Source organism: Hyla sarda, chromosome 4 (assembly GCF_029499605.1).
Source record: "Hyla sarda isolate aHylSar1 chromosome 4, aHylSar1.hap1, whole genome shotgun sequence".
Lineage (NCBI taxonomy): Eukaryota > Metazoa > Chordata > Amphibia > Anura > Hylidae > Hyla > Hyla sarda.
Window position 1 is genome coordinate 164347798 of NC_079192.1, and position 144179 is coordinate 164491976.

At 43.7% G+C, this 144179-nt stretch overlaps 1 protein-coding gene and 1 pseudogene across 5 annotated transcripts; one reads left to right on the top strand and one right to left on the bottom strand.

Moving 5' to 3' along the window:
* Nucleotides 1-27393: 27393 nt before the first annotated feature.
* LOC130368634 (proto-oncogene Mas-like) lies at nt 27394-99319 on the top strand. 5 transcript variants are annotated; one of them, XM_056572575.1, is made up of 4 exons: nt 27394-27506; nt 40867-40922; nt 41539-41643; nt 97407-99319. In XM_056572575.1, exon 4 carries the CDS (start codon nt 97693-97695, stop codon nt 98752-98754), a length of 1062 nt encoding a protein of 353 aa, XP_056428550.1. In that variant the 5' UTR covers nt 27394-27506; nt 40867-40922; nt 41539-41643; nt 97407-97692; the 3' UTR covers nt 98755-99319. The 5 variants fall into 5 exon arrangements, with proteins under 5 accessions (XP_056428550.1, XP_056428553.1, XP_056428551.1 ...); XM_056572578.1 differs by lacking the exons at nt 27394-27506; nt 40867-40922; nt 41539-41643 and adding an exon at nt 32898-32914; XM_056572576.1 differs by lacking the exons at nt 27394-27506; nt 40867-40922; nt 41539-41643 and adding an exon at nt 79976-80111.
* LOC130267819 (U2 spliceosomal RNA) lies at nt 81512-81670 on the bottom strand (annotated as a pseudogene).
* Nucleotides 99320-144179: the final 44860 nt, after the last annotated feature.

Consider the following 144179-nt stretch of genomic DNA (forward strand, 5'->3'; position numbering starts at 1 on the left):
CTAACCCGTTTTCTAATTGTAACCCAGCTAGCTGCCTGACTGTCCTCTGCACATGTTTTGATAAATCTCCTCCTGCATGTCCTGTAGAGATGTGGTACCTTTTACCTTCATAGAGCGCTGAATGACACATCAAACACCCACTGATGTCCTCCAAACATGGCATATTGTATTTTTTCTAAAAAGTTCCACTTATATCTCACCTTTTTTCCAAAAGCATTGTAAAACTTCAAGTGTCAGGCTTAAAGCACGTTGAAACACTATGGGGGCGATTTATCAAAACCTGTCCAGAGGAAAAGTTGCTCATTTTAAGAGGCGTGGCATAGCAGTTAATAGAGTGTAGTGTGAGAAGAGACACAATAACCAAAATATGGGTGCAAATTATACCAACCAATAGATGGTCTAATTTTACAATGTCTGGGTGAAGCAACAAGACAAAACACACAAGTAAATTAACTAATGAATGGCTAAAAAGAACATTTGAGTTTTGGAATGGCTAAGTCAGTGTAAATTTTATAGGGGATCACCAAAGAATATTTATGTGGTCAGACTGGGGAAAAATGGTCTAAAAGTATATTCAGTGCTCACCCTGACGCATCTATCCTGGCAGTGCCCTGTCCCAACTGAGCAGTGCTTCCTGCTTTTCTTTCAACATGCAGGAAGTGTCTGCTAAGCCAGTCACTGACTGGGTCTGGTCACCACTATGGCCTGTGGTGGTAAGTAGAGTTGGGGCTTCCTACGTTTCAAAACGAAAGCAGGACGTGCTGCTCAGCTGGGATCAGACTTCACTGGGACAGACACACCAGAGATCTGGGCAGGTTTAATTTTTTTTTTTTTTTTTTTTTTTTTTTAATTAGTTTTAATGAACAGTAAAATGAGAACATTACAAACTGTGTGCACAGATGAAATTAAAAATGTGACTGCATCCCTCGCAAGGGAGCACAATAATGTCCAGGTACGATCAATGGATTACAATAACATCATGCAAATCAAAGATATGCACATGAGGCAGGTATACATCATATAATGAATGAAAATACCAATAAAGTATGTTCCAATGGGGGGGGGGGGCATGAGGTTGTACATCAAATCCAAGGACATGCAATTGGATGAAAATAAAATTTGGCGAGCGTAGGAGACAGACACTGGAGGGTACCTGTGTACCATTACCCATAAATCACCAAGGTCACCTATATCATGGTTGACAAAGCTTAGGGAAGAAAACATGCTAATAGAGCATCCCTAGCATCTCCAAAAGTAGATACTGTGTAGTCTGTGTAGAAGAGCACCCCCCTCACACACTCCTTATCAAATTTCTCTGGCCAGCCCCTGTGTTTAAATACTATCTGTTCAAATGGAATAATCGAGTTCATCAATCATTTCCACCTGGCTAATGTAGGAGGCCTAGGATCCATCCAGTGCAAGGCTACAGCCTTCCGTGCCAAAAATTGTTTTCCTGAGGACTATCCTGGTGTGGTGGGGCCACATTTCTTTTGATAAAATACCACATGGGAGGGGATCTTGAGAGACAGGTATAGACAGAACAGAGGACAGCAACCCGATCACCTTCCCCCAAAAGAATGAAACCTAAGTGCAGGACCACATAAGGTGCCAGAAGTCCGCTTTGAGGGTATAGTGCCTATGACTGTTGGCAGTCTGTCCATCCAGGACAATTGGACAGGTTTCAGATAGCTACTGTGGATGATGTGTAATTGGGTCATTTTATTGTTAGCAGAAGGAGACACCAATTTATGAGATGACATGGCTTCCTGCCAATTATCTGACGACAACGAGGGCATGTGAGATCTCCAGCATGCCTCCGCAGACACGGGAGTGCGAGATATCAGGTGAGTATAAATCATGGAGATGAGGCTTCTAGGTCCCTGGAACTGAAGTATACCTATAAGAGGGTAATCGGAGGTTGAGACCCTGCACTGAGGAAACTGAGCATGCAAATCGTGGCAAAGCTGAAGATATTTATAAAAGGAGGCTCTAGGCAAACTAAAGGACTCCTGCAGCTGAGAGTAAGACTGAAGTAGGTTATCAGAATAAACATCTTTCAGTGAGGTGACATTGTTGTCATTCCAGAATTGGGAGTCCAATTCTGGCAAAAGGTGGGAAAATTACTGTTATCTCATAGGGGAAAATCGGACATAATGGGCCTCATTTACTAAGAGTGTTGGATTTTTACTAGTGTGAAATGTTGTTTCAGACTTGCAGGATTCCTCTCTATTTACTATTGGGATTCACAGATTTACAAGTCGGGAACATTTTCTGACCAGCTATTTGTAGGTGAAAATTACCAGCCATTTATTTACAGGATTCACTGTAAATTCAATAATAAATAGGTTGGGTTTTGAAACCATGCCCCTTTTTTTTCCACGGCCCCTTTTCAACGGACCACACCCCTTTATGGCTTTTCACAATGCAATGTCGAGTTAGTTGGATTTTCCTGGTGCACACCGTCTGAGAAATGTCTCAGACACTGTGCACCAAAATAACTTTGAAAATCCTGACAAAAACTAGTGGGTTTTAGCTTAGTAAAAGAGGGCCTATGTCTAACCGATGAATCGGTAGATGACGCCCACTTCTTTTTTTTTTTTTCTCCAGCCTGGGCAGAATGAATCAAAATGCTAGGTATCTCAGAACTATTGATAAAATGAAACACATCTGCATAGAGGAATAGTCCAACAATCCTCCTTAACATTGTGCTATGGGAGATCTACACATGTGTTATTCATTTAGTTAGATTGTGTCAATAATTGTGACTTAGATGCCAGTAAAACCACATTTTATTATTAACCAATGCTGAAATCCATCTACAGTCAATGGGTTCTTATACTTGTTCTTGCAACTGCATGCACACTTTCCATCTTAGGCTTCTTTCACACTGTCGTTAGGACACGGCAGTATGACGGCTGTTGGGGGAGCCCGGGGGAATAGCAGGAGGAAAAAATAATGCTTGCGCTGTCTTTTTCTCCCGCTACAAAATAACGGCACCCGATGGAGCCCGTTATTATAAATGTGATCCTTTGGGACCCATTATTGCTCATTGTGCCCTGTCCCAATAACGGCCGTTAAAGGCTTGAAGAAAAAAAAAAAAAAAAAAGCGTCTAACGGCCGTATAACCCCTTAAGGACCAAGGGCGTACAGGTATGCCTTTGCTCCCTGGTACTTAAGGACCAAGGGCGTACCTGTACGCCTGTGGAAATTTCGGTCCCCACCGCGTGCCGGTCGGGGACCGGACCGGGGTGACTGCTGATATCTATCAGCAGGCACCCTGCGCAAATGCCCAGGGGGGTCATCAGACCCCCCCATGTCGGCGATCGCCGCAAATCGCAAGTGAATTCACACTTGCGATTTGCGGCTATTCCGGGTCATACGGGTCTATAGTGACCCGGTGACACGGAAAATAAAGGGGATCCCAGATGTCCTAGACACCCACGATCCCCTTGAAGCAATAGGAGTGAGGTGGCAGAGGTGCCACCCCTCTTATCTCTGCTATTGGTGGTCTAGACGCGACCACCAATAGCAGATTGGGGGTGGAGGGGTTTACTTTCGGTTTCCCCGTTCTGCCCACCCACAATAGGCGGGGCAGGACGGGGAAACCGACAGGGACCGGCGCCGAAGATCCACTTACCCATCGGCGACTGCAGCGGGCGACGATCGGCGGAAGAAGAGGACGGCGACGCAGCTCCCTGGATCCGACGGAAGCCGGTGAGTTACTTAGCAACATCTGGAGGGCTACAGTCTGAGACCACTATAGTGGTCTCTAAACTGTAACCCTCCAGATGTTACAAAACTACAACTCCCAGCATGCCCAGATAGCTGTTTAGGCATGCTGGGAGTTGCAGTTTTGCAACAGCTGGAGGTCTACAGTTTGAGACCACTGCACAGTGATCTCTATACTGTGCACCTCCAGATCTTGCAAAACTACAACTGATAGCATGCTCACTCAGCAGTTTGCTGTCTGGGCATGCTGGGAGTTGTAGTTTTGCAACATCTTGAGGTCCACAGTTTGGAGACCACTGTGCAGTGGTCTCTAAACTATAGCTCTCCAGATGTTGCAAACCTGCTACTCCCAGCATGCTTAAACAGCAAACAGCTGTCTCTGCATGCTGGGAGTTGTAGTTGTGTACCTCCAGCTTTTGCATAACTACATCTCCCAGCATGCCTTTCGGCAATCAGTACATGCTGGGAGTTGAAGTTTTGCAACAGCTGGAGGCACACTGGTTGGAAAATACTGAGTTAGGTAACAGAACCTAACTGAAGGTTTTCCAACCAGTGTGCCTCCAGCTGTTGCAAAAGTACAACTCACAGCATGCACGGTCTGTCAGTACATGCTGGGAGTTGTAGTTTTGAAACAGCTGGAGGTTTGCCCCCCCATGTGAACGTACAGGGTACATTCACACTGGCGGGTTTACAGTAAGTTTACTACTTCAAGTATGAGCTGCGGCAAATTTTTCGCCACAGCGCAAACTCCTAGCGGTAAATTCACTGTAAACCTCTGCCAGTGTGAACGTACCCTAAAAACACTACACTACACTAACACATAATAAAGGGTAAAACACTACATGTACACCCCCTTACACTGTCCCCCCAATAAAAATAAAAAACGTATTGTACGGCAGTGTTTCCAAAACAGAGCCTCCAGCTGTTGCAAAACAACAACTCACAGCATTTCCGGACAGCCACTGACTGTCCAGGTATGCTGGGAGTTTAGCAACAGGTGGAGGCACCCTGTTTGGGAATCACTAGCGTAGAATACCCCTATGTCCACACCTGTGCAATCCCTAATTCAGTCCTCAAATGCGCATGGCGCTCTCTCACTTCAGAGCCCTGCCGCATTTCAAGGAAACAGTTTAGGGCCACATATGGGGTATCTCCGTACTCGGGAGAAATTGCACTACAAATTTTGGGGGCTTTTTTTCCTTTTACCCCTTATGAAAAAGAAAAGTTGGGGCCTACACCAGCCTGTTAGTGTAAAAAAAAAAAAATGTTTACACTAACATGCTGGTGTTGTCCTTTACTTTTTATTTTCACGAGAGGTAAAAGGAAAAAAAGACCCCCAAAATTTGTAACGCAAATTCTCCTGAGTACAGAAATACCCCATATGTGGGGGTAAAATGTTCTGCGGACGCACAACAAAGCTCAGGTGTGAGAGCGCACCATGTAAATTTGAGGCCTAAATTGGTGATTTGCACAGGGGTGGCTGATTGTACAGCGGTTCTGACATAAACACAAAAAAATAAATACCCACATGTGACCCCATTTTGGAAACGACACCCCTCACGGAACGTAACAAGGGGTATAGTGAGCCTGAACACCCCACAGGTGTTGGACAAATTTTCATTAAAGTTGGATGGGAAAATGGAAAAAAAAAATTGTTCGCTAAAATGCTGGTGTCACCCTAAATTTTTCATTTTCACAAGGGAAAATAAAAAAAAGCCCCCCAAAATTTGTAACCCCATTTCTTCTGAGTAAGAACATACCTCATATGTGGATGTAAAGTGCTCTATGGGTGCACTACAATGCTCAGAAGAGAAGAAGCGCCATTGGGATTTTGAAGAGAAAATGTGTCCGGAATTGAAGGCCACTTGTGTTTGCAAAGCCCCCATGGTACCAGAACAATGGACCCCCCCCCCCACATGTGACCCCATTTTGGAAACTACACCCCTCATGTAATGTAATAAGGGGTACAGTGAGCATTTACGCCCCACAGGTGTCTGACAGATTTTTGGAACAGTGATCCGTGAAAATGAAAAATTTAATTTTCCATTTGCACAGCCCACTGTTCCAAAGACCTGTCAAATGCCAGTGGGGTGTAAATGCTCACTTCACCACTTATTAAATTCTGTGAGGGGTGTAGTTTCCAAAATAAGGTCACATGTGGGGGGGAAAGCCCCCCGTGGTGCCACTGTTCTGGCACCACGGGGGGCTTTGTAAATGCACATGGTCCCTGACTACCATTCCAAACGAATTCTCTTTCCAAAAGCTCAATGGTGCTCCTCTTCTGAGCATTGTAGTTCCCCCGTAGTGCACTTCAGGTCAACTTATGGGGTACCTCCATACTCAGAAGAGATGGGGTTACAAATTTTGGGGGGTATTTTCTGCTATTAACCCTTGTAAAAATGTGAAATTTGGGGGGAAACACACATTTTAGTGAAAAAATATATATATTTTTTTTACATATGCAAAAGTCGTGAAACCCCTGTGGGGTATTAAGGCTCACTTTATTTCTTGTTACGTGTCTCAAGGGGTCTAGTTTCCAAAAATGGTATGCCATGTGTTTTTTTTTGCTGTTCTGGCACCATAGGGGCTTCCTAAATGCGACATGCCCCCCGAGCAAAATTTGCTCTCAAAAAGCCAAATATCACTCCTTCTCTTCTGAGCATTGTAGTTCGCCCCTAGTGCACTTCAGGCCAACTCATGTGGTACCTCCATACTCAGAAGAGATGGGGTTACAAATTTTGGGGGGATTTTCTGCTATTAGCCCTTGCAAAAATGTGAAATTTGGGGGGAAACACATTTTAGTGAAAAAAATTTTTTTTTTTACATATGCAAAAGTCGTGAAACACCTGTGGGGTATTTAGGCTCACTTTATTCCTTGTTACGTTCCCCAAGGGGTCTAGTTTCCAAAATGGTATGCCATGTGTTTTTTTTTTTTTGCTGTTCTGGCACCATAGGGGCTTCCTAAATGCAACATGCCCCCCAAAAACCATTTCTGAAAAACGTACTCTCCAAAATCCCCTTGTCGCTCCTTAGCTTCTGAGCCCTCTACTGCACCCGCCGAACAATTTACATAGACATATGAGGTATGTCCTTACTCGAGAGAAATTTGGCTACAAATATAAGTATACATTTTCTCCTTTTACCCCTTATAAAAATTCAAAAATTGGGTTTACAAGAACATGCGAGTGTAAAAAATGAAGATTGTGAATTTTCTCCTTCACTTTGCTGCTATTTCTGTGAAACACCTAAAGGGTTAAAACACTTACTAAATGTAATTTTGAATACTTTGGGGGGTGCAGTTTTTATAATGGGGTCATTTGTGGGGTATTTCTAATATGAAGACCCTTCAAATCCACTTCAAACCTGAACTGGTCCCTGAAAAATAGTGAGTTTGAAAATTTTGTGAAAAATTGGAAAATTGCTGCTGAACTTTGAAGCCCTCTGATGTCTTCCAAAAGTAAAAACACATCAATTTTATGATTCAAGCATAAAGTAGACATATTGGAAATGTGAATCAAAAAACATTTTTTTTTGAATATCCATTTTCCTTACAAGCAGAGAGCTTCAAAGTTAGAAAAATGCAAATTTTCATCAAATTTTGGGATTTTTAACCAAGAAAGGATGCAAAAAGTAGAATATGTCATGAAAAAAACTATCTCGGAATCAGAATGATAACTAAAAGCATTCCAGAGTTATTAATGTTTAAAGTGACAGTGGTCAGATGTGCAAAAAACGCTCTGGTCCTAAGGTGTAAAATGGCCTGGTCCTTAAGGGGTTAAGGTAGGGGCACAACATCAGTGTGAAAGTAGCCTTATTTCAATTTATTTCTAACAGTTTATTCAATGTTGTATTCTTCGACTGAGTCATAGAAGTCTGACTTTCTTAATGATAACTATTTACTATTTGGTGCGCTTTGGTGAGACCGCTTTGTACAAGTGTAAATGTTATGATAATGTAGACAATGTTATGACAATGAGGTAAAAGGAATTGCTAAATGGTTCAGGTCTGCAGTATTTTGGTCCTTCAGAAATGCATATTAGTTTAGCAGCTGTAAATTTCATATTTTTTGGACTACCCACATGAGTATTTTTATTCTGTGCAAAAATACAGCTTCATTTTTAATTATTTGAGTTTTTTTTTCAAATATTAGGCTTATAGGGTGTTAAAACCTTAAAGAAAATATAATAATACAACACATCTATGTCCAGGGATTGTCTGCCTTTGCATGTACAGCGTTAGTAGAACCTTGGTTTTCTGGGGAGTAACCTCTGCTGCCCTCTTTCCTCACGGTGCTTATTCGATCGGAGTTGGATACGTTCTGAGGTGGGTTACAGTAGGTGGACACAGGAATGATCGAAGCTACGGGGTTTCAACAAAGAGCCTTGTGCCGGCAGGGAGCTATGCTGGGTGCTACACTACCACATGGTATGTACGGAGGAAAACTAAGAGGATATAAAAGAGAGGAGGATTGCACCTATTGTAAATATGATGGTTTGGAGCAGTTAAAGGGGTACGCCGCTGGAAAAATTTAGTTTTAAAATAAACTGATGCCAGAAAGTTAAACAGATTTGTAAATTAATTCTATTTATAAATCTTAATCCTTCCAGTACTTATCAGCTACTGTATGCTCCAGAGCAGAGTTTCTCAAGTTCCCTCAACAGGTCATGTTTTCTGGATTTCCTTAGTCTTTCACAGGTGATATTATGGTCAGTGAATCAGGCATCACCATAGTTCACCACAGTTATATCACCTGTGAAAGACTAAGAAAATCCAGAGCTAACTTCTTCTTTCAAACATAGCACCACACCTGTCATCAGGTTGTGTGTAGTTATAAAAATTTGATTCCATTAACTTCAATGAAACTGAGCTGTTCTACCGCGCACAACCTGAGGACAGTTGTGTTTTTTTTTTTTTTTTAGAAATCAGCCCTGTCTTTCTAATCCTGGATAACCCTGTTAAGAACACAGCGCGCTTTTCTCGCCCCTATATAGCAATCGTTAGGGGGGGGGGGGGGTCTGACCATCCAGGCCCTGACCAGTCAAAATGTTTAAAATGTCTCTTTGACACATCAAAAGTTTAAGTGACAATAACCATTTATGATAATCTGAGCTTTCAATTACATTTTTCTGCAACTGTTCCCAATAAAGGGAAACCACTTGAGAGAATTACTCCATGATACCAGCTATAATCGCCACCTATCTGCACTGTGGTCTCCAAATACAATATTACTATTCTGTACTTGCTACATGTTACCTTGTGGTGCGTGTGCATGCAGATAAACCGCCCTATTCTTCAATAGACCAGACTGTATGGTGAAGTCAGTAGATTGATTGAATTATAGGAAATATGCACGCGCTGTGAAACTAGAAAATAATCGAGCAGAAAACATGATGTAAGAACCCGAAGGGTTAATCTGCACTGAGAGCTTTTGTTTATTCTTGTTACTATGGTTATGCCTGTCTGCTGAGACTGGTCAGCTAACCTTGATCAGAGCACCTGTTCTGGCTTCTTACACCTTGCCTGCGAAGAGCTCATACTCTTTGCTAGCGTTTGTACTGTGTCTTGTATTTCTGGCATATATGACCCATTGGCTCCGCTCTCTGACTTCTCTCCTGTTTTAGCAATTTGGCTTTTCTGTTATCTCTTGATACTGACTCGGCTTGTGGACTGAGACATATTTGCCCTCATTTACTATAGCAAACTCGACATGTTTTGTCGGGTTGTGCTTCAGATTCTGGTGCATTGCACCAGAAATTCTGTCTGTGCCAGAATTTGCACCAGAATTGAAAAAAACACAACTAATTCTCCATTTTACTAAGAAAACCTGAACAAGGGGCTTGGCCGTCAGGAAAAGGGGGTGTTGTCACCAAAAAGGGGCGGGTTCCAAACATTTTCACAAAAACCCAACATATTTACTAAGGTTTCCACAAAAAATTTGGTGGATTTCAGCTGAGGAAAACCCTACAGATCAGAGCATGTGTAAAAAAAAAAAAGCAAAATGTAGGGAAAGGGAAAATGTAGGGAAACCTTAGTAAATAATTGTAGGGAATTAAAACCCACAAAGAAACCTACACTCCACTCTTAGTAAATCAGGGCCATTGTGTGTGTATGTTTAGTTATTATTTCTGTTAGTGTGTGTGAATTCAGTGTCCGGACCTCCGTCTGTATTGTAAGTTTATTTTGTTGACATTTTACTCCCTGCACTTATTCAGGCAGGGACTGTCACCGTGGTTGTGGACCCATCTCCTAGGGCGAGGCCCAGAGAGTAGGAATTATTATGTCTCTTCTGCAAGGGGGTCCCCAGGAATGGGTATTTTCCCTTGGTTCCGATGCCCCTGAGTTGACCTCCGTGGATTCACTGTTTGCAGGATTGGGGCATTTGTACGCAGAACCAGACCGTGCTGCATATGCTGAATCTCAGCTGCGTACGTTGAAGCAGGGTCGCAGACCTGTTGAGGAATATTGTGCAGGCTTTAGGAAGTGGTACATGGCTTCTCAGTGGAACACCCCAGCTTTAGTTTGTTAGTTTAGATTGGGATTATCCGACACCTTAAAAGACATGTTGTTGATTTACCCCTCTCCGGACACCCTTGACCAAGCCATGGCGTTACCTGTCCATTTACATAGACGTCTATGTGAGCGCAAACGGGAGTGTTCATCTTCCTCCAAATCTCCTCTTTTGCTTGACTCTTTACCTGTCTATAATAACCAACCTATGTCTGAGGTGGAGCCCATGCAAATAGGGTCAATTTGTACTCCGCAGGAGTGCAGAAGATTTTATCAACTAAACGGCCTGTGTTTTTACTGTTGGGAAAATACACATTTCATTGGCTCCGGTGTCAAGCGTCCGTGTCCAAGTGGCAATCGTGGAGGCCACTTGGGCGCACAGTTATGTCATGCCTCTCAGAGAGCTACACCTTCATCTGGGAGGCATTGTTCCATCTAGTGTACAATCTGACTTAACATCTAAGAGTATTGTAAAGCCTGTTTTGCATCAGTCTCTCGCTGAATCGTCATTATGTGACACCATGGGCAATAAGAGTGTGGAGAGTACTCATGTTGACTTGCAGTCAGAGGGTAGTAATGAGGATTTGGAGGATGACTGTGAGGACATCAATGAGTGGTGTGATTTGGAGGATGAGGATACATAGGAGGACTTTGATGGTCCATCTGTATCCAAGTCAAGACCTTTGTACTCTAAGGTGTTTAAGGGTCCAGTGGCCCCTCTTAAGGGGGGGGGGGGGTTACTGTTAGAACCGAAGGGTTAATCTGCACTGAGAGCATTTGTTTATTCTTGTTACTATGGTTATGCCTGTCTGCTGAGACTGGTCGGCTGACCTTGATCAGAGCACCTGTTCTGGCTCTTATTTAAGCTGGCAGTCTGCTCTTACACCTTGCCTGAGAAAGAGCTCATACTCCTAGCTAGCGCTTGTACTGTATCTTGTATTTCTCACATATTTGACCTTTGGCTCCGCTCTCTGACTTCTCTCCTGTTTCTGCAATTTGGCTTTTCTGTTATCTCTTGGTACTGACTCAGCTTGTGGACTGTGACATATTGTGTGTGCCTGTTTAGTTATTATTTCTGTTGTAAGTTTATTTTGTTGACGTTTTACTCCCTGCACTTATTCAGGCAGGGACTGTCACCGTGGTTGTGGACCCGTCTCCTAGGGCGGGTACGCAAGTAGGCAGGGCAAGTGAAAGCAGGTGAGTTCAGGGCTTCACTCTTCCCTGCCCTTACGTGACACAAGAATAAACACATTCATATACAACGAACATGTCAGCATAATACAAGATGGCTGAAACATACCATGTAATAACATGGATGACATGTGGAGAGCTAGCCACAATTGAAGACAATGCAGCTGCTGCTCCTGAACATAAGAGTCTGTGTAGCTGGTAGCAGCTGTGGCTGAGAATAAATGTCACTGCCACATGGGACAATGGAGGATGCAGTCTTTCCTTTTGTAGCACAGTCTGTGAAATGGGGTTTTCTTTCTCAGGATCACTTCACTGAGGAGGGATGGAAGGAGCAGAGGGACAAAACACTGACAGGTAAAGTCAGCCACCAACTACATATTGAAATGATCAATGTGAGATTGCCTGGTTCATTTGCTGCGCAGAGAGTGTATAATAGCAATGTGTAATATATAAAAAGCTTATATAAGACTACATATTTGGCAAAAAATCTTTTAACTTATTCATTTATTATCTTTTAAGATATTTATAAAAAGGAACGTTTTATTTCGAAAAATTCCAGAGGATTTTAGAATATAATTTCTGTTTCTTGCTACTATAACCCGCTAACCTATACAAATCAAAATGGAATGTAAGAGAACTGCAAGTTCTTTTAATGATAAAAGGACTTTAAAGCAGTGATAAGTTAAAGGTTCAATGAACTAACAAGTAGTATGAGAATGATGTGATAAATAGGATGGGAAGCAGCCAATCTTTGAAATTACATTGATGTTAAAATGGCACCAACATGTCTGTGTCCTCAATTAAGCATCATTGTTTGTGTCCGCTCTAAAAATATATAACAAGTTAACCCTTTTCAGCCTTGTGATGTACATTTATGTCACAGGCAGAAAGTTTGTGAAAATTGCCACATATTGGCAGCGCGGTGATGGCACCTGATCAGAAGATGAGCCCACAACACCAGCAAAGAGCACACTGCTTCAGTTGCCAGGATAGGAGATAACTCTGATTCTGGCCATTTAACGTCTTAGAAGCCATGGTCAATACAAATCATAGGCCTAACACTGACCACCAGGTCTGCCATGTATGGAAACCTATTATGCCCTGGCAGAAACAGGATTTAAATACAATAATTTGAAATACAGTAATTTGAATACTTACAGGCAGGCATAATACATTGAACTACTTAAGTTAAGTAATGCAACTATTGTGTACTAATAAATATTTTAAAATGTAGTAAAAACACACAATAAAATATCTTTATTTTAGGATAAAAAGTAAAAAAGAAAAAACTGACTGCACTCAAAAGACTCATACTAGATATCACATTAATCCACCTGGTGACTAAAGTGAAAACATAAAAAGAATTGCTGTGCTTCTTCTTCCTGCTTTTAAAGAAACAAACAAAGTGAAAAAATGTGCCCCTGAGTAGCAGCAATGCAAAATACTATTAATTCTGTGAAAAAACAAGCCCCTACATTAAAAAGATCCAAAAAGTCCAATGAAAGCTATAATTTGCTTCAAAAAACATAATTCCATCAACAAAAAAAAGGCTTCCAAAGGCTTACATAAAAATTAGTCTTTTTATTTTTGTTTTTAATTGTGCTAATGTTGTAAAATCTAAAAAAATATATATAAATTTGGCATCACTTATACTGACCCACTGAACAAAGCTAACTCTGTATTGTGAAAATTAAAACATTTTTGTCAAGACAAAAAAAACTTTTGACATGTAACACAGACATGTCAAAAGTTTTGCTCGGTCTGAGTTTTAGTATTGAGACCACCCTAAATCTCTAGATAGAGCAGGCTTGGTTGTTACACTATGCGCTCCAGCCTCACATGCTGGCCGTCAGCGAATGATCCCCTTACCTTCTGCTGCCGACGGGGCAGGGGCTCGCATCATGGGACGCGCCCGCATGCGAGCCCCAGTCTGTCACTCTCCGGGTGTTTCTCCTGCCTCTGCCTCCGCCTCTCTGCTCCGGCGCTCGTGTCCCCGTCCCTTAGGGTGTGCGTGCGCCGGAGCTTTAAGATTTAAACGGCAAGTACGCTCATTAGTGTAACCACCTGTGGCTTATTTATAAATTCCCCCACCCACCTCAGTTCTCTGCCGGATCTTTGTTGCCTTGTGCCCTAGAGAAAACGTTCCATTGTATTACCTTTCCATGTACCAGATCTCCTGCTCTTGTGATTTGACCTTGCTCCTTTGCCCCCTGCCTACTGAACTCCTGCTACGTCCTGACTACGCTACTGTGCCGCCTGCCCTGACCTACGTCTATCCTGACTATGAGTTGCCTCATCCCTCCTGTGCCTTGCAACTCCTCAGCCGCCTGTGTGGTCGAGCCGTGCCAGGGGTAGCGACCTGGGTGTCGCCTGCAGCTGCAAGCCCATCCTGCTTTGCGCGGGCTCTGGTGAAAACCAGCGGCACCTTAGACTCCGCTCCCTGGTACGGTCCGAGTCATCTGCCACACAGGTCCAGTGGATCCACAGACACCGGAGTTCTTCAGAGAGTATTCAGAGACAGTGTTACATTGGTGCCCATTGTAGAAGATGGGCTTCATTATAGTTTCTGGATCCCTTCATCTGCAAAGTGACAGAGTGATTGGTGAACCAGGGAGTAAAACTTGGTGCCACCTGCTTTACCTGGCTATATTTAGCGTTTAATGAAGGTCTCACTACTGAGACCCGGACTGATCAAAACATTTAGTCTACATGACTTATCAAAAGATTTTCTTCATAACAGTTACGCTGAACAAGTTTAACAAATATGTACCTTGAAATGGTTACGTTTACAAATGACAACTTATCCTGGAAAAAACAAAACTAGCCTATTAATTGCTACCTGAACAATTGAAAAATTACAAGTTTTGGCTTTCAAAAATTGCTGTATCCTTCAAGGGGTAATCCAGATGTATACATTTTTTTTATATGTTGCTGACCTACCTGAGCAACGAGTGGATGTCCAGATGAAGTCACAGCGGGAACTGCAGGGGACCCATGTAGATGAATGTGCTTTTTTTTTTTTTTTAAGTGGCCACAGCAATTTTTAAATTCTGGTCCCAACAGAGGTTTGTCCCCTGATGATCCTGTTTAAATATGGGTGAAACACGTTGGGATCAGGGTACCTGCAAGTAGGGCCCATGATTTATCTAGGGTCCATTGTTTTTGTCTTTACTGGGGTATGTTGTTTGGAGGGAAATTGCACCTTACAATGTATTATCATGGATGGAGGTTTATCTATTCCCCGATTTTTTTTTGATCTGTTGTCACCTACCTTACATTATGTTTGGAATGTGTAGCAGCTATATGGAGTGATCAGACTTTTATAGTATTTATAATAAATGCCGCAGTGAGATTATTCTCTATTTTGCACATATAATAGGTCTTTGTCTTTGGTATCTCTTGTGTTCAGTGAAAATTTTATTTGAAAAAAGGGCTACTTTTAGTTAAGAAACCCCAGTCTTCTTTATGGCTATGGTTGGTATTGCAACTTGCCCTTCTTGCAAAAGCTTACAATCTATGAGAAAAAGGGTTAAGACAAAAGATAGATATGTGCTTTATTTGCATAATGGTATGTCATCTATAAATAGGGTAGTGTGCATATAAGTAGAGGAGCCAGTCACCAGCCAGTCTGATACAAGAGTGTGATTGTTCAGGTTATCACATTGCAGAGAACTGGTGCGGCATGCATGAAGTCTTGGAGATGGGAGTGAGAGGTTCAGGTTATAGAACATGTTTGTTTTAGATCATTAGCAGAATGTAGAGTATAGGTAAGGGTAGTTGACTGAGACGAGGGAGAAAATGAAGGGAGGTGCAGCACTGAGGAGAGCTTTTATTTTGTATTCTGATCTGTATGGGCAAGCAGTTCAGGGACCGGTAAAGGGAGCTGGCAGATAAGTCTGGTTTCTGCATTTAGGATAAACGGGAGAGGGTAGAGTTTATTATGTAAGAGAAGACTAATCAGTAAAGATTTATATTCAAAACACCCATCTACTACAAAATACTAAAAGTAATAGAACATAAAAAACTATATAAATTTGGTGAAATGCAAAATACAGGTAACCCCTTCCCTCCCCAGGATGTATGGGTACGACCTGGGGAGGGGGGGGGGGGGGCAGCTACAGAACAGGATTGTGACATCGTCCCACTCCATACCATGCGGCCCCTAGCTGGAATCACTAGCCAGGGGCTGCAGCTAATAGCCTGTTATTTACCATTTAGATCCTGTGATCAAAGCAGATCGCAGAACCTAAAGCCGGCAGTTCAATGTTGCCGGTTTGTTGCTATGGGTCATTATGACTACCATGGGGTTATTGCGGGGTCCCGATCACCTTACATGATGGCCGGAGGGTCCCTATCTGTCTCCATGCCGTCCGATCTTCTCTTTTTGGCTCCAGCCTGCTTTGGTAGGCTAGAAGACAGAGCACAGATAACACTGATCAATGCTGTGCAATGGCACAGCACTGAACAGAGTTAGGACTTGAAAGATTCCATATAATAGTCTATACGGCCCAAAAAAAAAAAAAAAAAAATTGTAAAAAATTATTAAAGAAATAAGCAATAAATGTGTCCCCCTAATAAATGTTTGAATCACTCCCCTATGTTATAAATAAAATAAAGTAAAAAAAATAAACGTGGTATTTCTGCAGGCATAGATGTCAACTATTAAAATATATTATTAATTAAACTGCATGGTCAATGGCGTAAACGTAAAAAAAATAAAGTTGTCTGGCCGCATGGATTCCCTAATCCATCCGGATCAGGTTGGCTTCATCCGGGGTAGGGAAGCGAGAGAAAACACGCTTCGTACCTTCTCTACGATTCATCATGCTCAAAATCAACGCCTGCCGTTGTTACTGCTGTCCTTAGACGCTGAAAAGGCATTTGACCCGAGGGACTGGGACTTCATGTCTGCCACCCTTACTCAAATTGGTCTGGGTCCTGTAGCGAGACAGCGTATCATGGCTCTATATAGACACCCCTTTGCACAGATACGTGTCAATGGTCAACTATCAGCGCCGTTTGAGATTTGCAATGGTACTAGACAGGGGTGCCCCCTCTCACCCCTTTTGTATGTTCTATGTATGGAACACTTGCTTAACGCGATCCGCAACAATCCTGACATCAGGGGGTTACCGCTGTCTCATGACCATTGCAAATGCTCGGCGTTTGCGGATGACGTACTCTTGTACATTTCTTCCCCCCTCACATCCTTGCCCTCCCTAATGGCCTCTATAGACTTATTCTCAAATTATAGCAATTATAAGTTACACTTGGCCAAAAGCGAGGCTCTGAATATTACCCTCGCTCCACACGAGGTGTCCCTACTCAAATCTCTGTACCCGTTTAAATGGCAATCAATAGCTTTAAAATACCTGGGCATACATGTCCCTTCTAACCTTGCAGACACCTTCAAGGTCAATTTCCCCCCTCTGCTGCAGACGCTGCGTAATGACCTAACCAGGTGGGAGCACAGGGACTTTTTCTGGCTGGGGCGGATAAATATCTTTAAGATGAACGTGCTACCTCGACTCCTCTACTTGTTTGCTGGGGTTCCGACGCACTTGCCTCGCTCTTTTTTTTCAGGGAACTCTCTGCGCTCCAGTCGGGTTTTGTGTGGGCATGCAAGAGGCCTCGTATTGCTAGGAAACTACTATACAGATGCAAAACTGATGGGGGACTGGCGTTGCCAGACTGCCTATAGTACTTTCTGGCAGCCGTTCTAGTCCGTGTACTGGACAGCTTCCAGGACACTTCTAATAAGCTGTGGGTCAGAATTGAGGGGCGCTCTAGTGGAACACCCCCTAGAAATTTATTATGGACAGTAAAGCCCCACTCTATCCTCCGCTCCACTTCCACCCTACCTCCAGTGATGGACTCCATAGCTAAAACGTACTCAGCGTATTTGGGTTGCCACTCACTAATAACACCAGACGGACCACTAACGCCCATCTTTGGGAATCCCGCCTTCCCCCCGGCCCTTTCCTCCACATCATTTCTATCTTTTCATAGATTGGAGGGTACCACTTTCTCCTCTGTCCTATCTCGGGATAGTCTGAAATCCCTCCCGGACATCTTAGGCGATGCTCCCCACTCTATTCTACACTCCTTCCAGTACAACCAGTTACCACACTTCTACAGTTCCAACAAAACCTCCCTCAATCTGCATAGACAGCTCACTACCTTTGAAAGCTTATGCGCCACCTCCAACACTCTTCCCCATGCTGTGAGCGTAGTATATTCACTGCTCTTACGCACGGGCTCCTCCGCTCCTTTGCCATTCCGTACAGCATGGGAAAGGGAAATTGGCGCTGTGCTCTCGGATGCTGATTGGTGCAATGCATTGACCCTCTGTCATAGATCTTCCATCTCCTGCAGGATACACAAGACTAATTATAAAATAATTTCACGCTGGTATAGAGTCCCTGCTCTTCTCTCCCGTATTTACCCATCTGTCTCGGATTCTTGCTGGAGATATGGACATCGAGGAGGTACTATGACGCATATATGGCTGTCCTGCCCTATGCTTGATGATTTTTGGGCCTCCGTCCTGGACACAATCCGCACACTCGCCTCCCTAACCCTCCCAAGGGACCCGGCTGTCATACTACTCTCGATCCTGCCGCGAGACACACCCAAACTTACTTCCAAACTAACACATTTCCTACTACTATCCGCCAGATCAGTAATTCCCAGACTCTGGAAGTCCTCTGTGGCCCCCACTCACTCATCTTGGCTTAGGGAAGTATCGCACATCTGTAGAATGGAGGAGCTGCTGGTGGACTCCAGACGCCAATGCACCAAATTTCATGAGGTTTGGGCCCCCTGGCTGGCCTTTGTGTCCTCGCCCGATTTCAGAACCCGGCACTTGGATGACTCGAGGGGATGATTGATCGACGGTTGGGGACTGATCCGGACAGGTATGTGCACCACGAGAGAACCTCACTTTACGCCGCCTTCAGCCTGTGGTCCTAGCCACTCTCTTCTCTTGTCTTCCTTTTCTATTCTTCCCTCCCTCCTTTCTGTTTCCACACACTTGATTCACTCTTTGACCTACCTGCCCTTTCTTATTCTTCCTCCTCTCCTTCCCCATGTCCCTTGTACTCCCCTTCTTTCTTCCCTCCCTTCCCACCCCTCTTCCCTCCCTTCCTCCTTCTCCCTCCGTTCCCCTCTCCTCCTCAAAACCCCTACCACCTTCTTAGTCTCAGGTTGCCTCACACTAGCCCCTGTTCTACTTATATGTTAGTCCCATGACTACGAGTAGGTGTCCCTCCAGCTAGCTCCGTTGGACTTCAGAGGTCATTTCTCACTTAGTGACTGTTTCTCATGCCTGTCTATTACCTCTGAACTGTGTAGTTTCAGTTTGATTGCACTTATTGTGGGAGCTCATTCCAGATGACGTGGGACGATGTTGACACCTGTGACTATGTTTTGTGATTTACAATGTTGTAAGTACTTGTTCATACTGACGAGATGTTTCTTCTATTGCCCTGTTGTCATTGTTGTATATGATACTTAATGATAATAAAACAATATTTTGAAAAAAAAAAAAATTTGAGAATTGCGCATTTTTGGTACTTCATATAGCAGAACAAGTTATAAAAAGTGATCAATAAGTCTCATCTAAATAAAAATGGGACCATTAAAAACAACAAAATTACTGCGCAAAAAATTAGGCCGTCCCCCATAGACTTGCATTGAAGGAGGCTGGGCGTGACGTCAAATGGGGGCGGAGTCATGACGTTACGATATTCTGGCGGCAGAGAGCTCACAAAGGTGGGTGCGGAAAGACAGTTTGCGGGTGTCCCCAGTGGTGGGACCCCCACGATCAGACATCTTATCCTCTATCCTTTGGATAGGGGATAAGATGTATAAGGGTCGGAGTACCCCTTTAAATCATTATTACTGACTTAACAGAAGAAGTTGTGTCTAAGCCAAACAAAATCAATATGACACCAGCCAAGAAGGCATCTTTGTGTGCACTAAAGACATTAAGCTGATAAGCCTTTGTATCTTATCCTAGGATGTATTTGCACTTTATTTACACTGTATGTTTGGCATATGCTCTGAGAAGACTCCTGGTATATATGTCAAACTAAGCAGTGGCTGAGCGACAGAGGATTGTAGTTAAAGGAGTATATTCAGAGCAAGGTCTTGTTACCAGTGGGGTACCTCAGGGATCTGTACTTTGACACATTTTGTATAATCTTAGTAATGATGCAGAAGGTCTTGATGGTAAGGTGTGTCTTTTTGCTGATGACACAAGATTTGTAACAGGGTTGACGTTCCTGGAGAAATACGCCAAATGGAAAAGGATTTAGGTAAACTAGAGGAATGGTCAGAACTCTGGCAACTAAAGTTTAATGCATCTAGAACACAGGGTTTACAGGTATGCCCTGGCTCCCTTGGACAATGCCTGGGGAGGGGGGTCCTGAGACCCCCCCCCCATGCAAAATCTGCGGCGATTCCAGGTCATACGGGTCTGGTGACTCAGAAAATAAGGAAGATCGGGCCTGTCCAAGATGCCACCCCTTCTATCCCTGCTATTGGTCGGTCAGAAGCAACCGACCAATAGCAGATCGGGGTTGGGGGGGTTAAAGTTCGGTTCCCCCGCTCTGCCCACTCATGGTAGTCTGAGCAGAGCGGGGGAACTGTGTTGGGACTTGTGCCGGAGGTCACTTACCGGCAGTGGGCGGTGATCCTCTCCCTGGGGTGGCGGTCCTGCTGACTATGGAAGCTGGTCAGTTGTGGCCTAGCAACATCTGGAGGGCTACAGTTTGGAGACCACTATACAGTGGTCTCTAAACTGTGGCTCTCTAGATCTTGCAAAACTACAACTCCCAGCTTGCCCACACAGCAGTTTGCTATCTCGGAATTCTGGGATTTGTAATTTTGCAACATCTGGAGGGCCACAGTTTGGAGATCACTGTGCGGTGGTTTCTAAACCGTGGCCCTCTAAGTCTTGCAAAACTACAACTCCCAGCATGCACAAACAGCAAACAGCTGTCTCGGCATGCTGGGAGTTGAAGTTGCATGCCTCCAGCTGTTGCATAACTACATCTCCCAGCATGCCCTTCGGTGATCAGTACATGCTGGGAGTTGTAGTTTTGCAACAGCTGGAATCACGCTGGTTGGAAAATACTGAGTTAGGTAACAGAACCTAACTCAAGGTTTTCCAACCAGTTTGCCTCCAGCTGTTGCAAAAGTACAACTCCCAGCATGCACAGTCTGTCAGTACAGGGTACATTCACACGGGCGGGGGTTTACAGTGAGTTTCCTGCTTCAAGTTTGAGCTACTGCTAATTTTTCCCTGCAGTTAAAACTCCTAGCGGGAAACTCACCGTAAATCCCTGCCGGTGTGAATCTACCCTGAAAACACTACACTACACTAAATAAAGGGTAAAACACTACGTAAAAACGTACGGCAGTGTTTCCAAAACGGAGCCTCCAGCTGTTGCAAAACAACAACTCCCAGCATTTCCGGACAGCCACTGACTGTCCAGGCATGCTGGAAGTTTAGCAACAGCTGAAGGCACCCTGTCTGGGAATCACTGAAGTAGAATATTTTTGGTGTTGGAGGCAATTGTAATGCTTGCATCCGAGTCCGTCCCTATGCAAATCCCTAATTTAGGCCTCAAATGCGCATGGCGCTCTCTCACTTCGGAGCCCTGTCATATTTCAAGGAAACAGTTTAGGGCCACAAATGGGGTATTTTTGTACTCTAGAGCAATTGCGTTACAAATTTTGCAGGGCTTTTTCTCCTTTTACCACTTATGAAAAGGTAAAGTTGGGGTTTACACCAGCATGTTAGTGTAAAAAAAAAAAAAAAATTTTACACTAACATGCTGGTGTTGCCCCATACTATTTATTTTCACAAGAGGTAAAAGGAAACAAAAGTAATTCACAATTTCGGAAATACCCCAGATGTGGATGTAAAATGCTCTGCGGGCGCACAACAAGGCTCAGGAGTGAGAGCCACTATGTACATTTGAGGCCTAAATTAGGGATTTGCACAGATTGGCTGATTTTACAGTGATTTTGACATAAATGCTAAAAACTTAATACTCACATGTGACCTCATTTTGGAAACTACACCCCTCATGGAACGTAACAAGGGATATAGTGAGCTTCAACACCCCACAGGTGTTTGAGGAATGTTCGTTGCGACAAGCCTCCCCAAAACCATTTCAGCAAAATTTGCTTTCCAAAAGCCAAGTGTGACTCCTTCTCTTCTGAGCATTGTAGTGCGCCCGCAGAGCATTTTGCATCCACCCATGGGGTATTTCCATACTCGGAAGAAATGGGGTTACAAATTTCGGGTGGCATTTTCTCCCATTACACTTTGTAAAAATTGTCTGAATGGCACAGCCTAGAGTTGGCTGAAGCATGAGAAGAAACGATATAGTGGCTGAATGGCACAGCCTGGTGGTGGCTGACGCATGAGGAGACCACATAGTGTCTGAATGGCACAGAGTGGAGTTGGCAGAAGCATGAGGAGACCATTGAAATTAAAGAATTTTAAATAGAAATTTAAGATTTTTAAATTGAAATTGAGGGTTTTGAAATTGAACTCTTACCGGGCCCCGGTGTGTGGGTACAAAGGATTGAATCTAACAAGGAGTCACATGTCACATGGCAGCACAATGACAGAGCCTGGAGGTGGCATCAGTAGGAGACCATATAATGTCTGAATGGCACAGCCTGGAGTTGGTGGCAGATGAGGAGACAATAGGGCTTCACAATCTCTAAGAATAAAAGATGAATTTTGAAATTTCCATTGAAGATGTATGGTACCTAGTGCTACCATAAACATATATAGGTAATGTCCTAGGCCCAGCAGCATCACTAAACCATGTAGTTCCTGAATGACACAGACTGGAGCTGGCTGAATCATCAGTTAACCATATATTGAATGAATGGCACAGCCTGGAGGTGGCTGAAGCAGCATCAGGAGTCCTGAAAGGGACCCAGTGACAGAGTGGTGCGGTTGGTGGCAATACCAGTACCCGGTGATGAAGGTGGGTAAAAAAAGGTCTGATGTGGAGGAATGTTTGTACCTGGGGAGCAGCGCCTTAAATCTGTTTGGCACTATCCATATTTCTGAAGTGGTGTGGCACCATGGTCAATCTACTCTCATGCATCAGGCATTGGTGGTTGGAAATCCTGGCTGATCCATGCCTGATTCACTACTTGGCCGGGCAGGACAGCTTTTCCAGGGAAAACTCTGCTAGTTGCAGCCACAATAGTGTTGAGCGGCATAGGCCATATTTGAATTTGCGATATTTCGCGAATATATGGACGAATATTCGTTATATATTAGCTAAATTTGCATATTCATAATATTTGCGTTTTATTTTCGCATATGCGAAAATTAGCATATACAAAAATTAGCATAAGCAAAAATTTGTATATTCAAATTTTCACATATGCAAAAATTCGCACGCCAGTCTCACACAGTAGTATTAGAGCCTTCTTTACACCACACAAGCTGGAAGCAGAGAGGGATGATCACTGTGATGTGTACTGTGAAGGAAAAAAAACAAAAATAAAAAACGAATATTCGTAATTACGAATATATAGTGCTATATTCGCGAATATGCGATATTCGCGAATAAAATTCGCATTGCGAATATTCGCGAGCAACATTAAGCCACAAATCAAGTTTGGTTGCCCAGAAGATCAGCGGACCTTTAAGGTGTGTTGGCATGGGCATGTCAAGATATGCACCACCTGCTGGTTCAGGTCCTGCTCCAGGTCTACCTGCTGCAGATGAGTTGCTTCACTATGCGGGTGAAGAAAACTTCTCATCAGCGACTGTAGACTCAGGCTGCTGTTGATGGAGCCGGTACTGCTCCTGCCACTCCACCTCTCCCAAGCAGCCATGCCAGTGGAAGGTGAGCGCAAGGGGCCCCCGATTGAGACCTGCAAGAGGATGGACGATGGCGCTGATAGGCATCGGCCAACTGGCTACATAGGATGCCTCTGTAGTAGGTCATTTTGTCCTCCCTCTCAGTGGGTGTAAAAAAGGCCCCTATTTTGTGGCAGTAGCGAGGGTCCAATAAGGTGGAGATCCAGAAGTCATCCCACTGCCGAATGGTGACAATTCGGCTGTCACTACGCAAGCAGATGAGCATGCATCGTGCCATTTGTGCAAGTGACTCGGAGGGACTCCCTGCCTCCATCTCTACTGCATTCTTCCACGGTGTTTCTGGGTCCTCTGTCTCGCCTTCCTCATAACCCTCTAGCTCCTCTGGCTCTTCCTGCTCCTCCTCTCCTGTCAGATTACTAGAAAAAACGCCCATTTTGCAAAACCTAAGCTGTGCTCCATTCTGCCCCTCCCCCTCCTACTCCTCCAGTTCAGCCCCCACAGGGCTCATGAGGCCGTGAGATGTAAGCACCACGTCTCCAGAGCACTGACCAACCATCGTTTCCAACACGTGTTGTAAGAAATGAAGCAGTGGAATGACATTGTTCATCATGTAATCCTGGCGACTTACTAATAATGTGGCTTTCTCAAAGGGCCTGAGCAAACAACAGGTGTCACATATAAGCTGCCATTGGTTCACATTAAAGTTACACAAGGGAGTACTCCTATCCGCTTGGATCATCAAGAAATCGGTGATGGCTTTTCTCTGTACAGTTGGCCCAACATATGGAGGGTGCAATTCCAACATTTGGCAACGTCACAAATCAGACGATGTTGGGGGATACCATTCTGATGCTACAGCTCAAGGAGGGTATGCTTTGCGGTGTAAGAGTGGCTGAAGTGCTTCTCATTGTTAGGATGTCTTACAAATGGGGGGAACACTTCAAGAACTGCTTCACAACCAGATTGAACAGGTGTGCCATGCAGGGCGCATGGCTCAGCCTTCCCAGTCACAGCGCATGCAAGTTGTTATTCCCCTTGTCATCACCATGGTTCCCATTTCCGGTTTTTGTGGTGTAAGCCATGCTCCCATTTCTTTACAAATTACTTTTAGAAGTTCCTCCCCTGTGGGACTCTTTTCGCCAAGGCAAACCATGTGAAGAACGGTGTGACACCTCCATGCCCTGCACATGGTATGCTGAAGGGCCACTGAGACTTGTCTGGGCAGTGGAGGCTGAGGACACAGTGGAGGATGAGGAGGCAGAGTCGCACACTGTCACAGGACCAACGGGCTGAGAGTGTAGAGGAGGAAGCGGCGTGACCTGTCCAAGTTGGGGTTGTGGCTGTGCAGGAACCACATTCACCCAGTGAGCCGTAAAGGACATGTATTGTCCCTGACTGTAGTTACAGCTCCAGACGTTGGCACTGCCGTGCACTTTGGTACACACCGACTGGCTCAAGGACTGGCCCACCTTCTGTTCCACAAAATTGTGTAGGGCTGGTACTGCCTTCTTCGCAAAGAAATGATGGCTTGGCACTCTCCACCTCGGCTCGGCACAAGCAATCAGTTCTCTGAAAGGTGCAGAATCCACCACTTGAAAAGGGAGGGACTGCAGCACCAGCAACTTAGACAGGAGCACATTCAGCTTCTGCACCATTGGATGAGTGGGCGCATACTGTTGTCTCTTAGACATGGCTTCACGGATGGATTGTTGGCGGAAAGGCTGACTAAAAGTAGGAGGAGCAGGAGCATCTGGAGCAACAGAAGGAGGGTATAACACACAGCTTCCTTCGGCTAAGGTGGTGGAGCCTTGGCTGACTGAAAGAGGGAGCGGCTGGCCACTGCGTGATGCAGCAGGCTGGACCACTACATCAGAGCCACGGTTCTCCAAGCCCCTTTATGGTGGCGAAGCATATGTTGATGCAGAGGCTACGGTGCCAACATTGGAACCCTGGCCACGCTTCACCTTCTGCCGACATATCTTGCATTTGGCTATGTGAACCTCCTCCGGATGCTTAATGAAAACCTGCCACACCACCAAGTAGCTGATTTTTTCCAATAACAGTCCACACTAATTGACTGTTACTGCCACCGTCTCCAGGAACCCCTGTTCCACTACTTCCTGGGAAGGTAAGCTGCTGCAAAGCAGGTGGTCTCCCCCGGGCACGTTTGGCTCCAGAATTTCCACTTCTGCCACCAAGCTGACTGCCAACCATGCTACCGCCTTGCTGGCTCAACTGCTGCCTCCCGGGCAACCTGCAACTCTGTTCTCTCATCATCATCATCATCAACAAGTGTCTGCACGTCACTGATGTCCTCCTCCGGTTCCTCAACAGTGTCTGCTTCAGGACACTGAACCCTGGCAACACCACCTCCCACGTTCATGCCAACTGAGGGTTGTGTCTGAGGAACCCACCGACTGTTGACTGGGGGTGTCAGATGTCACTTGTGATGAAGTGATGAAGTGGATGACCGTGTTAACCAATCGACGATGGCAGAATTTCCACTTCTGCCACCATGCTGTCTTCCAACCATGCTACCGTCTTGCTGGCTCAGCTGCTGCCTCCCGGGCAACCTGCAACTCTGTTCTCATCATCATCATCATCAACAAGTGTCTGCTAGTCACTGATGTCCTCCTCCGGTTCCTCTACAGTGGCTGCTTCAGGACCCTGAACCCTGGCAACACAGCCTCCCACGTCCATGCCAACTGAGGGTTGTGTCTGAGGAACCCACCGACTGTTTACTGGGGGTGTCAGATGTCACTTGTGATGAAGTGGATGGTGTTAACCAATCGACGACGGCAGATGCGTTGCTGGTCGAGACACGACCGCTAGCTGATAACGGGAGCTCAGGCCTCTCGCTGCGACTCCTGCTGCCACTCGCCCCTAGTCTGCTGTGACCTCTGCCTGAAGGATTTAGGCCTCTGCCACTACTCTGTGCACGTCCTGGCACTTCTCTGCCTGACATACTTAGTGCGTATATGAGGGGAGTGCAATACGCTTCACTACGCTTAAAACAGTATTGGTCTAGAACAGCAGCAGGTGTACCCTTTTGGCTGGTCTTTCACAGTATCTAGGCCCTTGACAGATTAACATGAACAAAATAGTACACTACTTAGATGTAGGTATGTGGTATTCAATGATGAGGGCCGAAAAATGCTCTACAGTACACTTAAAAAAGTATCTGAGTAGAACACCAGCTGATGAGTACTTTTGCCTGGACTTTCACAGTATGAAGGCCCTTGACAGATTAACAGGTACAAAAAAGTACACTTTTTAGATGTATGTATGCGGTATGCACTGATGAGGGCAGAAAAATGCACTACAATACACCTAAAACCTCAGTATTTTTGTAAAACACCATCCGGTGATTACTTTTGGCTGTCCTTTCACAGTATGTAGGCCCTTGACAGATTAATAGGTATAAAATAGTACACTACTTAGATGTACGTATGCGGTATGCACTGATGAGGGCAGAAAAATGCGCTACAGTACGCCTAAAAAAAATTTATTTTTGTAAAAAAAGAAAACAGAAGTACACAACAGGGTTGCAGTAAAAAAAAGCTGTGTACTAAACACAAAATTGCACTCTGTCACAGTCTATTAGGAATGGACTGCTGGATATTATACTGTCTACAGACTAGTATAACCAGCAGATGATTTTTGGTGGAACAATGACTTTGAATTGCGCTGAAAAATTATTCCTGCCTCCCCTGCTAAGATTTATGAAGTTGAGGCAGCTTGTTGAAATGTATGAAGCAACACACAGCTATGTGCCCCTCTCTGTAATACTATGCCGAAGAAAGTGACTGGGAGGTTAATGCCTGCAGCTGCCGTAAAAATCCTTTTCAGTGGAAAAAAAACTATGCTCTCCATTCACAAGAACACTCATGTGTCTAGGAGGATGTTAAACGCTGCTGGAATGCACTTTTCTCAGCTTTAACACACACAAAAGCTGTCCATCCTATCTCTCTGCATTGTAATGAATGAAGTGGCTGGCTGCAATATGGCTGCCGATTATATAGGGCTGTGACATCACAGGGGTGACTGGCTGCTAATAAGCTGCATCCTGCATGTGATTCAGGGTCATCATGCCTACTTCCCTTCCCTCCTTGCCTTCCCGTCTTCCCAGCGTTCATTGCCCCATGTGCTGACAGGTGGATCCACCATTTTAGATGCCCTGGAGCCTGTGCCGCAGTAAATGGAGTTTAATGAGGTGATTTGTGCAATTTAATCGGGACAATATTCGCATTCGTTGCAAATCAAATATTTCCTGAAATTCGTAACGAATTCGGGTTTGTCAGCTTTGTGACGTGCCGGGCTAACAGGAAGTAAGAAGAATACAGCCCGGGGACCGAACACCTGTGCCGGAGTGTACCGGAGCTCCGTGGGCTCGTTGGCAGGTAAGAGAAAGTGTTTTTTCTTTTATTTTGCAGCCCGGACGGGATAAAAGGAAAAAAGTGCACGCCGGAGTACTCTTTTAATAGATTGTATTATTCATGCAATAGAGGTAGCATTGTGAACTTTGTTTTAACTATGTTATGTATTTTAATATATTTTTATATGTTTCAACACCATTGTAACATGCACTGTTCATATTGAGATCTTCCCTTGGAGTTAATCTTCGAATAGCAAAGCTGCAAGGTCACACCCTCCAGGCAGAGTATAAAAGATCTCACCTGTGCAATGCATGATATCACCGATGAAAAGCGAGCATGCGCTTGAAACGTGTCTGACATTGCCTTGAACCGTTTTACCTGTTTGTACCCTCGTGTTTTCCAATAAAGCTGCAAGTTTTCTCAAGTGCTGGATCGTGTGCTATATCCTTGAATCTGCTAGAACCAGATTGGGTGCGGATCCGTGCACTGACATATCGAAGGTGAGCTGAACAACATATTGTATATTTACTGTGATACCTGACTCTTCTTCAGGGGTAATTATCGCAGTTGGTGTTGCTGACATGTCTTCACAGCAACAAATCATTATTAGGCCACGGTTGCTGTTATCCTGACACATTTTCAGGTGTGACCTCGGCCTGTGGTTGTTAGTGACACATCTTCAGAGCAGTTGCCCGTCTCATACGTCATTTACATTCTCATGCCATTTGGCTGAGTTGCAGCTAATCGACCTGCTCAGCTTGGAGTAGTATATTTTGCTTAAAGCACGTATGCTAGATTTAATTTGATCACTTCTGGGGTTGTATAGGTCGCTCAGCGTTGTATTCACACGCTAAGTGGTATACTTACGTTACGGTAGTGGCACGTCATCTCCATTACGATTGGCTTTGCACATCACGTTCCTACGGCATTGTTCGCAGTTGCTAGTTCAAGTCAGTTGTAGGCCGTTAATTTTGTGGTTCGGTAGTTTCTTGCAGGTGGAACTGTTCATTTACGCTTGTGGTTAAGTTCTTGGCAGTTCATTTTGGTTAGGGGGATTGTTGTACTGAGTCTGTACTCATGACTTGTTAATATTTTCCCAGCACCCATTTCTGGACCGGACAGGTTGGGTCTTTCTCAAGATGTCCCATGCATCGGACATTGAAAATTCACTGTCAGTTCCAGAAACTCCGGCCAGGAGTTCTGAATGGGGAGCTACATCTTCTGCTTATCACTTGTGGACCATCCCTAAGTTGATGAATGAGTTGCGCAGAAGAGGAGTTCCTTTTCGAGCTTCTTCCCGCAAGGCCGAACTGTTTACATTGTTGATTGCTGAGCCTACAGCTGGAGGTAGTCAGGAAGAAGCCTCGGGTCAAGCCTCATTAGCGCATCTCCATTCCATGATGACCACCATGAATGCCTCGTTATCTGGAGTGCAGTCTAGACTGCAGGCTCTCAAGCAGAGAGGAGTTCAAGTCACAGCACCACCTGAAACTCCAGTAGTGATATCTCCTTCTTTACCTAGTATGTCAGGTAGGCCGGCAATCCCGCCAAAGATATCTCCCATCCACTTTATCCCGGCAGCAAATACTGGACGCCAAGGACATTAATCTAGCTTCCTTGCTCATCTCCTACCAGGACATAGCGGACATCAAGACTGTAGCATGCGGAGAACTGTCTGTTGTCCTCAAGAGCAAGGACACTAGACTCAGTCGTAAGCTCAATATTCATGAGTTTGTGATAGCTTTCAGTAAGTTCAGAGAGGTCATCTGCTCAGTTAAGCCCAAGCGCAGGGAAGAGTTGGATTTGTATCTCTTGCAAATCATGGAATTATCCTACAAGAACGGTGGCACTCATTTCTATGATTACCACAAGAGCTTCTCGGCCAAAGCGGCAGCAGCATTTAGTCAGAATGCTTTTGTAAGATTGCAGCATAGTTTACATTGAGCTCTTCTGCACTCACTTTGCGGGTTTAAAATCTCCTGCGTGTACTATCTGTCAATCAATATCCCACTTGGTGTACAGGGATTAATCAGCCAGTAGAGCCAGTACCACCAAAGCTCTAGCCCGATGCCAGCGCTTGGTCAGAAATCGGCTCCTTCGGTGGATAAGTTGGGGCGCCCAGTCAGGTACTTCGAAAGGAGTCAGATTTGTAACAACTATAATCTGTCGGCATGCACTTATAGTAACCGTAGGCTCCTACATGTTTGCTTTCTGTGCTATGGAGCACACCCTTGCACGGTCTGCTCACAGAAAGGCCAAGCGTGACTAAGCGGGATACAGGTTCCCGCCCTGGTCAGAATCCTGTCAGGACACCCTGAAACTGGCTGGGTGCAGTGGCTGGTAGACGGGTTTGTTGAGGGATTCCATACAGGTTTGATTGCGTTACCACAGTGCACCTAATAACCTGTTGTCAGCAAGTAATGACCCCAACACTGTCTCCCAGATATTACAGAATGCATTAGAGAAGGGGTATATGATTGTCCCCTTCACAATTTCCCCCATTCGATACTTGGAGAGTCATCCCCGTGGGGGTAGTATGTGGCAAATTTAACAATAAAAAGCATTTGATTTACGATTTGTCAGCACCATACTCGTCTGTAATACCCAGCATCAATTCACTCATTCCATCAGAGGAATTCTCGATGCACTATACTTCTATTGATGAGGCCATTCAAATTATAATCCGATTAGGTTCCGGTATTTGGTTGTCAAAGGCCGACATCATGGACGCTTTCAAATTATTACTTATATAAGACAGGATCTTTGGAGGTGGTATGGGGTTAAATGGAACGGTTTGTACTACTTCGGAACTAAACTAACATTCGGTTCCAAAAGCAGTCCTTGGCTCTTCGACCAGCTTGCTCGGGCTCTGCATTTGGCTCTTGTCAATGTCGTCGGTTGCTCACATGTTATCCACTACCTGGATGACTTCCTGGTGTTGGAACCGCCTGATGTGGAGTCCGAGGGGCTGGGAGATTTGTTAGGGCTGTTTACTGAGATGAGGGTACCAATAAAGGTGGGGCTGTCTGGGGGTCACACTGGTTAACAGGGCATTGGTCAATGGAGGTTCAGAATCTGGTAGCTTTTGATATTACCTCAGCATTGTTCGAGGTCTACCCCATTGTAGTAGCTGCTTGTGTGTGGGGGCATAATTGGTGTAATTAGTCAGTTTTATTTTATTGTGACAATGAAACTACGGTGGGGATTGTTAACAAAGGTAGATCTAAGAATGCTCGTATAATGTCTTTCATTAGGAGATTGGTGTTCTTGTCACTTCAACATAAATTCAATTTTGTCTGCCAGCATATACCAGGTGTTACGAATGTGGCAGCAGATGCCTTGTCGAGGGCTTATTTTCACCTCTTCTCTCAGGTCATGCACCATGCGGATCCCATTATGTAATGAACTTCTATTCACAAGTGGCCAGCAGCCTTTTCAGAGACTCTCTAGCACCAAGCACTAGGAAAGCCTATTACACTGCCTTTCACGCTTATACCACTTATCTTAGCCACATTGGTAATTCTTTTTCTTTTGACACTACTCATATACTGTCATTTTATTGGGTTTTGCCACTTATCATTACCCTTGCCACATAACACTATCAAAACTTATTTAGCTGGTTTGCAACACTTTATTTCATTATCTTTCCCGAATAGACCATCAATCCTTTCAGTGCATGCTGTCAAAGTGGCCCTCAGAGGTATTGAAGTGCATAGTATCCACGAGGGGCCATCCTGCAAACTGATTACAGGGGTCATGTTCAGGTCCTTTTATGGATTCCTCAGGCCGGGGGAATTTTCATGTACTAACGCCAAGTCCAAGCTTTTGCTCAAGTCTCAGTTAAGGTGGAGGGATAGTTTTTTCGAGCTTAATGTCTCAGTCACGAAAACTTGCAGGTGGGGGTTTCGGTAAACTACTTTCCCTCACAGGATGCCTGGTGTCCGGTGGTGGTACTTTCTGAATTCGTTTTGAGCGGCAAAGCTGATGATCACCCAGTATTACCCTTTGGTGCATTTGCTCTCACATACGGTCATTGATCAACACTTTGGGAGGTAATCCTCGGGAATTCTCAGGTCACTCTTTTCGCATTGGGGCAGCATCTGCAGCATCACGACATGAGGTTCCTCCGCACATTGTCCAGAAGTTAGGCAGGTGGAAGTCAGGCCGTTATGCTACTTATGTTCCAAATCCACACAACGAAATGGCTGATGTTTTCAGATATTTGGTTTTGTAAATTCCAATAAATTATTATTTTCCTGCATGGCTTTGTGTTTTTGCCCTCTAAAGGCTATCCCTCGGTCGCGGTTTTTGGGCACAGTTCAACCGCTTGTTACTCTACATTGTTATGCATATGTGTTAATTAGTTTCCTTGCAGAAACCACTGAAGAGTTATTATCTACTGGTATAGGTAAGTCTTGCCGGTCACATGTGAAGCCCTGACCACAAGTGATAAGCCTATCAGGCTTCATTTGTCCGAGGGGTGTTGGATATTTAACGCACGCCCCCCTACACACAGGTGTGTGCATTGCGTTTGGCGAAACCCACCTTCCCCCCCCCCTTTTTTCTTTATCATTTAATAGGGTATGCCCTCTAAAGGCTAACCCGCGGTCACGGTTTTTGGGCACAGTTCAACCGCTTGTTACTATACAGTGTTATGCATTTTAAAGGTAGGCAGGTCATGTCATAGAGCAACAGGGAGTGCTAGCAGACTGCATGGATGTATAAGGAGAGGTATTCGCAGTAGAAAAAGGGAAGTGCCCCTGCCACTGTAAAGAGCACAGGTGAGAATTCACTTGGAGTATTGTGCGCAGTACTGAAGACCACTTACCAAATAGGATATAGATTAGGGCTGCAACTAACGATTATTTCCATGCTCAATTAATTAGCTGATTATTTGTTTGATTAATCAGATAAAAATAAAAAATAAACTGGATTACTCATTTCCAGCACTCCTGTGGTGCCTCCGGTTTCCTGCTATGGTCCCCATCTGACATCCTCTTTCTGAGCTGCAGTGTGACGCTTTGGACGGAGCAATTCCGGGGCCCAGTGTGTCATATTGTTGCTCAACCAATCACTAGCTGAGCCAGACATCACTGTGGGCAGTGATTGGCTGACCAGCAGTATGGCACTCTGGGTCCCGACATTACTCCAGGACCAAGAATCATGCTACAGCTCAGGAAGAGGATCTGAGGATTGCAGCCAGGGACCGGAGCAGGACACTGGAGGCACAGTGGCAGGGCTGGGGGTAAGAAGAGGTTTATTTTGATTTTTTTTTAGGTTATGAGTGTTTCATTTTTCCAAAGATGTGATTTTCATGTGACTTTGCTTACGCCCCAAGTCTCAGTGATGTAAAAGATATATATGCCAAATTTCAAGAAAATTGGATAATATTTAGGGGTTGCACACATTGATCACTTTTATCTCAAACTACTGAAATTTCTAATATTGAAGTGCTTTGTACTAATGGGCTTCTCATATATTTCTTTCAACCAAACCAATGGGAACCAAAAGAGGAATTTGGCTGCTAGAAAAAGTGCCTAGTGGTGAGTTTTTAGGAGCTCGGCTCCCTTCAAAGGAACAAGTACTTTTAGTTTTTATTTACCATCACAAGGAAATGAAAGAAACACTTTCCAATGCTGCTAAATCTACCTGTACTAAACTACAGGAGGTGTGGGGTAAAACAAATATCCCTGTAAAAAACTCCACCACTCTTGCTATACACAGGCTTTGATAAATCCCCCCCTAAGTGTACCAAAGAAGACAAAAATGATTCATACAAGAACAAACATTACATAGGTATCGTTGGAATCAATAAGACAGTTATACTGAAAGACTCATCTCCATCATCATCAGCACCTAGTGACGGAGAGGCCTAGTTTTCGCCTCCAGCAACGAAAAAATTATGTTCAAATCCTAGATTAAAACCTCTAGGTGCCCACGTCTACTTGGGATGGAGAACAGCCATGTGAATGCTCTTAAGGTGGTCAATGATACCGCAGAAAGAGGAATTGCTCTGATAAAAAAGTTTAACAAATCGGTCGGGGACGAACAACAAAAACTGTGAGAGAGTAGGGACAGCACCTAAGCTAAGCCACGGGCTATGTATACCTCCAATGTACACTGCAATTGCAATTGCAGTGTGCTTGCACCCTTAAACTCCCATTTTAACATATTAACTGGAATAGTTTCACAGCATTGGCATTTGGATGATGTTGTACTCTTTGGGATGGTGTTATACACCTCTAATGTCTGCTATTTATAAACTGTTTTGCATTAAACTGCATGTAAATTGGCCATATATTAGCAAATAATCTCTAAAAGGAGACCAAACATGAACTCAAGAAAGAATTAGCAGGTATGTTTGACATTTTTACCCAAATGCCTGAGAAAGAAACTGCATACAATTGTTCCAAAGCCCATAGTAAGTGCCAAAGTTCTTTAAAAGGGCAATTACATGGAGTATGATAGACACTGGCTATAAAATGAACAGCACCATGTCATCAGCATGTCCCATCCTGTCTTCTCGATCTCCTACAGTTAGTAATAAAGTAAAAACAAAAGGAAAAATAGCCAGCACAACAACCACCTCCAGTGTGAGAGGGGTGGGGTGCACGGCTAAACCCCCCAACTTACAAAGTAAAAATAAAAGGAAAAAGTCAGAGGCTATATGCACAGCAGAGGTGAGTTATCATGTTAGGGTCCCATCCGATATGAGGCCACCTCCGCGTGGTGGATGGGGGAACACATTTTGATCAAAAGGTGCTCTAAGAGCCTCCATTTTTTGACCAAGAGTGCTATTGCAACTTTCTTTTTTGTACATACAGTTAGTTATACCTTGTTATTGAGAGTCTTGTCTAATAACTAAGGCAAGAGGCTTCACCACCATCACAAAAAGAAGCAGCAACAGGGAGCACCCCTGCCTTGTGCCTCTTCCCAGACAGAACGGAGAGGAACACACACCATTGACCTTCACTTTCACCCTAGGATTACGGTAGACTATAGAGGCCAATTTAATGAAATTTAAAAAACAAATCTTCTAAGGACTTCAAACAGGTACTGTATACCCACTCCACAGAATGGAATGCCTTCACTGTCTCCAGCGCGGCCAAGGGCCAATCTCTGCTCACAGCACTGCCCATTAATTGCAGCCTGCATTCTGTGAATATTGTCAGAAGTGGACTGCCCAGGCATAAAACGGGACTAATCCAGGTGTATAATAGAGATGATGGCTTGGTTAAGCCAATTGGCCAAGACTTTCATGACAATTTTATATTCTAAATTAAACAGTGGGATAGAACTATAGGACCCACAGTCTACAGAATTCTTATCCAGTTTTAAAACAGTGACTATAGTTACATCATATAATGTGTCCAGGAGAGTCACATCCAAGAAAGCCACCTCCAAGTATCTAAGGTAAATCTACAGTGCAGACCATCTGGTCCAGGAGGCTTGCCTTTCACCATGTCAGAGATAGCGGATTCCAGAAGTGCTCTAAAGTCATTTGGCAGGGTATGAAACCTAATGTCATCTAGGGAGGTATGTAATATGGAAGGATCATATTGTATCTGAGAGGTGTAGAGTTTGGTGTAAAAGAAAGAGAATCACTGGGGCAGTCAAGTTCTGTTTGACCAAATGCGCAAGCAATTAGTAGACAGATTCCTATGTTCCAAATAATATTGTTTTGTATAGAATAGCTGTTTATTTATTTTTTCGTTCAGATGGATCATGTATTGCCTACCCATACCATTCATCCCTGGGAGCTTTAGTGGAGTTAGCTACATAAAGTGCCTCTAAATCTGCACACTTTTCTGCCAGCTTCAGTTCCTTCCTTGAAGTGTCCCTCTTAATATAGAAAACAGTGGAACACACCCCCTCAAGTATGTTACTAGTGAAAAGTTAATAGGTGTGTATAAATGGTCACTGTCATTTCAAAGAAGTGCTCTCTATTTGAACCAGCCTGCCTGCTGAAGATGATCCAATCCGTGCTTGAAAGGTAAATCAAGGCTTCCCTCTCATCTCTGTCCATAAAGCTCAGGGCAGCTATTCCTTGTATAAATGTATATCAGTATATGCCGTATATATACCTGTTATTCATATTTTCCGCTGAGAGTTGTGAGTGGCTGGAACCATCAGGCCAATCACAGCTCTCTGCGAGAAATATGAATAAGTGATGTGAATTCTAATCACATCACTGGCCAGCGGAGTATAGTGCAGTGATGCGAGCGCAGAAGAAAGCCGCCCCATCTCTGCAATAGAAAAGACAATTGCATCGGGTATCAAGAGTTACACCTGCTGTGATCTGTCTATTAACCCCTTAAGGACGCAGGACGTACTCAAACGGCCCCTTTTCCGAGTCCTTAAGGACTCAGGACGTTTGAGTACGTCCTGTCCATTCCCGGCCCCCCGCCGCTAGCTGGAGGGGAGCCGGTGCCCGATGCCTGCTGAAATCGTTCAGCAGGCATCGCGGCATATCGCCCAGGGGGGTCATGATGACCCCCCATGTCGGCGATGGCCGCAGATCGCTGGACAATTCAGTCCAGCGATCTGCGGCAGATTCCGGGTCAATCGGATATCCAGTGACCCGGTGACCCGGAATTACAGGCTGTCTCTGACGGCCCCGAACAGCCATAGCCAGCAGGGGTGAGGTGGCACTGGTGCCACCTCACGATCGCCCTGATTCGTCGGCCGGTTTCCCGCCTGACCAATCAGGGCGCCTGCTGCGGGTGTCACTCCCGCAACCCACTCCGCCCCTCTTCCGGAGGACGTGAGCGGGTGCGGGACGTGCACCCCGGGAGCTGGGGACCCCGATCCCCGGCGTCAATGTTGGGATCGGGGCCCCAGGAGCAGCGGCGGCGGCGACGACGAGGGACTGACCTGATGCGGCGTGGATCGTTGGAGGTGAGTGACAGCCTCCTGCTGTTGCTTAGCAACAGCTCCCAGCATACAAAAAGGGCATGCTGGGAGCTGTAGTTATGCAACAGCAGGAGGCAGACCACCACAACTCCCAGCATGCCCTTATGGGCATGCTGGGACTTATAGTTTTGCAACAGCTGGAGGCACATTTTTTCTATGGAAAAGTGTACCTTCAGCTGTTGTGTAACTACAACTCCCAGCTTGCACAAACAGCTAAAGTGCATGCTGGTAGTTGTAGTGGTGCATCTGCTGGTTGCATAACTACAACTCTCAGCATGCCCGTTGGCTGTCAGTGACTGCTGAGAGTTGTAGTTTTGCAACAGCTGAAGGCACACTGAGTTAAGTAGCAAACCAGTGTGTCTCCAGCTGTTGCATAACTACAATCCCCAGCATCCCCAGCCAAAGTAGTATGCCTCCAGCTGTTGCATAACTACAAGACCCAGTATGCCCTTCCACTGTCCGTACATGCAGGGGGTTGTAGCTTTTGCAACAGCTGAAGGCACACTGGTTGCAAAACACTGAGTTTGTTACCAAACTCTGTGTTTCACAACCAGTGTGCCTCCAGCTGTTGCAAAACTACAACTCCCAGCATGCACTGATAGACCGTACATGCTGGGAGTTGTAGTTTTGCAACAGCTGGATGTTCCCCCCCCCCCCCCAATGTGAACGTACAGGGTACACTCACATGGGCGGAGGTTTACAGTAAGTATCCGGCTGCAAGTTTGAGCTGCGGCTCAAACTGCCAGCGAGAAACTACTGTGAACCCCCGCCCGTGCGACTGTACCCTAAAAACACTACACTACACTAACAAAGAATAAAATAAAAGGTAAAAAACACTACATATACACATACCCCTACACAGCCACCCTCCCCAATAAAAATGAAAAATGTCTGGTACGCCACGGTTTTCAAAACGGAGCCCCCAGCTGTTGCAAAACAACAACTCCCAGTATTGCCGGACAGCCACTGACTGTCCAGGCATGCTGGGAGTTTTACAACAGCTGGAGGCCCCCTGTTTGGGAATCACTGGCGTAGAATACCCCTATGTCCACCCCTATGCAATCCCTAATTTAGGCCTGAAATGCGCATGGCGCTCTCACTTTGGAGCCCTGTCGTATTTCAAGGCAACAGTTTAGGGTCACATATGGGGTATCGCCGTACTCGGGAGAAATTGTGTTACAAATTTTGGGGGGTATTTTCTGCTTTTACCCTTTTTAAAAATTGAAAATTTTTGGGAAAAGAAGCATTTTAGGTAAAAAAAAAATTATTTTTACATATGCAAAAGTCGTGAAACACCTGTGGGGTATTAAGGTTCCCTTTACCCCTTGTTACGTTCCCCAAGGGGTCTAGTTTCCAAAATGGTTTGCCATGTGTTTTTTTTTTTTGCTGTCCTGGCACCATAGGGGCTTCCTAAATGCGGCATGCCCCCAGAGCAAAATTTCCTTCAAAAAAGTCAAACGTGACTCCTTCTCTTCTGAGACCTGTAGTGCGCCAGCAGAGCACTTTTCACCCCCATATGGGGTGTTTTCTGAATCGGGAGAAATTGGGCTTCAAATTTTGGGGGGGTATTTTCTGCTTTAACCCTTTGTAAAAATGTAAATTTTTTGGGAAACCAAGCATTTTAGGTAAAATTATTATTATTTTTTTTTTACATATGCAAAAGTCGTGAAACCCCTGTGGGGTATTAAGGTTCACTTTACCCCTTGTTACATTCCCCAAGGGGTCTAGTTTCCAAAATGGTATGCCATGTGTTTTTTTTTTTTTTGCTGTCCTTGCACCATAGGGGCTTTCTAAATGCGGCATGCCCCCAGAGCAAAATTTCCTTCAAAAAAGCCAAATGTGACTCCTTCTCTTCTGAGACCTGTAGTGTGCCAACAGAGCACTTTTCACCCCCATATGGGGTGTTTTCTGAATCGGGAGAAATTGGGCTTCAAATTTTGGGGGGTATTTTCTGCTATTACCCTTTTTAAAAATGTAAAACTTTTGGGAAACCAAGCATTTTAGGGAATTTTTTTTTTTTTTTACATATGCAAAAGTCGTGAATCACCTGTGGGGTATTAAGGTTTACTTTACCCCTTGTTACGTTCCCCGAGGGGTTTAGTTTCCAAAATGGTATGCCATGTGGGGTTTTTTACTGTTCTGGTACCATAGGGGCTTCCTAAAGGTGACATGCCCCCCAAAAACCATTTGTCGCTCCTTCCCTACTGCGCCCGCCGAACAATTAACATAGACATATGAGGTATGTGCTTACTCAAGAAAAATTGGATTTCAAATACAAGTAAAAATTTTCTCCTTTTTACCCCTTGCAAAAATTCAAAAATTGGGTCTACAAGAACATGCGAGTGTAAAAAATGAAGATTGTGAATTTTCTCCTTCACTTTGCTGCTATCCCTGTGAAACACCTAAAGGGTTAAAACGCTGACTGAATGTCATTTTGAATACTTTGGGGGGTGCAGTTTTTATAATGGGGTAATTTATGGGGTTTTTCTAATATGAAGACCCTTCAAATCCACTTCAAACCTGAACTGGTCCCTGAAAAAAAGCGAGTTTCAAAATTTTGTGGTAAATTGGAAAATTGCTGCTGAACTTTGAAGCCCTCTGGTGTCTTCCAAAAGTAAAAACACGTCAATTTTATGATGCAAACTTAAAGTAGTCATATTGTATATGTGAATAAAAAATTTTTTTTTGGAATATCCATTTTCCTTACAAGCAGAGAGCTTCAAAGTTAGAAAAATGCAAAATTTTCAAATTTTTCATCAAATTTTGTGATTTTTCACCAAGAAAGGATGCAAGTTACCACAAAATTTTACCACTATGTTAAAGTAGAATATGTCACGAAAAAACTATCTCGGAATCAGAATGATAACTAAAAGCATTCCAGAGTTATTAATGTTTAAAGTGACAGTGGTCTGAATTGCAAAAAATGGCCGAGTCCTTAAGGTGAAAAAGGGCTCAGTCCTTAAGTGGTTAATACAGATACTACAGTTCCCATCATGGAACAGTCTGTTCCATGCTGGGAGTAGTAGTACTACCTAAAAAATGTAAAAAATAGAGAAAAAAAGTGAAACACACACACTTTATTAAACACAATATTAAAATACATTACTTATAAAAAAAAGTTTATTATTTTAAAAAAATATTATTTTTACATTTAAATGGCCCCTTTCTACATTTCTTCCTTCTTTTATTATTGTCGACTACATTTCTAGGTCCCTGCCCTCCCACATAAATTGATCCCTGTTTAAAAATGAACATTAATATATATATATATATATATATATATATATATATTTTTTTTTTTGTCTTTAAATTTTCAGGAGTAGGCAGGGTCCAGAAAATTTAGCACTCAATATAAAAAATGGGGCTGAAAAAGTAAAATGAAAATAAAAAAATTATGATTTAGAACGAAAACTAGAAAAAAAAGCAGGAGGTCTGGACAGGCAGCAATGAAGCTAGGTCAGGTCACGGAGCAAGAGGTCAGGAGGCAGATGGCATAGGAGCAAGGTCAGTATACGTAGCAAGGGATCAGATACACGGTGGCAAGGCAAGACCCAAATATATGCTTTCTCTTGGCAACTAGGGCACAAAGATCCGACAGGGAACAGAAAGATGTGGCGGTCCTAAATAGGGTTGGTTTAAGACAAGCACCAATTATTGGTGCACTGGCCCTTTAAATTTAGAAGGACAGATCACAGGCACAGCAGGTGTCACTCTTGACACCTGCTGCTATCATCCTATCTATTGCAGAGATGCGAGCGCAGGAGAAAGCCGCTTGCATCTATACATTATACAGGATGATCGCAGTGGGTGTCACTAAATGAAGAAATTTGTTATTTCGAATCGAGTCGTGGTCCGGATTCGGTCCGAATCAAATTTTTCATGAAATTCGGAAAAAAATTGACTTCGTCCGATTTGATTCGCTCATCTCTACTCTGCACAAAAGCAGAAAGAGCGTGGCATGTGCCACCAATGGTAGTGATGGTGATAAGCTACCGTTCCCTGTCAGAGCTGAAGGAATGAAAGCTGTTAAGTCATACAGACTTTCACCGTAGCTCTGCATTGCTCAGGAGCATCCCGGGTACTAAGTGAGTGCACTAGGCAAAAGATTCTGATCCTTTTAAACTGGGCACATGCCCCCAAATCTAATTGCCTAGCAAGGCCACTGTCCAGAGAACTGCATCAGAATATAAACCATGGAAGCAATACAAGTGCTTCTGTGCTAATCCTTGGACTCATCGCAGTCTCCAGAGATTTTGTTTAACACTTTCTAATTATTTGTTCTAGTTTTGAAGACATTAATGAGGAATAGAGCGGCCATCAGTGATAATGAAGGGACTAAGGTAAAGAACGTGGATTACACTTGTCACAATGTTATTTATATGCACATCACGGTACGATGCTGTACAATTGTAACGCATTGTGATTGTGATTGTGATACCAGTAATGCATCTTAACGAACAAACTTTCATCTACTCCATGTCTCATTCTTTGTAGTATAGCTGAGCAGCACCACATTTCCTTAAAGCTAACAAATAGTTAACCTTTGGATTCCGCGTTCAGTTTTAGCTCAGTGTACGTTTTCTTTTTTTTTTTCATCACCGCCTCACAATAGCTGCTGAATTTAATAGAATTTCGGTCTACTTTGAAAATGATAATATTTATCTGTTGCTTTCTCTGTGTTTACGAGCAGCCTTCAAACATCAGAAACTAATGGGGGGGGGGGGGGGGGGGGGAGAAGCCAGACATTTTTTTCCCATTTCTAATAAGACCAGCAGACAAAGCTTCAGTCTTACTTTCTGCATCACACCCTTCCACATCTAATAGCTCCAGGAGAATACCAAACACATTTTGTTTTCTTTCCAATCCAAAGACGTTTTCTTTCCAATCCAAAAACTTCTGAGCCATTTCTGAAGCAGTGACGTCTATTGTCTTGTAATATATTGTATTTCTCAGAAGAAGGTGACGCTTCTCTGCTGGCATTGATTCACTTAAGTACAGGAACAGAAGATAAATTTACTAGAAAGAGCAGTGGAGAAGGTCCGTGACCACAGGCACGTCAAGGTAAGTGCTTGTTTAATGATACATCGTTTCTATAAATATGATTAAGTATGGGGGACGGAACATAATAGCAGGCTCTTGGCACTCTCTGCTCTTGTTCCCATCAGATGATATGTTTAATACAAGGTAATAAGTCTGAAGGACCGTTCAGAGAACCTTTTATTAGCTTAATCGTGTTTATTTACTTTAAAAACAGCATAAAAAAAAAGTTATGTAATGTACACATATACATCGAATACTATATATTTATATATATATATATATATATATATATATATATATATTACAACTGAAAATGCTGAACAAACTACTAGTACAAGTTATTAGCATATTTTATTTATTTATGCAATACAGTTAGAATGTGATACAAAATAAAAAAAGCTATGTAACATTAGCCTATACAGTTTTGTTTTTCAAATTGTATAATTCTTTTAGGTTTTAAAGGGGTATTTCGGCTTTATGCAACTTATCCCCTATCAAAAGGATAGGGGATAAGGTGTATGATCGCAGGGGTCCCGCCGCCAGCGGCGGGACCCCTGCGATCATACATCTTATCCCCTATCCAAAGGAATAAGATGTATAAAAGCCGGAAAGGATAAGGGATAAAATAAAATGGGATGGCTCTCTTATACTAAAACAACAGTGTGTAGACCGGGCAACTAGTAAAACACCAACCGCAGGTGTCTATAAAATAACAAATGTAACTAGTGCTCAACATCTGAATACATGGTAAATATTTTATTAAGATAATTAAAAGGATATATTTGTCAACATTACACAATGCTTCCCCCAGCAGGGCACTCGATATGAGGCAATCAATATATACAAATAGATAAGATCAGATAAATAGTATAAAATGCTGAATAATAAAAAAGCTGAATGATACAAATAGTGAACCAGTTGAAATGTCCATCTCAATATTGCCTGCAACGTTCCCTGATTGAGGTAGTAGTATAACAATAGCAAGTCTGTATAATAAGTCTATGAAGAACGTAGGTGGTACAGCGTACTGCTCACCCAATTGTCGTTCTCCTAGTTCTTACAGCCGGGTAGGCGATGTGCAGATTATCGGTGCAGACCTAGCTGTATCAGCGTGGATCCCCTGGTTCTTGCAGCCGGACAAGCGATGTTCCAGTCACCGCTGCACCGTAAGGCTTAGTTCACACACAGTATTCTTGTCAGTGTTTTTAGCCAAAATCAGGAAACTATAATAGGAGCATGTGCAGATTTTTTTGTGTTGTGAGCCAATGTCTGTTTTTGCCTTAATATACAGACCAAGATACTGACTAAAATACTTTGGTTGAACCGGGACTCATTCTTAAAATTGTATTGTATGGCATGTCACCTGCCAGGTCATTATCTCATGTTTTTTATGTAGTTTATTTGCTGCCAGGAGTTTTAGCTTTTGCCAAAGGAATAGAGTTATGTTGGATTTTGGATGAATTTAGCTATTGGTGTTACACCTGCCAATGCCAGTGGTTCTGTTAAAGGGGTACTCCAGAAAAAACAAAATAGTTTTCAAATTGACTGGCAACAGAAAGTTACACAAATATGTAAATAGCATTTATTTAAAAATAGCAATCCTTCAGTAGATATCAGCTGCTGTATGCCATGAAGGAAGTCATGTAGTCTTTCCAGTCAGACACGGCACTCTCTACTGCATGTCAGGAACTGTCCAGAGCCTGAAAGGTTGGTTACAGTGATTTGCTACTGCGTTGGACTGTTCCTGAACACAGACAGAGGTGGCAGCAGAGACTACCATGTAGGGCTGCAACGATTAATCAATGTAATCGATTAAAATCGATAACGGGATTCATTGTCAATGAATCCCGTTATCGAATAATTGCCCGATTCTTTGTCTGCCATCAGTGGTGGCAGTGAATGAATGAATGAATGAAGCCGACATGTCTCCGCCGCTGCCCTGCTTCTAGTGCAATCAGCTCACCGCCTGTGTGAGGTGAGATTTCCGAACGCTCTAGGAGCAAGGCAGCAGTGGGGACATGTTGGGCGGTGGCAGCAGGGCCCCCCTTTAGACCACACCCCGCACCCTTGTAGACAGCTCACCTACAGCTGGTGCTGCGGCTCCGCTGCCCTGTTCTCTCGTCCGCATCACGTTGTCCTATGGAGGACCATGTGACATACACATCACTCCACCTCCTCCCCCGCACCCGGCGTAAAGTTACGGAGGAAGCAGAGTGACGTGTGTGTCACATGGTCCTCCATAGCACAATGTGATGCGGACGGGAGAACTGTGCAGCGGAGCGGCAGCCCCCGACAGAGGACAACTGCAGGTGAGCTGTCTACAAGGGTGGGGGCTGCGGTCTAAAGGAGGGCTCTGCTGTCTACAAGGGTGGGGGCTGCGGTCTAAAGGAGGGCCCTGCTCTGAACAAGGGTGGGGGCTGCGGTCTAAAGGGGGGCCCTGCAGTCTAAATGAGGCCCTGCTGTCTAAAAAGGAGGGCCCTGCTGTCTAAAAAGGAGGGCCCTGCTGTCTAAAGGAGGGCCCTGCTGTCTAAATGAGGGCCTTGCTGTCTAAATGAGGGCCCTGCTGTCTAAATGAGGGCCCTGCTGTCTAAAGGAGGGCCCTGTGGTCTAAAGGAGGACCCTGTGGTCTAAAGGGGGGTCCTGCGGTCTAAAGTGGGGCCCTGCTGTCTAAAGGGGGGCCCTGCTGTCTAAAGGGGGGAGGGGGCCTGCTGTCTAAAGGGGGGGCCCTGCTGTCTAAAGGGGGTCTGTAAAAGCAATGGTCTGCAGTCTGCACATACACATGTGTATAGGAGTGCTATATAAAAAAAAGTAAAGAAAAAAAATGTAAATTTACTGCTCCCCCAATAAAAATTAGCTCCCCCTTTTCCTGTTGCTATACAAAAAAAGTAAAATAATTTTTCTTTTACATATTTGATACTACCATATGGCTAACTGTCTTAACTATTAAAATATTAGTGAATCATTAACATTTTATTTTAATAGTTCAGTTACCCATGCGGCAGTATCAAATTTACACTGGTTTCTGTACAGGATCATTAATAATGACAGCAACCGGCGTAAACGTAAAAAAAAAAAAATTATAAAATTGCTGCTCCTTGGTCACATCATATGCTAGAAACTGTTAATATGGCCATTGTACATATTTTTTTTTTTTGCATTTTGAAATTTTTTCCGATTAATCGATAAAATAATCGACAACTAATCGATTATTAAAATAATCGTTAGCTGCAGCCCTACTACCATGTCTAACTGGAAAAACTGCATGACTTCCTCAAGGGTATACAGCAGCTAATATGTACTGGAAGGCTTGAAATTCTTAAATAGAAGTAATTTACATATCTGTCTACCAGTCACCAGTCAATTAAAAAATGATTTTAATCCGTAGAGAAGAGAAAAAGAAACCAGGGCAACTCACCAATTACGTAAACTTCAAGCTTCTTTATTGATCCATGAAGGGTATAAACTGTGCAAGACACGGGTGGACAAACAACAAGGGGACGTTCGTTCGGGGCTACGGTGCCGTTTCGCAAGATATGCTTCAACTGGCCCACATCGTCTTCCAGCCGGAAACACATTTAAATAACCCTCCCCTCCGTTGCCATAGAAATGAGCCAAACAAAAGGTAAGTGCAATTAAAAATGTTAAAAACAACTGTGTGATACTCCTAAGATATTCATTTAAATTAGTAGTGCACTGAGCTCAGTACGTTCATTAAGACCTAAAGGCCCCATTGCTTCTAACCGAAGAATCCATTTAGTTTCATTTTTTAACAGTATTTCTTCTTTATTTTTCCCAGCAATACCATGTTCGATCCTCTCAAGTCCGACAAACCGGAATCCATATTTTTCTTTCGAATGAACTTCATTAATATGTTGAATAAATCTAGTGGCTCCGATGCCGGTTCTGAGGGATCGAACATGTTCGCGGATTCTGTGAAATAGGGGCCTCTTTGTCTTCCCAATATAAAATAATTTACATTTACATACCAATGCGTACACTACATGAGAGGATCTACATGTAATACATTGTTTCACATTAATAGTATTACCTGCTAATTCTACAACTCTACATTTCATGTTTAGAGAGCAAAATGAACATGAACCGCAACTAAAATTTCCTTTCGGGCGTAATTCAGACAACCAATTCTGTCCCGTTGCGTTTTTTCCTCTTTTCAATAAATCTCCAATTGTTTTCGTTTTTCTATATGTAACGATAGGTTTTTCACTAGTAGTTATTGCTATGTCAGCATCCTCTTGTAGAATATACCAATTATTCGTAATAGCTTTTTTAACTATATTATTAATAGGAGTATTTGAAAAAGAAAAAACGCAACGTTTATTGTTAATTCTATCTTTCGTTTTCAGCAACACTTCTCTTGGTACTCGATCTATTTTCTTTCTTTCTATCCACATAGCAATATAGTGACATCTGGTTTTAGAAAATCGATTGCCAAAAACTCATTGTTACATTATCACTCATCTCATCCCCCCCAGGTCAAAAATAGTATCCCATACAGTCAGTTAGTCAGACTAAAACGAATTAACAGCAATCCCATACTGTTTCAAAAACAGGCAGATGATTTACAATATCGTTTGGAACAGAGAGGATATCCCCTTAATTTAATTCTAGATGCAAGAAAGAAAATAGATCGAGTACCAAGAGAAGTGTTGCTGAAAACGAAAGATAGAATTAACAATAAACGTTGCGTTTTTTCTTTTTCAAATACTCCTATTAATAATATAGTTAAAAAAGCTATTACGAATAATTGGTATATTCTACAAGAGGATGCTGACATAGCAATAACTACTAGTGAAAAACCTATCGTTACATATAGAAAAACGAAAACAATTGGAGATTTATTGAAAAGAGGAAAAAACGCAACGGGACAGAATTGGTTGTCTGAATTACGCCCGAAAGGAAATTTTAGTTGCGGTTCATGTTCATTTTGCTCTCTAAACATGAAATGTAGAGTTGTAGAATTAGCAGGTAATACTATTAATGTGAAACAATGTATTACATGTAGATCCTCTCATGTAGTGTACGCATTGGTATGTAAATGTAAATTATTTTATATTGGGAAGACAAAGAGGCCCCTATTTCACAGAATCCGCGAACATGTTCGATCCCTCAGAACCGGCATCGGAGCCACTAGATTTATTCAACATATTAATGAAGTTCATTCGAAAGAAAAATATGGATTCCGGTTTGTCGGACTTGAGAGGATCGAACATGGTATTGCTGGGAAAAATAAAGAAGAAATACTGTTAAAAAATGAAACTAAATGGATTCTTCGGTTAGAAGCAATGGGGCCTTTAGGTCTTAATGAACGTACTGAGCTCAGTGCACTACTAATTTAAATGAATATCTTAGGAGTATCACACAGTTGTTTTTAACATTTTTAATTGCACTTACCTTTTGTTTGGCTCATTTCTATGGCAACGGAGGGGAGGGTTATTTAAATGTGTTTCCGGCTGGAAGACGATGTGGGCCAGTTGAAGCATATCTTGCGAAACGGCACCGTAGCCCCGAACGAACGTCCCCTTGTTGTCTGTCCACCCGTGTCTTGCACAGTTTATACCCTTCATGGATCAATAAAGAAGCTTGAAGTTTACGTAATTGGTGAGTTGCCCTGGTTTCTTTTTCTCTTCTCTACGGATTATTTGCATTGGACTTTGCTACTACCAGTGAGCACCATCAGACGTGGTTGAGCCAGCAGAGGCATTGGATGTCAGGTGCTTATAATTAAGGAAGCAGTGCCGAGTTTGTTTCTTTCTACTATTGAATAAAAAATGATTTTGTTTTCTCTGGAGTTCCCCTTTAACAGTATCACTGGCAGTGGCTTGCTTTTAGTTTCCTGGCCATCTTCTGTCTGATCGTGCAATGGATTGTGTTGTCTTGTTATATGCGGACCATGCCTGTTAATTGTTTGTTGGAGTTATCCTGCAATGACTACAACACCTCTATGGTCTCATCTTATCACCTCATCTGCTTCTTCCATTCCTGGTGAGTAGTTATTCACTACTTCTTACATAGATAGGGGCTTGTAATTGTTTCCTGCAAGATTGATGGTGGATCATTCTATTTGCCCTAACATTTTGTCCTAGGTATATCCAAGTACTAGGAGCCATTGTTAACGTGTACCTGTCATCAACAAAAACTTTTTATATAATGTAGATAATACCATTATATGTATATTTGTAATATACATTGATTCAAAATTGTGTATATTTTTGGGTTAAAAAAATGCTGTCCCTGCAGCACTTGTCTGTGTGTCTCTATGAGGAGTACAAAAATAGGAAGTGAAGGCGGGACAAGCAGGGATCTGTGCAGACTCCTGGCTTGTCAATCATCCTGATGTATGAGCCAGGAGCATGTTAGCGAGCCTCAGTGCACACTGTCCTGCTTTTTCTTAGTGCGCAGAGCCCTGCTTGTCCTCAGTGTACAGAGCCCTGCTTGTCCTCAGTGTACAGAGCTCTGCTTGTCCTCAGTGTACAGAGCCCTGCTAGTCCTCAGTGTACAGAGCCCTGCTTGTCCTCAGTGTACAGAGCCCTGCTTGTCCTCAGTGTACAGAGCTCTGCTTGTCCTCAGTATACAGAGCCCTGCTTGTCCTCAGTGTACAGAGCCCTGCTTGTCCTCAGTGTACAGAGCCCTGCTTGTCCTCAGTGTACAGAGCCCTGCTTGTCCTCAGTGTACAGAGCCCTGCTTGTCCTCAGTGTACAGAGCCCTGCTTGTCCTCAGTGTACAGAGCCCTGCTTGTCCTCAGTGTACAGAGCCCCGCTTGTCCTCAGTGTACTTCCTGTATTTGAACTCCTCATAGAGACACAGAGGCAATAGCTGCAGGGACAAAAATATACACATTTTTTAACCAATGTATATTACAAATATACATATAATGGTATTATCTACATTATATAAAAAGTTTTTGATGACGACAGGTACACTTTAAAACCCTAAAAACATGGCTGTTAAAGGCATAATTTGGTTCTGTAGTCAAGTGACTATTGTTTTTACTAGAATTTTTTACTCAACAAACAGCATAAAGAACAAATGAAAGGGGAATGCACCAATATCATAATTATTCTAATATTCATTTTTAACCTTAATGTTCATGACAGAAGGGACAGATAGTTGTTACCGGGATAGAAAGCTAAGGCCAGTCTGTGTTATCTCAGAGAACCTGGATGTAGTCAACAGTCCAATATCTTGCTCTCTGTTATGTAATATATATATCTATATATATATATATATATATATATATATATATATATATATGAGGTAGCTCCAACAACAAATGGGGGTGGGGGGGGCACAAAGAAACATAATAAAAAGCGAAAGGTTCACCCACTAGCCACATTGTGCAACAGGTTGTGCACTAAGTTTCGAACAACGTCTAAAGCAGGAAAATTCTTTCCATGCGCATGGTTTTATTTGTTTAACATTGTCTCCTAGATGGCAGCTCAGAGGACTGCCTACAAGCTGGAATGCTGATCTTTCCTGCCATTTATAATTGTGGCTATATGTGATAATCTTATCAGGTTTTTCTTTTAGATTTGGTTTAATATAGTATCTGGTCAGTATCTTGGTCAGTTTTGTAACCAAAACCAGGAGTGGGACTAAAACACATAAAAAAGTCGAAATCTTTTCATTATAGTTCTTTCACAGTGCCAAAAACTAGTGACCAGAATGCTATTTGTAACCCATGCAAAGATCTCTTTTCTTCTTCAGAAGGGAGGTTTATAAACCTTTGGTGCTGTATTGAGTAGTGTAGAACACACAGTGTTTGTAACCCACAATAAAACAGGTTTGAGCAAGGCTCCGTTACATCAAAGTTAAAAATTGAGTATGTCTGCTTTGAGAGTTTTCTGGTGAAGGAAAGGCATGTACCCTATAGGCAAGTATTACCTGTCATCAAATGGCCTATCCAGAAGTGCTCAGCTCATATCCCAGCATAATGTGTGGACTTATCTAGTGCAGAACAAAAGTCATTGTTACCGAGCATGGGCAATAAGTATGAAGAGGACTGAAAGATGGTTTGATGTGTGTAGAGGGGTCCTCTACTGAGGAGAAACCAAGGGGATACAAATACGCTTTATAGGATTAGGCCAGCAGGACGCCCCCCACTCTGCTTGATTGATGGGCCGCGTCATCGCTCTTCTCACTGAACAGACAGAGAGGAGCGATGCCACGGCCCATCAATCAAGCAGAGGGGGCGTCGCTGCCGGCCAAAGAACGGGAATAGATGAGAGGAGTCCCACCCAGGGGACTACTTATGGCCGTGGCGGTGACTAATTTATAAGTTCATATCCTCACCATCCCCACAGGCAGGAGCATCCCCCAGGGATGTGAGGGTAAAGATTTTACCCTATATAACGCTTTGCCAAGTGTTATATAGGGTAAAATCTGATGATTGGTTCCCTTTAAACAAAGTATATTAGATAGATATTTTATTTACCATAAGGAGGGCAATTGCAAAAAAAATTTTTAATGAGAGTGCCCATTTACGGCCCATATACAGATATCAATCTTTTCTGCAGTGCACTGTATGTCCCCAAGGCACTGCTCTCCATGTCCCTCCATGCCCTCCATGTTGTGAAAAAAGGTCTGGAACAGCTGGACATGCCATGGTCAAAGTGGTTTCATGCTCCAAGATTATGTTACTTGAGGCAGGAGACTACTCTTTATGAGTAAGGAAGCCCGCATAAGCCAGGCTAAAGGCTAGAAGACTTCCTTGTCTCAAAACAGTTTCCATTGGTAAATCTGAGCATGGAGCAGATTGTGCTGGCATGTCAGCAGGACCTTATGGTCATATTGGGTGTAGCAACATCCATTTCAGACTTTTGATTAACCATTTCCACACCTTGACATACTAATTTATCAAGGGGCTCAGGTAGTTAAAGGGGTACTCCGCCCCTAGAAATTTTATCCCCTATCCAAAGGATAGGGGATAAGATGTCTGATCATGGGGGTCCCACTGATGGGGACCCACACGATCTTAATTGTCGCACCCCAGACGTCCGGTGCACGGAGTGAACTTCGCTCCATGCTGGATAACTGGCGATGCGGAGCGGAGGCTCGTGACGTCATGGTCACGCCCGCTTGTGACGAATGCAAGTCTATGGGAGGGGGCGTGGCGGCGTGACATCATGAGCCTCCGGTGCTGCACCCGATGCTCTAAACGAATGCCGGATGCAGAAGGGAGATTGCAGGGGTCCCCAGTGGCGAGACCCGTGCAATCAGACATCTTATCCCCTATTCTTTGGATAGGGAATAAGATGTCTAAGTACACCTATTAAAGCATGCAAGTCTATGGGAAGGGACGCAACGTCACAACTTGGCCCCCGTGTGATGTCATGCGTGACATAACACAGGGGTGGAGTGTGATGTCACAATACTCCGGCACCGTAGTCTTGACCCTTCAGACACGGAGCGATCATCGCTTTGTGCAGGGGACACAGGTGGGTGCTGCATGCGAGATTCTGAGGGTCCCTAGCGGTGGGATCCCCGCGATCAGACATATTACCCCCATTCCTTTGGATAGGGGATAATATGTCTTAGGACTGGAGTACCCAATTAAGACACCTTAACTTTTACATCAATGTGAGCATTGTCACTGTGCCCTGCTTGAATTTGTGAAAATTGTGAAAAAATGTAATGAGAACTGGAACCACTCCATTTCTTTAACCCTTAAGGACACAGCCTCTTTTGACCTTGAGGGCCCAGACAATAAATTTTTTTTTGCATGTTTATTTTTTTTCTTCCTTGACCTTTAAAGGGGTACTCCGATGGAAAACTTTTTATTTTTATTTTTTTTATTTTTTTATTTTTTAAATCAACAGGTGCCAGAAAGTTAAACAGATTTGTAAATTACTTTCATAAAAAAATCTTAATCCTTCCTGTACTTATTAGCTGCTGAATACTACAGAGGAAATTATTTTCTTTTTGGAACACAGTGCTCTCTGCTGACATCATGACCACAGTGCTCTCTGCTGACATCTCTGTCCATTTAAGGAACTGTCCAGAGCAGCATATGTTTGCTATGGGGATTTTCTCCTACTCTGGACAGTTCTTAAAATAGACAGAGATGTCAGCAGAGAGCACTGTGCTCTTGATTCAGCAGAGAGCTCTGTGTTCCAAAAAGAAAATAATTTCCTCTGTAGTATTAAGCAGCTAATAAGTACTGTAATGATTAAGATAATTTACAAATCTGTTTAACTTTCTGGCACCAGTTGATTAAAAAAAAAAAAAAAAAGTTTTCCACCGGAGAACCCCTTTAAGAAACATAACTCTTTTATTTTTCCATCTATAGGGCCATATGAGGACTTGTTTTTTGCAATTTGGGGGACTTCATTTTTAAGCAGTGCACTTTATGGTGGACATGTTATCTTTATTCTGAGGATGAATACGATTACAACAACACCCATATTTGCGTAGAATTTGTATTTTACAACTTTTGAAAAAGTCAAACTTTTAAAAGTTTAAAAATAAGCATGCTTACAGTTGCCCTCTTTTGACAGCTTTAACTTTTTTTTTACATTGTTCTGTCTATAGGGCTGTATGAGGGCTCTATTTCTGCGCAGTGAGCTGTAGTTTTTTTTAATCAAAACTCCTTTAGCATATATGTGACCTTCACTTTTATTTTTTTTGTGAGATGTAAAGTGACCGAAAATCAGCAATTGTGAACTTTTTATGTTTTATTTTTATTTTACATTTGCACTGTTCAATGTACATCAGTGGTTCTCAACCTTTTTTTCGTGACTCTACCCCCAAAGTGAGAGTATGTCCGCGGGTACTCCTCGCGCATAAATTTGCGCAGAACTTATGCGCGAGCAGGGCCGGATCATCATTGGCACTCACGGAGCACCTGCTCCAGGCCCCGTGCCCACTGGGGGCCCCAGTCACATTCGGGACATCCCTGTTTCCCGGAAAATCTTTTCAGGACACAAGGATGTCCCTGTTACCTCTCTGCGGCCCCGCATTATCTTTAAAAACGCAGGGGCCGACGGGAGGTAGCACACGCAGGGATGTCACTGACGTCCCATGCGTGCGGCCATAGAAGAGTGGAGCGGAGCAGTGAGGAGGACGCGTGCATGGTAAGTGTTCCGACCACCACTCCTCTCCGGTCCCTGTAGATCGTGACCCCGGACCGGAGGAGTGGTGGTCGGAACACTGAGGCAGTAAACAGGCATACAGCCTCCAGCCATACACTGTATATGGCTGAAGGCTGTATTTCTGTGGGGGAACTGTACTGCACCTAATGTGGGGGAACTATACTGCACCTAATGTGGGGTAACTATACTGCACCTAATGTGGGAACTATACTGCCAACCTAATGTGGGGGAACTGTACTGCACCTAATGTGGGGGAACTGGGTTGAGAACTCCTGATGTACAGGATCGATAATATTATTTTTATAATTGTTTGGGCCATTCTGCGCATTACCAAATATGTTTTTTATTTTTTTTTATTTAAAACATGGGGAGATAGAGGTGATTTGAATTTTTATTAAGAGGGTGCTTTTTTTTTATTTTTAAACACATTTTTGAATTTTATGTACACTTTTTAAGTCCCTTTATATTAGTAATTGACTGTGAGTCTTGACTGCTGATAGCAGCCATCACTCTCCGTCTATGAAGTGTGCGCAGCTCCTGTGCTCCCTCCATAGCATTACCACACACTGTGCCATACATGTACTGCTGGACATTTTGTATCAGTCATGATTACCCTATGATAAAGTGTAGACAAAGAGGAGCTCAGGGAGTGCATCAGGGAGGCCTTTTCCCTTTGCAGGCCGTTTGGATACAACATTTGTAAAGTCCCTAGTTCCATTAATATCGGCATTCTTTGCATTTTATTCTAGAAAACATTCACATTTATGTTTAAAAACAGAACAATAAAACAACATTCCTAACCTTTTTTCATTCTATGCTACTGTTTGACATACATATTGAGCCCCATTGTACAGACAGAAGGAACTGGGACAAATTATAGGGAGGATATGTAGGGAGTGCAGAATGGTACATCTCTGTCCTTCTACACCATAAGTGCACTCAAAATGTAAAACATAGAAGCAGTGTTGGAAATCATGCTAAAAACATCAGAACAAGGATTCAGTTCTAAGGATATGTTCACACTGAGTAATTAGGGCAGAATTCTGTGCACTCAATTGTGCATTAGAATTCCGCGGTGTTAACTCCTAACATTAGTGTAATTGGGCCGCTGAAATTGATCAATGCAAAAAAAGAACCTTTTCATTCTTTGCTCGGAAGTCCGTGAGCACTGCATAGCCATCAATGGTGACGGCGCAGTGCCACTGCCAGATGGAATTTGCGAGCCGAGATTCCATTCACAATACGCAGTGTGAACATACCCTTACTGTAGTATTATCATGGGTCTGAGAATAGGGTTTCTTTCAGGCGTGCACCAACCTTCATTATGTCACTATCCAACCCTTATTATGTTAATGTGGGTACTATATTTATGATTTGCTTTTCAGGCTATATGGATATTCTCAAAACATAACAGAGATATAGTTGATGGCAGAGGCGTAGCTTGTAGGTTTTGTGCAAAATCTGCAACAAGGCCCAATGTGCAAACTACTGTATAATACTGGTCTCCTATGGGGCAGATGTGCGTTGGGGCCTCCATAGGTATCAGGGTCCCGGTTCGACTGCTACCTCTGCACCTCCTATAGATACACCCCTGGTTCATGGTATCCAGATGGCAACATGAGAATTATTTTTCTCTATACTGCACAGAGAAAATAAAAAAAAATAGATACCCTGCTAGCTTTTAGATTTTCCAATTTTAGTAAAAGATGGAGAAATTAAAAAATACATTTGAACATCCTCAGGAAATGATGCACAAAGTGCACAATTATTTCATTATACAATCGCTGATTGTACAATTATGTGTTTAAGCTAATGCTTCACTTAGGAGTCGCACTGTACTAAAAGCTTCAAGTGTCATCAGGAATTTTTTTGTACATGTACAGTAAATAGTTGAGTATATCAAAATGAGCTGCGGCAATTTCAGCCTTAAAACTACTGACAGGTGAAAACATTCATTGCCTTGTTACAATAGTACCTGTCAAGGGGATATATTAGGCAACAAGTGAACAGTCAGTTGTTGGACAGAATTGTGATGGCTAGATGACTGGGTTAGACCATTTCCAAAGCAGAACATCTTGTGGGGTGTTCCTGGTATGCAGTGGTTAGTACCTATCAAAAGTTGTCCAAAGGGGAAACCAGTGAACCTGCAACATGTCATGGGCATCCAATACTTATTAATACATGTGGGGAGCAAAGGTTAGCTCATCTGATCAGTCCAAAGAGCTACCATACAACAAATTGCTGAAAAAATTAATGGCTCTTTCGCCACAGACCATTTAGAGTGGCCTCTGTCTTCTGTGAGAAGTGCCTACAATGGACATCTGGGCTTCAGAACTGAGTCATCAATGTTTCTGTTTTATATCACGTGGACATCAAGCGTATACGCATCACCTAGGGAAAAGATTGCAAGGAGAGTGAAACGGAATACCTTAGAGGCTTCCTAACCAAAAAACTATTTTTTTTTATAATTCTGTAAATTGCCATGTTTACCTTTTGTGGCTTTTAGTTACGGATTGTAATATGTTTTGTAATATTTCGATAATTATGAATCTGTACTGTGAAGTGCTGTCCTACCAGAAACTATAACTCTATACACCTCAGAATTTATCTTTCTACATCTATCAGTGATCCAGTCAGTTCTATTTGCAGCCATACCTATGCCATTACCCCTTAGCTCCACTTTAAAGATCTTTAAAGGCACAAACCCTGGAACCATTGTCTGCAAATGGGTAACTCTTCCTTTTAAAGGAGATTCGGACTTGGCTAATAATCCTTAGTCATGTTTCAAGGCTCTTATAGGAGTTAAACATTGACTTACGAGAAAGTAATCTTTAAAAGGTGGCACTAGGAAGCAAGCTCTATTCCTTCTGGTGCGAAACTACACTGCCTCCTCCATTTTTGATAAACTAAGTAGTATGAATCATGAGGCTCTCCATTCCATCTTCACATCACAGTTTATGAATATGGTATCATATACAGTTTTGATTCTTATAACCGTATGCAACCATATTGCTGCCGTACCCATTAACCATCCATATAAATATGTAGACTAAAAAATACAAACACTTGTGTAAGTAATTGAAATTTTGAGTTTTCTTGTGTTTTTTGCTGTGCACAAAACCATCGCCTACCATAGTTTTGTGTTCTTTTTCAAAACCATATATCCACCATATACGGTAAGTACAGAAGAGATTTCCAGCTCGGCAGCTCGTGAACGGGATAATATTTTTATATGGTGCTACATAAACTCACAGGTAGGGAACAACGGAAGTGACGTGTTTGGGCCAATCACATCGGACTTACTCATACTGAGTATGAGTAAGACCAATGTAATTGCTTGAAACGCATCACTTCCATTGTCCTGTACCTGTAATTTTATAAAGCACTAAATAAATATATCATCACGTTAACAAGCTACCGGGCTGGACATCTCATCTGTACTTACCCCGAAGTGCAAATCCTTTAATCCCTGGGTTGCCCCCTATCGCCGCCAAGGGCTCCATATAAAGAGCATACAGCAGCGGCGACAGGGGGCAAACCTGTCTGGTGCTTCTTGATAACTCAAAACTCTCCGTCAGCTCTCCCTGAAATCTAATCCTGGCCCTGGGTTGCTGATAAAGCAGCTTGATCCATGCCAGATACCTTTCATCAAATCCAAAGTGTTCCATCACCCCCCATAGGAACCCCCACTCCACCCTGTCGAAGGCCTTAACCGCATTCAGCGACAGCATAGAGTGGGGTCCCTCTCCTCCTGAGTCCTTTCCCTTTCTATAACACCGGGCCACGACCGAGACCCGTGGCTAATAGCGCGCGGCAATGATCGCGGCTTCATGCCCTTCATGGGGTCCAGCAGCCACCATGAAGGGCCTGACAGCACCATAGTACACTGTACTTCGATCCCTTCGGTCTCTCCCTAATCTTTTGGGATTTCCCTACGCTGTAACCCTGACAGCAACAGTGTAATCCTTATTCCTTGGATACCTATTGGTTGTTATCTGGTGGCATACCTAGGTCTTTTGACTTCTATCTCTAGTCCTCTCGGTACCTACGAGTCCGGGTGTTTGGTCCTGGTGCTCCCTGATTGGGACAACATCGTTATTACCAGCTCCACATGGTTATTTTCTTGGGCCTTACTACATATGTGCAATATTCTTGCATTCATCAAGCATCTGTCCAATTGCCTGGGATATCATTTGGCCAGATACATAGCCCTATGTTATGGCTTCATTATTATATTATATTATTATCTGAGTTTGGTATAATTTTGGAGTTTTGTCCATGTGCACAACATAGCTTTGGACCATACAAACCCCTGTTTCTCCTGGTGACTGCCTGACTGACTATCTTTGACCCACTGATGCTGTGCTAACCTATCTCTATGTTTATTTGTTGTATCTAATACCATGTATTGACATCAATTGTGCCCACTAATCATGTCAACTAACATGTATGTGATTATCAATCCTGCTATCTAATTTATCTTTATTGGGTTTGTGTTACCTTTTCGGCCTCCTCTCGTTCCCTGATGAGCCCCGTCTATTATCGGGTGAAACGCGTTGGTAGAGAGGTTTGCTCATTTAGTATTATTATCATTATGTTTTTCTGTTTCCGTTCCCCATCCACACTTAGTTCAGGAGTGTCCACCTTAGATAGGTATGAACTCTAATGTAGTCATTCACCTGTACCCTTATCCCCCCCATCCCCCACGCTTTGTGTTTAATATTTTAAAACGCTAATTTTTGTATATATTGTATGTTGGGCACTTCATTTTTGAGTAAATAATAATTTCTAATATCTAGGTCTGCCTAATTGGTGTGTTTTTCTACTTCGAATGTAAAAGATCAGTGTGTGCAGTGTTATAGGTCCCTATGGGAGCTATAACATTGCAAAAAAGAAAGTGAAAAAAAGTGAATAAAGATCATTTAACACCTCCCCTAATAAAAGTTTGAATCACCCCCTATTTAAAAAGAAAAATCTGTGTAAATAAAAATAAACATATGTGGTATCACTGCGTGCATAAATGTCTGAATTACAAGAATATATAATTAATTAAAGTGCACAGTCAATGGCGTATGCGCAAAAAAATTCCAAAGTCCAAAATAGTGCATTTTTGGTGCAATAGTGCAATACAAAAATGGTACCGCTAAAAACTTCAGATCACTGCGCAAAAAATGAGCCCACATACCGCCCCATATGTGGAAAAATAAAAAAGGTATAGGGGTCAGAAAAGGACAATTTTAAACGTATATGTCACGATTCGGCTGGCAGGAGGTAGATCCTCTGTGCCAGAGAGGGATTGGCGTGGACCGTGCTAGTGGACCGGTTATAAGTTACTACTGGTATTCACCAGAGCCCGCCGCAAAGCGGGATGGTCTTGCAGCGGCGGTAGTAACCAGGTCGTATCCACTAGCAACGGCTCAACCTCTCTGACTGCTGAAGATAGGCGCGGTACAAGGGAGTAGACAAGAGCAAGGTCGGACATAGCAGAAGGTCGGGGCAGGCAGCAAGGATCGTAGTCAGGGGCAACGGCAGGAGGTCTGGAACACAGGCTAGGAACACACAAGGAAACGCTTTCACTGGCACAATGGCAACAAGATCCGGCGAGGGAGTGCAGGGGAAGTGAGGTATACATAGGGAGTGCACAGGTGAACACACTAATTAGACCAACTGCGCCAATCAGTGGCGCAGTGGCCCTTTAAATCGCAGAGACCCGGCGCGCGCGCGCCCTAGGGAGCGGGGCCGCGCGCGCCGGGACAGGACCGACGGAGAGCGAGTCAGGTACGGGAGCCGGGGTGCGCATCGCGAGCGGGCGCCACCCGCATCGCGAATCGCATCCCGGCTGGAGGCGGTATCGCAGCGCACCCGGTCAGTAGATCTGACCGGGGCGCTGCAGTAGCGAGGGTGTTGCGAGCGCTCCGGGGAGGAGTGGGGACCCGGAGCGCTCGGCGTAACAGTACCCCCCCCTTGGGTCTCCCCCTCTTCTTGGAGCCTGAGAACCTGAGGACCAGACTTTTGTCTAGGATGTTGTCCTCAGGTTCCCAGGATCTCTCTTCAGGACCACAGCCCTCCCAATCAACCAAAAATTTTTTTTTCCCTCTGACCGTCTTGGAGGCCAGTATCTCCTTCACGGAGAAGATGTCAGAAGAACCGGAAACAGGAGTGGGAGAAACAAGTTTGTGAGAGAAACGGTTGATGATGAGTGGTTTAAGGAGAGAGACATGAAAGGCATTGGGAATACGAAGAGAAGGAGGAAGAAGAAGTTTGTAAGAGACAGGATTAATTTGGCACAAGACTTTGAAAGGCCCCAGATAGCGTGGTCCCAGTTTGTAACTGGGGACACGAAAGCGGACATATTTAGCGGAGAGCCATACCTTGTCTCCGGGAGCAAAGATGGGGGGAGCTCTTCTTTTCTTATCGGCAAACTTTTTCATGCGAGAAGAAGCCTGTAAAAGAGAATTTTGGGTCTCTTTCCATATGGTGGAAAGATCACGAGTCACTTCATCTACAGCGGGCAAACCAGAGGACAAGGGAATAGGGAGGGGGGGGAAGAGGGTGACGGCCGTACACCACGAAAAATGGGGATTTAGCAGAAGATTCAGAGACTCTAAAGTTGTACGAGAATTCGGCCCAAGGTAGAAGATCTGCCCAGTCGTCCTGGCGGGAGGAAACAAAATGCTGTAAATAGTCACCCAGGACCTGGTTAATTCTTTCTACTTGCCCATTGGATTGAGGATGATAAGCAGAAGAGAAGTTTAATTTAATCTTGAGTTGTTTACAGAGAGCCCTCCAGAATTTTGACACGAATTGGACACCTCTATCCGAGACAATCTGCGTGGGCAAACCGTGAAGACGAAAAATGTGTACAAAAAATTGTTTTGCCAACTGAGGCGCTGAAGGAAGACCAGGAAGAGGAATAAAATGTGCCATCTTGGAAAATCGATCAACGACCACCCAAACAACAGTGTTGCCACGGGATGGGGGTAGGTCTGTAATAAAGTCCATACCAATCAGAGACCAAGGCTGTTCGGGGACAGGCAGAGGGTGAAGGAGACCAGCAGGCTTCTGGCGAGGAGTCTTATCCCGGGCACAGACAGTACAGGCCCGCACAAAATCAACAACATCTGTTTCCAGAGTCGGCCACCAATAGAAACGAGAGATGAGTTGCAAGGACTTTTTGATGCCCGCATGGCCTGCGAGGTGGGAGGAGTGACCCCATTTGAGAATCCCGAGACGTTGGCGTGGAGAAACGAAGGTCTTCCCTGGAGGAGTTTGCCTGATGGAGGCTGGAGAAGAGGAGATCAGACAGTCAGGAGGAATGATGTGTTGCGGAGAGACCTCTACTTCCGAGGCATCCGAGGAACGAGAGAGAGCATCGGCCCTAATGTTCTTGTCGGCAGGGCGAAAATGAATTTCAAAGTTAAAACGGGCAAAGAACAACGACCACCTGGCCTGGCGAGGATTCAGCCGTTGGGCAGACTGGAGATAGGAGAGATTCTTGTGATCGGTGAAAATGATAACTGGAAATTTTGATCCCTCCAGCAGATGCCTCCATTCCTCAAGTGCCAATTTAATGGCCAGTAGTTCTCGATCCCCGATGGAGTAGTTCCTCTCCGCCGGAGAGAAGGTCCTAGAAAAAAAACCACAAGTAACAGCATGCCCGGAAGAATTTTTTGGTAGAAGGACCGTTCCAGCTCCCACTGAGGAGGCATCAACCTCCAATAGGAAGGGTTTAGATGGGTCAGGTCTGGAGAGCACGGGAGCAGAAGAAAAGGCAGACTTGAGCCGTTTAAATGCGTCTTCCGCTTGGGGAGACCAGGACTTAGGATTGGCATTCTTCTTGGTTAAAGCCACGATAGGAGCCAATAGTGGAAAAATGTGGAATAAATTGTCTGTAATAATTGGCGAACCCCAAAAAACGTTGGATAGCACGGAGTCCGGAGGGGCGTGGCCAATCTAAGACGGCAGAGAGTTTATCTGGGTCCATTTGTAGTCCCTGGCCAGAGACCAAGTATCCTAGGAAAGGAAGAGATTGACATTCAAACAGACATTTCTCCATTTTGGCATAGAGTTGATTGTCTCGAAGTCTCTGAAGAACCATGTGGACATGCTGGCGATGTTCTTCTAAGTTGGCAGAAAAAATCAGAATATCGTCCAGATACACAACAACACAGGAATATAAGAGATCACGAAAAATTTCATTAACAAAGTCTTGGAAGACGGCAGGGGCGTTGCACAGGCCAAAGGGCATGACCAGATACTCAAAGTGTCCATCTCTGGTGTTAAATGCAGTTTTCCATTCGTCCCCCTCCCTGATGCGGATGAGATTATATGCACCTCTTAAGTCCAGTTTGGTAAAGATGTGGGCACCTTGAAGGCGATCAAAGAGTTCAGAGATAAGAGGTAGGGGGTAGCGGTTCTTTACCGTGATTTTATTAAGTCCGCGGTAATCAATGCAAGGACGTAGGGAGCCATCTTTTTTGGACACAAAGAAAAATCCAGCTCCGGCAGGAGAGGAGGATTTGCGGATAAACCCCTTTTTTAAATTTTCCTGGATGTATTCAGACATAGCAAGAGTCTCTGGGGCGGACAGAGGATAAATTCTGCCCCGGGGTGGAGTAGTGCCCGGGAGGAGGTCAATAGGACAGTCAAAAGGCCTGTGAGGAGGTAGAGTCTCAGCTTGCTTTTTGCAAAATACGTCAGCATAGTCCATATAAGCCTAAGGAAGACCGGTTACAGGGGGAACCACAGGGTCACGGCAGGGAGTACTGGGAACCGGTTTAAGACAGTCCTTGAAACAAGAAGTACCCCAGCTCTTGATTTCTCCTGTGGACCAATCAAGGGTTGGGGAATGGCGTTGAAGCCACGGTAGTCCAAGGAGAATTTCGGAAGTGCAATTGGAGAGGACCAAAAACTCAATTTTTTCGTGATGAGGTCCGATGCACATTAGGAGGGGTTCCGTGCGGTAACGCACGGCACAGTCCAATCTTTCATTGTTAACACAATTGATGTAGAGGGGTCTGGCGAGACTGGTCACTGGGATGTTGAACCTGTTGATGAGAGAGGCCAAAATAAAATTTCCTGCAGATCCGGAATCCAAGAAGGCCTTAGTAGAGAAGGAGAAGGTAGAGGCAGATATCCGCACAGGCACAGTAAGGCGTGGAGAAGCAGAGTTGACATCAAGAACTGTCTCACCTTTGTGCGGAGTCAGCGTACGTCTTTCCAGGCGGGGAGGATGGATAGGACAATCCTTCAGGAAGTGTTCGGTACCGGCACAGTACAGGCAAAGATTCTCCATGCGGCGTCGTGTCCTCTCTTGAGGTGTCAAGCGAGACCGGTCAACTTGCATAGCCTCCACGGCGGGAGGCACAGGAACGGATTGCAGAGGACCAGAGGAGAGAGGAGCCGGGGAGAAAAAACGCCTCGTGCGAACAAAGTCCATGTCCTGGCGGAGCTCCTGACGCCTTTCGGAAAAACGCATGTCAATGCGAGTGGCTAGATGAATGAGTTCATGCAGGTTAGCAGGAATTTCTCGTGCGGCCAGAACATTTTTAATGTTGCTGGATAGGCCTTTTTTAAAGGTCGCGCAGAGGGCCTCATTATTCCAGGATAATTCGGAAGCAAGAGTACGGAATTGGATGGCGTACTCGCCAACGGAAGAATTACCCTGGACCAGGTTCAGCAGGGCAGTCTCAGCAGAAGAGGCTCGGGCAGGTTCCTCAAAGACACTTCGAATTTCCGAGAAGAAGGAGTGTACAGAGGCAGTGACGGGGTCATTGCGGTCCCAGAGCGGTGTGGCCCATGACAGAGCTTTCCCAGACAGAAGGCTGACTACGAAAGCCACCTTAGACCTTTCAGTAGGAAACTGGTCCGACATCATCTCCAAGTGCAGGGAACATTGTGAAAGAAAGCCACGGCAAAACTTAGAGTCCCCATCAAATTTATCCGGCAAGGATAGTCGTAGGCCGGAAGCGGCCACTCGCTGCGGAGGAGGTGCAGGAGCTGGCGGAGGAGATGATTGCTGAAGCTGTGGTAGTAGCTGCTGTAGCATCACGGTCAGTTGAGACAGCTGGTGGCCTTGTTGCGCTATCTGTTGCGACTGCTGGGCGACCACCGTGGTGAGGTCGGCGACAACTGGCAGTGGAACTTCAGCGGGATCCATGGCCGGATCTACTGTCACGATTCGGCTGGCAGGAGGTGGATCCTCTGTGCCAGAGAGGGATTGGCGTGGACCGTGCTAGTGGACCGGTTCTAAGTTACTACTGGTATTCACCAGAGCCCGCCGCAAAGCGGGATGGTCTTGCAGCGGCGGTAGTAACCAGGTCGTATCCACTAGCAACGGCTCAACCTCTCTGACTGCTGAAGATAGGCGCGGTACAAGGGAGTAGACAAGAGCAAGGTCGGACGTAGCAGAAGGTCGGGGCAGGCAGCAAGGATCGTAGTCAGGGGCAACGGCAGGAGGTCTGGAACACAGGCTAGGAACACACAAGGAAACGCTTTCACTGGCACAATGGCAACAAGATCCGGCGAGGGAGTGCAGGGGAAGTGAGGTATACATAGGGAGTGCACAGGTGAACACACTAATTAGACCAACTGCGCCAATCAGTGGCGCAGTGGCCCTTTAAATCGCAGAGACCCGGCGCGCGCGCGCCCTAGGGAGCGGGGCCGCGCGCGCTGGGACAGGACCGACGGAGAGAGAGTCAGGTACGGGAGCCGGGGTGCGCATCGCGAGCGGGCGCCACCCGCATCGCGAATCGCATCCCGGCTGGAGGCGGTATCGCAGCGCACCCGGTCAGTAGATCTGACCGGGGCGCTGCAGTAGCAAGGGTGTTGCGAGCGCTCCGGTGAGGAGTGGGGACCCAGAGCGCTCGGCGTAACAGTATACATTTTCCTTCATGTAGTTATTATTTTTTTCAAAAGTACGACAAAATCAAACCTATATAAGTAGGGTATTATTTTAATTGTATGGACCTACAGAATAAAGAGAATATATCATTTTTACAGAAAAAATGTACTGCGTAGAAACAGAAGCCCCCAAAAGTTAAAAAATGGTGTTTTTTTACGCTTCGACGTAGATTTTTGGGTAAAATGACTGATGTCATTACAAAGTAGAATTGGTGGTGCAAAAAATAAGCCATCATGTGGATTTTTGGTTCAAAAATTGAAAGAGTTATGATTTTTATAAGGTAAGGAGGAAAAAATGTAAAAGTGCAAAAACTGAAAAACTCCGGGTCCTTAAGGGGTTAAAGATGTATTAAACAACAACAAAAAACGTGGTCTCAAATGGCTGGAGGTGCTCAACCCCAAATGCAGTTGTGCATTTATACTGGGGGAGCTGATCCTGCCCTTGTAGTGCCAAAATAGAATCCTACACCAGATAAACGGTGTGGATGTGTAACAATTAGAATAATACAATACAGAAATTTAGGTGCACTACTGTGGTAGATGTATACAATGACATTGGCTATCCCTCAACACTGATGTTAAAATTGAGACATTCGCCAGTGTATCCTTATATGAAGGACACACCAGAGCCCGCACACCAACGCCAAGGTTTCTCAAATTGGTGCGAGACCTAACGCTAATCCTACCTGTGCTTGATAAGCAAAAACCAGGGGCCAGTGGGCAATTACAGTAGCACTAGGCCGACATGCAGCCTGCTCCCAGTTACCTCCAGCATGACTGAGCACACATACAATGGGAGGAGGGACAGACAGGCTACAAGCCCCACCCAAGTTGGCTGATATAGGTGCATGGCCTCACAGGTATAACCTTAATGCTGCCTGGAAAATGTTCAAGGCTCATTAACATATGGAGTTTACACACCTCCAAGTATACATTTTTAAACAACAACAAAAAACGTGGTCTCAAATGGCTGGAGGTGCTCAACCCCAAATGCAGTTGTGCATTTATACTGGTGGAGCAGATCCTGCCCTTGTAGTCCGTTGCTAGGGGCGATCCCCACCATAAAAATGCATACAATGGAGGATGCCTGCAGTGGACTACAAGTGCCACAATAGAATCCTACACCAGATAAACAGTGTGGATGTGTAACAATTAGAATAATACAGGAATTTAGGTGCACTACTGTGGTAGATGTATACAATTACATTGGCTATCCCTCAACACTGATGTTAAAATTGAGACATTCGCCAGTGTATCCTTATATGAAGGACACACCAGAGCCCGCACACAAACGCCAAGGTTTCTCAAATGGCACGGGACCTAACGCTAATCTACCTGTGCGTAATAAGCAAAAACGAGGGGCCAGTGGGCAATTACAGCAGCATTAGGCCGACATGCAGCCTGCTCCCAGTTACCTCCAGCGTGACTGAGCACACATACAATGGGAGGAGGGAGAGAGGCTACAAGCCCCACCCAAGTTGGCTGATATAGGTGCATGGCCTCACAGGTGCAACCTTAATACAAGATGTATTACATTGTTGTATCTCTGCTAAAATGCTAGGCAGTATCTGTGGCAGCAAATTTTCCTCAGAGACTGAATCCATTCCCCCCTCCACCTGCAAGGCCTCATATCTTGACCCTGATGTTTTAGCGCAACTTGGTGAAATATCTTTCACATTCTTATTCCTTGTAAAGGGGGAGATTTTATGAATTTATTAATTTTTACAGAGCCCCCCCCCCCCCCTTGTCCTAGGGGATCCATTCCCTCCTGATCTGTGTTGTTGAGATTTAGGCGGCATACTTAGGCTAGAGCCTTCCATTACTTCAGTACTGATGGTAGAGAACAATAGGGGGTAGATACAGAACCAAATACAGTACAACCATTCCTCTACTCCAACACAGCCGCCAATGAGGCTAATTCGGTGACTGCTACATAATTTATTCAGCCCTTATATGGTCTCCAGAAATCAGCACACTCACTTGGGCGAAACACCTGGAAATTGAAACCAGCAATAAAATTGGAGTGTAAGACTTATGAACCTCTTTACAGTCCTGCAGAATTATAATTTTATATAAGCCACCACAGTTATTAACTCACAGTGGCGGGTGCCACTCCTGGATCTCACTGCATATGTTGCACCAAACTAAAGTGCTGCAGGTAAAAGGGGGAAAAAAAGAGTGGGGGGGGGGGGGGGAGAGAAGGAGCCAGCCCTGAGGGTGAAAACAGTCACTTTTCAGTACAGTTCAAGGTTTAAAATATCCTAAAAATTCCAGCATGAAAAATAGCTTTCCATTTAAAAAAAACAAAACACTATACTGTCTCAAGACCGGCCAGTGATTATAATTTTCCAAATAGATATTAGTTGTTGCTTTTCATCACTCTCACCAAATAGAGGGTCCAGCTGACAATGTATGGAACCTGCACGGTATATAGGGCTGCTTCCCAAATACAGGCTTTCATAAAAAAAAATTAGCAGGTCCTTTGCTATCATCTTCTGTCAACTCCCCAATTCCCTATCCACAGCCATATGTCTTTTACTCACAGTCCGGCAATCCCTTGTGGTGGGCTAGGGGGGGAAACATGCCATGCCATAGCCGCCTGCTCCTCATCACCTTCTCGAATGGCGGCTGCAGTCCTTTCTGCATTCAGTCGCGGAGTGATTTATGGCTAGTCCCTGCACGCCCTCGGCATCTCAGGCAGAGCGCACTCTGGCCTCCAGTCTGGCTACACTTCGCTATTGAAGACCCCGAGGGCCGTGCTCGTTCCACCCAGGTGAGGAGACCGGCAGGGCTATCGGGGGGTCCCATCATCATGTCTTAGTGGTCCGGATCCCACAGGCAGCTTCTTGGTCGCTTGCGGCACGCAGCGGAGGACTAGGGGAGTAGTCAGAGCGCTGCGGCCTCACGTCATGCCACCAGGTGTTCCCCCCATGTGTTTTATAGCTGGTATTTTTAATGGGCATTTAGCCAGTCATTCCCTTTAACCCCTTAAGGACGGAGCGTTTTTCAGTTTTTGCACTTTAGTTTTTTCCTCCTTACATTTTAAAAATCATAACCCTTTCAATTTTGCACCTAAAAATCCAAATTATGTTTTTTTTTTTTAGCACCACCTATTCTACTTTGTAATGACATCAATCATTTTACCCAAAAATCTACAGCAAAACAGGGAAAAAAATAATTGTGTGACAAAATTTAAGAAAAAATGCCCTTTTGTAATTATTTTTTGGGGCTTCTGTTTCTAAGCAGTAAATTTTTGGGTAAAAATGACACTTTATATTTATTCTGTAGGTCCATGCGATTAAAATGATACTGTAATGATATAGGTTTGATTTTGTTGTACTTCTGGAAAAAATCATAACTACATGCACAGAAATTAATACGTTTAAAATTGTCATCTTCTGACCCCCTATAACTTTTTTATTTTTCCATGAACGGGGCGGTATGAGGGCTAATGTTTTTGCGCAGTGATCTGGTACCATTTTTGCTTTGACCGGACTTTGATTTTTTATGGTATAAAAAGTGACCAAAAATATGCTATTTTGGATCTTGGAAATTTTTTTTTTTGCGTGTACGCCATTGACAGTGTGGTTTAATTAACAATATATTTTTATGGTTCAGACATTTACGCACACGGCGATACCACATATGTTGGTTTTTCTTTTTATTTACACACTTTTTTTAAATGGGAAAAGGGGAGTGATTATGATTTTTATTGGGGAAGGGGTTAAATCACATTTATTAACTTTTTTATTTTTACCTTTTTTATGTAGTGTTATAGCCCCCTCTAGGGGCTGTAACACTGCATATACTGATTGCAGGCACTGTTCAGTGCATTGCCATAGGAATGCATTGATCAGTGTTTTCTGCGCTTGTTTGCTCAAGCCTGGATTTCAGGCTTGGAGCAATCAAAGGCCGATCAGACAGCTGGGAAGAAGGTAAGGCACCTTCCGCTGCCCCCCCCCCCCCACCGCTGTTCGGGACGCCACAATTTCACTGCGGCAGTCCCGAACATCTCCGCTGAGCTAGCCGGTATGGATTTCACTCGTTTTAGACACCGCAATCAATTTTATTGCGGCATCTATCAGCCTGATCGGCGATGTCCGGTATTAGCCGCGGGTCCTGGTTGCTGATAGCAACTGGAACCCCGCAGATAAGAAGCGTACTTAGCTTTTGAGTGCGCTTCCCAGTTGGGGAGCCGGCCATGGATGTAAATATACGTCCATGGTCGTTAAGGGGTTAAGGAGGTAGGCACACATTAAATTTCCAGGCTCACAGTACAATAATGAGATTGTGTAGAGATTTCTTCTGAAGAGCAATGTTCTACTGAAAATTGCTATATTGGGTAGACAAAAATAATAGGCAAACTGGTGTCTAAGTACTTGATGAAATAATAATGTGTGGGATTTATGCTTTCATAGTTCTCTGTGAAATCCAAAACCTGAGTAAACCGCATGAACCATGTTATTCTAATGGATGAATTTTACAATTACTCGGCTATTTCCCATTTTGCAAAGACTGAATCTGTTTTGAAAGCTAATGCTTGTACAAGATTTCATAGATTTCTACCATTACACTAATTAAAAAAAAACATGGGCCAAATAAGCATGAAAAGATATTGTTTTCACCCCTCACATAATGCAAAGCATTACACATTCATTTTCGTTTTTCAACAACAATATACTAATGTTTTAGCATAGGAAAAATTCAGAAATCAATATGTGGTTGAATAACCCTGATTTTTAAATAGCATCATTCATGTGTCATGTCATGCTCTCACCAGTCTTTTGTAACAGAGTTATAGGGGACAAACAGGGTTATTTCCACCGATTAGCATAAACAATATAGATTACCCCCCTACTTATGAAGACAACTTGTTTCAGATTGTTTTCTTTTCAGACATTTTCTTGTGTTTTACGCAGATTAGAAATTTAAGAGCACATGATATATAGACCTGTAGACTTGACTCACATCAGATCTCTTCACCCTGGATATGCCCCCCTCAATATGAGTACCAGGTGAGAGTAAACAGGAAGGTTATATACCAGTTACGCAATAGTGTTGCTCGCGAATATTCGCAATACGAATTTTATTCGCGAATATCGCATATTCGCGAATTCGCGAATATTCGCGAATATAGCACTATATATTCGTAATTACGAATATTGTTTTTTTTTACACAGTACACATAACAGTGAAGGAAAAGGACCTCCATTAGAGAGAAAAACTAAGGAATAGTGTTGCTCGCGAATATTCGCAATGCGAATTTTATTCGTGAATATCGCATATTCGCGAATTCGCGAATATAGCACTATATATTCGTAATTACGAATATTCGTTTTTTTTTCTTTCTTCTTTTTTTCTTTCTACACATAACAGTGATCCCCCCTCTCTGCTTCCAGCTTGTGTGGTGTAAAGAAGGCTCTAATACTACTGTGTGAGACTGGTGTGCGAATTTTCGCATATGCAAAAATTTGCATATGCTAATTTTCGCATATGCGAATCTTAGTCTAAGTAAATTTTCGCATATGTTAATTTTTCGCACATGCGGATATTTGCATATGCGAAAATACAACGCGAATATTCGCGAATATATGACGAATATCCGTCCATATATTCGCGAATATTCGCGAATTCGAATATGGCTTATGCCGCTCAACACTATCTAATCATAAAATAGCAAAATACAAATACGTAAAAAAAGTTACCATAAAATGGTTCACATATCAAATGCATCATGTACTAATTCATGGAAGCAATGAACTAACACAGGTACCTCCTCCAGGATTAACCATTTCAGTTCTGTTGCTGGATCCCCATCCTTACGCAAATACCTAGCAATGGTGGGTAGACACAACAGCTTATTCAGACTGTAGAAATTTATTGATACTGGACTTGTGTTCAGTAAGCCAAGTTCTTATACTTCTAGCAGTTTGCCTTACGTAGGCAAAGCTGCATAGGCATTTTAACATGTATACAACATTTTTGCTTGAACTAGTTAACAAGTACCTGTCATATCCCACAAAAAAAAAGATATATGTTACTCAGTCCCTAATTTTGATCATGTACATAACATGTTTGTGTCTAGCACCTATATTTCTCTCACAAATATCAATACCTAGCTGTTGCTCACTTGGTTTGTAAATTTCCATACTTTTTATCTGATTTCATTATCACATTTAATGACATCAGCTCTTTTATCGTATGTGCCTGTAAACATTACTCGAGCAGACTGTTTTTGCTTTTTATTCCTATTCCTTATTCCTATTTTTCCTATCTTATCAGCTTCAAATCTCACTTTTATTCTTTTATTGTATCCCTTCATAACAAAATTCTGCATAATCTTTGCCTTGCAGGATTTCAACGATGACCCCTTCTTGTCATTAAATTGGCTGACATGGGGGGGGGGGTCTTTGTTTTTATAAATTGTCAAGATTATTTAGCTTAAGCTACATGACAGTTGACTGATGTTAATATTCATGAATTATTGTCTGGGGATCTGACAGAGTTTAAGAGACAGGTGAATAATTTTTTTGGGCAGCATTTGCAGGATAATATAATTTCTGAAAAACTAGCTAGGACATTCATGATTGAATATCCAAGAGCTCCTGTTTTTTTATTTGTTGCTAAAAATCCACAAGAATCCAGACAGCCCACCAGGTCACCTGATCGTTTCCGGATGGGGCTACCTTGCGATCCTTGTGGATAGCTATTTACAGCCTATGATTAAAGGGGTACTCTGCCCCTAGACATATTATCCCCTATCCAAAGCATAGGGGATAAGAGGTCTGATCACAGGGGGTCTGGTTGCTGGTACCCCGCGATCTCTGGTGCAGTACCCCAGTAATCCAATATACGGAGCGAAGTACTGGAACGATTAAGATTTTTTAATAGAATTTACAAATCTGTTTAACTTTCTGGCACCCGTTGATTAAAAAAAAATAGTTTTCCACCGGAGTACCCCTTTAACAAACAAAAGACATGTCACTTAAAATGCACAGTGAAACTCTGACGCATTATGAGCTTAAAGCTCTTAGTCCTAGCAAATATACAGCGTGTCCGTTTGGTTTAAATATCACATACCAAATTAAACATAACCATGAAGGACCCGCAACTGGTGTTCGCATACTAAACGGGACGTGTGTGTTCACGAGAACAGTGTCGGTGAAAACTAATGGTGATGTCTCCAGATATATGTTAACCCCTTATGGTTGGAATAACTCGCGTAAAGCAAAACGCTACTAAATATATGGGCGACAGAGCATAAATAACATAGGTATATAAAACCATAATAGCAGAAGCATGGGCGACAGAGCATTGGCGATAGAACATAAATAGCATAAATATTTGAAACCAGGATGGCAGAAGCCCATATACCACAAAATCCCATAGGTGCAGTATAGTTCACAAGGAAAAACACCCCCTTAGCCAAGGTGCATGTAGGTTTCGCTCTTACTGAAATTCATCAGGTTTCTGCATCAAAATACTTGCCTTAACTTCTTTTCACCTTTCTTTACTCTTACTGTTACCTATGTTCTTGGCCAGTAGCCTTGTTTTTATCATACCCGACAGGCAAATATTACTTGGTAATAATAATAAGGAACATGGTAGAAACAAAAAAAAATTATATTTCTTATTATTCTTTTGGAAAAAGGTTCCTTAGGTTTAAGCAACCGTATAACAGAAAAGTAATTACAGGAGGTTGCGTATATTCAGATAAAACAAACAGCTCATCAATTATTGATTGTTTGATTTTACCTTCTAAATATTTAATTTCCTATTACCCTGGACCTTGCATCTACCATGTGCAGATCCTTAAACATACAAACCTTATGTATGTCCCTAGTATAAATCATTTTGAACCACAACTGCTAAAGCAAGTTAAAATGGTCAAAGTGGCCATTAGTTTTTTGCTGGATTAAAATTCTAAATTATGTAATTCTGGTCATACGCAGATGAATTTCTGGGGAGTAACATTATAGGTTATGGATCACCATATGGGAGTCAGGAAGAAATTTTCCTCTGTCATGGGGAAATTGGAATGAGCCCCATGGGAGGGGGGGGGGGGGATAGGGAAGGTTGCCTTCTGGATCAACACAGTAGTGACACAGTAGATATATAGGTTTAACCTGATGGATGTTTGTCTTTTTTGAACCTTATGAACAATACTATATGTTACTATATTCAGGGAATAGATATGCACTTAACACTAAACAAAGGTAAGAAGTGGTCAATGCACATGAACAACACTTAGCCCAGGGCCATAAGCCCAGAGTACTAAAACCATGATCCAAATGTTCCTACCCTAAAACATAACTTTTATTTATGTAAATAATAAAGTGTGATATGTGACCAATTTTTTTTTTAAGATTCCAGCATTCATTTGTATGTATGAAGATCCACTGATCATATGAGATACTTCACATACAGTGCTACTCATACCATTGTGAATGGAAGCTGCAGACCAGTGAAACTAATTCACAGGCCTATACTGTTTGTAAAATATAACACATGCTCCCCTCAAGTCCTCCAATAATTTATAAGTCCTCCAATAGTATATACCTTTACTGCATCTAATCAATCCCATACTGCTTCATTAACACCTCATCAAAGAGGGATCCCTCCCGGGATATGAGGACCGGATACGAGGATGGGATATGAGGATGGCATATGGGGACGGAATATGAGGACCGGATATGGGGACGAGATATGGGGACATCATATGAGTTTGGGATATGAGGATGGGATATGGGGACAGGATATGAGGACGTGATATGAGGATGGGGTATTGGGATGGGATATGAGGACAGGATATGGGGTCGGGATATGAGGAGGGGATATGAGATCGGGATATGATGACAAGATATGAAGACGGGATATGAGGTGGGGATATGAGGACGGGATATGAGGACAGGATATGAGGTTGGGGTATGAGGACGGGATATGGGGACAGGATATGAGGTCGGAATATGAGGAGGGGATTTGGGGTCGGGATATCAGGAGGGGATATGGGGTCAGGATTTAAGGACGGGATGTGAAGACAAAAGCTTCCTCCCCTTCTGTCTTCACATCCCTTCCTGTTGCTTTTCCTCCCCCACAAGGACATGGTAGGAAAAATCGGTCAGCGCTGGGTATTTAGCTAATATATATAGCTTTGAATTTAAAATAAGAAATTCTGACAAGCTAAAGAAATCAAAAATTGTGGAAAATACTTTGAACAGCACTGTGCATTTATCATTTATCGCTATAACTATATATGTAGTATTTTGAGTAGATATAATGTTACTTGCATAATATTATTATAGTATGCTAATATTCTCATTGAGGGAGATTTATCAAAATTCGCACAGAAAGTCACACGTGCGCCTAAGCAATTTTTTGTCTGACTTTTGTGGGTAAGCAAAAAAATACCAATCTGCCCGCCCTACCTAAGCAATTTTCAGTTTTTACTGTGCAGTGGTCCAGCATTTATCATTACAAAAGTAGCACGTAAGAAAATCAAAGTCGCAAACCCCCTTCAAAAAGTCAGACCTGGCTTACAAACTTGCCTATGACAGCATTTTTAAAATCTCAGACTTTTTGTGCGACTTTTTGCACAGCTCCGCAGCACCGACTCACATCTACCACCAGCCTGCAAGGTGTTGGGGCTACAACTCCCAGCATGTCCTCACTGTAAGGGCATGCTGGGAGTTGTAGTCATGCAATAGCTAGCGGGTGGGTGGTAGATGTGGGCAGCTGGGCAAGGAGTGAAACTGCAAAAAGTCGCAGGTGAGAATTTTTGTGTGACTTTTTTTACTTTCATTTTCACAGGCACGGTGGGACGAGCGGGTAGGAAATGTACAGGAGGGTGACAAGCTTGTCATCCCCCCGCACATCTCCCGTCCACACAACACTACTACAACTCCCAGCATGTCCTTACTGTAAGGACATGCTGGTAATTGTAGTTGTGCGCCGTGGGTGGGAGTGTGTTAGATGATCGGGCGGATGACAAGCTTGTCACCCGCCAGCACCACGTGACTACAACTCCCAGCATGTCGTTACTGTAAGGGAATGCTGGAAGTTGTAGTCGTGCGGTGCGGTGCAGTGTGGGCGGGAAATATGTGAGTGGGTTACAATAAATGTTCTAACTTCTTTTTCTTTTTTTTCCTTTTTATTTCAGATCCGTGTATCCTGTGGACTACAACTTTTTTGTTTGTTTTGTTTAATGTTAATAAAATGGTTAACGAGGGCTTGTGAGGGAGTGTTTTTTGGAATAAAAGTTTTTTAAACAATTTTTTTATTTACTTTACAGGCTTAGTAGTGGAAGCTGTCTTATAGACAGAATCCATTACTAAGCCAGGGCTTAGCGTTAGCCCCAAAAACAGCTAGCGCTAACCCCCAATTATTACCCCGGTACCTACCACCACAGGGGTGCCGGGAAGAGCCGGTAACAACAGGCCCGGAGCATCCAATATGGCACTTCTGGGCCTAGGCGGTAACAGGCTGGCAATATTAAGGCTGGGGAGGGCCAGTAACAATGGTCCTCGCCCACCCTGGTAAGGTCAGGCTGTTGCTGCTTGGTTGGTATTTGGCTGATAATGAAAATAGGGGGAACCCTATGCGTTTTTTTCTCATAAATAATTAAATAATAAAATTCCCTGTATTTTTTTTATCTCAGCCAGATACCAAACAAACAGCAACAGCCTGACCTTACCAGGGTGGGCAAGGTCAATTGTTACTGGCCCTCCTCAACCTAAATAACGCCAGCCTGTTACCACCTAGGCCCAGGAGCGCCATTTTTGATGCTCTGGGCCGGTGGGCATCAGCTCTTCTCAACACCCCTGTGGTGGTGGGTACCAGGGTAATAATCGGGGCTTAGCGCTAGCTGTTTTTTTTTGCTAACCCTAAGCCCTGGTTTAGTAATGGACTCTGCCTATAAGACAGCTTCCACTACTAAGCCTGTAAAGTAAATGAATAAAAAAAATAGTATTTAAAAAACTTTTATTCAAAAAAACCCTAGCCCACAAGCCCTCGTTACAAAATGTTGTTAATATTAAACAAAAAAGTCCACCAAATCTGAAGTAGCCCACAGGTAAGACGGATATGAAATGAAAAGAAAAAAAAAATGGGTTAGTTCATTTAGGGGGGAAAAAGTGGTTAAAAAAAATTAAATAAACACATTTTTTTTTTGCTTATGTGTGCTAAGAAAATGGTATTTCAAAGTGATTTTATTGTTTTTTTGTTTATGTGAGACAAATTTTTCAACCCCCTGTGATAGTATGATAAATATGCCAAACACAAACAAACCCAAAGCAAAAAAAAAAAATGCTGAAGAAGTTTCAGAAACCTGAGCTATAAAATGTGAAGACATACTGTAAATCAAATATTCTCAATGCTGAGCAGTATATCACTTCTTTGATAAAATATAGCCAGCAAGCAAATGAACACATGAAGCACAACCATATCTCCGGTACCTACCTTATTATATAAATATTAATTTTCAAAATATAAATATCAATTACTAGCTGAGTACCCGGCGTTTCCCGGTTTTCCTTCCTAATCCTTGTTGGGGAGGAAAATAAACATATTCCAACCCCACATCCGACCTCCTATCCCGTCCTCCTATCTCGACCTCCTGTCCCGACCTCCTATACCGTCTTCCTATGCCGACCTCCTATGTCGACCTCCTATCCCAATCTCCTATCCCGTCCTCCTATCCCGTCCTCTTATCCCGTCCTCCTATCCCGTCCTCCTATCCAGTTCTCCTATCTCGACCTCCTATCCTGTCCTCCTATCCAGTCCTCCTATCCCCACCTCCTATCCTGTCCTCCAATCTCGAGCTCCTATCCCGACCTCCTATCCCGTCCTCCTTTCTCGACCTCCTATCCCATCCTCCTATCCCATCCTCATATCTCGACCTCCTATCCCGTCCTCCTATCCCATCCTCCTATCCCGTCCTCCTATCCCGTCCTCCTATCCCGACCTCCTATCCCGTCCTCCTATCTCGACCTCCTATCTCAACATCCTATTCTGACCTCCTATCCCGACCTCCTATCCCATCCTCCTATCCCATCCTCCTATCCCGTCCTCCTATCTCGACCTCCTATCTCAACATCCTATTCTGACCTCCTATCCCGACCTCCTATCCCGTCCTCCTATCCCATCCTCCTATCCCGTCCTCCTATCCCATCCTCCTATCCCGTCCTCCTATCCCGTCCTCCTATCCCGACCTCCTATCCCGTCCTCCTATCTCGACCTCCTATCTCAACATCCTATTCTGACCTCCTATCCCGACCTCCTATCCCATCCTCCTATCCCATCCTCCTATCCCATCCTCATATCTCGACCTCCTATCCCGTCCTCCTATCCCGTCCTCCTATCCCGTCCTCCAATCCCATCCTCCTTTCCCGTCCTCCTTCCCATCCTCCTTCCGCGTCCTCCTTTCCCGTCCTCATATCTCGACCTCCTATCCAGACCTGCTATCCCGTTCTCCTATCCCGTCCTCCTATCCCGACCTCCTACCTCGACCTCCTTTTTCGACCTCCTACCTCGACCTCCTACCTCGACCTCCTATCCCGACCTCCTATCCCGACCTCTATCCTGACCTCCTATCCCATCCTCCTTCCCGTCCTCCTTTCCCGTCCTCATATCTCGACCTCCTATCCCGTCCTCCTATCCCGTCCTCCTATCCCGACCTCCTACCTCGACCTCCTATCCCGACCTCTATCCCAACCTCCTATCCCGTCCTCCTTTCCCGTCCTACTTCCCGTCTTCATATCTCGACCTCCTATCCCGTCCTCCTATCCCAACCTCTCACCTTGACCTCCTATCCCGACCTCCTATCCCAACCTCCTATCCCGAACCGTAATATGTGTACCAGGTATTGAAATAGCTCCAGCCATACGGAAATTATATGGGAACATACATTTCCCATTGATTTGCATGGAACTTAAAAAAAAAAAAAATGACCCTCACAAATGAGGGTAGTTAAGGGTTAAATTAACTATCCTATATTTTAAATGGACATATAAGTAACATGTGACCAAGTATTATCGAAATATCTCCAGCCATAGACTTGTATAGGACTTTAAACATAAACCCCGCCCCTGGCAAATGGGGGTGAGTAAGGGTTAAATCACCTAGCCTATGTTTGTTGACCACAGTTTTAGGTCCGGTTGTAAAAGCGCATACGGCGCAAAAATGAGCCGACCGGACCGAACGTTTCACTCCGGTCGGCTCATTGAAATGAATGACATACGGGAGCGCATACGGTGACATACGGGAGCGCGAGCTTTTAGCTCCCCCCTGCCGTATGCGCTCCCGTATGGGAGAAAACGTAGTGTGAACCCAGCCTAACATGTGTGCCAAGTTTCATGTTAATATCTTTAGCCGTTTGGAAGTTTTTGTGGAACATACATACATACATACATACACACACGTTGATTTTTATATATATATATATATATATATATATATATATATATATATATATATATATATATATAGATATGGTGACCTCTGACTGATGGTGACAATGGATCATCACAGTGCTGAACTTCACAACTACAGCATAAATATGAACTGGCTTGAGGTTTATATGCCAAACGTATCCCTCAAAGCCCGTATCTTCCATCCTAAAGTATTCCTGGACATTTCCCGATGGATATTGTAGACCCTTCAGTTTAGTGCGCAAAGCTTCATATGCTGGTGTCATACCATCATGATTTCTACTTTGTGTATGATGGACTGCAGGATATATAGTTATGACACCTAAGTAGAGCAACCCAGAATAACACCATCACTCCTGGTTTACCTGTAGCTGACAATAAGGATTTAGTTTTATATGCCAGTTAAAGGAGTATTCCAGTGTCCCCCAAAGAATAATATATTGCTGGGGCTATAGAGAAAAGGAAACAAAGCTCTGCTTACCTACCCCAATCCTCTGCAGGTACCACTGTAGTTCCTGTTCGGCTGCTTATGGTCCCCCACTACTCATCTTTTCTGTCTGCTTCGGGGATGAAAGGTTGGAGCAGGACCTACCCACTCATCCAATCACTGGCCAAGACAGGACACTGCTGCTCCAACCTCATGTCTTGCATGCAGAACAGACAAGCATTGGGGGCCCGAAAGAAGCCAAACAGGTACCGCAGCGGGACCTGCAGGTGAAGTGGGAGTAGGTTTGTATTGCTTTTCTGCCTAAATTTTCTAAAGCAATATATAATTTTTTGGGAAAACCCATTTAACCCTCTTTAATTTTCACAGGACTGCTAACTATTTAAAGGTTTCCATACACTTATGAAAAATATTGACTGAATGCCCTGATTTTAAGTGTACCTGTCACCAAACAAAAGTTTTCATATATTGTTACTTATGTAATTGTAAGACACTTTGCTATATACTTGCTGTTAAAATTCTCAACCTCAATATGTTTTTAATGTGATTGAAAAAACGGCCACTAGGTGGCTCTGTTCTGTTCCCTGCACAAGTCAAACGTATGTAATGTCTTTGAAGCCTTTCAACTTCTTCTCTCCCAATGGCAGATAGAAGACAGAAAGATGTCATAACTCTCAAGTGTCCCTATTCTGGAGGCGTAGTTCCTCTTTTTGACCTAAGTTCCTTTTATAAATATCCCTCTTTCTATTGTCCTTCACATGGAAATAGATTTGCATTAAAGGGGTTTTACCATAAAGATAAATAATTATAAACTGATACATTATGTGAAATGAAACATATTTGAAAATACAAGTAATTATCAGATATTAACCAATTTTAAAAGGCAACCCTACCAATATAAGCTGAATGCTCTCTTGTTTTTTTTTTGCCATGGGATATGTCCTGCTGCCTCCGCTTCTGACCAGGCATGCTCAGTAGCACAATTCTCCTCACACACACAAAATATATAGCCACTCCAGCATACAGCTGCTTCACTTTACTGATGTATGAGTGAGTCTGCTTGCCTGGCTAAATATTTACTGGCCAGGATGAGGTAAATGTACCTCATAATATTGTTTTTTATAACTTCATATTTTTTTTATAACTTCATATTTTTTTTTCATAAATCACCAATATATTATCATTTATTACAAAATTTCCAATAATCCCCCATTTTTTCAAAAGGCTATCCCACTCCTCCAAGAGAGAGCAAAAATATGTTAACTACTTATATATATTTATTGAAGTAAGACAAACTTTTCATAAAAGTCCACTACTTCCTTCTAAGCCTTGACACATACCTTTTTCAAGGAAAACCAATTTCTAATAATTAATATTCTAGCATAGAATAGTTATCTAATCATTTTTCTTTTTTTTCCTTGGTATTTTAAGCTATACTGAGTAAATAAGAGACTTGCACCTTCAATTTACTCTCCAACTCAACATAAATTTTCCTCCAAAACACTCAAATGCAAACACACTCCCAAATAATATGTAACATATTTGCACCCAAATCACCACATCTAGGAATCGGAGTGATCATATTTTCCAATTTTTTTGGAGGAATGCTAGCGAATAATATAGTCTATGTAGTATATGGAATTGAAGAAATATTGAATTGGAGAAGAGTGTTTGACGTTACAGTAAATATAACTATGTGTGGCCATATGGACCTGAAGATCCACTTGATCTTAATCTATCCACATCTACCTCAATCACTCCATTTAAATCCCCATCACCAAAACTGGACAATTTTCCCACTTAATGCTAAATTTATCCAGGGTTGAAAGAACGACAGAAGTAAACGGAGGGGGGTTTAAATAAACGCTAAAATACATGTTAATTCATTTAATTCAACATGGAAAAAAAACTAAACTTTCATCTTTATCAACCTTAATATGAATAACCACCCAACTAATATTTCTGTGAAATATAACCATGACCTGTAGAGTAAGAGGAAAAACAAGATTTTATTGTTTAGCTTGTTTTGCACAGCAGTCTTGGTGAAGTTGTCTATAGTAAGGTGAATCTTTAAAAGACACACTATCTATGGTGAAATGTTTTTTAACAAAACAAAACATTTCAGCCCCTGACTATCCAACAACCCCGCTGCCTCCTCTAGGGAGGAAAGAAACCATAAATTCTGCCTTACTCTCCAGTCGTAACTTTGCCGGGTAAAGGAGACCATATGTTATTCCATTTCTTTGTATGCGTTTTTTGACCTGAACATTTTTTTTGTGTTTCCACCGTGAATACCTCTTATCATTTTATGTCCTGCTATAACTGTCTATATTACAATCTGTAACACTAAGATCACTTGGCAGGAGGGGAGGGGGGAGGATATAGTCCACTATAATATAACTGTACGCTGTGTGAGGAGTTGGAGAATAAGTTTACCATTATGGAGATTAGATTCTCTTGATGGATGACTCTCACTATGCAGCACAGAAATAAGCATCTGCACTGACTGCTGGGAAATGGAGTTCAGAGCAAAATTATGCGACAGTCAGGACACAGATTTTCGTATAAAAAGGGGAGAGGATAAAAAGGACGTAGAGACGAGGAAATAAGGTAATGTCTGCAGATATTTATATTCATTTAACTCAACAAAATATTGAAGGGGTTATCCGACTTCCACCATTTCTGAGAAAAGCCATGTGCTGCACTAATATACAGTCATTGTGCCTAGTAGAGCCATTTTTATTGATTTTTGATAACAATACTGAGGTAAATGATGCCCCCTTGCATGGTATTTGCTGCTTTTAAGCTGAAGACTACATTTCCCCTGAGTCTGCAGTCTTCCTGTATCTTTCGTCCCTCTCCAACTGCCTCTAATCTAAACAGCCATCTTATCATGTCGTATCTTGGCTGAAAATCTGTCTTTCAACTGTTTCAACCATTGAAAACAAGCATAATGGCATCTTTCATTCTGTAACATTTGTAAGAGTAATAAAAGTAATCAATGTTAAAAGGTTTGTGTGAGGATATATATATATATATATATATATATATATATATATATATATATATATATACGGGGTCAGTATTTCCCTCAGGGAGAGGGCACCACTTCTGGTGTAAAAACGGAGATTCAAGTAGGCCATTTAGCACTCCGCGGGCTTCTGGGTACACAAATATGCAAATTAGCTCACCACACCACCGTCACAGGTAGTGCGTCCTGCAAAACAGCTCAGGCTCCAATTAAGAAGTCTCAGAACTGATTGTGATTTATGCCAAGCCAGAACTCTCTCTCCAGAAGGAAAGAGGACCCATCTGCAGACATCTGTTTTTTTTTTTTTCACCCAAAGTGCAAGAAAAAGTGCAAACGTGTCGCACTAAAAAACGTGCACAAAGGATGCGGTCTATCGCTAAGCCCTTCTCCAACAGGAGAGAGGCCCCCCAACAAACCTACCCTTCACCTCCGAGCCAAAAGGCACCGGCAAGGATCCAGGTTCGATGCCCCTTTTCACCGAAGCTACTAAGGGGCCGAAAATGCTCCTGGCTTCAACCTAGGCGTTAACCAAGGTATCAGCCAAGGAGCCGTATACTGATGGCATCTTGACCGAAGTCAAGATGCCCAGTGGTTGCAGGGAGGGGAGGAACCTTATGGCCACAAACACCTCCCCTAGAGGGGGAGGGCCACCCAGAAGGGCTACGGCATCCTGACAACCCTGTGTACAAAAACAGACACATAAAAGTGGCAGAGTGACAAACAAAAAATTATAAATAAGTAGACGAGTGCAGATATACTGCCCGGTCATCCGGCCGGATCTATAAAAATGTCCCTGATCCTAGCCAGAAGGCCGGGATACCAAGGGTGAGTGCCAAAGGTGAAGAGTAATGGTGCAGTGCTTTCACTCAGTGAGTTATAACACCCAGTGAGTTTCCGCACCTCAGGGTCACCACTCCCCGAGGCACAGAAGTACCTCGGCTCACCCCCCCCCCCCAACCTCATGGCGAGACCCAGAGGAAACAGGTCACATCAGGACAGCCGTCGAGCTGATTCCTCAGAACCAGCCCCGGAATGCCCCGGTACACCTGCCTCCTCCATGCAGCACCAATCTCCACCAGTATGAAGCTGATAAGAACAGATACTACACTTGATCTTAGCCAAAAGGCCAAGAAGCGACATCTGTTTTGGGGTGCTTGCCCCTCGTCAGTACAGAGCAGGGTTATCTGGCTTGGCTGGGTTGAGAGGCCTGTGACTAGTTAATCAGGGTCAGTATTTCTCTCAGGGAGAGGGCAGAACGAGAGAGTTCTGGCTTGGCATAAATCCCGTTCAGTTCTGAGACTTCTTAATTGGAGCCTGAGCTGTTTTGCAGGAGGCACTACCTGTGAAGGTGGTGTGATGAGCTAATTTGCATTGCTAATTTGCATCCACCAGTAGTGGATAATAGGATAAGAAGCTCAAATCCACATTGAGTTCTCTGTTTTTGGAAACAAAAAACAGTATCATTTTAGCTTCAAATGTCTTTCTCTCTTGTGTGTTTTTGAAATTCCCTATCTTGATCGTAAGGTCATGTATGGAGTGGCCTGTTTGGGTAAAATGGTGTCCAACTGGGGTGCAGTAGTCATTTTCTTTATGGCGGTTGATGGAATGTCTGTGTAGATTCATCTTTTCGTTGAGTTTCCGTCCGGTTTCACAAATGTAGCCCCCCCATGTCACACTTGGTACATTGTATCATGTAGACCACATTTGAGGATGTGCAGAAGTATAGTCCCTTAATGTTATATGTCTTGTTGTTGTGGGTGGCTTTTATCTTGGTGCAGATATGTTGGCAGAGTTTACAGCGAGGTTTGGTGGGGGGTTTGGTCCCATTGTCTGTCTCTTCTTTCTGTAGGTAATTTTCTGCTGACCAGCTTTTATTTTAAACTGTGTGGTTGTCTGAAGGCCAAGATGGGAGGCTCAGGGAAGATTTCTTTTAGCATCTCATCTTCCGCCAGTATCGGCTGCAGGTCCTTGATAATTTGATGTATTTCTTCAAGGGCCGGATTGTATGTGGCTTCCAGTGGTACACATGGAGATGGTTGTATCTCTCTGTATTGTAGCAGGTGTTGCCGTGGTGTTTCAAGGGCGGAGTGTATTTTCCTATTGATTATCCTTGGTTTGTATCCTTTTTGTTTGAATTTCTCAGACAGTATTTGTAGATGCACGTCTCTGCCATCAGGGTTGGAGCAGATGCAATGGTACCTTGTAGCTTGGCTGCATATGATGCCTTTCTTTGTGTGTGAAGGATGGAAACTGGATTTATGTAGATACCTGGATCGGTCTGTGGGTTTTCTGTACACAGATGTTTGTAGTGTGTTCCTGTTTATTGTGACAGTAGTGTCCAGGAAGTTAGAACTTTCTGTAGAGAAGTCCATTTTGAGTTTGATAGATGGATTGAATGAGGCCCTCTCCCTCCCTTACCTATAGGTATATGCAGAGCACCCCCTCTCCCCCCTTCCCTATAGGTATATGCAGAGCACCCCACCTTCTCCCCCACTTCCCTATAGGTATATGCAGAGCACCCCCTCTCCCCCCTTCCCTATAGGTATATGCAGAGCACCCCCCCTCTCCCCCATTCCCTATAGGTATATGCAGAGCACCCCCTCTCCCCCTTCCCTATAGGTATATGCAGAGCACACCCCCTCTCCCCCCTTCGCTATAGGTATATGCAGAGCACCCCCCCACTCCCCCCTTCCCTATAGGTATATGCAGAGCACCCCCCTCTCCCCCTTCCCTATAGGTATATGCAGAGCACCCCCCTCTCCCCCCTTCCCTATAGGTATATGCAGAGCACCCCCTCTCCCCCCTTCCCTGAAAGGTATATGCAGAGCACCCCCCTCTCCCCCCTTCCTTATAGGTATATGCAGAGTACCCCCCTCTCCTCCCCTTCCCTATAGGTATATGCAGAGCAACCCCCCCTCTCCCCCCTTCCCTATAGGTATATGCAGAGCAACCCCCCCTCTCCCCCCCTTCCCTATAGGTATATGCAGAGCAACCCCCCTTCCCTAGGTATAGGCAGGGTTGAAAAAAAAAAAAAGGATGCTCACCTGATATCCCACGCAGCGATCTCCTCAGCAGGGGCCCGCGTCTTCTCCCCTCCACAGTACAGGCCCCGATGAGTGACGTCACAGGCACCTGTACTGCAAGCTGCGTGGGGGCGAAGGTCACGTCTCCTCTGTGTAAGCTGCAGATGCGGCTCACACAGAGGGGACACCTTCTCCTGTATCCTGTATGTGCGTGTATCGCGCATACAGGAGAATGTAGCGCTGTCTGCTAGGGATTCCGGACCTCAGCAGCAGCGGCGGCAGCGGCGGGTCAGTCCGCCCCTGGCACCCCCCTTGAGAGTGGCACCTGGGGTTACATTGGAGGGTAATTGTGCTGCAAGCGGCACAAAGAGAGGCAACAGCACTGACAGAGAAGCATTAAAGTTTTACCCATACTGAAAGGGTGGAACTAAGAAGACAGCAGTACTGGTACTAGGGCCATCATTATTTTTGGATCAGGGCACTAAGGTGCAGACTTAGGGCCCTATTATACAGAGTGATTATGGGCTGAACAGGTCAACATTGCACAAATAATTCAACAAGCATTTGTGTGTACATCCCCACCTGGTGCTCAATCCTTCTAATAGGCTCTGTAAGGATATGTTCACATGGCGAAATTTCATTTCAATGGGATTCTGCTGCACTTTTCACACACCAGAAATTTTTTCCAGAGTTCCCCTTTAAGTTAAGCTTTCATAAAATGCATATCTTTTTTATAACTCCCCTCCCCCTCAGTACACATTTGCACATTTGCCCTGAAATGTTTAAACTGGCTAGTGTAATCTTTTGTAAGAATGCAATGTTCAGGCATTAAACATAATTTTGCCTTTCCTTAAAGGGTAGCTCCCACCATCCTATTTTTTTTTTTTGCTAGCCCGTTACCCCCCCCCCCCCGCTACGGCACTAGCCCGTTCCCTCCTCCGCCCGCCTACCCCGTTCCCTCATTACACTTGCAGTTACTGCAGAGTCCGGCAGCGGGCATGCAGGGAAAACGGCGGCAACGAGGCGGTGGCGGCGATGTGCGGGAGGAGTGGCCTCCCAGCCAGTGGCCGGGGAGCCAATGCACTCGCTCCCGCCTGTCTGATTGACAGGCAGGGAGCGAGTGCAGCCTAACTGAAAAAGGACTGATTGCCACTCCAAAATCAGTCCTTTTTCAGTAGCCGGTTTTTAAATGTAAATTAAACCTTTTTAATGAAAAAAATAAAATAAAAGTATATTAGAGATATGTTGTAGTACATAAGTACTACAACATATCAAAAAATAAAGTTAGTGACAGTGCCCATTTAAAGAGTTTTGGTCATATCCCACCCTTATATTTCCTGTTGTCATGTCCCACACCTATATTTTTTTGTCTGTTGCTCATTTGGGTTTTCATCCTGTGCTCTGGAGGGTGCATGTCTGTCTCTTGCCCTAACTGTGCATGACTCATCTTTTCCCCTGAGTATGCTGTGCTGTGCTGTGCTGCGCTGTGCTGAATCTCTTCATTCAATCACTGCAGGCTGCTCTGCAACCACCTACTCTCTGTTTTTGGCTGCAGTCTGATAGGACAGGAGTGAGCACAGAGGAGTGGTAGCCTTCTCCCTGACTTGCTGAACTTTTTCCCTGACTGTGCTTTAGTTTGGGCAAAGATGCAGCCGGACAGGATTATGTGCCGGATGGTATGGAGACCCCTAGTGGTCTTTTTTTTTTAGCCATGATGTCTATAAAAAGGAGATATGTATTTTTTTATTAAGTATATTAGAAAGGATAATGTTTTGCCAAGATGTACAACATATAAATACGTTCTTGGATCTAAAAGTGCCCATTTTAAGAGAACCTATGGTCATTAATTAACCCCTTAAGGACTGAGCCCTTTTTCACCTTAAGGACTGAGCCCTTTTTCGCAATTCTGACCACCGTCACTTTAAGCGTTAATAACTTTAAAACGCTATTACCAATATTCTGATTCTGAGATAGTTTTTTCGTGACATATTCTACTTTATTTTGGTGTTAAATTTTCGGCATTACTTGCATCCTTTCTTGGTGAAAAATCCCAAAATTTCATGAAAATTTTGAATATTTTGCATTTTTCTAACTTTGAAGCTCTCTACTTGTAAGGAAAATGGATATTCCAAATAAATCAAATTTTTATTCACAAATACAATATGTCCACTTTATGTTGGCATCATAAAATGGACATATTTTTACTTTTTGAAAAAATTTGAGGGCTTCAAAGTAGAGCTGCAATTTTAAAAAATTTCATGAAAATTGCAAAATCTGAAGGGACAGATGTTACAGAACTACAACTCCCAGCATGCCTAGGCGGTCTAGGCATGCTGAGAGTTGTAGTTTGGCAACATCTGGAGGGCTACCGTTTGGGCACCACTGTAACAGTGGTCACAAAACTGTGACCCTCCAGATGTTGCAAAACTACAACTCCCAGCATGCCCAGACAGCCTTTAGCTGTCTGGGCATGCTGGGAGTTGCAGTCCGGTCTTCTAGTGGTTGCCACAGTAAAGATCACTTTACTTTCACTTTCATTTCTCCTCCCCCCAACGTGATCTCCGCTGGATGTCTGCGATGATCGCCGGGCCCCACGCATCTTCTCCTCAGGTACAGGCCTCCATCTTCTCCCCCCCCCCCCCCCATTCTGCCCGACATCCAGGGGTGGGCAGAACGGGGGGGGGGGGGGTCTCCATGGCAACCCCCTGTCGTGCGCTGCCATTGGTCAGAACTCAGTTCGGACTAATGGCAGGGGATAGGAGGAGATCGCAGCACTGGAGGATGATCGGGGCTGTCACTGAGAACTCCGATCATCCCTATTTTTCGGGTGATCGGGTCACCAGAGACCCGATCAGTCCGGAATTGGAGAAAATCGCATGTCTGAATTGACAAGCGATTTTCTCCGATTGCCGACATTGGGGGGGGGGGGGGGGAGGGGAAGAGAGAGAGAGAGTCCAGCTGTTGCAAAACTACAGCATGAGGATATGATTGTAGTCCCCTTTTATTACACACACACACACTGGCTTCATATATTCTTACACATACACATTAGAGAGACACACTGATATACACACATACATATATATATATATATATACACACACACATACATGCTTGGACACTTACTTTTTCGTCTGTAATACATGTTTCTGCCTCTCTCATTGATGTCTGCTGTGTGAGAGACGGCAGCAGGCTTCCTGCCGCTCCCCCTGCCCTTCTCTTCACATGAGTCTCTGCACTGTGTACAGCCCCTCCCCCCTCCAAAACGTCCCGGAGTCCAGGACGAAGCAGTGTTCACAGAAACACTAAATGCATTCCAGGAGGCAGAGGGGGCAGTTCTTTGACTGGCTTTTTCAATATGAAATACTGAAAATTTTCTAATGAAAGCAATTGCAAAACCTATTGTTTTTGCATGCTTTACAACATATCAAAAGTTTTTATATCTGACAGTGCCTATTTAAGGGCCTAGATACTGTGAAAGGTCGCAACAGACTAGGGGCGAGTAGCAGCAGGAGTCGCAGTGAGAGGCCTGAGCTCACGGTATCAGCTAGAGGTCGTGTCTCGACCAGCAACCCATCTGCTGTCATCGATTGGTTAACATGGTCATCCACTTCATCACAAGTGACATCTGACATCCCCAGTCAACAGTCCGTGGGTTCCTCAGACACAACCCTCAGTTGGCATGGCCTGGGAGCAGTCCATTTCCTCCCATTGCCTCTGTCCTATGCTGTTCCCTCCCCCACAGAAGTATCTTATGCTGTGAGTTCAGCTCCACTATTTAGTGAGGATGATCTACTAGTGAGGACAGTCAGCAGCTACTGCGCAGCCAAGAAGTGGAAGAGACATCCACCGCTAGGCAGACAAGTAGGGATGAGGAGAGTGGCGTGGGAGGTGGTGTTGCAAGCGTTCAGGGTCCTGAAGGACACTGTTGAGGAGCCAGAGGAGGACATCAGTGACGTGCAGACACAACTCGATGATGATAAAGCTGATCTCACTTGGGAGCCGGGTGCAGAAGGGGCTTCATCATCATCAGGAGAAGAAGGTTGCAGGTTGCCCGTGAGGCAGCAGCTGAGCCAACAAGGTGGTAGAATGGTTGGCAGTCATCATGGTGGCAGAAGTGTAAAGTCTGGAGCCAAATGTGCCCGGGGTAGACCACCTGCTACCTGGTGGTAGTTGAACAAAGGTTCCTGGTGTTGGCGGCAGTAGCAGTCAATCAGTGCGGACTGTTGTTGGCAAAATCAGCTACTCGGCAGTGTGGCAGTTTTCCATCAAGCATCTGGAGGATGTTAACCTGGCCACATGCAAGATGTGTCAGCAGAAGGGGAAGCGTGGCCCGGGGCCTAATGTTGGCTCCACGGCCCTGCATCAACATATGCGTCACCACCATAAAGCGGCCTGGGAGAACCGTGGCTCCGATGTGGTGGTCCAGCCTGCTGCATCACCCAGTGGCACGCCACTCCCTGTTTCAGCCAGTCAAAGCTCCACCACCTCAGCCAAAGGGAGCTGTGTGTCATACCATCTTCTGTCGCTCCAGATGCTCCTGCTCCTCCTACTTTGAGTCAGTCATTCCGCCAGCAATCCATCGGTGAAGCCATGTCCAAGAGACAACAGCATGCGCCCACTTATCCGACGGCACAGAAGCTGAATGTGCTCCTGTCCAAGTTGCTGGTACTGCAGTCCCTCCCTTTTCAAGTGGTGGACTCTGCACGTTTCAGTGAACTGATGGCTTGTGCCGAGCCGAGGTGGAGATTCCCAAGCCATCATTTCTTTGCAAAGAAGGCAGTACCAGCCCTGCACAATTTTGTGGAACAGAAGGTGGGCCAGTCCTTGAGCCTGGCGGTGTGTACCAAAGTGCATTGCAGTGCCGACGTGGGGAGCTGTAGTTATGGTCAGGGACATTACATGTACTTTATGGCCCACTGGGTGAATGTGCTTCCACCTCCACGCTCTTAGGCCATTGGTCCTGTCACAGTGTGCAACTCCGCCTCCTCATCCTCCACCTTGTCCTCAGCCTCCACTGCACGGACAAGTCTCAGTGCCCCTCCAGCAAACCATGTGTGTAGGCCACAGCGTTGTCACTCTGTTATTCACATGGTTTGCCGTGGCGAAAAGAGTCACACAGGGGAAGAACTGCTAAAAGTAATTCATCAAGAATTTGAATCATGGCTTACTCCATGAAAACTGGCAATGGGAGCCATGGTGACCGACAACGGGAAGAACATCTTGTCTGCGCTGCGACAAGGAAGTCTGAGCCATGCGCCCTGCATGGCAGACATGTTCAATCTGGTTGTCAAGTGGTTCCTGAAGTGTTCCCCCATCTGCAAGACATTGTAACAATGGGAAGGAAACTTTGCATGCACTTCAGCCACTCGTATACCACAAAGCACACCCTCTTTGAGCTGCAGCATCAGAACGGCATCCCCCAACATAGTCTGATTTGCGACGTTTCCACACGTTGGAATTCCATCCGCCATATGTTGGACTGACTATACGAACAGAGAAAAGCCATCACCAATTTTTTTGATGATCCAAGCGGATAGATGGACTCCCCTGCGTAACTTCAATGTCAACCAGTGGCAGCTCATGCTTGACACCTGCCGTTTGCTCAGGCCCTTTGAAGAAGCCACATTATTAGTCAGTCACCAGGATTATGAGATGAACAACGTCATTCCACTGCTACATCTACTACAACACGTTTTGGCTGGTCAGGCGACTGGAGACATGGCATCTACATCTTGTGGCCACATGAGCCCTGTGAAGGTTGAACTGGAGGAGGAGGAGGGGAGGGGCACAGTGGAGCACAGTTTAGGTTTGACAAGATGGGCGGTTTTTCTAGTCAACTGACAGGAGAGGAGGAGCAGGAGCAGCTAGAGGAAGGCGAGACAGAGGACCCAGACACACCGTGACATAATGCAGTGGAGATGGAGGCAGGGAGTCCCTCTGAGTCACTTGCACAAATGGCACCATGAATGCTCACTTGCTTGTGTAGTGACCACCGAATTGTCACCATTTGGCAGTGGGATGACTTCTGTCTCTCCACCTTATTAGACCCTCGCTACCGGCACAAAATGGGGGCCTTTTTTACACCCACTGAGAGGGAGGACAAACTCACCTACTACAGAGACATCCTACGTAATCAGTTGGCCGATGCCTATCTGTGCCATCATCCATCCTCTCGCAGGACTGACTCGGGGGGCCCACTGTGCTCACCTTCCACTGCCATGGCTGCTGGGGAGGGGTGGGGTGGCAGGCAGCCTGAATCTACAGTCACTGATGAGTAGCTTTCTTCATCCGCATAGTGAAGCAACTCATCAGCAGTAGGTAGACCTGAACCAGCAGGTGGTGGCATACCTTGACATGACACTGCCAACACACTTTGAAGATCCGCTGGACTTCTGGGCAGCCAAACTTGATTTGTGGCCGCAAATAGCAGAGTTTGCCCTGGAAAAGCTGTTCTGCCCGGCCAGTAGTGTGCCATCAGAGGGGGTGTTTAGTGCGGCAGGGGCCATAGTTACGGCAAGGAGAACTCACCTGTCCACGAAAAATGTGGAGAGACTGACCTTTGTGAAGATGAATCAGGCATGGATCAGCCAGGATTTCCATCCACCAATGCCTGATGCATCAGAGTAAATTGACCATGGTGCCACACCAACACTTCACAAATATGGATAGTGCTAAACATATTTAAGGCGCTGCTTCCCAGTTAGAGAAATCCTCTGCATCAGACCACAAGTAAGTATTGAGGAAATGCATTGCGTAAAATTTAACTTTTTAATAATATTCTTAGGATAAAATATATGTATCCAACATTTTTTTTTTTACCTGTTAAGGACATAGGATGTTCTCTAACGTCCCCACTACCTGGGCTTTAATGCCCAAGGACGTTAGAGAACGTCCTGTTTTATTTCCGATCTCTGCCGCTCGCCGGGCAGAGATCAGAACTGGATGCCTGCTGAAATCCTTCAGCAGGCATCCAGGGCAAACGCCGAGGGGGGCCATGTAGGCCCCCCATGTCGGCGATCGCCGCAAATCGCAAGGGAAATCGCCCTTGCGATCTGCGGCGATACCGGGCTGATCGGGTCTCTGGGACCCGACCGCCCGGTAATTTCGCATGATCCCGGCTGTCACAGACAGCCAGGACCATGCTGAAGACTAGGAGCGAGGTGGCAAGCCTGCCACCTCCTCCGATCCCCTGCGATCCGTCGGTTAACTAACCGACCAATCGCAAGGGGGGGGGGCGGTTACTTCCTCCCGTCCTGCCCGGCCCCTTGAAGTCCGGAGAGGACGGGAGGAAGACCGGAGGACGCGGCGGGGGACGGGGGAGTGCTGGGGACCGACCCCGGTACTTACCTCGTCCCTGATGCCCTTACTGTCCAGGCATGCTGGGAGTTGTAGTTCTGTAACATCTGGCCCTTCAGATGTTGCAGAACTACAAATCCCAGCATGCCTGGACAGTTTTGGCATACTGGGAGTTGTAGTTTTGCAACATCTGGAAGGGCACAGATTGGGAACCACTGTATTAGTGGTCTGCAAACTGTAGTCCTCCAGATGTTGCAAAACTACAACTCCCAGCATGCTGGGAGTTGTAGTTCGGCAACATCTGGCTCTAAAGATGTTGCCGAACTACTACTCCCAGCATGCCTGAGAATGCTGGGAGTTGTGGTTTTGCAACAACTGGAGGCACACTGGTTGGGAAACATTGTCTGTTTCCTAACTCAGTGTTTCCCAACCGTGTGCCTCCAGCTGTTGCAAAACTATAACTACCAGCATGCACTGATAAACTGTGCATGCTGGGAGTTGTAGTTTTGTAACAGCTGGAGGTCCCCCCCCCCCCCTGTGAATGTACAGGGTACATTCACATGGGCAGGGGGCTTACAGTGAGTATCAGGCTGCAAGTTTGCGATGCAGCAAATTTTGCGCGGCAGCTCAAACTTGCAGCGGGAAACTCGCTGTAATCCCCCGCCCGTGTGACTGTACCCTAAAAACACTACACTACACACAAAATAAAATAAAAAGCACATAAAAAACACTACATATACACATACCCCTACACAGCCCCCCTCCCCTCCCAATAAAAATGAAAAACGTCCGGTACGCCACTGTTTCCAAAATGGAGCCTCCAGCTGTTGCAAAAGAACAACTCCCAGTATTGCCGGACAGCCGTTGACTGTCCAAGCATGCTGGGAGTTTTGCAACAGCTGGAGGCACCCTGTTTGGGAATCACTGGCGTAGAATACCCCTATGTCCACCCCTATGCAAATCCCTAATTCAGGCCTCAAATGCGCATGGCGCTCTTACTTTGGAGCCCTGTCGTATTTCAAGGCAACAGTTTAGGGTCACATATGGGGTATCGCCGTACTCGGGAGAAATTGTGTTACAAATTTTGGGGGGCTTTTTCTCCTTTCACCCCTTATGAAAAGGTGAAGTTGGGGTCTACAACAGCATGTTAGTGTAAAAAAATAAATGTTTTACACTAACACGCTGGTGTTGCCCTATACTGTTCATTTTGACAAGAGGTAAAAGGGAAAAATGCCCCCCAAAATTTGTAATGCAATTTCTCCCGACTACGGAGATACCCCATAAGTGGGCGCAAAGTGCTCTGGGGGCGCACAACAAGGCCCAGAAGGGAGAGTGCACCATGTACATTTGAGGTGATTTGCACAGGGGTGGCTGATTGTTACAGCGGTTTTGACAAACGCAAAAAAAAAAAAAAAAAAACACATGTGACCCCATTTCAGAAACGACACCCCTCACGGAATGTAATGAGGGGTGCAGTGAGAATTTACACCCCACTGGTGTCTGACAGATCTTTGGAACAGTGGGCTGTGCAAATTAAAAATTTTGTACAGCCCACTGTTTCAAAGTTCTGACAGACACCAGTGGGGGGTAAATGCTCACTGTACCCCTTGTTACGTTCCTCAAGGGGTCTAGTTTCCAAAATGGTATGCCATGTTGGGGTTATTTTGCTGTCCTGGCACCATAGGGGCTTCCTAAATGCGACATGGCCCCCGAGCAAAATTTGCTCTCCAAAAGCCAAATATGACTCCTTCTCTTCTGAGCATTGTAGTTCGCCCGTAGTGCACTTCAGGTCCACTTATGGCGTACCTTTATACTCAGAAGAGATGGGGTTACAAATTTTGGGGGGTATTTTCTGCTATTAACCCTTGCAAAAATGTGAAATTTGGGGGGAAACACACATTTTAGTGAAAAAATATATATATATTTTTTTACATATGCAAAAGTCGTGAAACCCCTGTGGGGTATTAAGGCTCACTTTATTCCTTGTTATGTTCCTCAAGGGGTCTAGTTTCCAAAATGGTATGCCATGTGAGGGTTTTTTGCTGTTGTGGCACTATAGGGGCTTCCTAAATGCGACATGCCCCCCGACCAAAATTTGCTCTCCAAAAGCCAAATATGACTCCTTCTCTTCTGAGCATTGTAGTTCGCCTGTAGTGCACTTCAGGTCCACTTATGGGGTACCTTCATACTCAGAAGAGATGGGGTTACAAATTTTGGGGGGTATTTTCTGCTATTAACCCTTGCAAAAATGTGAAATTTGGGGGGAAACACACATTTTAGTGAAAAATTTTTTTTTTTTTTACATATGCAAAAGTCGTGAAACACCTGTGGGGTATTAAGGTTCACTTTACCCCTTGTTACGTTCCCCAAGGGGTCTAGTTTCCAAAATGGTATGCCATGTGGGGATTTTTTGCTGTTCTGGTACCATAGGGGCTTCCTAAATGCAACATGCCCCCCAAAAACCATTTCAGAAAAACGTACTCTCCAAAATCCCCTTGTCGCTCCTTCGCTTCTGAGCCCTCTATTGCGCCCGCCGAACACTTTTCATGGACATATGAGGTATGTCCTTACTCGAGGGCTACAAATATAAGTATCAATTTTCTCCTTTTACCCCTTGTAAAAATTCAAAAATTGGGTCTAAAAGAACATGCGAGTGTAAAAAATGAAGATGGTGAATTTTCTCCTTCACTTTGCTGCTATTCCTGTGAAACACCTAAAGGGTTAAAACGCTGACTGAATGTCATTTTGAATACTTTGGGGGGTGCAGTTTTTATAATGGGGTCATTTGTGGGGTATTTCTAATATGAAGACCCTTCAAATCCACTTCAAACCTGAACTGGTCCCTGAAAAATAGTGAGTTTGAAAATTTTGTGAAAAATTGTAAAATTGCTGCTGAACTTTGAAGCCCTCTGATGTCTTCCAAAAGTAAAAACACATCAACTTTATGATGCAAACATAAAGTAGACATATTGCATTTGTGAATACATTTTTATTTTATTTGGAATATCCATTTTCCTTACAAGCAGAGAGCTTCAAAGTTAGAAAAATGCAAAATTTTAAATTTTTTCTGCAAATTTTGGAATTTTTCACTAAGAAACGATGCAAGTATCGACAAAATTTTACCAATAACATAAAGTAGAATATGTCACGAAAAAACAACCTCGGAATCAGAATGATAGGTAAAAGCATTCCAGAGTTATTAATGTTTAAAGTGACAGTGGTCAGATGTTCAAAAAACGCTCCGGTCCTAAGGTGTAAAATGGCCTGGTCCTTAAGGGGTTAAATCAAACAAAAGGAAAGGTGTGCAAAAAACATGTGCCACCTACACCAACAAGTATTGATGGGATGCAAAGACCTCTAAAAGGTGGAAGGGAACAACGTATGGTCCATTGCAACTGGTGGGGGTAAAAACTTCCCCTGTAAGGCCCTACTCTTGCATTATTAATTCCCTTCTTGGCAAGTATTACTCGCCCTAAAAAGGGTGGCCCCACACAGGAACCTCACCCTATTTACCCCTACAAACACTGTAATTTCCCAGGTTTTTTAGGTGGAAATAGTTTCCAGTGTGCTGCCACCCTTTTAATGGTGAGTAACATTTGCTAAGAAGGGAATTAATAGGGCGAGAATAGGGCCTTACAGGGGAGGTTTTTACCCCCCCCCCCCTGCTACAATGGACAATACATTGTTTCCTTCCACCTTTTCAAGGAAAGTGTTGCTCGTCTTAAAAAGGGCGACACCACATAGTAACCAATCCCTATTTCCATCTAAAAACCCTGGGAAACAGCAGTGTTTGTAGGTGGAATTAGGGAGAGGTTCCCACGTGGGGCCACCCTTTTTAGGGCAAGTAACACTTGCCAAGATGGGAATTAATAATGTGAGAGTAGGGCCTTACAGGGAAAGTTTTTACCCCCACCAGTTACATTGGACCATATTTTGTTCCCTTCCACCTTTTAGAGGTCAGTGCATCACATCAATACTTGGTGGTGTAGGTGGCACATGGTGTTTTTTGCACACCTTTCCTTTTATTTTATTTAAAAAAAAAATTGGGGTCCATATATTTTATCCTAAGCATTTACGTAATGCATGTCCTCAATACTTACTTGTGCACACTAACACTTTTACAAAAGAGACCGTTTTCTTCTGCCTACCTGCCTCAGCTACTATTCTGATCTTGCCACCCGCCTGATGCCACACATCTGATGCCAAGTTTTCCTTTTTTCACCCACCCTTGTCACTGGGTACTGGTACTGCCACCTACCCCACCACTCTGTCACCGGGTCACTTTCAGGAATCCTGATTCTGCTGCTGCCACCTCCAGGCTGTCTCATTCTGCCACCATATGTTCTCATGCTGATGCCACCTCCAGGCTTTCTTATTCTGCCACCATATGTTATCCTCATGCTGATGCCAGCTCCAAGTTGTCTCACACTGCCACCAAATGTTCTACTCATGCTGCTGCTACCTCCGGGCTGTGTCATTCAGCCACTATATGGTCTCCCCATGCTTCCGCCACCTCCAGGCTGAGTCATTCAGCCACTATATGTTCTACTCATGCTGCCGCCAACTCCAGGCTGTGTCATTAAGCCACTATATGGTCTCCACATGCTGCCACCAACCCCAGGCTACGTAATTCAGCCACTATATGTTCTCCTCAAAGGATAGGGACTGGGCACATTTTCTCTGTTCCTACCCCCCCCCCCCCCCTTCATCAGTGCCTCCTGCCCTATGAAACAATGACATTGTTTTCGTCTGCTTGCCGGCCATTTTATTTGTCATCTTAATAGGATTTAGTAAAACATGTATTAATCTAAGTGTTTTGGCCTTATTGGTGGTTATATTTTAGCTGAAATCCCAGCTGGAAGTTGTGACAGAGCAAAAGAGCGATTGGCTAATTGCCCCCTCACTTACTATTGTAGTCTTCAGGTAGCTTTAAGCCTGGAGTGGCCAGGAGTGGCTCAGGGGGTAATGTTCACAGATGCTCACTATGATGTCAATTCATCATTTGTCCTGCACTAGGGGGGAGGAGGAAGACCATGTCACTCAGCATGGTAGGGAAGAAAATGTGAGACTATGCTCACGCTTTTTGTCAATATTTTTTGCTCTTTATTTTTTCTTTATTTTTTTCCAGGTATTTATGACTCAAAGAATTACTTAAAGACTGGTGTGGGAAGACTCACTTTGTTTTATTGTTTTTTTGTGTTTATGTTGGCAAGGGGAAGACCTGCCTACATAATTGAAGAAACCACCTACCCTTTGAGGGACCTGTCTACCTACTGGGGGTACCTACTTTTCTAAAGGGGGCCTATTATCCACTGGGGACTTACCCGGGAAAAACTACCTACAGGCAGAAACCATGCCTACCCTGTTTCCCTGAAAATAAGACATACCCATAAAATAAGCCATAGCAGAATTTCTAAGCATTGGCGTAACATAAGCCATTTCTCAAAAATAAGACATAGTGGTAGGCGTGGCTAAGCGTACCGGCGCTGAGCCGTAAAGAAGACGTGCAGTCCTTCTCATCTGCCCCATCGTAACAGCTGCTATATCGGAGGTGACCGGAGAGGTGCCAGCAGCCTCATCAACAATATCTGCTCCCCCTGTCAGGTCCCAATCCTTCTGTTCATGCTGCCAGCCGCAGCATAGAGGGAGACAGAAAGTGAAAGTAAAAGACTCCTCAGTGAAGTAAGGAACAGAAAGTTCTGCTTTGTGGGTCCTCAGGGGGAAGAATAAAGCTGTGGCTGCTATTTTACTCAGCACTATGGGTCTCTCACAGCACCAACCAGCAACAGTCTGAGGGTCTCTGTATTGTTGTACCATACTTAATAAAAATAAGTCATCCCCTGAAAATAAGCCATAGTGTGTCTTCTTGAGGAAAAATAAATATAAGACAGCGTCTTATTTTTGGGAAAACCTGGTACCTACTGGTAAAAACTACCAACCTACTGGGACAACTTAACTTCCTACTGCGATGACTTAACTTCCTACTAGGGACCTATCTTTTCACTGGAAGGACCCACCTGCCTATTAGGGAGACATACCTACCTAATGGGGAGGACCTACCTTCCCCAACCTATCCCTTCCACCACTTACTTTCAAACTCTTACTGTGCACCAAATATTATTGCTGTTTGGAACACTATGGGTGAGAAAAAAGTGAGAAGAGTGCTGGAAAAGTGAGGAGCCTGGAGTCTGGGCCAGATGGAGATACCAATTACACAAAAACATCATTTGTGAGTACTCGATGTAACTTTATTGTAATTACTTATGTAAGGTTTGTAGAGGTTTGTAGGACTGGCATCTACTAGTATATAGTCAATATATAGAAGTAATATTGGTCTGTGTATACTGAGTTTTATTTGGTAACAGGTAAAAATCTAAAAGCTGTAAACTTATTGTAAATTGAAAGATTCTGATGTATTTGTGTTACTCCAGTATGGTTTGTCAGTGTTTTTAAGAAATCTTGTAAAGTATGTGTTATAGAGCAGTCAATCCTTGCTCATTGCTGGTTGTTTTATGTTTTAATGATTAATTTTGTGCTATTTCTTATTCACAGAAACAATGGTGGTGAAGACAGCAGATGATACACAATCCCCACACCTAAACGTGTTTGTTACTGGAAGAAATATATAATTCAGAGACTATTTGGAAATCAACCTAAGCAAATAAGAAGACCGAAGCAGCTCCATTAATCTAATACATCATACAGAACTTAGTTGATCTCCTATGTAATCATTGGTAGCATTAATATCCCTGAACATTACACATTACTTTACTTGCATGTGTTAAATATTTAAATTTTTATCTGATTTTATCGGTCACCTTTTTAACTTTTTTTTAAAATGGAATCAGGAAACCCAAGTAATGGAAGCTTGTTGGTTGATATGCCATACTGGAATAATGATACCTTATTGTTCAAACCAGTATTTAATATAGTAATCTCACCAATGACCATAGTCGTGTCGGTATTGGGAATAGCTGGCAATGGTCTTGTAGTTTGGTATCTCTCCTTTAAGATCAAGAAAACCACATCTTCTATCTATATTTTTAACCTTGCTGTGGCTGATGCAGCATTTTTGCTGTTTGCATTTCTTTTGCACATTATGGCATTGGTCTTTGCCATGATACCGCACTTGGAATCTCAATATGAGGATGAGCATGTTATTAACTTAATAGGTATACTAACTTTAGCTTGTCTCTTTGGATACAACACTAGCCTGTGTCTTCTAACAGCTATAAGTATAGAGAGATGTCTGTCTGTTCTCTTTCCCATATGGTATTATTGTAATAGACCAAGGCACATGTCCTCTATTGTATGTACTCTGATATGGACCATTTCTTCTATTCTTTGTGCTCTCGAGTTTGCATTTTGTTACAGTATGACCTACAATCGTAAAGGCATTCTTAGGGAGTCCGGTAGGGAATGTAAAACAATCTTTATCATTATCTGTAGTTTTAGTCTTGCATTTGTTCCGTCCATGACAGTGTCAAGTTTTATTCTGCTCCTAAAAGTATGGACAAGTTCTCAGCATCGACGGTCGAAGAAGTTATATGTTGTCATTGCAGTAACAGTCTGTTTTTTCCTAGTGTTTGGAATGCCCATGAGAGTGTTATTGCTTATATGGTACAAACACCATGCAGTACCATCCTTTTTTATCATGGACCTTTTTGCTCTGTTTTGTTGCATTAACAGTAGCATTAACCCATTTGTCTATTTCCTGGTTGGTCGCCAAGGACAAAGTGAAAAAATTACACTTCTGTCAATTTTTCAGGCAGTTTTTCGAGATGACTGTAGTCAGTCAAGGAGGGAGCAAACAAAGGCAACAGAAGAAATTTTGATTGTGAACAGAAAAGAACATAATAATTCCACTTTTCAAGATGAGAGAAGACTAGATGTAAAATGACTTCTGGTTGTTTATTGATAAATTAAATGTACAGTATTGTTTCGCTATACAAATTACATTGTTGAGTTTGTTGACAGTTCAGCTGCTAAGCTTGATAAAAACACTTTACACCAGAGAAGTATGCATGCCATCTGTTGTGTTCCAGTGATAAGCCATATTTTATTTGAGGTGTTTTTAGAAGCGTAACTAAAGGCACTGTAAATAATTATATATATGTAAAGATGTATACAGATGATATTGGGGATAGATGTTTTGAGCATATTTCAACTGCCTGACCCTTTTAATCTGAAATATATAAGCCCACGCCTCCTCTATTGATTGAGAATACATGAATCTTCAGCTTCACAAAACATATACGAGGAGATCAAAAGAGATAACTGTTAGCCACACTGGGCCAACAGCTATTAAAGAGAATCTGACAGCAATTCACCCGCACTAAACCCAATATATTGGGTTATAGTGCGGGTGAATAGCTGAACATAGAAGTGTCACATTTTTCCATTAGGTATTTCCATCCAAGTGGCCGGTAGAATATGTTTATCAATGTGCGCCAGAGCGCATTGGCCCCCCCCCCCCCCAATGCGCTCTGGGGGGGGGGGGAGCTGGCTTACACAGCCCATTCTGCCTCATCAATATTCCACCCCATCCCACCCCCCTCCCTGACGTCAGAGCTCTGACATCACAGAATGGGACGGGCCAGGGTGGAATATTGATGAGGCAGAGGGAGCTGTGCCATTGATAAACATCTTCTATCTATCTATATTGGGTTTAGTGCGGGTGAATTGCTGTCAGGTTCTCTTTAAATCTGTATGGCCACCTACAGGGCAGCAATATTTAAAGTTATGCTAAAGTGGGTGGGGGGTTAGTAAATAAATAAAAAATAAAAAAAAGCAAAAAAAACACACACATTTACCTTCCTTCTTTCTCCACCACTGCCAGTTTAATGGAGCTCCGGTCCCTGCAGTGCTTTTAGGTTCAGGGACGTGAGGTCAAAGGCCCACTCAATCATTGGCTAAGGCAGGAGACCGTTGCAGTCCTTATTGGATGAGAAGGCCTATGATATCATGTCTCAAAACCTGGAAGTGATGTGCAGCAGGGACCAGAACTCTGTGACTCAGACTGTGGTAGGGGAATAAGGAAGATAGGTGTATGCTTTTTCTTTTTTTAGCAATAGCAACCAATCATATATTGGATTTACTAGAGACAATGCAAAGTGTTCATACACATGTACATATTCATTATTGATAGTCTTTATGTTCTTTTAGTGAACAAGTTGTTCAGAGGTTTATTCTTTTTGCCTGGGTTGTAGTTATAGAGAATACAGAGGTAGCGGTCACATCTATGCCCTAGTGCCTGAACATAAAAATACACCATTATTATAAATGAAACATGAAAGGTAGGGGGGGGGGGGGGGGGCTACTACAGATTTCACCTTGAGACTCAGAAACTTTTTGGTACATCTTGGCTTACTGCCATACTGAGAATCACAAAGGATTAGTTTTCTTCGCTAGAATAAAGAGGTTTTAGCCTGTTTTTTAATGGCCTAGGTGTTTTTTCATGTGAGGTAGGACAATAGATCCCAAAGGGGAGGATCTAGCACTCCTGAATACTTTAAGAACAGTCCATTTTTAAACATATTTTTATTTCAGTTTCAATATACAGTATAAGGAAACAATAACCAAAGAACAATTGTCAACCATTAGTATAGATGATCACAGAAGAAGCTGACATAAATGAGAAAGAAAACAACTGTGCCGTATTCTCTGCTGGGTAAGAGCAGTCCATCTTTATGTAATCCCAATTATAAGCGTAAAGAAATTTGGTTAAACGTCAGTTCACATGACATCAAGTAGCTATGTATACCACTATGTACAACAATACTGTGTAAATATGATTTGTATATATAAATAAATGGACATAATTGGAGCATTGCTACAGGTGAGCTATATTTAGTAAGGGTGGATTCACACCACGTTTTTGCAATACAGTTCCTGTATCAGGTTTTTGATTTAAAAAAACGGATTCCTCATAACCTGACTAAACTGTATCAAAACGTGTGTACACATTTTTATCTGTATATGGTTGAAAACCGTATACGGTTTGAAAAATGATGTCCGGTTGCATCTGTTTTTAAGAAAAAAAAATTATAGGTTTGGAACTTTTCACTCCATTTTGAATAAAGTTTCACTTGTAAATAAACCTGTGGAAAGTCAAAAACTGTATGGTGAAAACTGGATGTAACCGTACGCACAAACAGTTCTGTACTGTTCCCATTGAGTCCCATGTTAAAAAAAAAACGTACACGGTTTAATACAATTTTTCACCTGGACCAAAAACCATGGTATGCCATGGTTTTCTATCCGGAAAAAAAAAAGTACAGAGACGTATGGCTTGAAAAATGGAGACAACTGTATGCAATATGGTGCATACGGTTTTGAATGGGAAGTCTATGGGCACGGTTTTCTGTACGGTTGCATATGTTTTATTTTATGAAACCGTATGCCGAAACCGTATAGCAAGATCGTGGTGTGAACCCACCCTAACACTGTATCCGCACACTATTCAATTCACCATATCAGAGATGATGGAAACAAATGAAACCAATGCCAAGTTGTATCCAGATGGCAGGTCACAGATTGGTTTCTTGTTTGTACAGCAATTCTTTTCTTTGTTATGATATTTATGTGTTAACATGTCAGCAATGATCAATCTGCTTGGTCAGATTATTTGTGTAAATGATATTTATGCAGCTGTATATATATATATAAGGGAAATAGAAATGTCAACTGTTCAAATATGTATATTACAAGTACACCATAATACAGTATCACTTCAGCCTGTAGATGCAGGGAGATTATAGAGAAAAAAAAACAAAGATGGCTCCATCGAAGTGCCGTTATTATAATACAGGACTCGTAGGCAAGGAAGGAGTGGAGATGCACTCACTTATTTGTGTTGCGTTATCATGTACAACACTGTAAAAAGCGCATCGGGGGGTTTCTTTAGCTCCTGTGGGTTCTTGTGGCTTCCAGGCATCAACAACCAATCATCTAGAACAGTGGTCTTCAACATGCGGACCTGCAGATGTTGCAAAACTACAACTCCCAGCATGCCCGGACAGCCGTTGGCTGTCCGGGCATGCTGGGAGTTGTAGTTTTGCAACATCTGGAGGTCCGCAGGTTGGAGACCACTGATCTAGAAGAACAGTGATAAGTATAATCCCGGATGATCCCTAAAACGGGATGCAGCGGTTGCGTGTTAGGCGCTAGGTGGTGCTTTAGGAAACCAGTTTTACATGGTATACAGAACAACTTTTCTGTATGCCATGTAAAACTGGTTTCCTAAAGCACCACCTAGCACTTTAGGCGCCACAGCTGCATCCCGTTTTAGGGATCATTCGGCATCCCCATCTCCATGTGTTCAGCCTGTAGATGACACCTATGCAAAACACAGGAGAAATATTATTTTCTCTAGAGCATTAGGTCCAGTTGTAATCTTTTTTAAAGGGGTACTCCGCCCCTAGAAATCTTATCCCCTATCCGCTGCTGGGGAAATCCCGCGATCTCGGCTGCGGCACTCCAGATATCCAGTGGACAAGGTGAACTTCGCTCCGTGCTGGATTACTGGCAATAAGGGGTGGAGGCTTGTGATGTCACGGCCAAGCCCCGCTCGTGACGTCGTGGCCATGCCCCCTCAATGCAAGTCTATGGGAGGGGGAGTGACGGTCGTCATGCCCCCTCCCATAGATTTGCATTGAGGGGGCATTGCCGTGAAGTCATGAGCCTCCATCGCTGCACCCGACGCTGTAAACGAATGCAGGGTGCAGCAGGGAGATCATGGGGGTCCCCAGCGGCAGGACCCCCGCCATCAGATATTTAATCCCCTATCCTTTGGATAGGGAAGGATTACCCCTTTAAGTTTTCCTCAATATGTAATGTGTGCCATCCTGCTATAATGGAACAGGAATATACTTGAGGAAAAGGATATCTGAAGTTCATTTAAAGGGGTACTCCGGTGGAAAACCTTTTTTTTTTTTTTTTTTTTTTTTTTCAAAGCAACTGGTGCCAGAAAGTTAAACAGATTTATAAACTACTTCTTTTAAAATATCTTAATCCTTCCAGTACTTATCAGCTGTTGTTTGCTCTGAAGGAAGTTGAGTTGTTCTTTTCTGTCTGATCACAGTGCTCTCTGCTGACACCTCTATCCATGTTAGGAACTGTCTGGAGCAGGAGAGGTTTCTATGGGGATTTGCTCCTACTCTGGACAGTTCCTGATACAGACAGAGGTGTCAGCAGAGAGCACTGTGGTCAGACAGAAAAGAACAATTCAACTTCCTCTGTAGTACACAGCAGCTGATAAGTACTGGAAATTAAGATTAAGATTTTTTTAATAGACGTAATTTACAAATCTGTTTAACTTTCGGGAGCCAGTTGATATGAAAAAAATTGCTTTTCATCGGAGTACCCCTTTAATATGGACTTGTCAGCAGGAAAACTTGGGTGTAAATAGGCACATGGTCAGACTGGGCTAGGCATCATTATTCTAGGCATACATTTTTTTTACCTCCATAGTCCTTTACAGTACCAAGACATAAGTAGTTTTACGATATGCAAATAAGGCTCAAAAGCTCGGGTCTGCTTCCATCTGCCTACTACATATGACTGACTAGCCCTATTTAGCCATTGCTTATTTACACTCATATTTTTTTGATGACTATTCTTCTCTAAGGATCTCATAGTATGCATATGTGCAGGAATATACACAAAAAGTCCTAATATCAGTCACAGTTTATGGAGGCTCACCCAGTTGTGATATTCACAGCGAAATCCATATCATTCAATTCACATAGACTAAAGCTGGCGGTTATATTGCAGCAAAGTTCTTCTCCTTTGCACTGTGCACAACCAGGTATTTAAACAGGAACAAAATGTCCAGAGTCTCGTCTATGTTCAAATCTGCAATTTCATATAGAGAATGTTCAATAGATTGATGTGTCTGTGAACAGCACTATGGCCCAGATTTATCAAACTGTATGACAGAAAAAAATAGAGGGATTTTCCCACAACAACCAATCACAGTTCAGCTAACGAGCTGAGGTAAAGCGAAAGCTGAGCTGTCATTGGTTGTTGTAGAAAAATCCCTCTATTTTTTCTCTCGCACAGTTTGATAAGTTTGGGCCTATGAGAATTGATCCTCTTGTTCATGGTCAAGCTTGGTTTTTAGCTGATGTATCGGAAGTTGATGCTGTAGTCTCCATTTAATACTTATACCCATTATAGACATCTGCAATAAATGTGGACACTTATTTTAGTAATGTGAAGTGTGGTTTCATATAATAATTCAGATATTTCAACACATCTGTATTTTGTAAAGCAAATGTAACATTTAATAAATCATCTAAATTAAGATAAATTATTATTTGGCTGAACACCTTTCTTTTCAACTGCTGGAAGCTGATGTTACGACTTAAAGGGGTACTCCGCTGCTCAGTGTTTGGAACAAACTGTTACGAACGCTGGAGCCGGCCCAAGGAGCTATTGACGTCATAGCCCCGCCCCCTCATGAATTCACGCCCCGCCCCCTCAATGCAAGTTTATGGGAGGGGGCGTGATGGCCGTCACGCCCCCTCCCATAGACTTGCATTGAGGGGGCAGGGCGTGATGTCATGAGGGGGTGGGACTATGGCATCACAAGCTCCCGGCGACGGCTCCAGCATTCGGAATAGTTTGTTCCAAATGCTGAGCAGCATATATATTGACATTTGGAAAACAATAAATAGTAAGTTGTGTAAAAGCTGACTGCTATAATATGATAAAGATTGTCAATTTGTCATCTAATGTCCCAAAAGTCCATACAACTTAAAGTGGACTGTGCACATCAACCTAATGATGCTTTAGATGGTGGACTGGAAACACATACAATTTCTATTTGGCAGCAGTTCGCTCCTCATTCATTATCCAGTGACCCCCCCCCGACCTATGATGGCCCCGACATTCGATAATTTCAACATACGATGGCCTCTCAGAGGCCATCACATGTTGAAGGCAGCATCAACATACAATGCTTTTGTATGTCGGGGCCATCGCATAAACGCCTATCTGGCAGCGCAGACTGCTTCAGCTGCCGCCGGATAGCCGTTTACGGTGCCCTGTGTGTTCTGGAGATGATCACTCACCTGTCCCCGGTGCTCCGGACTCTCCTCTTCAGGATCCCCTGCATCGCTGTCGCTCTCCTTCATCGTCATCACATCGCCACGCACGCTGTCCCGTCATCCAATAAAAGCGGCGTGCATAGCGACGTGATGACGGCGATGAAGAGCGACGATCCCGGGCAGCAGAGACGGTCCAGAGCGGTGGGGACACCCCGGGGATGCGGCGACAGTGATGGAGGGCGACATCCAGGGCAGCGGTGACAGTCTGGAGCGGAGGGGACAGGTGTGTATAATTTCCTATACTTTACATTGCACAGATCCCTCAAGATACGATGGTTTCAACTAACGATGGTTCATTTGGAACGAATTACCATCGTATGTTGAGGGACCACACTGAACCCACAGACATGCATGGCAGTGGAGGAATGGTGAATATACTGTACGAATGCAGCTCAAGAAAAAACTCAACAGAGTACTGTACTTCTTAGCTATTAGATGTTAAAATATATTTTAAGTTAGTTGTACTGCATTAACTCCAAGGAAGCTTACAATCCCCATTGCAACTCTTAACTGTATTTGTGTCATTAGGATGCAAATACAGTGGAATACTTTGTCAGAGTAATAAGCTATAGAAACCTGACACAGGCCATATTGATGCAATGACAACACTGTGCCGACCTGTGCTGGAAAAGGCTTAAAGCATGAGCTGTTGTGTTTATTGTGGGAACAGGGTTGGGTGACTCTTAAGAAGTTTCCAAATTACTTTAAAAAAAAAAAAAAAAAAAAAGTTAAATTTAGTTTAGCCTTCTTCCTTCCTGGCATGCTGGAATAAAGCTTTGATGGTTCCTTCCTCATTCTCTTTGCTTCTGGGGTGGATCTAAAAAATACTACTAGCGGCACATTGTCGCCCTTTCTCCCAACCTCAGTACTGCTCTCCCCTATACTGGGCTGCATTACAACCTGCCTCCTCTCGTCCCCGATCAATACTGGCCTTCTTGTGGTGCACTTTATAATAGAGAGGGCAGAATGTGCTAAGTGTTGTTATGACAAGGAGGCAGCAAATGCAGGAAGAGTGCAAGGCAAAACCTTTCACATGTCAGCTTAGGAGAGAGGAGGAGTGGTTTGCTTCCTGAAAAAGCCATTGTTGATACATAAATAGAAAAGTTCATACTGAACAACTTCTGAGGAAGAAGGGGAAAATTGTACAATAGGTGATTTATGTGAATATATACAATGCATTTGGAAAGTTTTCAAACCCTTTCAATTTTTACACATTCTGTTATATTGCAGCCTTGTCCTAAACTAAAAAAAAAAGGAAGTTGTCCCCATCATTCTACGTTCAATACACCATAATGAAAACATGAGAACAGAATTTTAATATGTTTGCTAGTTTATTATAAAGGAAAAACTAAAATTTTGCTCTGACTCTTGACATTCAGCTCTGGGGCTATCCATTCCTCGTGACGATCTTTGAGATGTTTCCACACTTTGATTGGAGTCACCTGAGATAAATTCAGCTGATTGGACAGGATTTGGAAAGACAACGCCTAGTTTATATAAGGTCACAGCTGACAATGTATATCAGAGAAAACACTAAGCCATGAGGCGGAAAGAACTGCCTGTAGCGCTCAGAGACAGGATTGTGTAAAGGCACACTTTTGAAAAAGTTTATGAAAAGCATTTTTGCTGCACTGAAAGATCCCAAGAGTACAGTGACCTCCATAATTCTTAAATAAAAGACGTTTGGAACAACCATTTTAAGTGTATGGAGAAAACAAGGAAAACCTGATGGCATCTTACCCAAGAAGACTGGAGACTAAGTACTGAGTAAAGGGTCTGAATACTTATGTCAATGCAATATTTTAGTTTTTTCTATTCACTAAGTTAGCAAATATTTCTAACATTCTGTTTTTGATTTGTTATTAAGTGCAGAATGATGGGGAAAACACAGAATTTTTTCATTTTTTTCCAGCAGAAGGTCACAAAATGTGAAAAAGGTGAAAGGATCTGAAACTTTTCCAAATGCACTGTATTATTATTGCTAGTGTTTATTCATATAGTGCCCTTGGTTTCAGGGAACTTTACATTTGATTTGTGTATATATATATGTATATATATATATATATATATATATATATATGTATATATATATATATATATATATATATATATATAATTTATTTTTATTTTTTATCCTCTTAATATGATCATTCAGGAAAATAACTTAGAGGGTATTCCAGCCAAATACATATTATATAAGACGTCTGATCGAAGGGGGCCCGCAATCAGACATCTTATCCCCTATCCTTTGGATAGTTGTATTTGGCTGGAATACCCCTTTAAAGTAAAAGTCTCATCAGAAAATTACCTAGCATTTGAATCCCTTTTTTATGTTATACACATGTTTTAACAAATGTTTGGTAAAGCTTTTTTTTACATTTGTCATTCTATCATCTATTTTTTTTTAAATAATTGCACATCTCATAGAGGGAGAGGGAGCCCTATACTATCCCAGCCCACATAAATGATTCACCCTAAGTGACTTTACACTGACTAAGTGTTCAGGGAGAAAAAAGAACCGACATAGTCAACAGGCCAGGTCAAAATTAAACTAGCAGGAAAGACCAAATCAGTATCAAAACAGCAAACCAAAATCAGTCTAGGGTCAGAACCAAATGTATGTCATGTATGGGCCAAATGTCATGAATGGGCCAAATATCTATCAAAGCAGCAGTGGTCAGAAGAAGCAAGGTAAGGGGTCAGAAGTTTAAGAGCACACAGAATAGCAATCTCAAACCATGAGTTACAGGAGATACAAATCATGTTTAAATGTGCTAGAGAGAGAACATAGAATGCCAGTAACAACCTAGACTACATCTTAGACCTCCCATTAGTCTGGGCAACAAAACCATGACGGCATTGCATCCAAAGACATTGTGAACAGGTACATTTGTGATGATGTTAATATTACCCTTTTCATTGTGACCACTAAACTATTGTAACACTCATGTTTCAGTAGACAGAAAAATCGGGGGATGAGGATTCGTTGGACCTCTGAGGCAGATGACACGGACCATACCAGGGAGCGGAGTCTAAGGTACCGCTGGTTTTCACTAGAGCCCGCCGCGGGATGGACTTGCTGCGGCAAGTCGCAACCCCTGGCACGGCTCGACCACACAGGCGGCTGTGGAGTTCGAGGCACAGGTAGGATACGGCAACTCATGGTCAGGATAGCAGAAGGTCAGGGCAGGTGGCACAGTAGCGTAGTCAGGAATTTAGCAAGTGGTCAGTAGGCAGGCGGCAAAGGAGCACGGTAAGGTCACGGAGCAAAGGGTATGATACACGGCAAGGCAATACACAGAAACGGTTTCTCTCAGGCACTAGGGAAAGATCCAGCAGAGAAATGTGGGAGGAGGAGGAATTTATTAACTGAGCCACTCGTGATTATTTAATTAATGGGCCCTTTAACCCCTTAAGGACCAGGCCATTTTACACCTTAAGGACCAGAGCGTGTTTTGCAATTCTGACCACTGTCACTTTAAACATTAATAACTCTGGAATGCTTTTAGTTATCATTCTGATTCCGAGATTGTTTTTTCGTGACATATTCTACTTTAACTTAGTGGTAAAATTTTATGGTAACTTGCATCCTTTCTTGGTGAAAAATCCCAAAATTTGATGAAAAAAATGAAAATTTTGCATTTTTCTAACTTTGAAGCTCTCTGCTTGTAAGGAAAATGGATATTCAAAATAAAACATTTTTGGGTTCACATATACAATATGTCTACTTTATGTTTGCATCATAAAATTTATGAGTTTTTACTTTTGGAAGACACCAGGGGGCTTCAAAGTTCAGCAGCAATTTTGAAATTTTTCACAAAATTTTCAAACTCGCTATTTTTCATGGACCAGTTCAGGTTTGAAGTGGATTTGAAGGGTCTTCATATTAGAAATACCCCATAAATGACCCCATTATAAAAACTACGACCCCCAAAGTATTCAAAATGACATTCAATAAGTGTATTAACCCTTTAGGTGTTTCACAGGAATAGCAGAAAAGTGAAGGAGAAAATTCACAATCTTAATTTTTTACACTCGCATGTTCTTGTAGACCCAATTTTTGAATTTTTGCAAGGGGTAAAAAGGAGAAAATTTTTACTTGTATTTGAAACCCAATTTCTCTCGAGTAAGCACATACCTCATATGTCTATGTTAATTGTTCAGTGGGCGCAGTAGAGGGCTCAGAAGGGAAGGAGCGACAAATGGTTTTTGGGGGGCATGTCACCTTTAGGAAGCCCCTATGGTGCCAGGACAGCAAAAAAAAACACATGGCATACCATTTTGGAAACTAGACCCCTCAGGGAACGTAACAAGGGGTAAAGTGAACCTTAATACCCCACAGGTGATTCACGACTTTTGCATATGTAAAAAAAAAAAATGTTTTACCTAAAATGCTTGGTTTCCCAAAATTTTTACATTTTTAAAAAGGGTAATAGCAGAAAATACCCCCCAAAATTTTAAGCCCAATTTCTCCCGATTCAGAAAACACCCCATATGGGGGTGAGAAGTGCTCTGCTGGCACACTACAGGTCTCAGAAGAGAAGGAGTCACATTTGGCTTTTTTGAAAGCAAATTTTGCTCTGGGGGCATGCCGCATTTAGGAAGCCCCTTTGGTGCCAGGACAGGAAAAAAAAAACACATGGCATACCATTTTGGAAACTAGACCCCTCGTGGAACGTAACAAGGGGTAATGTGAACCTTAATACCCCACAGGTGTTTCACGACTTTTGCATGTGTAAAAAAAAAACATTTTTTTTTAACTAAAATGCTTGGTTTCCCAAAATTTTTACATTTTTTAAAAGGGTAATAGCAGAAAATACCCCCCAAAATTTGTAGCTCAATTTCTCCCGATTTAGAAAACACCCCATATGGGGGTGAGAAGTGCTCTGCTGGCGCACTACAGGTCTCAGAAGAGGAGGAGTCACATTTGGCTTTTTGAAAGCAAATTTTGCTCTGGGGGCATGCCGCATTTAGGAAGCCCCTATGGTGCCAGGACAGCAAAAAAAAAAACACATGGCATACCATTTTGGAAACTAGACCCCTCGAGGAACGTAACAAGGGGTAATGTGAACCTTAATACCCCACAGGTGATTCACAACTTTTGCATATGTAAAAAAAAATAAAAAAATTTTACCTAAAATGTTGGTTTCCCAAAAATTTTAGATTTTTAAAAAGGGTAATAGCAGAAAATACCCCCCATAATTTGTAACACAATTTCTCCCGAGTACGGCGATACCCCATATGTGACCCTAAACTGTTGCCTTGAAATACGACAGGGCTCCAAAGTGAGAATGCCATGCGCATTTGAGGCCTAAATTAGGGACTTGCATAGGGGTGGACATAGGGGTATTCTACGGCAGTGATTCCCAAATAGGGTGCCTCCAGCTGTTGTAAAAGTCCCAGCATGCCTGGACAGTCAGTGGCTGTCTGGTAATACTGGGAGTAGTTGTTTTGCAACAGCTGGAGGCTCCGTTTTGGAAACAGTGGCGTACCAGACGTTTTTCATTTTTATTGGGGAGGGGAGGGGGGCTGTGTAGGGGTATGTGTATATGTAGTGTTTTTTACTTTTTATTTTATTTTGTGTTAGTGTAGTGTAGTGTTTTTAGGGTACAGTCGCACGGGCGGGGGGTTCACAGTAGTTTCTCGCTGGCAGTTTGAGCAGCGGCAGAAAATTTGCCTCAGCTCAAACTTGCAGCCGGATACTTACTGTAATCCTCCGCCCATGTGAGTGTACCCTGTACGTTCACATTGGGGGGGGGGGGGTAACATCCAGCTGTTGCAAAACTACAACTCCCAGCATGTAGGGTCTATAAGTGCATGCTGAGAGTTGTAGTTTTGCAACAGCTGGAGGCTCCGTTTTGGAAACGGTGGCGTACCAGACGTTTTTCATTTTTATTGTAGGGGTATGTGTATATGTAGTGTTTTTTTTACTTTTTATTTTATTTTGTGTTAGTGTAGTGTAGTGTTTTTAGGGTACAGTCGCATGGGCAGGGGTTCACAGTAGTTTCTCGCTGGCAGCTTGAGCTGCAGCGGAAAATTTGCTGCAGCTCAAACTTGCAGCCGGATACTTACTGTAATCCTCCGCCCATGTGAGTGTACCCTGTACGTTCACATTGGGGGGGGGGGGGGGGGACATCCAGCTGTTGCAAAACTACAACTCCCAGCATGTACGGTCTATCAGTGCATGCTGGGAGTTGTAGTTTTGCAACAGCTGGAGACACACAGGTTGTGAAACACCGAGTTTGGCAACAAACTCAGTGTTTTGCAACCAGTGTGCCTTCAGCTGTTGCAAAAGCTACAACCCCCAGCATGTACGGACAGCGGAAGGGCATGCTGGGTGTTGTAGTTATGCAACAGCGGGAGGCATACTACTTTGGCTGGGGATGCTGGGGATTGTAGTTATGCAACAGCTGGAGACACACTGGTTTGCTACTTAACTCAGTGTGCCTTCAGCTGTTGCAAAACTACAACTCTCAGCAGTCACCGACAGCCAACGGGCATGCTGGGAGTTGTAGTTATGCAACCAGCAGATGCACCACTACAACTCCCAGCATGCACTTTAGCTGTTTGTGCAAGCTGGGAGTTGTAGTTACACAACAGCTGAAGGTACACTTTTCCATAGAAAGAATGTGCCTCCAGCTGTTGCAAAACCATAAGTCCCAGCATGCCCATAAGTGCATGCTGGGAGTTGTGGTGGTCTGCCTCCTCCTGTTGCATAACTACAGCTCCCAGCATGCCCTTTTTGCATGCTGGGAGCTGTTGCTAAGCAACAGCAGGAGGCTGTCACTCACCTCCTGCTGCTGCTTGATCGCCGCACAGGTCAGTCCCGCCACCGCCGTCGTCGCTCCTGGGGCCCTGATCCCAACATTAACGCCGGGGATCGGGGTCCCCAGCACCAGGGGTGCACGTCCCGCTCACGTCCTCCGGAAGAGGGGCGGAGCGGGTGCGGGAGTGACACCCGCAGCAGGCGCCCTGATTGGTCGGCCGGTAATCCGGCCGACGAATCAGGGCGATCGTGAGGTGGAACCAGTGCCACCTCACCCCTGCAGGCTCTGGCTGTTCGGGGCTGTTCACTGGAGACCCGATTGACCCGGAATCGCCGCAGATCGCTGACCGATCTGCGGCCATCGCCGACATGGGGGGACATAATGACCCCCATGGGCGATATGCCGCGATGCCTGCTGAACGATTTCAGCAGGCATCGGGCACCGGCTCCCCTCCGGCTAGCGGCGGGGGGCCGGGAAAGGACAGGACGTACTCCTACGTCCTCGGTCCTTAAGGACTCGGAAACGGGGGCGTAGGAGTACGTCCATTGTCCTTAAGGGGTTAAATATGAGAGCTCCAGTACACACGCCAGAGCTAAGAGGCAGAGGAAGAGGCCGGAGGAGCAGGGGGTGATTGACGAGCTGGGATTTGCATGTGAGCACATCCCGCGATGCTAATCCCAGCCCCGCCGGAAGCAGAGAGAAGTGGGCCATGTGCTCACGGCCAGCGTGTGTGGCTGGAGCGCTGGGCATAACAGTACCCCCCTTTAGTCTTCCCCTAATTTTACGGTTCAGAAAACCCCTGAGAAACTCATGGTCCAGAATATTCTCCTCTGGCTCCCAAGAATGCTCCTCAGGACTGTAACCCTCCCAGTCAAGCAGAAAAAATTGTCTACCTCTCATGGTTTTGTGGCAAGAATTTCTTTAACCTTGTAGACATCAGAAGAGCCGGAGACAAGCATGGGGACAAGATTATTTGGAGAAAACCGGTTTATGACAAGAGGCTTGAGGAGAGAGACGTGGAAGGAATTGGGAATATGTAACGTAGCAGGCAGACGGAGTTTGTAGGAGACACAATTAATTTTTTGCAGAACCTGATAGGGTCCAAGGTAGCGAGGACCAAGCTTGTAGCAGGGGATCTTGAAGCGGATGTACTTGGAGGAAAACCACACCATGTCACCAGGAGAGAAGGACAGAGGAGGTCTTCTACTCTTATCAGCCTGCACCTTCATGCCTGAGGAAGCCTAAGATAACGACTGTCGGGTTTGTTGCCAGATGGTGGAGAAGTCATGGACCAGCTCATCAATAGCAGGCACACCGGAGGAAACTGGGAGTGGAGGAGGAGAATGGAGATCGAGTCCGTAGACTCGTGGACTCGGAATCCTTATTATTATATGAGAATTCAACCTAGGGGAGAAGGTCAACCCAATCGTCTTGACGAGCTGAAACAAAATGCCGAAGATAAGTCTCAGGAATCTGAATAACCATCTCCAACTGACCGTTGGACTAAGGGTGGTAGGCTGAGGAGAAGTCCAGATTGATGTCCAGACGGGTACAAAGGGCTCGCCAGAACTTAGAGACAAACTGCACTCCCCGATCCAAAACGATATGCTGAGGAAGACTATGTAAGCAAAAGATATGGAGCAAGAAGTACTTCGCCAGCTGTGGGGCAGAAGGAAGGCCTGGTAGGGGAATGATATGAGCCAACTTGGAAAACCGATCTACAACGACCCAAATGACAGTGTTATTACAAGATGGTGGCAAATCGGTGATAAAATCCATAGCAATAATGGACCAGGGGGTCTTGGGAATGGGTAAAGGCTGTAGGAGTCCTGCAGGTCTCTGTTGAGGAGTTTTGTCGTGGGCACAAGTATCACAGGAATGGACAAAATCATAAACATCACGTACAAGATGGGGCCACCAGTAGTGCCGAGAGATAAGAAGTAGAGTCTTATGTATTCCAGAATGACCTGCTGTCAAGGAAGGATGACCCCATTTCAGTTCCTTGCGTCTCAATCTGGCGGGCACCATGGTTTTTCCCGGAGGAACTTGTAGAATTTTGGCAGGAGCGGCAGAAATCAAACGGTCAGGAGGAATAATATGCCTAGGAGTTGAGTCCAAACCAATGACATCAGAGGACCTGGAGAGAGCACCTGCCCTGATGTTCTTGTCTGCTGGACGGAAGTGAATGAAGAAGTTGAACCTAGAAAAGAACAGTGACCACCTTGCCTGGCCGGGGGGGGGGGGGGGAGGGGAGGGGGGGGAGGCGGTTCAAACGCTGAGCAGACTGAAGGTATAGAAGATTCTTATGGTTGGAGTAGATGCTGACCGGATGAGAAGATCCTTCCAATAAATGTTGCCATTCCTCCAAAGCTAGCTTGATAGCGAGGTGTTCACAATCTCCAATGGAGTAATTCCTCTCAGCAGGAGAGAAGGTCTTGGAGAAGAACCCACAAGTTACAGTCTTACTCTTGGCATTTTTCTGAGTAAGAACGGCACCGGCTTCAACAGATGAAGCATCAACCTCCAAAGAAAAGGGCCTCTTCGGGTCAGCTCTAGCATGCACGGGAGCAGAGGTAAACGCAGACTTCAAACAGGAGAAGGCAAATTCAACCTTATGAGGCCAAGAATTAGGATTAGAAGTCTTTTTCATGAGAGCCACAATGGGAGCAACCAAGGAAGAAAAATGTGGGATAAATTGACGGTAATAGTTAGCAAATCCCAGAAAGCATTGAATAGCACGTAGGCCAGAAGGACGAGGCCAATCCAATACCGCAGACAATTTTTATGGATGCTTCTGCAGGCACTGATAAGAGACAATGTAGCCAAGAAATGGAAGACTAGATTTTTCGAATAGGCATTTCTCCAGTTTGGAGTAGAGATGATTCTTCCATAGCCATTGAAGAACGAGACGAACATGAGTACGATGTTCCTCTAGGTTGGTAGAGAAGATCAGGATGTCATCTAGGTATACGACAACACAGGTGTAAAGAAGATCACGGAAGATGTAATTGACAAACTCTTGAAAAACAGCTGGATTATTGCAGAGACTAAAAGACATTACATGATACTCAAAATGTCCATCACGAGTATTGAAGGCCATTTTCCATTCATCTCCCTTGCGGATATGAATGAGATCATATGCTCCACGTAAGTCCAACTTGGAGAAGACCTTGGCACCTAGGAGGCGGTCAAAAAGCTCAGAGATAAGAGGTAGTGAGTAACGATTCTTGACCGTGATTTCGTTAAGTCCCCGGTAGTCAATGCATGGACGGAGTGAGCCATCCTTCTTCCCTACAAAGAAAGAACCTTCTCCGGCAAGAGACTTACGGATAAATCCCTTTTGGAGATTCTCCTGGATATACTCAGCCATGGCTTTGGTCTCAGGAACCGATAAAGGGTAAATCCTTCCACAAGGAGGAGAGGTACCAGGCAGAAGATCAATATGGCAGTCGTAAGGACAATGTGGCGGCAGAGACTTGGCCTGCTTCTTGAAGAAGTCATCAGAAAAATCTTGGTAAGGGTGGCAGGCCAGGTAAAGGAGGAAGACAAGTAACAACTTTAAGCTGAACTGGCTGGAGGCAAAGATTTTGACAGGATTGTCCCCAGCGAAAAATTTCTTCAGTTCTCCAATCCAGTTGCGGAGAATGGTGTCGCAGCCAAGGAAGACCAAGAAGAATCTCAGAAGTACAGTGTGGCAGTACATAGAATTAAATAGAAACATAGAATGTGTCGGCACATAAGAACCATTTGGCCCATCTAGTCTGCCCAATAATCTGAATACTATGAATAGTCCCTGGCCCTATCTTATATGAAGGATAGCCTTATGCTTATCCCATGCATGTTTAAACTCCTTCACTGTATTTGCAGCGACCACTTCTGCAGGAAAGCTATTCCATGCATCCACAACTCTCTCAGTAAAGTAATACTTCCTGATATTCCTTTTAAACCTTTGCCCCTCTAATTTAAAACTATGTCTTCTTGTGGTAGTTTTTCTGCTTTTAAATATGCTCTCCTCCTTTACCGTGTTGATTCCCTTTATGTATTTAAAAGTCTCTATCATATCCCCTCTGTCTCTTCTTTCTTCCAAGCTATACATGTTAAGGTCCTTTAACCTTTCCTGGTAAGTTTTATCCTGCAATCCATGTACTAGTTTAGTAGCTCTTCTTTGAACTCTCTCTAGAGTATCTATATCCTTTTGGAGATATGGCCTCCAGTACTGCGCACAATACTCCAAATGAGGTCTCACCAGTGTTCTGTACAGTGGCATGAGCACGTCTCTCTTTCTACTGCTTATACCTCTCCCTATACATCCAAGCATTCTGCTAGCGTTTCCTGCTGCTCTATTACATTGTCTTCCTACCTGTAAGTCTTCTGAAATAATTACTCCTAAATCCCTCTCCTCAGATACTGAGGTCAGGGCTGTGTCAAATAATCTATATTCTGCCTGAGGGTTTTTACGCCCCAGGTGCATTATCTTGCACTTATCCACATTAAATTTCAGTTGCCAGAGTTCTGACCATTCTTTTAGTTTGCCTAAATCCTTTTCCATTTGGCGTATACCTCCAGGAACCTCAACCCTGTTACATATCTTTGTGTCATCAGCAAAAAAACATACCTTACCATCGAAACCTTCTGTATTATCACTAATGAAAATATTAAACAATATTGGTCCCAGTACAGATCCCTGAGGTATCCCACTGGTGACAAGACCGTGCTCTGAATTTTCTCCATTGACTACAACCCTCTGTTGTCTGTTACTCAGCCACTGCCTAATCCACTCAACAATATTGGAGTCCAAGCTCAATGACTGTAGTTTATTGATAAGTCTTCTATGTGAGACATGTCCCTCTGCCATCTATTATTTTAGTCACCCAGTCAAAAAAATCAAGAAGATTTGTTTGACATGATCTCCCTGAAGTAAACCCATGTTGTTTTTCATCTTGCAATCCATGGGATTTTAGATGTTCCACAATCCTATCCTTTAGTAGGGTTTCCATTAATTTCCCCACTATTGATTTATTGACTTACTGGCCTATAGTTGCTTGATTCCTCCCTACTACCTTTCTTGTGAATGGGCACAACATTTGCTAATTTCCAATCTTCCGGGATGGCTCCTGTTACCATTGATTGGTTAAATAAATCTGTTAACGGTTTTGCTCTCTCACCACTAAACTCTTAATAATTTTGGGCGTATCCCATCAGGCCCCTGTGATTTATTTGTCTTCACTTTAGAAAGCAAACGTAGAACCTCTTCCTCTGTAAAGACACATTCATCAAACAATTCCTTAGTTTTTCTCTCTAATGGAGGTCCTTTTCCTTCTTTTTCTTCTGTAAAAACTGAACAGAAGTATTCATTAAGGCAGTCGGCTAGCCCCTTATTCTCTTCTACATACCTTCCTTCCTTTGTCTTTAATTTAGTTATTCCTTGTTTTAATTTCCTTTTTTCATTTATATATCTGAAGAATGTTTTATCCCTTTTTTCACAGACTGAGCTAGTTTTTCTTCTGCCTGTGCTTTAGAAGTTCTTATAACTTGCTTGGTCTCTTTCTGCCTAGTCTTGTAGATTTCCCTATCTTCATTGCTCTGAGTTGTTTTATAATTACTAAATGCAAGTTTTTTGTTTTTTATGATTTTGGCCACTTCTGCTGAGTACCACAGTGGTCTCTTCCTTTTTCTGCTTTTACTGACAAGTCTAGTGCAATTTTCTGTTGCCTTCAATAAAGCGTCTTTTAAGTAGTCCCATTTCTCCTGAACTCCATGTAATTTGTTCGGGTCTGATAGGGACTCATTTATGACTAATCTCATTTTTCAAAAGTCTGTTTTTCTAAAATCTAAAACTTTAGTTTTTATGTGGTGTGACTGCTTCACTGTTCTCATATTAAACCACACTGATTGGTGATCACTAGATCCCAAGCTTTTGCCAACAATAACATTATATACCAAATCCCCATTTGTGAACACCATATCCAAAATGGCCTCCTTACGCGTAGGCTCCTCAACCACTTGTTGTAGAGATAATCCCAGTAGGGAATTTAGAATATCTGTACTCCTGGCAGAACTAGCTATTTTGGTTTTCCAGTTTATATCCGGAAGATTGAAGTCTCCCATAATGATAACTTCTCCTTTCATTGTCATTTTAGATATTTCTTCAACTAGTAGATCACCTACTTCTTTAACTTGGCAAGGTGGTCTGTATATCACACCTACACAAGTTACTGCATGATTACCAAACTGCAACATAACCCAAACTGACTCTGTGGTTGCCTCACTAACTTGTATTAGGTTAGATTTTATGCTATCTTTCACATATAGGGCCACTCCTCCTCCTTTCTTGCCTTCCCTGTCTCTTCTGTAAAAAGAGTACCCTGGTATGGCTATGTCCCAGTCATTCCTTTCATTAAACCATGTCTCAGTAACAGCCACTAAATCTACATTCTCAGATGCCATTATTGACCCAAGTTCATTGATTTTATTACCTAGACTGCGGGCATTTGTAGACAGGACTCAGAGCTTGTCATTTCTTAACCTCTGGGCTACTGACATGTTCTGGCATTGTTTTGAGGGGCAATTGGACTCATATCTTTTCTTTATACAATACTCCCACTTGCATGACAAGAGATTCGGTACGGAAGTGAACCATACAATCCAGATTTTGTCCATTAACAGAGGAAATGAACAAGGGCTTGGAAAGTCGGATGACAGGAAGATGATACTTGTGGACCAAAGAAGCATCAATAGAGTCACCTGTGGATCAAGAATTCAAAAATGGTGTAGCACTGAAGGAAGGCTTGGCTGAAGCGGAGACTTGTACAGAAATAGTTAAACAAGGAGAGGTAGTATTCACACCCAGGGACGCCTCTCTCACATACCCTAGGTGCGAGCTTTTCCCGGACACCGTGGACTTACTGTACAGTCCTTGAGGAAGTTCTTCAGGCTAGCACAATACAAGCACAAATTCTCACTGTGTCATCTTGACCTCTTCTGTTGCGTAAGATGACAACGATCCACTGGCATAGCCTCTTCAGCAAGAGGCGCAGGAAACTGTAGAGGTGGACGTTGAAACACAGGTGACAGGCGAGGATATCTCCGTGTTCAGACAGGTTCCCTCTCTTAGTGCAGTTTTTCCTGCCTCTCAGAAAAATGCACATCAATACGTGTAGCCAAGTGAATACGTTCAGTCAAAGAAGATGGAGGATCACATGCTGTGAGAATATCTTTAATCCTGCTTGACAATCCTTTTTTGAATATGGCAAACAAGGCCTCATCGTTCCATCCGTTCTGAGCCTAGAGTGTGGAATTGAACCGCGTAGTCACCAAGGGAAGAATTCCCTTGACAGAGATTCAGCAAAGTCATCTCAGCTGAGGTGGCACGTGCAGGTTGCTCAAAGATACTGTGAAATTCTGCCAAGAAAGCCGATAAGTTGGAGGATACCGGGTCACCGCAGTCCCAAAGGGGTGTAGCCCAGGCCATGGCTTTTCTGGACAGTAGGCTAATAAGAGGCCACCTTCGCATGTTCCACACTGTTTTGCACTGTGTAACGAAGCCTCTGCATAACTTGGAATCACCATCATACTTAGAAGGGAAAGGCAGACATAGCTGGGAGCCAGGAACTGGAACTGGTGGAGGGAGTGGGACAGATTGCGGTTGCTGCTGCTGTTGTTGCTGCATGGTCAATAGCTGTTGCATCATAGCAGATAGTTGGGTAAGTTGCTGTCCCTGTCGAGCCAACTGCTGAGATTGACGTACCACAACAGAGGGAAAATCTGCGACTTCAGGCAGGGGTACCTCAGTGGGATGCATGGCCAGATATGACTATAACACTCACGTTTCAGTAGACAGGAACATTGGTGGATGTGGATCCACTGGACCTGTGAGGCAGATGACACGAACCGTACCAGGGAGCAGAGTCTAAGGTACCGCTGGTTTTGACCAGAGCCTGTCGCAAAGTGGGATGGACTTGCTGCGGCAGGCGGCACCCAGTTCGCTACCCCTGGCACGACTCGACCACACAGGTGGCTGAGGAGTTCAAAGCATAAGTAGGATATGGCAACTTGTGGTCAGGATAGCAGAAGGTCAGGGCAGATGGCACAGTAGCGTAGTCAGGAACGCAGCAAGTGGTCAGTAGGCAGGCGGCAAAGGAGAAAGGTCACGGAGCAAAGGGTATGATACACGGCAAAGCAATACACAGCAATGTTTTCTCTCAGGCAATAGGGCAACAGAGAGTAGTGGGGCCATGTGCTCACGGCTGGCGTGTGTGGCCAGAGCGGGAGGCATAATAACTATATAATAAGCTGTACAGATCATTTTCCAGCAGTGCCTCCCTTCTCATCACAGACAGGCAGCATGTCCTCTCCAATACTAGTGAATAGGGCCATATCTCTAAATACTATTAGAAACAGCTCAGGTAAGATGGCTGCCTGCACAATCATGTACAAAAAAATTAAAATAAAAAAGTTAACAATCTGAAAATGATAACTACTTTAATAGATTTAAAAAAATTATAATAATAACCCACTGTTCTGCCTTTAGGTTTCTTCCTACAAAGGGGATGAGAGATTTTGAAATGCTTGCCCTGGGTATCAATAGAACTTGCCACGTCTTTGCAGCAACTACTGTACACTGGGTGCCGCACAGTATAACGTCAGACCTATGAATACATTAGGTAATTGTTTATTGTGTCCACTTCACCATATGTACAATTATAATGAAATATTACTGCTACCAGTCTCTTCTGGTACAAGCTGTCCAATCACAATGGGACTCAGAACAGTTTAATACAGTATATTGCGTAAAATAGATGGATAAGAAGATATGATAACTTGCCAAATAAAACAGCAAACACAGGACTGTTGACTATGGCACAGGTGACTAAACATTTCCTTAACAAATCAATGATCTGGATAGGAGCTTCAAAGTGACACAGGATTAACCTTGATGCTGACCGGGATGAACGGAGCAGGAATCGCCGTACTTCAAATTTTGAAGTACTGTGACTCCTGCTCCGTTCTTCCCAGGCAGTGCCAAGGTTAATCCTGTGTCGCTTTGAAGCTCTTATCCAGATCATATCTACTTATGAGGAAGGCTGCAGATGGGCCATCGGGCTATTACATATGTTATCCATTGTTGTGTATGCAGGTACACAACTTGTAGCAGTAAGCGGCTACTTACCGCTCCCCCAACCCTGGTTCACTTCTCCACTATGGAGCGCTTTGCTTTTTTCTATTAACAAATAAATTACATTAAAAGAAAATGCACCATGATTTCCCAAGAGAAATACGATCTGCTTGTGTAATCTAAGGAGGCGTAGACAAATCCTGTAAGATCTAATCTGATAGCTACGCTACAGCAATGCTATTTTGAGATGGGTTTACAAATGTGATCTGATAAATGTATCTTTAAAATCTAGAATAAATAAAGTTGTTTTCACAACAGTCTATAATCTGCAATTTGTATGGTGGTTAAACAGATACACACTTTAAAGAAGTTATGTGCGGCATGGATAGGAGATAAGTGTCTGATCGCTGGAGGTCTGACCACTGGGACCCCCGCAATCTCCTGCACAGCGCCCCGGCTCTCTGCAGGAAAGGAGCTATGTCTGCCATGGCCAGAAGCACCCTCCCCTCCATATATCTATATAGGAGCAGCGGCGATGCAGATACATGAAGGGGGTGTGTTGTCCCTCACTTTGTGCAGGGAGATCGCGAAGGGTCCCAGCAGTTAGACCCCCCGCGATCAGACACTTATCCCCTATCCTTTGGGTACTGGATAAGTTGTCCTGCAGCACATAACTCCTTTAAATACAATTTCAGTACATGACTAAAGCAAACCAAAACTATTTAATTGTAAAAAAAATCGGTGGCTGCAACCAATACAATGTAATTGTCTGAATTATTGACAGGAAACAGAAAAAAGCAACAAAAGCAGATTTATATCATAAATATATTTGGGAAAGGTGGCATAGGTTCTCAGGTCGCAAAGAGCTGCAAAAGATTAAATCTTGTTACTCTTATTAAATGGGTGTTGCAGGGTGTATACTAATAGAGATCTTCTCACTGCACCTTCTGTCCTGTAAACAGAAATGACGTGACCACAAGTAAAACAGTGTCAGATTCCCTGCGGCACTATATGCCACCTGTATTCACATATCACCTTTAACAAGAAGCTGTCATGTTCGGTAATTGACACATAACGTGTCAGCACAGAAGTAAAGCTAACTCTTAGGGCTCGTTCACACCGCCGTTGTGCTCTGGTAACATAAGCTCTGCCAGACGGTTAGAACAAGAAAGCCATCTACGTAGCACCTGCACAGTGATGAACAATCCCTCTTGAATTTCAAAGTCAAATTGAATACTAAACATGAGCCAATTACATTTACATTGAATTAGAATGAATGTATATGTAATGTAAGTGAGTTTGAAACAATGGAGTCGAAAGACCTTAATAAAATATGCAATTTTTTGTCTTTATATAATACCTTTTAAGTATTGTATTGCTGAATATATATTTTCTACAGTCTCATATTGATCATAGCGCTACTTAGATATTTAAATTTCTTCATATATATAAGTGAATACTGAAGGTATATATTTCATCTAAACAATTACATTGATGTGACTGACCTAAGGTGATACAAGGTGCTCAACTCCAAGTGCAGTTGTGCACCTACGTTGGAGTGGAGGACCTGCACCTATGGATCACAATGTGGTTTCACTGCTGTGGTTAATGTAAACACTGACATTAGCTAACCCTCAAAACTGATGTAAAATTGAGACATTAGCCAGTATATCCTTATATGAAGGACACACTTGAGCCTGCACACCACGACAAGGTTTCTCAAATGGTGCAGGACCTATCAGCTAACCTACCTGGCCAGATAAATAAAACCAGGAACCAAATTACGGCAGCCACAGGTCCGACTTGCAGATTGCTCCTCAGTTACCTCCAGTGTGGACTAGGCACACATACAATGGGAGGGAGTAGACAAGCTACAAGCCCACCCTGGTTGGTTCATTTATAACAGGCCTCACAGGTGAAACCCTAATGCTACCCAGCAAGATAAAAGGGTGCATTAGTATAAGCCTTAAGCAAAGACATGTCGGCTTATATTTGCATGAACGTGGTTAAAGCAGGAAACTCAACCCCAAGTGCAGTTGTGCACCTTTGCTGGGGAGGAGGTCCTGCACTTGTAAACCGTTGCTAAGGGCGATCCCCAGCAAAAATTGCATACAATGGAGGATGCCTGCAGACGGTCACAAGTACCACAGTGGCATCCTGACACCTGATAAACGTGTATGTGGATGCGTTAACCATGACTAACTTTAAACAAAGTGAATACTAAAGGTATATATAAAAAATACTAAAGTGAATACTAAAGGTATATATTTCATCTGTAGATAAAAGTCTGTGAACGTGCCTAAGGGGTATGCTCCAAAACGTAGCACCACATGCAGCAATTGCCGTGTAGGAATCGGCTCTATACCAGGGTGGGTGAACCCAAATATCTTTTGTAAACTGAGTTTTTCCCATAGTATAAAGTGCAGGAATGGGAACTCTGTACACTAAGATTCCATGAAACAACTTTAAATTCCGCCAAGAATTTCCAAGAAGAATTTTTTTTATTTAAATGGGATTTCACTGCACATTTCACACTGTGGAAATTCTGTATTCTTTTGGTGAAATTCTGTATCGAAATCTGATTAGTTCAATAGGCCTTTTTTTTTTTTTTTTACCAATCCTTATTTCCACAGTTAAATTCCAGTTAACACTGATTTCACAAGAATGCAAGTGCCATTTCTCTTGGAATAACTCATAGTGGACATTTCATAATGTGAACAGGTCCTTACACTAAACAGAAACCTCTGTGGAAATCCAATACAGCACAGTTACTTTAGCACAGCATGGAATGTTACAGCTTTTAGTGCAGATGAATAGGTATTTGGTCTCTGTAGATTAAATGTTGCTTTTGCAGCAGTTAGAACAGTTGTTAATTTAGGAGAATAATTATATGTTCCCCTTTAGGTATTGTGCTAAGGGCACAACATCAATATGTGCTTTTCAGTAAATAAAGATCTGGAAGCTGTCTGCATTCAAACCACAGTCCAATAATGGAACACATGACCACCAGTGTTGGTCCAGAAGAATTGTGTAAGAACAGATGGTAAGGTGTGCTTACCGGCAGGTGAAGATTAAAAAACTGATTCCAGAATTCATCTTTGAATCTTTACCTGCTGGTTAACACCCCTTAGCATCTGTTATTCTTTAATTCTTCCGGATCGTCTCTACAACATTTATGTTGTCTATATACAGTATCTTACTTAGGTGAGTGCACCCCTCACATTATTGTAAATATTTTCATGTGATAAAACTGAAGAAATGACACTCTGCTACAATGTAATGTAGTGAGTATGCAGCCTGTTTAACAGTGTTTAATGTTGTGTCCCCTCTAAATAACTCACACAGCCATTAATGTCTAAACCTTGGTAACAAAAGTGAGTACACCCCTAAGTGGAAATGTCCAAATTGGGCATAAATTGTTAATATTTTTTGTGTCCACCATTATTTTCCAGCACTGTATTAAGCCACTTGAGCATGGAGTTCACTTGAGTTTCACAAGTTGCCAGTGGAGTCCTCTTCCACTTCTCCATGATGGCTTCACAGAACTGGTGGATGTTAGAGACCTTGTGCTCACCCACCTTCCATTTTAGGGTTCCCTAAAGATGCTAGATGATCAACTTGGAGGTGTGTTTTGGGACATTATCATGTTGGAATACTGACCTGCGCCGAGGTAATGGATTATGATCAGCTTCAGTATGTCACAGTACGTGTTGGCATTCATGGTTTGCATAATGAACTGTAGCTCCCCAGTGCCAGCAGTCCCACCTCCATGCTTGGCTGTGGACAAGACTGACATGTCTTTGTACTCCTGAACCATGGTCCCAGTAATCCATGTCTTTAGTCTGCTTGTCTATGGCAAACTGTTTGCCGTTTTTATTGTGCATCATCATTAGAAGAGGCTTCCTTTTGGGAAAACAGCCATACAGACCAATTTGATGTAGGTGCCATGTTGAACTTCCAGTGACCAGTATTAGAGAGTATGAGAGCAATAACACCAAATTTATGACATCTGCTCCCCATTCACACCCAAGACCTTGGGGAGGGAAAATGGCTAATTGGGCCCAATGTGGACATTTCTACTTAGAGGTGTACTGACTTTTATTGCCAAGGTTTAGATATTTATGGCTACGTGTTGAGTTATTTTTGGAGGACTGCATCATTAGAGGGAACCTGTCATTAGATTTTACGATATATAACACATGGCAACATGTTATATATGGTAAAATCTTCTTGCCTGCCCTCCCCCGTAGACATTCCTGCCTACAGAGATGGTAAGAATATACAGCTTAAAAGTGTCCCCTGCCGGCCCTGTAAGTAGTCCCCTGGGTGGGGAACTATACTCACCTAATCTGCTGCTCAAGCTGTAATCACACCCCCTCAGCATGATTGACATCCCATGTTCACTACTCTGCTCCATAAGCAGATGAAGCAGAGCGATGACGTGGGCCGTACCCGGACTGTCAATCACACTGAGGGGCATGATTACAACTGGAGCAGCAGGGATTGTTATGTATCGGTCCCCGCCCAGAGGACTACTTAGGGGAAACCGATTGCTTCATCTCTGATTACTGTGGCTTCAAATACTGGCCTATATGAAAAAAAAGTATGCATATATGTGGGAGGAGGGCACCCTTCTATAGTTTGTGTAAGGCAGCAGAATGACTGATAGCTGTGGCATCTGCAACATACAGCACTCAGTAGCAACCAGTCCATGTAATTAATTGATGTGGTTACAGTTAAATGCTATTGTATTGTGGTTTCTTATATTAAAGTTACTTCTCTATCAACAAGTAACAATAAGCATCTGACCATGTTAGGTAATAACAAATTACTGAATATTATATAATGCCAAGACTGATCAAGTCTTAAAATTAGGCTGTTCTTTTTCACTAGTTGGTGGTGCCCTGCTGCTTTTAATGTAAAAAAAAAGGAAAAGTTTAATGAGGTACAACATGCATTGCTGTATCCCATGTAAGCCATGTTGGGTCAGTCTTCACGCATTGTAATAAAAATGAGTAATAAAACATCGGATAATTTGACACAAAATACAACAGTCAATAATAATAAAATGTTTTCCAGCATGTGGCACCTATGGGGATGGTGAGTAGAGATGAGCAATTTTTTGAAAAATTCGATTTGGTCGGAATTTATTTGTGGCGAATCGCTATTAAAAATGGCTATTTCTGCTCTATTGAAAACCTCAATAGGGGTATAGAACACTTTGACTTGCTGTAACATGCATATGGTGTGTGCTGGGTTAGTGAAATAATAATGTTACTCAGTATGACATGTAGATCAGAGGTGTCGAATTAGAATCACTGTCGCAGAGCGGCACAATAACAGAGCCTGGAGGTGGCATCAGTATAAGGAGACCATATAGTGGCTGAATGACACAGCCTGGAGTTGGCGGCGGCATTTAGTGGCTGAATGACACAGCCTGGAGTTTGCAGCAGCATGAGGAGAACATATAGTGGCTGAATGAGGAGAACATATAGTGGCTGAATGACAAAGCGTGGCGATGGTGGCAGCATGAGGAGACCATATAATGGCTTAATGACACAGCCTGGAGTTGGCAGCAGCATATAGTGCCTGGAGGTGGCGGAAGCATGAGGAGACCATATAGTGGCTGAATGACACAGCCTTGAGTTTGCGACAGCATGAAGAGACCATATATACGGCTTAATGACACAGCCTGGAGGTGGCGGAAGCATGATGAGACCATATAGTGGCTGAATAACACAGCGTGGAGGTGGCAGCAGCATGAGGAGAACATATAGTGGCTGAGGAACATAGCGTGGAGGTGGAGGCAGCATGAGGAGACCATATAATGGCTGAATGACACAGTTTGGAGGTGGCGGCAGCAGGAGGAGACCACATAGCAGCTGAATGACACAGCCTGGAGTTGGCGGCAGCATGAGGAGACCATATAGTGGCTTAATGACACAGCCTGGAGGTGGCGGAAGCATGAGGAGACCATATAGTGGCTGAATGACACAGCCGGAAGTTTGCAGCAGCATGAGGAGAACATATAGTGGCTGAATGACACAGCGTGGAGGTGGCAGCAGCATGAGGACAACATATAGTGGCTGAATGACACAGCGTGGAGGTGGCGGCAGCATGAGGAGAACATATAGTGGCTGAGGAACATAGCGTGGAGGTGGCGGCAGCATGAGGAGACCATATAGTGGCTGAATGACACAGCCTGGAGGTGCCGGAAGCATGAGGAGACCATATAGTGGCTGAATTACACAGTGTGGAGGTGGCGAGAGCATGAGGAGAACATAAAGTGGCTGAATGACACAGCGTGGAGGTGGCGACAACATAAGGAGACCATATAGTGGCTGAATGACACAGCCTGGATGTGGCGGAAGCATGAGGAGACCATATATTGACAGAATGACACAACGTGGAAGTGGCGGAAGCATGAGGAGACAATGTAGTGGCTGAATGACACAATGTGGAAGTGGTGGCAGCATGAGGAGACCATATATTGACAGAATGACACAACGTGGAAGTGGCGGAAGCATGAGGAGACCATTTAGTGGCTGAATGACACAGCCTGGAGTTTGCAGCAGCATAAGGAGAACATATAGTGGCGGAATGACACAGCATGGAGGTGGTGGCAGCATGAATAGAACATATAGTGGCTGAATGACACAGCGTGGAGGTGGCGGCAGCATGAGGAGACTATATAGTGCCTGAATGACACAGCGTGGAGTTTGTGGCAGCATGAGGAGACCAAATAGTGGCTGAATGACATAGCCTGGAGGTGGCGCAAGCATGAGGAGACCATATAGCCTCAATAAGGGTGTAGAACACTTTACCTTGTCCTAACACGCATAAATAGTGTGCTGTGTTAGTTAAATAATACTGTTATTCAGTATGACATGCAGATTATAGGCATCGCTATTAGAATCACAGCCGCAGAGCATCTGGATGTGGCAGCATGGAGAATATATTGTTTCAAAATTGAAGAGAAAAAAAAATGTATGTCATTTTAATTTTATTTGAATATTTATGTAAATATTTTGAGTACCCATTCTGGTGAGCATTGAGCTGGCGGTCTTCCGCCAGGCAAGGTGCCACCTGTTCCAACCCCTGCCTCTCAGCGCCCCCCTGACTGTGAAAGTGCGCTAATCAGTTATGGTTCATTGTTATCTCTCCAAGCTGTTTCATTGGATTCTTGTGGTAATTCCACAGGTAATATAATTTTTTTAAATTTAAGATTTATATTAGATTCCCAAGTTTAATGTCCAGGCATTTACTTTGAACTAATACTGTATGACCAGAAAACCCAATCTAACAAGGAGTCACATGGCGGCACAATGACAGAGGCTAGAGTTGGCAGCAGCTCGATGAGACCATAGGGCCTCAAAATAGAAAAGATTAAAGATATTTTGTAAATTTTAAATTGAAGATTTTAGATACATGAACATTTTTAAAGTTTAATCTAAGGTGCCAAAAGCATAAGGAGACAATATGGTGGCACAATGACACAGCCTGTAGGTGGCAGCAGCATGAGGAGACCATAGGGCCTCACAATTCCAAAGATTAAAACATACATGTTCAAATTTGAATTGAAGATTTTTGGTAGCTAGTGCTACCATAAAAATTTTTTAGGTAATATCCCAGCAGCATGATGAGACCATAGGGCCTCACAATCCCTAAGATTAAAAGTTCCTTTTTTCAAATTTGAATTGAAGATTTTTGGTAGCTAGTGCTGCCATAATTTTTTTTAGGTAATGTCCCAGCAACATGATGAGACCATAGGGCCTCACAATCCCTAAGATTAAAAGATACATTTTCAAATTTGAATTGAAGATTTTTGATACCAAGTGCTACCAGACAATTTTTTAGGTATTGTCCCAGCAGCATGATGAGACCATAGGGCCTCACAATCCCTAAGATTAAAAGATGCATTTTCAAATTTTTATTTGAGATTTATGGTAGCTAGTGCTACCATACATTTTTTTTAGGTAATGTCCCAGCAGCATGAGGAGACAATATAGTAGCTAAATAACACAGCGTGGAGGTGCCAGCCGCATGAGGAGACATATAGTGCCTGAATGACACAGCGTGGAGGTAGCGGCAGCATGAGGAGACCATATATTGCCTGAATGACACAGTGTGGAGTTGGCGGCAGCAGGAGGAGAAGATATGGTGGCAGAATGAGACAGCCTGGAGGTGGCATAAGCATGAGAACATATGGTGGCAGAATGAGACAGCATGGAGGTGGCAGCAGCATCAGGAGTCCTGAAAGTGACTCGGTGACAGAGTGGTGCAGTGGGTGGCAATACCAGCACCCGGTGACGAAGGTGGGTGAAAAAACGAGAACTTGGTATGAGATGTGTGGCATCAGGCGGGTGGCAGGATCAGAATAGTAGCTGAGGCAGATAGGCAGAAGTAAACTGTCTCTTTTGTAAAAGTGTTAGTGTGCACAAGTAAGTATTAAGGATATGCATCATGTAAAACTTAACTTTTAGTAAAACAAAAATAGAGAAAACAAACACAGCCGCAAATCCACAATTTGTATTTTGATCTACTTGCTTCTCAGCATAAATTCAAACACTAACATGTTGTTAGTATACATTTTGATCAAAAAGTACAAGCCCACTCACCACGTCAAGGTAGAGTGGGTCCCTAACCCAACATTGGCGTAGCGCTGGGCAGCGGCCACCACCACTGCAACACCATGCCCACAGGGGGCTCTGGGCCACACCGCCCCACAGACAAAGCATCACAGTAGCAATGACCGCCGCAGTGCAAACACACCAATGTGAATACCTACCAAGTGCTCCCTGCCAGAGGGCTGGGAAAATGCTAGGAGGAAACCATTATGCAGTCAACTGCTAATTAAAAACGCCTGGCCCAAATGGGTGGAGTAGAATGCTGGCTATGAAAGAGGGGACAGACTACAATTGTAAAACAAAAATAGAGAAAAAGAAACACAGCCTCGATGTGACAAGTGGGCTTATACTTTGTTTCTCTATTTGTGTGGTACATTTGTAGTCTGTCTCTTGTATTGTCCCTGATCGTAGTTACATCTCCACACGTCAGCACTGCCGTGCACTTTGATACACACCGACAGGCTCAAGGACTGGCCCACCTTCTGTTCCACAAAATTGTGCAGGGCTGGTACTGCCTTCTTTGCAAAGAAATGACGGCTTGGGACTGTCTACCTTGGCTCGGCACAAGCCATCAGTTCTCTGAAAGGTGCAGAGTCCACCACTTGAAAAGGGAGCGACAGCAGCACCAGCAACTTGGACAGGAGCACATTCAGCTTCTGCGCCGTTGGATGAGTGGGCGCATACTGTTGTCTCTTGGACATGGCTTTGCTGATGGATTGCTGGCGGAATGACTGACTCAAAGTAGGAGGAGCAGGAGCATCTGGAGCGACAGAAGATGGGTATGAAACACAGCTCCCTTCGGCTGAGGTGGTGGAGCCTTGGCTGGCTGAAACATGGAGCGGCGTGCCACTGGGTGATGCAGCAGGCTGGACGCTGCATATGTTGACGCAGGGCCGTGGTGCCAAAATTGGGACCCTGGCCATGCTTCACCTTCTGCCGACATCTTGCATCTGGCCAGGTTAACATCCTCCACATCCTGGAACTTCTCTGCCTGGCATAGTTAGTTTGTATATGAGGGGAGTACAATACGCTCCACTACGCTCAAAACAGTATTTGTCTACAACACTAGCAGGTGTGTCCTTTTGGCTGGCCTTTTTCAGTATCTAGGCCCTTAAGACTTTAATAGGAACAAAATGATACATCACTTAGATGTATATATGTGGTATGCACTTATGAGGGGAGGAAAATGCGCTCCAGCACGCTTAAAACAGTATTTGTCTACAACACCAGCCGGTGAGTACTTTTGGCTGGCATTTCACAGTATCTAGGCCCTTAAGACTTTAACAGGAACAAAGTGGTACACCACTTAGATGTGAGCACAAGTTACACTTAATAGAGGACAATACGCTTTTAGTGCTGTTATCACCCTAATTGGCTGGCTACTATTGGCTTTTCAGTTATTGTACACACCAGTGTACTACACCCAAAATTGCACTTTCTCTCTCAATCTCGCTCCCTTTCTAATTCCCTATCAGTGCTTCTAGGCTGGATTTGGGCTTGAGGGGAATCGCTGCTGTAAAATAGCTTTTCTGTGCAACACACTGCTGTCTGTCCCTCTCTCTGTAATAGAACGCTGATGTGACTGGCCGCAAGATGGCTGCCGATTATATAGGGCTGTGACATAGGGGTGGCTGGCTGCTTATAGGCTGCATGCTGAATGTGATTCAGGGTCATCCCACCAACCTTTGCTCCCACCTTCCCACGATTCCTTGCCCCATGTCCTCACATGTGGATCCGCCCATTTTAGATACCTGGACCACACTAAATGGAGTTTAATGAAGCGATTTGCGCAATTGAATTAGGCAATATTCACATTCTTTGCAAATCAAATTTTTCCTGAAATTCGTAAAGAATTCGGATTCATCAGATTCGATTCGCTTATCCCTAGATAGTTACTATGGTGACTGTACAGCTAAGAATACCACTGTATGTGCAGGGAGGGAGAAAGAAGTACGGCTGTTAGGTCTATGTATATGTGTGATCATGCGTTTGCAGCAGAGCTGAGTTTGTGATTGTGTATATGCAGCAGAACTGAGTGGGTGATTCCGTATATCCAACAGAGCTGAGTGTGTGTGATTGTGTATATGCAGCAGAGCTGAGTGTGTGGCTATGTGTATGCAGCAGAGCTGAGTGTGTGATTGTGTGTATGCAGAAGAGCTGAGTGTGTGATCATGTGTATGCAGCAGAGCTGAGTGTGTGATTGTGTGTATGCAGCAGAGCTGAGTGTATGACTATGTGTATGCAGCAGAGCTGAGTGTGTGAATGTGTGTATGCAGCAGTGCTGAGTGTATGATCATGTGTATGCAGCAGAGCTGAGTGTGTGATTGTGTGTGTGCAGCAGAGCTGAGTGTGCGATTGTGTGTATGCAGCAGAGCTGAGTGTGTGATCATGTGTATGCAGCAGAGCTGAGTTTGTGATTGTGTGTGTGCAGCAGAGCTGAGTGTGTGAATTTGTGAATGCAGCAGAACTGAGTGTGTGATTACCTATCCCCGGTAATTATAAAACCGGGGATGGGGGAGGCAATGCGGCGGCGGCCTCGGGGAAGGGGAGGCGGGGCATTATCAGCATATCGGCAATGTAATTGCTGATACTGATAATGTAAAAAATCGTGATTATCGGCAGATAATATCGGCCAAACCGATAATCGGTCAATCCCTACTACATGTACATGATCACAAAGTCAGCTCTAGTACTTTAATGAAGAGGGGTTGAATAGTAAAGTAGCAATCTTTGCAGATGATACTAAACTCTGTAAGCAGTAAACACTATAGAGGAATGTGCGCTGTTACAAATGGATCTGGATAGGTTGGAGGTTTGGGCTGGGAAGTGACAGATGAAGTTCAACACTGATAAATGTAAGGTAATGCACATGGGGAGGAAAAATCAGTGCTGGGATTATGTATTAAGTGGGAGAACATTTGGGACGATTGACAGGGAAAAGGACTTAGGGGTCTCAGTTAATAGTAAATTTAGCTGTAGTGACCAGTGTCAGGCAGCGGCTGCCAAGGCAAATAAAATCATGGGGTGCATCAATAGGGGCATAGATGCCCACGACAAGGAAATAATTCTACCGCTGTACAAATCACTAGTCAGACCACACATAGAATACTGTGTACATTACTGGGCACCAGTGTACAAGAAAGATATAGTGGAGCTGGAGAGGGTTCAAAGACTAGAATGCCCAGATAGATTATCAGAATTGGGGTTATTTAGTTTAGAAAAAAAAAGGCTTAGGGGCAACCTAATAACTATGTATAAATATATCAGGGGACAGTACAGAGATCTCTCCCATGATCTATTTATACCCAGGACTGTATCTGTAACAAGGGGCATCCTCTACATTTAGAGGAAAGAAGGTTTCTACACCAGCACAAACGGGGGTTCTTTACTATAAGAGCAGTGAGACTGTGGAACTCTCTGCCAGAGGAGATGGTCATGGTGAACTCCAATTTTTGGAGAGTAATTACATTGCTGGTTATGTATACTAGATTTATAGGGACAGAAGGTTTCTCCAGGGATTTATTCTGATGCCATATTCGGAGTCGGGAAGGAATTTTTACCTTTAGTATGAGGGTTTTTTGCTTTCCTCTGCATCAACTCAGTAGTGACTCATTAGGGATATAGGTTGAACTTTTTTTTCAACCTTATGAACTATGTTACTATGCTACATGTACACAAAGTTTTCCAACCAGGGTGCCATCTGTTGCAAAACTGCAACTCCCAGTATGCCAAGTTTTGCAACACTTGGAGGCATTCTCATTGGTAAACGCTGATATGGAGGCAAGGGGACAGATTGTTTAGGAAAACTACATATTTTTTAAACCCAGACTTTCTGTGTACTTTACAAAGATTTATGATTTTACTATTGTTCAGAGTTTTGTTCGGCACGCACTGCTGCTCCAGCACTTCTAGCTATGTGAGCAGTGTACTGCAGGAAAATGCCACAGCTCTGTGAAATGTGAGGTAGAGAAGGAGTGCACGGTAGAGAGAGGGGGGTGGGGCTTTCTATAGTAGCACAAAATTTATCAAAGGACGTGCACAACTTTAGTAAATTTTGAGCAAGAGTGTAAATTAGACAAGCAGTGTAAAGGGGTAGATCTGTGTCTACAATACACACCTAATGATAAATCTCTCCCATTGAGTTTTATATATATATATATATATATATATATATATATATATATATATATATATCAGAAGCCATTATATTTATCATAGAAGCCATGTGCTAAAACCAATAAAGAAGCAAATCTATTTTCTCCATTTTACATTCAATGGGGGAGATTTGTCATTGCATTTAGAGCTTTTTTTTATTTTTTTTATTTTTATTATTTTTTTTTCATTTTGCTTATTCTGGGAGCACAAAATTTTACACGTGCGCCAAAGCACTTTGTGGTAGGCCTCTTGGGTAGGGGTAGTGTAGTCAGGGTTTTGCTTTAGTATATCAGGGGTTAAGATTAACCCTATTGTTCGTGACGCCAGGCTGGGGGCTAGTATGCTGAGGTAATTCTCCGGCCTATCGCCGCCCTTCCCAGTAACGATAGGTGCATGCAAATAATGACTGAAGGTCCACAAGGTAGTTGAACTTGGGCAAATTTTACTTAAAGGCTTGCGGTACATCCAATGAACAGTAACAGTCTCATTCAAACAGTCTCCATACACTTCAGTGACTGACAGTTGTTGCGGATCTTGACTTTTGTTATAAGTCTCCGAATTTAGGGTAATTTGCGAAGATATGTCCGGATTTAGGGGATAGATATGGTCCGGTGCTCTTGCAGAGTCCTTAGGGATTGATACACTCACGGTTTTGTAATGATCAGCCATCGCCGCAAAGCTCGGGCCTAAACTCACGGATGACAGCAGCGCAGATCCTTCTCTAACAACAGCCCATGAGGAAAGAAAGAGATGTTGCTTGCTTGGCTGCACAGGAACAAGAGAGAGATTAATGGCTGCAGCTCCCTTATATGGGCAGGGGCTGAGCCATTTTGGATTGGTCCAATCAGCTGTCACTCACTGTTACAAAGCATGGTGGGTGATCACCTGACTTCCTCCCAAAGGTCCTTGAACCATAAACCATAGAGTTTCACCCGATCACATGACCCGCAGGTCCTGCGACACCAACCAGGTAAGTACACTTAATATACAATATATACATTAAATTTAAATAATTTTAATTACAAAAGGGGTGACAAAGGCTAACTAAGGATAAGGACCCCACCTAAACCTAGGGACTCTGACTTTGGGGACCCCACCACAAGGCAATGGATACGATCCAGTGCCGGGACACCACAAACCCCCTTACTTAAAATAAGTCGACCCCGACGCCTGTCCCCTAAGGCAGAGGAACTAGGACAGACTTAAGCAGGATCTCTAACTTGACAGAATCTATATCCTGACAAACTTTTATACACATTAGGTACTTTTAAACCTACTAGACATTTTCTAGGCATTTTAAACATTTTGCAGACTAGTAATCCTACTAGACATCTAAGAAGGCTTCTAAGACATGTATGAAGTTATCTAAGCAATTATAAAGCTATCTAAATAATTATGAAGCTATCTAGACCTTTAGTTTGTAGCTTCTAAAACATTTTTATTAAGCGTACTATACATTTTAAAGCTTACTAGACAATTAGGCAGCTATCTAACATGTAGTTTCTAGCTCCTGAGACATTTTATTAGCTCTCTACACATCTTTATGAGGCTAACTAAACATTAGCACAGCTCTCTATACCTTTAGTTTCAAGCTGACTAAACAATTTTATTATCTCACACATTTTATTCGCCAACAATGAGTTTCCTGTTAGTACACATAAGGTATACTGGCTAGCCGGAAGCTAGGTCACAGTAAGATTGGCTACTAGGGTCTATCGGCTACATGCTACTTACCCCTAGAGCACTTCACATAACCTACCTAGGTTACTTTAAGAATTACGTGTTTGATTTGTTAGCTCGCAAGAGCACCTACTGGCCAGGTAGAGCATCTCACACATGCAAAGAGGGAGAAGAAGAAGTGTACCTAACAGTGGCAGGAATTGAATTTCAATAGGCTACAATCCCTAAAGTGTTTTCTTAAGTGAGATTTTTATTTTGGTGTATGTACTAGAGAAACTTGAGGTAGTACATTTAAGTCTGTTAGTTAAGGTACTATGTGTGCAAGTACTATTTTAAGGTCAATCTTCCCTATTATTTTTGTTGAGACAGGTGCTAGCGATGGGCGACAGCAATAATACTACCCTCGGAGGAGCCGGGGTGTCACCTATTTAGCAACTACTAAACACCTTTAGCATTCTATACATTTGTATGTACAAGAATTATTTACTGTTTTAGTGTTGAGTGTACACGTGCAGCACACTGACATTTTCCGTGTACAGCTCTGACACACTTTTTATGTACGTAGACATTAGACTACCTTTCTATGTACAACCCTTACCTATTTTTTATGTACACAGACACGAGGATACCTTCCTGTGTACAAGAACCATATACATATTTACTACACAATTTACACAATTATCAACACTCCAACATGGTTCAGGCGCATTCACCTGATAAGTGCAACATTTTGCATAAGAGTTCTTATGAAGCTGATGGTATATACCATGTGCTGCACTCTTCCCCACCCCCTCAGCCCAACCCTATATAAGTAGTAGTTAGCTACACATGGGTCATTTCTTTCCTAGCAGCCTCCCAGTCTGACTGGGAGAGCAGGGTAAGTGAGCTATTGGACCTTGTTCACACTGGTGTGGTGCTGTGCGGTGTCCGTTACTGCCGTGGCGCCGTGTCTGCGGGGGGGTGCGGCCCATAGACTGGTTTGAGTGGCATTGGGGCCGCTCTGCCGATGGGTCGTTCCCCCCTGTGGGCATTGGTGTCGCGGCGGTGGTGGTCGCCGCTCGGTGCTGCGCCATTTTATGCTAGGGACGTTAGGGGCCCACTCTAAATAGGTGGCCTTGACGTGGCGAGTGGGCTTGTACTTTTTGATCAAAAATGTATACTAACAACCTGTTAGTTTTTGATATTATGCTGAGAAGCAATCAGATCATTATACAAGATTGTAGATGTGCACCATGTCTGTTTTTCTACCTGAATTCATATACATAAAACAGACGTGTAAGGATCAGCAGTCCACCTACACTAGGACTCCAATTAAAGGGAAATATACAAAGTGGCAGGATCAGCAGTCCACCTACACTAAGAGTTCATGGAAGGGAAAGGTAAACATGGCCTTAACCACAACTCAGCCAGGTACAGTCCTTAATGAATCTCCTACAGGCTAGGAGTCTCTTGACTCAATAGTCAGGCACAAGCTTAGTGGTTACATTGCTGAACTTTGAACTGGAACAATCTTAGCACAGTCCTGCTAGGCACAATTCTTGAACTTGGTTGCTGAAAAATAAAAGTGGTTAAAACAAGAAACAATCTGACATTACTTTAAAGTCTCTTTAGAGAATATTCTTCTTTACTCTTGTTGTGCCTCTCCTGGTTCCTCTGTACCTCCCTACATCAGGGGCAGGTGTAGAATTGACATAGCTTTGCCACACCACATTGGTGAGGATGGAGTGGTGGAAAGCAGCATTAGAAGGGGACACAGGCTTTCTAGCCGGGATCAAAATGGGGCATTAGGGCTTGAGTACCATCTCCAAACTAGGATGGACCCATGACTCTTTCGTTGGTACCCTGGAAGCAGGCAAACTCTCCATGTCAGAAGAGGGCCTTGGTACATACGTTGGTACCTGTGCAGGAGGCAAACTCTCATTGCTCCGAGAGGGCCTAGGTACGTGCGTTGGTACCTCTGGAAATGACAAACTCTCATTGCTCCGAGAGGGTCTAGGTATGGTCTTTGGTGCCCGCAATTTTGGATTATTTTCCTGAACTTGAGCAGGACTTGACTCTCGACGGTATGTAGAAGATGAAGAACTTGACTCTTTGCTGTACATGGAAGATGATGAACTTGACTCTTTGCTGTACATAGAAGATGATGAACTTGGCTGTTGAGGCTCCTCCTCCTGGGGTACGTTGGTGGAGGCTTTAGGAGCAGACCTTTTCGGCCTCAAGTTGAAGGGTTCGGACTCCCAATCCGTTGACGGAAAATACTTGAAGGGAAGCTGTGTTGGGGCAGTTGGTTTTGTGACCGCAGCAGCCCATTCCCCTCGAAGGCTCTGGACGGGGGTGTACTCCACAATTTTACCCACCTCCAAGGTGTAGAACTGCTTATGGAGATATGGCCTTTGCACTGCAGGATGGTCTGCCCAGTGTGGCAGTCAAGGAGTGTCCCATAACCTCTGACCTTGTCGAACTTGCCCACAGTTGCTCTTCTTTTTTCTAATGGCTCCTCCCCTTCTCGGGGGTGATCCAATTTACGAATGTACAATGCCTCCATTTCTTTGGTGTTTTCTTGCCACTGTACTTTCTCTTCATGGGGCAAATGCACGTGCTTGGGGGCGTAGAGTTCTTTGTGTCAGGCCTTTAGCTTGTCCATCAATTCAGCCAGCTCGGCTTCTTGATGGGCCCTTTCTTTTTCTGCAGTTGGGATTGGTGGGAGTGGCTTCCCAGGTAATGGTTGAAGTACTCTGTGCATGTACTCGATCAGCTCCGCCTCATCTCCGGACACACATTGCGGCAATTTTGGTGAGCACGATCATGCACTTGGCAAGCTTGATCGAGGTATGACCTCAGGGCTGGAGGAGGAATAATAGGCCGCCTCTGGCGGGGTACTCACTGCAGACTCCTCCGATGGGATCTCGGCCCACGTGCCCCAAGTTCTGTGGTGAGGGGACAATCTCACCGGCGATGCACCTCCAGGTGTCCCTGCGCTCTCCGCTGGAGGTGTCTCTGGCCAATCGTCGTCATCATCAGGTAGTGGGGGAAGATTGCAGGCCCCCTCTTCGTCTAATGACAACCGCTGCAGACGGTCAGCAAGTTCTTGGAAAAGTCGGGCTGCGACTGCCACAACTTTCCACTTTTCTGGCACCATTTTGCTAACTTCACCACGTTGAGCGCTGCTCTCCGCCATGTCTGTACTCTCCGGCTCTCTGTGCAGACTGAAGAGGTCGCTGTGCGCAGCGTCTTTTGTAGTGGGCTTCCCCAAAACGGCGGCCTGCAGGAAGGACGTTATCGGTGCAGCCCCAACTTCCGGTCCCTCCAGAGACGACTCCTATGTCTCCAAGATCCCTTTTGGCTGCGACACAGTAACTTGGCAGCCACGCCCAGGGGCAGGGCGTGGCGCAGCGCGGGCTTTCTTCGCGCGCTTTCCCGCAGCAGTTCGGCTCCGCCTGTGCCGACCGGCCCAGAGGATCGCAGCATGAACTCATCGCGCAGTTTACACATCTTAGTTGTAGATGAATTTTCGCCTCCCCCTTACTTTTCTTGTGGCCCCCTTGTATGGTGCACCACAAGTACCGCTCCCGTACACAGCAACACGGTTTACGTAATAAAGTTTGTTTTCTGGGGGGGAGTACACTTTCACTAGTGGCGACTGTAGTAGGCACACACCCGAATCCTGTTCGTGCGATGCCAAAAAGGCTTTGTGGTAGGTCTCTGGGGTAGGGGTAGTGTAGTCAGGGTTTTGCTTTAGTATATCAGGGGTTAAGGTTAACCCTATTGTTCGTAATGCCAGGCTGAGGGCTAGTATGCTGAGGTAATTCTCCGGCCTATCGCCGCCCTTCCCAGTAACGATAGGTGCATGCAAATAATGACTGAAGGTCCACAAGGTAGTTGAACTTGAACTTGGGTACACTTTACTTAAAGGCTTGCGGTACATCCAATGAACAGTAACAGTCTCATTCAAACAGTCTCCATACACTTCAGTGACTGAAAGTTGTTGCGGACCTTGACTGTTGTTATAAGTCTCCGAATTTAGGGTAATTTGCGAAGATCCGTCCGGATTTAGGGGATAGATATGGTCCGGTGCTCTTGCAGAGTCCTTAGGGATTGATACACTCACAGTTTTGTAATGATCAGCCGTCGCCGCAAGGCTCGGGCCTAAACTCACGGATGACAGTAGCGCAAATCCTTCTCTAACAACAGCCCACGAGGAAAGAAAGAGATGTTGCTTGCTTGGCTGCACAGGAACAAGAGAGAGATTAATGGCTGCAGCTCCCTTATATGGGCAGGGGCTGAGCCGTTTTGGATTGGTCCAATCAGCTGTCACTCACTGTTGCAAAGCATGGTGGGTGATCACCTGACTTCTTCCCAAAGGTCCTTGAACCATAAACCATAGAGTTTCACCCGATCACATGACCTGTAGGTCCTGCGACACCAACCAGGTAACTACACTTACTATACAATATATACATTAAATTTAAATACTTTTAATTACAAAAGGGGTGACAAAGGCTAACTAAGGATGAGGACCCCACCTAAACCTAGGGACTCTGACTTTGGGGACCCCACCACAAGGCAACGGATACGATCCGGTGCCGGGAAACCACAACTTTTTTTTGCAATTTTTACAGGTATACATAAAGTAGCAAACAGCCTTTTCTGTGCAAATTTCAGTTTTCACTTTGCAGTGGTCACAAATTTATGAAGTGGGAATTTTGCACGTGGGCATAAAAAAAAGGTCATACCTGGCTTAAAAAAAGGCCTTTGGAGGGCACATTTAAAAAGTTTTACAAAAAGTTGCAAGTGTGCAAAAAGTCACAGAGGAAGAATCATACAACATGGGGTTCTAAAGTGATTTATTGTTGTTTGCTTATGTGCGCCACATTTTTCAACCCCTCCTTAGTATGATAAATGTGTCACATATAAGGAAATCAAAGCAAAAAATGACTTCAAAACTCAATTTCAAAAGACAATAATAAATGTTCCCCAATACATCGTAAGGGTGCGTTCACACGTGCATATTTTTGCTGCAGATCTGCTGCAGCAGATTTTGCTGCCCATTGACTTGATTGTGTAGCAAAATCTGCTACAGCAGATCTGCAGCAGAAAATACACGTGTGAACGTACCCTATTGAGTGGTGTTTTTACACCTTGATTGGAATCACTTCTGATAAATTCAGACGATTGGACATGATTTGGAAAGACACAGTCCTTTCTTTATAAGGTCTCACAGCTGGTAATGCATATCAGAAAATAAGACTATACTCAATTCTAAACATCAAGCAGTCACTGTTTTTAGCTGCAAAATACCATTCCTACAGTGAAGCAAGGTGGTGACAGGTTCATGCTGTGGGAGTGTTTTTCAGCTACTGTGAGAGGGAGACTATTCAGAAATGAAGGAAAAATGAATGGAGCAAAGTACAGAGATATTCTCAATGAAAACCTGATCCAGAATGCTCTAGACCTCACACTGGGCCTAAGGTTCAAGACAATAAGGGAGATTTATCAAAACCTGTCCAGAGGAAAAGTTGCAGCATTGCCCATAGCTTAGGGACAACTCTGTGAATGTTCTTGAGTGGCCCGGCCATTGCCCAAACTTGATCACAATCGAACATTTCTGGAGTGACATGAAAGTGGCTGTCCATTGAAAGTTTCCACCCAACCTGACAGAGCTTGAGAGAAACTTCAGAGAAGAATGGCAAAAACTCCCAAATCCAGATGTACAAACCTTGTGGCGTCATAACCAAGACGATAGGAGGTGTAATCGCTGCCAAATATTCTGCAACTAAGTACTGAGTAAAGGGTCTGAATACTCATGTCAGTGCAATATTTTCGTTTTTATTTCTCAATAAGTTAGCAAAGATTTCACTTTGTCATTATGGGATATTGAGAGCAAAATGATGGGGGGAAACTTGAATAATTTTTTATTTTAGCAGTAGTTTGCAATGTTACAAAATTAGAAAAAGTAAAGTGTCTGAAAAGTTTCCTTTTGAGCTATATATATATATATATATATATATATATATATATATATATATATATATATATATATTATACAACTACATAAATACATGTTTATTTTCTTACTGCTTCCTACAGGCAGTTGTGTGGCAGGAACTCTCCTAATAGTCATGTAGAAGAATTTCCACTGTTACCACAAAGAAGTGAGAAGAATCAGGCTCACATAGGTTGTGGGAACCTGTTGGCTGGATAAATGAGGAAGCAATTGCTTCCTGTGCTCAACAATCCACGGCAATACATTGAGTTATATGCAATCTTGTGGACTGCAGCTGTAGCCCCTAAGGTGACATGCGTTGTACATGTATGGCCTAAGCACAGCGCAGTTCATGTACCATTCATTGTGCAGTAAGTCTATAAAGCGAGCACGGGAGCTATCAGCAGCCGCCACTCACAGTTAATGACAGACATTAGCAATTATGTTGATGTCATTCATTAACCTCTTAAAGGACATCTGCAGCGATTAACAACTTATCCCCATATCTGCAGGATATGGGATAAGTGTCTGATCATGGGAGGTCTGACAGCTGGGACCCCCCGCGATCTCCTGAACGGGGCCCCCACATTGTCGCGCTGTGCACCGGCTAATGCGCGTAGCATTGACCTCACTGAGGATGACGGTACGCCCCCTCCTCATACAGCTCTATCGGAGAGGTGGGGAGGCTGCCTCCCTGCCTCTTCCATAGAACTACATGGAGGAGGCATGTCGGCTGCGGCAGAGCCGTTGCCCCATGCAGGAGATTGCGGGGAGTCCCAGCGTACGGACCCCCCGTGATCAAACACTTATCCCCTATCCTGTGGATAAGTTGTTTTTGCTACAGATTTCCTTTAAATGCTGCAATCACCTTCTGATAGAGGGTCCGGAGCATAGTGACGTCACGGCTCTGCCCCTCGTGATGGCATGGCCCGTCCCCTTAATGCAAGTATATTGGAGGGGGTGTGATGGCCACCACACCCCCTCCCATAGACTTGTATTAAGGGGGCGGGCTGTGACATCACGAGGGGCGGAGATTGGGGGATAAGATGTCTAGAGGCGGAGTACCCCTTTAAGGCCAAAATGGGCTGTGTCCATAATGGGGATGAAGCTCAATCAGTAACTCTACAAAGAGTCAAGTTTAGCCCTAGCCTAAAACATACATAATTTAAGTTAACAATAAAGACACAAATTTATCCAATGACTGTAACACATATTATGGATTCATAATACAGTCAAAAAAACATGCAAGTACTGTTTATACAGAAAAGGAAAATCTTTATGTTGTTATTTTGTGTTATCTGCCATCCACATCTGCAGGATATGACTTATTAGGTGATAGGCTTCATGTCGTCCACGTAGATGGCAGACGGAAAGCACAAGGGGCCTATAAAATGCTATAAAACACACAACCATTTCCGCTATTTTCTTGTACAGAGGTAATGGAGAGATATTCCTATTAACCTCCCATGATCTGTTCTTAACAACATAAACTAGAAGACTGTGTTAAGAATAGCATTTCCATCTTTTATGTAGTTTTTTTTAATTATTATCTAAAAAATGTTGATAGGTTTATCGCTTATGGAAAGTTTTTTTTTACTTTTTTGTTAGTCAATAAGATGTGCTATAGATGACGGTGCAAAAAGGGAGCCCTTATATAGCTCTGTATATGGAAAAATTAGAAAATTACACAGTAGGTGGTCAAAATAAGGCAATTCTAAACAGAATTAGTTTGTTAAAAAGTGAAACAACAGAAATGCATACAAAAATGGGTATCATTTTAATCGTACTGACACAAAGAATAAAGCAAACGTAATTTTTACTGTAAAGTATACAGTGTGAAAACAAAACCGTCCAAAATTTGCAAAATTGTGGTTTTCTTTTCAATTTCTCCATACAAATAATATTTTTGTGGTTTTGCTATACATTTTATTGGAAAATGTGTGATGCCATTACAAAGTACAATTGGTCGCACAAAAAACAAGCCCTTATATGAGCATTTTTTTCAGCCTTTCTATTTGCTGTTTGTGCCAGAAAGTTAAACAGATTTGTAAATTACTTCTATTTAAAAATCTTAATCCTTCCAGTACTTATCAGCTGCTGTATGCTCCACAGGAAGTTGTATTTCTTTCTGGAATTATTTTCTGTCTGACCACAGTGCTCTCTGATGACATCTCTGTGCATGTTAGAAACTGTCCAGAGTAAAAGCAAATCCCCATAGCAAACCTATACTGCTCTGGACAGTTCCTGACACTGCGGACAGAGGTTTCAGCAGAGAGCTCTGTGGTCTGACTTAAAAGAATTCCACAGGATAATGGATAAGTGTCTGATCGATGGGCCCCCTTGCTATTTCCTGCATGGCACTCGGTCTCTCTCCCTCCGCGCACATATTACTGTTGACACCGCATGAAGGGGTGACCGACACGTCCTTCCATGTAGCTCTCTGGGAAAGAAGAGAACCAGGGTTCACAGAGAGAGGGGTGCAGGGCAGGAGATCGCGGGAGGTCCAATCGCTGGGACCCACACAATCTCCTGCCTGGCACCCCGTCTCAGACACTTACCCCCTATCCTCTGGAGAGGGAATAAGATGTTTTGCAACAGAGTACCCGTTTAAAAAAGAAAACCACAACTTTTAGAGTGTTTCATTTTTACAGAGTACACTTTACGGTAAAACTTACATGTTCTCTTTATTCTGTGGGTCATTACAATTAACCCCTTAATGATTTATGGTTTTTCTGCCTCGCCTTCTAAAAATCATAACGGTTTAAATGTTCTACTTACAGACCCATATGGGGGCTTGTTTTTTGCACCATCAAATGCACTTTGTAATGACATCACTCATTTTTACCACCAAATTCTATGTTAAAACTTAAAGAATATTGTTTGTGGG

Coding starts and splice junctions, on each gene's coding strand:
- LOC130368634 (XM_056572575.1), top strand. CDS start 97,693: ATGGAATCAGGAAACCCAAGTAATGGAAGCTTGTTGGTTGATATGCCA.